Source organism: Vidua chalybeata, chromosome 9 (genome assembly GCF_026979565.1).
Source record: "Vidua chalybeata isolate OUT-0048 chromosome 9, bVidCha1 merged haplotype, whole genome shotgun sequence".
Taxonomy (NCBI): domain Eukaryota; kingdom Metazoa; phylum Chordata; class Aves; order Passeriformes; family Viduidae; genus Vidua; species Vidua chalybeata.
Window position 1 is genome coordinate 29,399,583 of NC_071538.1, and position 142,440 is coordinate 29,542,022.

A 142,440-nucleotide genomic window follows, 5' to 3' on the forward strand; every position below is an offset into this window, starting at 1 on the left:
GGATTGGCTTTGGCATGCTGTTACACTGAGCTTTCCCATAAACTGTCTCTCCATCCTGCTCATTTCTCACGTCCTGCATTGAACAGCAGCAAGAATTGGGCTGAATCATTTACTAAAGCACAGGCAGAGTAGGGGCTCTAATGTTCATTGTCAGTATTTTGCCACATGCACCTCCACCCCATGCTCAAGGTTTTCACTCCTCAGCAGAAAAGGAAGCAATTAGCAATGTCATTTTGTTACTGACAGGATTTCTGGAAGGCCATTCTTTTAAGCAGCAGTTATTGTATATTATCATAGTTATGCAAATTGTTTTCTTTCCAGTCTGATTGAGCCTTTATGATATTTGTTTCTCAGGTACAGCACCCATAAACACAGGATAAATTATGTTCTCTTGTAAGAATATGTTATGTCAACCCATATTCTTTACCAGCATCCCTAGGATTTTCTCTTATTTTCTGAAAACTAATTTTGAGCAAAGGATGTTGCCAATACCCTGAGCTCAATCTTTCAGGAATAGAATTGTCTTAAGGGTGGTGCATTATTTGTAATTTTCATCTTCAAACCAACTGCTTTGGTCACAAAAACATATGACTCATTCTGAAGTGAATAAAAGAAGGCTGCCTGTAAAAAGTCCCATCCTCCAGATACATCTCTGATGATGTACTGAAACAAGATTGTTAGGTGCTGAGGAAAAGGACTTTTTCTTGTTTGGTCTGCAAAATATCTTCCTTTTTCTTTGGAAGAAAAGAAGCTTTTAAGGACGACCTGCTACTTCCCTTGAACACCTTCTCCTAGCATGTGCTTTACAAATGCACCTCCCTCCTCATGTCAGAATCTGACATCCTGCTCCACTCTTTTGGGATAAAAGAAAAAAAAAGAGACAAAAAGAGTTCCTTCTTTTTAAAAAGATAAAAAGGTTCCTTCCCACTGTCTATGCTAGAAAGGGAATCTTCACAGTCCAGCCAAAGGAAGTAGTCTTTCTTCAAACTAGGCTCTTATTGCAGCAGGTATTATCTATAAACCTGCCAGCCCATCAGAGAGTGATGCAAACTGCTCGATTCTCTACTGCAGAGATTTTATTTTCATTTCAGTCCTTATTACAGCTCAGAGTCCCTCAAAAGCTGGAGTTAAAGAGTCATCAGCACAGAGACAGAAACAGAGCAGACCATGTTTGGTGACACCGACTCATTCTCAGGTGTCAGTTACAGAAGATACAGAAAACTGTTGCCAGACTTTGGCGTTCCTTTTCCCTTGACTGTCACCAGGTGACACAAGGAAAAACGATGCACCACAGCTATGGTCACAATGAAGAGACTAATTTATTTCCTCTGACTCCGATCATTTATAGTTCTCAAAAGGTGCCAGTGGATTGGAGGGTGAACGTGCCACCTCTCCAACGACACTGGACAAACTACCAGTACATCAACTTTCTCTGCCTCTATGAAAGAATGCAAAACAATAGGTTGTTTACAAAAAGTTGTGTGGGAAAGTTCTCTACAAGAATGTAAACTCAGAAGGCTTTAGAAAACTCTTGATAATCAGGGCGACACTTGACAGTGATGCCAATCAAGGTACAAAAGTCTGTCAGATGCACCTGCACTCCCATGCTGAGCCTTGAAGAAGGGAAAGGTGTCTTTTCCTGTTGCTGACTTGTGATTAAACATGTCCCAGAGCACAGCACTTCATAGCCCACATTCTTCTAGACATGCATCATGTTCATATATTCTATATGGGGGTGAGTGAGCTGGGGTGAAGAGATGCTTCTGTTTTCTCTTTCTGGGAACATTACAAGGATTTGCTCCCTGGCTGTTATTAAGGCTACAGTTTGTGATGGGTTTAGTCTAAGCCCTGGTAGGATAAGTAAAACCAATAACAGCAATCAATAAAATGGGTTTCTGACACTGTAATTTCCTAAATGGTAAATGAGACTATAACATACCCATCTATGCAGTTAAAAATATTACTACATATTTAAATATCACATATTTGCAGCCAAAGGTTGACATCAGTACAAATTATAGGTTTGTAAAGTACACCAGAAAAGCAGTTCTGGGACTTCAGACTCTAAACACAAAGGCAATCCCCTATTAAAACATAGATATGTCAATAGCCAAAAACCTATACCACAGAGGACCCCAAATTTCATAATCCTAATTTGAAATCCTCCAACCCTGATCTTAAGTACCAGATTAGGTTTCTCCTAACTCTAATCCTATTTCTGCAATCCCCAGATAATGTATATATTGATGTGCTGAATTGTTAAATCCAATATTCCTTACAGGCAGAGATTAGTCCCTCTATAAAAGTAAAATACATTGCTGTGGGTCATGTCTGCTGACATTTTTTTGGGCTGTAGAAACCTAAATATTGACTCCAGCCCACCTCCTTAGGCTGACCTCAACAATTAGGGCAATCCCTACAGTAACATGGGAAGCAACTGAAACACAAAAATCTGTGAAAATTTAGACCAAAACTGAAATATATACATTGAACTTTAATGAAATACACTGAAATGCTATTACTAAGCATATACTGAATGTTAGCCATAAATTTTAATATCATGAAAACCCCAAATTGAGTTTTACTGTGGAGATCAATTCCTATGATAATGCAGAAGGCTGACCTTTGTCAGCTCTCAGCCCTCCTTTCAACCTCCCAGTGCCGGGGCTCCAACACCAGAAGCCCTGGCTGTGAGCCCAAATAAATGCTTAGTAATATCAGTATATTGATCAATCCCTACAGTAAATGACAGCAGCAGGGCCATGCCAGGCACCACCCTAAAACTGAACACCATGAAGGTGAATCACTGACTTATAATCTAACTTTAATTCAAACCATAAAATTAATTTGAAGTCTAGAAGGGGGGTGAATCATTTAAACAGTAAAGCTGCCAGCCCACTTAACTCCTTGGGCTTTTAAAATCCACAGAGGCTCATCTTTTCAAAGCTTGACCTTGACCCCAGCCTCCAGCATAGTCACCCCTCAGGAAGGATATGGGGACTAGCTCATATCCCCAGCCCCACAGCTGTGAGTGCTGGCAGTCCAGCTGTGAAGGAGAACTGCTTAGGACAGGTAAGGAACTCCTGCCAGAAGGAAGCTCCTACCACCCACCCTGAGGAACAGGTAATTACAGGGGCTTTCAGTTTTAGATTTCTAAAACCTAATACTCAGCTCTAACCCCAGACTTAATTATAGGAGAACAGAAGCCAATGCCTAGAAATTTCCTGATATATCAGAAAGATATCTGGATAATAACTACAGCTTGGGGGTTTTTGTATTTTTTTTCCCACATCAGTTAAGGTCAAGAATTTTGCCTTTGCTGCAGATCATTCCTGCTTCAGATCAACACTGCACAACCTCTGATATAACATAGCCTTGCTAAATAATTTACATATTTGCCAAAGTTTCATTTGTAGACAGAAAAATCCTGTTGTATTTGATTATATTCCTGTTATATTTAATTCCTGCTGAGCCTCAGTGCCCTGCTTGGAGCTGCTGCAATCGTGCTGTGCTTGTACAACTCTTGCAGGAGGTCTGAGAAGAAAACTGATTTTTTAGAGACAGAGTTCATGTTGAAAGCATATAAAAGAGAATACAACAATGTCAAAGGTCATTGAAACTGAAGGGGAAATTAACATTTTCTAATGTTTCAAATACCTTTACCTCTGCCAAAGAAAAGGGGATTTATCATGCTGAGACAATTCACTCTGCCAAACACCCAGGCAACTCTTGTTCACTGTAGGTGTCTTTTAAACAACAGAATCTGAATAGACAGAAGTACTGAACATTTCACAGGAATAATTCAGATTCCTGCAAAACAATGTTTACAGTAAGAAAGAAAGCAGGTTCCACAAGCCTCTGGCAGCTTTAACCAAAGCTTTCTCTACTACCATTAATGTACATTATTCAATAGTGCCAGGAGAATTTTTTGTACAGGAGCTTGCTATGTGACCTTTGAGAGATTCCTGTTGAAAGTACATCAGAAGGTACTATTCAGTTCTCACTCTGAAGTCAAGCAACAGCAAAAAAGTTCCGAAAAAGGAAAAAAACTCTTTTCAGAGCTGTATACATTAAAATCTGCTTGTCTCTCTTCTGTGCAATTATGCTGACCCAGGAAGATTTCCCCCCTTGCATATACACATTCAAACAGATTATTTTTACATGAGTAAATAAGAAGTGAAGGCTTGAAAATGTGTTAAAAGAATTATTTATGGTAGCCTCCGTGTGATGTCTAAGAAAGATGATTCTTCATGTTACAAGAAAATTACTTCATACCAAGTCTGAAAAACCCTGTCTGACACCTTTTCACTGCTCTTTTGCCAAACTGAGGGTGTTATTTGTCAGCCATATGAAAAATGGTGACTGTTTCTGGGAGTCTCTACCATCTGTCCTGAAGAGGTAATGACATAACTGAACTGAAAGAATTTCTGCATCTTTCATTCCCAAGATTTCCAGGAGCCAGTGCTAATTCAGTTCCTACTGTTGAACTGAGAATTCTGGTTTAATCTGCTAAACATAATTTCCTACATTACATACAGACATATATAACTTCTTGCTCTCCTAGATTTACCTTTCTCATGGTAATTTTCTTCATTCTTCTTATTCCGGGCCATTCTTCACGTTGAAATGTTGCTTGACCTTTTTTCTTCCTATAGTTAAATCTCTTGTTTTCTTGCAGCCATGATTCAGCAGAACTAGTCCATACACTATATGAATAAAAAAGAACAAACAATATGAAATATATTTCATTTTGTGAGACATTTTTTATGAAACAAAACTCACTTTTATCAGTTATCTGTATTTAAATCTATGACCATTTCACTAGGCCCAGGTTCAGAGAGAAATAATTCCTGCAGGGGAAAAGAAAGAGAAGTTGAAGATTTTTAACTTAATGAGGTCCTGTTCTTCCAGACATTCCCCAAAAGATTTTACCCAGTAATTATCTGCCACTGAGTCTGCCCTGTTGTATGAATCAGAGCACAGATTCCATATAAAATGAGATCCCAGTCTAGTTCAGCTAAATCCATGCTCTAGCTTTGGGATAAAAACTTTTAAAATTATTTTAGAGAAACTTGTGAGGACCCACTGAGAAATATCATGACATCTATAAAGTGATGTTCTTACAGCCAAAGCTCCACAGAAGTCCATTCCATCCATGGATGTAACCAGCCAGCAAATCTGCTTCTCCTCCTCCTGCTCTTCAAGATATTCCATAATATCTGCAGCTATACTGAGTTTAAAGGCTTCTCTGGAATAAAAAGATTTCTGCTACTGACATTGGTATTACTATAAAAATAACACAGACCTGCAGATTCTACCAGTCTTCCACCTATCATTATGGGCTTGCCTGAGATTTCTGTGGAACAAATATAATATCTAAGTCATATTTTCCTCTCCACTTCTTACTTTTAAAAATTTTTCTCACCTTTTTCAGAATTGGAAATACAGTAAATCTGTATTTACATCAGCTGGATGATGTATGTGAGTATTTTGAGCCTTGGAATTCAGCAGAATTCATTACAGTACTACTGCTATTCATAAACCACAGAAAACCTAGGGTGTTAATACTTCTTTTCTTAAAACCCAGAGGTGCTCTTTCAAATTAACTCTTTTTTTTTCCACAATCAGAAAAAATGTCAGTGAAAGGTAGCCAGTTGTGCACTGAAGAAAGTGACAGACTGTAGAAGGCAAGACAAAGAAGCACCTTTGATCAATTATCAGTTGTCCCATAATTGTAATCCCATGAGCTTCCCACATGAAGGCTTCTACCTCCTCTACACCATCCCCTTCCTTGCCCCTCAAGACCCCAGCCTTGAAAGCCTATCAGTCCTTCCTGCAAGACCAAAAGATTTCTGTGATTCTTAGTAATTTTTCTTAGTAACTTCAGTGAGACCTCCAGCATTCTCATTTAACTTGCAGTTATATTCCTTCTATGATTCCTTTTATGTGAAATAAAGGTTCAGTAATCAGTTATCATTTAACAGGCCAACACTACTCCAAATACCTTTTGCCTTTCCTCTTGCTCAGCTCAGTTTGTCTGTATCACTTCTGCTGGGATTGCCCAGCAGCTCTTCCTGAGCCCTCACAGGGACTCAGAGCACCCAAGGTAATCTAGTGTCCATCCGAAAGTCACAGGATATTTTGAGGATCCTGATGGCTTTGCAAAGGGCATCAATGATGGAACTGAAAAAGCAGAAAGGCTTCTGTCAGACCAGGCTCAGATCATCCCAACAACTGTTGTCTGGGATTTCACTGACTTATATTTTCCATGTGATCCCAGTGGATATGATCACATCCCCAAACCACTATCATAAATGTGACTGACTGATGAGCTTGTGGAAAAGCCAAGACCTGAAAAGGCACCGCCAGGTCATGGGCATCAGCATAAAGAATCTGTTCACCCAGAAATAAAAAATAACATCAATTGTGCTGTAAATGGGAACATTGCAGTACACAGGCAAAACAGGGTTTGGAAGGAAAGGGTTTTTTTTTTAACTCTTATTTTTTTCTAAAATGCAATCTACTAGGGAAGTTGGAAGTACAGATAAGATTTTGGATACACATGCCAAGGGCTTGATGAAAGGTTTACGTTTGCCTGAAAGCCTTGCCAAATTAAATGACTGGCCAGTTGATATTAAGTGAAGCAATAAAAATCAGATAAAAAATAAGGTTCTCTCTTTTTGATTGGAGTGACTAACCACAATATGAGGTCCCATGTGCTGCTTTAAGACAAATTAAAATGCTGGTGAAGCCATGTATCCTTATTTACTCATCAGGAATGTAATGAGTCTTGTTTCCCTAAAGGCAGCTGAAATCAAAAGAAGGAAATTGAACATTTTGTACTTTCCCTATGCTATATCTGTGTTTGGAATGGAGCTCTCCCTCCCCTGCCCATACAGCTCCCCACTCCTTTCTGGGCCCTTCTCCCTGGCACTCCAACCTGGGCACAGCAGCAGGAGCACACTGCCCAGCACGTGTGCCCTGAATGCTTTTCTTGCCATCTATGAGAATCCATAACAATAATTTAAAGCAGGATTTCAAAATCCAAGCCTAAAACCAAAGGGAAAACCTGCAAAAGCTGGTCAGGATCAGCCTCCACTTGAGTGTTGTCTGACCACCCATCTCAATGCCACAGTGACACTACAATTTAAAGGTGTCTTAAGTGCTCTTCACAGCCTGTTGATCCACTTATGAAATTCTTTTCACTCAAACTTTGCATCTCCATGTGACCTCTAACAACCTAAAAATTCAATTCAGAAGAGAAATGAAAAATACAATCCTGCCAAAAGGAACATCCATAGCACAATGTAGCAGCCAGTCACAACTCTCTGTATTTCAAGTGTGTATGTACCCAACTGTATGACTGAGTTGAGCCCTGGCATGTTAACATAAAAATTATAATAATTTTGATCTTCAATTTTTTTTATTGAGTCATACACACACACACACACATATATTCACGTCAGGTAGCCAGCCAGTATTAACTGGGACTCACAGCTGCACCAGCTGTGAATTGATGGAAAAGACAACAAATCTCCTCCATGTCATGGATCTCAAAATACGGATACACTCATTAATTCAGTCTTAAATGTTCTGCTGATCAAATTATAAATTAATTAAGTTATAAATATTTCAGTAATTTTCTAGGAAACTTCTCATCTTGTTGATCCTATTTGGCCACACTAACAAGTACTTCTTCCCCAGGCTTCAAATAATCATAGACAGGCACCATTCTACCCAAAGCCAGGGTTTCTTCATCAAACTTATAGTCCACTAAAGATAACCCTGAAACTCTTATAATAAGACATGTAATATACATTTCTTTTTGTATGACCTTGAATGAACTCCATAAAAACTCAGTCTCCCCTTTTCCACAAGGTAAAGTAATAGTTACTCCATTTAATTGAAGTAAATAGTTATTCCATCTGCACACAATGCAGAAAGACTGAATGGAAATCTCTCTATTGTGATAACAGAGAAATTAGAATTTCTAGCATAAAATTACTAAAGCTGTACAGTCAAGGAACCAAGTGAGGGAAGCATTCAAATACATGTTTTAACCCACTCCTGTTCTGCATTATTTTCCTTAAGAGACTCATTCTCATTTGAAGTGCTTTCCTGAACTGGGATCAATGTGTACTAGACCATATTTATTTTTGGGGTTAACAGAACTACTTTGGGACTCAAGTAATATCATAAAGGAGAATTATTAAAGTTCCCTGGCCTTTAGGATAATTTCTGAATAAAAAATCCCTCCTAAACACCAACAATCAGGACTGTAAAAGTTTCAGTTAAAACCTCCTCTGTGTCTGAGAGTTACAAATGACCATTTCCACTATCCTGAATCTGGAACCAGTGAACACAAAGACCATTAAAACAATTAAGGCCTCTTTCATTCATTTTTGATGCCTTACATATCATATGTTCAATAACTTTGAGATTTGACTCAATTCTTTGATTTCTAGCCAATGCCTTGGCAGCATTTCCATTTGTTCAGGGGAAAGTACAAAATACTCAGAGCAAGTGGTGAATTACTTATGTCTGTATGAATTAGCTCTCACAACTTTTTGGAGAAGATACACCATCAGTAGCAGATAAAACTGCATAATTTCAGGCTACTGTCACCTAAGCTCCATTTGACAGGAAAGAAAATACACTCAGCATTTGCCTGTGATGATTTTTTATTGCTCTGCAATACTCTCTAATGCCTTCCAGCTGCATTGAGGACAATTTGTTCATTTCTCTCAGTAATCAAAATGTGTTTTGACTAGTAAGTCCCTATTTAGTTTTTCTGTAATCGTTTTTCTTAATGGGAGTATTTTTCCAGATGTTGTGTTAGTCTAGTCATCCGGGCCCTCTTCCAAGCCCTGTGGAAAGTTTGCTGTCATGAGCTGTCATTGGTGGTGTGTTTAACAAGCTGCCTGATTACCTGACCCCAGCACAGTTCCAAAGCAATATATAAGGACTCTGGAACAGCCCTGGGAGCAGACACACTCTCTGCTAGGTAAGTGCTACACCTGTCTCTACCCAGAGCTCTTCTTCAGTAGGAGAACAAGGAACTGGGACAGAAAATCCAAAGTTTTCCTTTTGAAAGAAGACTTACTTTTAGCCTATGTTTCCATTTGACATATTTCAGTGTGAGGAAATGGTTTATAAAATTATGTTGCTGAGTAACTAATGTTCTGTCAGTATTTGGTTTTATTATAGATTTTCATTTATCAGTATTATAACTTTACACGTTGTTGTGCTGAAGTGTACCCATGTTAGAAGACGACTGTGACTGTAGTCTTCATGTAATAGAATTCTGCAAAAAATTATTTCTATTACTTGTTAATAATGATTTTCTATATAGTCTTACTACAGAATTTAACTGACTAATAATCAAGAGGGAATTTATGGAGTAATTCTAAATTAGCAATTTTTCCTTGAACAATTTTATAATTAATTTTATGTTTTTATCAAACAAAAAGTTTATCAAAGTCTTTATACAAAGATATGCACTGCATTTTTAAAATTATGAATTAAGTGAATTGCAGATAGTGATGTGAGATTATTTCTTTTTAGGAATGATGTCGTACCTGAAAGTTATGATCATATGGAACACACTTTGCTTATCCCTGGTGGTCCTTTCACTGTCCTTCATTCCAGAAGTGTCTTCTCAAGGTACTGTAACACACAAAGCTGAAGGGAGGGTGTCTAGGAGTGTGTGCCTGACACACATTAAGACTATTTCAAATACATCTTCATAAAAATACTAAGTTCTAGAAATATTCAGATAGGAAATATGATTCAATTTTATCATCACTGAATATTTTCATAAATAAATTTCAGTGTAGCATGGTCCTCTTTTTTTGAGGAATAACATAAAAATATAAATGTAATGCAAAATGTGTATGAAACTATTACTTTTTCTTTAGACAGCCTACAGAGCCTCTTGCCCTCATAGTGACATATTTAGCCCTAGTGATTTGCAGTTTGGTTTAGAAAGGATCTAACATGAGAATATCCACAAAGATTGGCTAGAAGTATTTCAATAAGCTCAGGGAAAGGAATGTCTCTACCTTACTAAGTACTTTCCCATTAAATTCACCATTATTACCCCACTGAGGCAAATTTGGGGAATTATTTGTCTAATGATACTCCAAGATCTATAATTGATTCCTTACTAAAGTAACACTGTTATGGTGAAGCAGAACATGCCACCTGGCAAATCCTGTGCTGTTGCAGTTCTCTGATAGCTCTCAAATTTTCAGGGGGATAACACTGGGTATTACTTGCTGCTAGAAAATGATTTATTACTACTTGATAGCAAAAGGCACAATGTCAGGTATCTGAGCAGCTCCTCAGGGCACGCCCCATGCCAGATGTGACCTTACACTGACCCCTTGATAGCTGATACCTTCCCACCAGTTTCAGCAAAAATCAAGACTTTTGCCAACAGCAACCAGGACCATTCAGGCATTTTCTTTACAAGTAACTCTGCAACTTACAAGTCATAAACTTAAAAGAAATGAATGAATGAAGAGGTGCAACTATTGAACTACTAAATATTAACCATATAACTATTGGACTCATTTTCTTCCCATAAAGGAAGAAGGGTTCAATATATTGGGCATATATCCATAAAGGAAGATGTCCATTTTGTCTTTTCAACTGCTCTATTAATAGCCCAGTAACTCAAGTCCATTAATGTCTCCACTTATCCCTTGGTTCCACTTTTCTATTTGTGGCAAAGTGGTAACAAGCATTACAAGTACTGGCTGAAAATCACTGTATATGTAATAGATATAATATTTGTTATCCCATGCTCTTCCTTCAGACACACACACGTGTTGTGTGTGCTGTTAGAAATTGTCTTTGGTGTTGTGTTGTGCTACATGTTATTTCCTTGTTGTTCCTCAATGTTTCAGCTGATTATCTGTTTGGGCTTGCTGATTGTTCAGCTTCTTTGTTTGTATTTAGGGACGCTTCACTTGTGGTCCTGTATGTTTCATTTCCAGAAGAAGCTGTTAGCTGGTTGTGTTAGCAGAGATTTCACAGAGGAAGGGGAGGGTTGCAGGCTGAATATCTGATTTGGCAGTAGAAGGTAGCAAGGCGCTGCTGAGCTGGAAGGCTCACATGTTAAAGCAAGACACCTCCTGATCTGTTTTTTTGCCACCTGTTATCTGCACCATTTCTTGTTATCTAGCATTTCCCAGCAGTCTGGCACTAAAGCCATTATGGGATGAGCTTTTCTGTTAGTCTCCTAGTACATAATCTTCTAATTAACAAAATGTACTTCATAGCAGTTACAAGGCTAGATCCCAACTGTTCTTAGCCTTAGAGCTGATACCAAATTCTTCCCTGACATCAGGGAAAAAAATATAGTGTAGGGAGTAGGCAGACTTTGAAACTTCCAATAAAAATGGCTCCAGGGACCTGTATTTATTATGACAGTGCTCTCCAGTTTGCAAGCTAACCTCATTAGATGGGTTATTAGGAACAGCAATAGCAACAGTAAAAATCAGACACCTAGGGGGTCTGTCAGGTATGGGTGTGCAGATGCACACCTATTATCATACAGAGGGTGAATCAAATTGGAGAATAAATCAGCAAAGCTGATATACTGTCTAAGGGGCTAGTTTGGAAGCCTGTGGTCATACTACAGAATCAATCCTCAAGGATTCCTTAGTTTTCAGAAAAAAAATGGGTAGGTTAGCTCAGTGGAAGACCGCTCTAACCTGAACACATGCTGCTGCTGGTCCTCAGGCTGGCTCAGAGCAAACCTCTGCTCCCCACACCTTCAGGAGGGGTCACACCAGGCTCTCAGCTTCTGCAGTACTGAGTGAAGAATCCACATTCTGCAGGGAAAAAAGAAAGAAACTTTAGTCCTTTTCCATTCAGCATTTCCTTAAGGACTGTTGTGGCTGGGCAACGCTTACACCAGTGTTGTGTGATTTTAGATGTATCGAGCTGTACAGGGAGATGTGGGGCAGGGTATTCTAGAGAGCATGACTGCCAGTGTGATTTTAACTGTCACCACTACATGGAGTGCTGCCCTGACTTCAGGAAAGTCTGCATAGTGGGTAAGTTCCCAAACACAGCCAATTCCTCTCCTCAGAATTCCCCTCCCAGCTCCCTACCACACCAGTGTCTGCTCTTTGAATGCTTAAATGTCTGTTGGTTTGCTGTGTCCTTGTTCCCTCTCATACATGTATTGTTGTTCCCCATAAATATTCAGAATAACCTCTTGCAATCCAAAGAAAATTGTGTATCCACAGGTTATTGCCAAGCAAAGAATTTTGCTTTTTACAAAAGCAGAACTAGGCAAGATGGGCAAAAACAGTTTACTGTTTGTTTTTTACTCCTTAGTGCATTTGTACTGTATGTATCTGTCTCTTATACAAAGAAAAAAAAAAGTGGTGAAAGCCAATTCAGGGTTCTGCAGAAAGAAATTCTGACATATTCCAACTCAAATTTAAGAAGTGTGGATGCTGTGGGGTCTAATCCAAAGCCAGGGTGTCCTTCCATGGACAGAAATTGATTCTGGATCAGAACTATGTCCAGAGTCTGCTGGAAAAGGTTAGATGAGTATTATTTTATGCTTTATTTATAGGCAAAACTGTACAATGTAAATAAAATCAGGTTTTTCAAACTGCTTGACTGAGCATTAAAAGCATTTTCTTAGGAATCACCAATGTAGAAATGTCAGTGATTTGGGTAACAGTAGTTTGTTACACTACACCGTGATTCCAGTAGGATTACAGGAGTAACAAATACTTCCCAGAACCAGCTACACCACTGAGTGTTGTTCAAAATGCAGACCTGCATTCCCTAAAATTCTAGCTCTGCTGCCCTGACACACACTGGGGACACTTTGCCTTTCAGTCTTCCCCATCCTCATTTTGCATTGTGGGGAGACATCAACATTTCTCACAGCTGAAGATGCAGAGTGAGGCATTTTAATTATGTAGGCTATTTATTCATTGTGGGTCAGATTCTAAAGGTATTCTGGCTTCTGCAAAACCTTTAACCAAAAGTTTAAAGCTAGAGGAAATCTTCCCTGTTCTACTCTAAATCAGTCAGTCCAGGCAAGCACAGTAGGTGCCATCCTGAAAGGAGGCAGGCAGTCTGGCTAAGGACTGTTGTCCAGTTAGTGTGGAATCAACACTGACTAAATGAAAGAAATGCCAGACATTATTTATGAGTAAAAATTTCCCTAAGATAATAAAAATAATTCTCACCTGTGCATGTGGGATGGATCCACTGGCATCAACACTTAATCTGCAACTACACTAATCCAAAGATGTTCAGAATCTGCCTATACAGTAATCTTAATCTTTCTAGATAGTGATTTAACTGTACAACATGATTTTATGCCTTGTGTGCCACAGAGACAATGACTTCAATAGAGACATACAGAGAGAAAGTGCTTCTTTTGAAGCCTAATAGCTGTGCAGACTCTTTCTAACACAACGTGGTCATTATTTGATATGAAATAGCAGTTTGGTCAGAGAAGTTTCAGAAGTTAACCAAACATTAAATACTAAAATCTTGTGGTTATTAATCATGTCAAAAACATGGTATATAGTCCTTTAGTACTAATAATTTCAGAACTGTATTAAACAGTTCCAAAGTGGTCTCTTGGGGTAACTTGGTTAACCTGTTCACACAATTAGGTGCAGTGTTTGCCTGGACACACCAGGAACACTCCTAATTTGTTGTAACCCAATTAGGCCAATTATTTTTCAGAAATGCTTTGGTAGACACATCATTCTTGTAGCAAAGGGATACCCTGGTGAACACCTTCCTGCAAACCCAGCCCAGAATTTAAATATCATCTTGAGATCACCGCTCTGTGGCTGGGGAAGCGGAACCTTCCTACGGTGGGACCTGGCTAAAGTGAACGCGGCGGTCACGTTTTATTGCACTGTCAATCCCATGGTCACTGCCATGGCACAATGCCCTTCTGGTGGCACTGCCTGATCCAAACCCCACCTTACAGACAAATCCTGGATCAGACCAGGATAAGCGCCTGAATTTATGGAGCTGCTCTTGGAGCAGCTCGAGCCAATGACTTCACTGTAGAGAGGTCCCAGCGTTCCACATGAGCTGGCCCCAAGGCTGACTGTGCTGGCCTGCCTCCACAGCCGCCTCCTGCGAGGGACGCTGCTTCGAAACCTTCGAGAGGGGAAGGGAGTGCGACTGCGATGCCGACTGCGAGCGGTACGGAAAATGCTGCCCAGACTACGCCAAGCACTGTAAAGAGGGTAAGACACGTCTCCATCACTGCTTCTCAAAGTGCTATTTAAACAGAGGTGCTTTACCATAAACAAAATCCCATGGGCTTTGGCAACAACTGAAAAACAGAAAACAGAACAAAACAAACAAAACAGAACAAAAATAACAAAACATAATTTCACAAACAAATTGGCCAATTTCTCAAGCATGAACACTTTATCGAAACATACAGGTAGACATCCTTGAAGCCATCATCAAGATGTGAATTCTGAGTTTAAAGTTGTGTTTTACATTAGGCTCTTTTGGAACTAGCCATGTTCTAGCTGTCAGAGCCCTTACTCAGAATACCACGCATAAGGGTAAGGTCTGCACATCAATAATAGAATTCAATGAGAGAAGCTGGGGAATCAGAACAGTTTTGTTTGGAAAACAAAATGTTTGAGATCATTGCATCCAACCATTCCCCCAGCACTGCCAAGGCCACCTCTAAAACCTGTCCCAAGTGCCACATTCACACAGCTTTTAACTCCCTCCAGGGACGGGGATGCCTGGTGACCTAAACCTCCCCTGGTGCTCCTAGGGGTCATTTCCTCTAGTCCTATCCCATGTTCTTGGGAGCAGAGCCCGACCCCCCCGGCTGTCCCCTCCTGTCAGGAGTTGTGCAGAGCCACAAGGTCCCCCCTGAGCCTCCTTTTCTCCAGGCTGAGCCCCTTCCCAGCTCCCTCAGCCCCTCCTGGTGCTCCAGCCCTTCCCCAGCCCCGTTCCCTTCCCTGGACACGCTCCAGCCCCTCCAGGGCTCTGTGGCCACGAGGGCCCAGAACTGGACCCAGCCCTCGAGGTCCCTCAGCAGTGCCAGCACAGGGCACAGCCACTGCCCTGGGCCTGTGCCCACAGCAGGGCTGGCACAGCCCAGGGGCCACTGGCCCCTGGTTCACCTGGCTCATAGTTAGCCACTGTCACCAGCACCCCCAGGGCCTTTTCCAGTAGGCAGATGAATAAATGAATTGGAGTAAAAAGCTGAGTTCATCTTATAAAAACAAAGTGGAAGGTTCAACTTTGTGGAAGATTCAACTCCCTTAAAATCCCCACCCATCCAAAAGTAGGGAATGGCTACTCCTTGGGATAGCACTACCTGGACCTCCAGAACACTTGCTTGGTGTCACCACAGTCACTGGCAGCATATTAGAGATGCATATCCTAGATTCTCCCTATCTCAAATCCAGTGTGGGAAGAGCAGCCCAACACAGAAACCCATCCTGTGGGGCAGGAGGGAGGAACTGGATGTCACATGTTCACAGTGTAGCAAGAAAAAATTTAAGAATTTTACCTTTAGGCTGCAAGTTCAGTCCAGGGCAGAATCAAACTGACTTGCAGTCACTTATTTTGTTCTGTCCTTTCCTGCAGAGCCTGGTGGGGTTTCAGCTGAGCACAAAGGCACAGATCTGGAGGTGCAGTCCCGCCCTCATGTAGCTTTAAGGACACCAGCAAATGAACTCTAAAAAACAACAACAGACTATGTTTAATTTCATCATGTCCTTAAACTTTCTGGTACCTACAGACCTATATTAATTTCTGTCAACACACTTGACAAATGTGGCTCGGCACGGGGCTGCTGGATCCACAGAGCAGCCCACCTCCAAGGCAGCCAATTCCCAAAGCCTGCAGTGTGACGCACAATATAAGTCACAACTGACATTTGGTTCTCTTCACCCAAGTGGTCCCCAAGTGCTGGGATAGTGGCTTAGCTTTGCCACACAATTGCACAGTAATTTAGACTGAAATAGAGTCTGTATTCAGCATTTTTGACTGAATGTCTAGAGAAGTGTCTTGGAAGCATGTTGAGGTGAATTTGCTGCTTATGAGGCTGCTTAATATTTCCCTCTTTCTGCTGAGTTTGTCACACCCAAACACTCACAAAGCACTGTTAAACAATTTCACTTTTTCAGTTAAAATATAATGATTAATCCACAGCTAATCTTAAAGAATTTCTTCTGTATTGTACTAAGCTTTGCTATCAACTTTTGTAAAAAAATCCAGCAGAAATCCCCCAAACCACTGTACTCAGTATTTTACTATTTACACTATGTGTGAATAACTAAGAAATCTGTTAAACCTCCTGTAATAAATTTGCTGTTTCAGCATCCTCTGAACATTTTTTCTGTACAGGAAAGCCAAGTGTACAATGCATATCCAGAGCTGTAATCTTTCCTGTTCTCCAGAAGCTCTTTAATCCCTGAATACATGTACACACATAACCAAAATGCTCCCCTTCCAAACAATTGGCTTTCAAAGGAGCCATTCAGCTTTTACAACAATTTCTCTCTCTTCCTCAATAAATATTTCAGGATATAGTGCAATACCCAACCTTGCTTGCTTTGAGCACTAGCTCGCTGTGAAAGTAAACCTTTTGACACCATGGTCATCCTTTGGAGACAAAAATCCCATTTCTTTTGTAAAAAGCTGATTACACACACCTCTGGCAGTTACCAGCTCCCTTGGTTGGATCAAAATAATTTGGCCAGTTCCCTGAGCTCCATCACATTTCATTCACAGCTAACAAGTTCCTTCTACAAGGCTATGCCAGTAGCTCATTTCCAATTGTACAGTTTGGCCAACAATTAATTATAAAATATTATCTGGCTCTTACTGGATGCAACTGAAATTCCATCCACTCTTCAGAGCTGAAAAATCTGAACACAACCTCCTATTTCTCCTAAAACTCAGCCTACTATAAGTTAGCTTAATACCCATGTTGTTTCCTTGGCCCACGCCTGCTTTGTAGTTCCTGTCTCCTTCAAGAAAAACATTTCTTTTAAAACGTCTCTCCAAAACAATCACTTGCATAGAATCATCACATCTGAAGAACTGCAAGGGGATTATCAAAGTAAATTCTTGGCTAATGTGACAACTCTCCTATTTCCACTAGAGTTAGTTATCTGTAGTGAAAGTCGAGTAGTGAAAAGTCATCTGTAGTGGAAAAAAAAAAAAAAAAAAGACAAAATTTCAGAACATAGAGCTCTGCTCAGAATTCATCTCTTTTCCCACCTCAAAATTGCTATTAGCTAATAATGCCTCACCTCAAACTTCTGGGAAAAATATTCTCCCATCTGTGATGAAACACTTCAGGATCAAAAGGGTATTTTTTGCTCTTTTTCACAGAAATAATTGTGTAAAGAATCCTATAAATGAAAAGAAACTTAGTTTTAAATGGAAGATGGTCACTGAAATTTTGTGAACACTCTTATACAGTTGACACCCAGCACCTATAAAGATAAAATAATCTGTTAATGGGAGCACTTCTCTCTTTCAGCACACACAGAAAAGCCAACCCCGGAGACTCCTCCAGAAAACAAATCAACATCTAAAAGATCCTCCACAGATGAGGAAGAGTCACCAGAGGAAGCAGTGGAAGGTAGGCAAGTATATGGATGCACCAGGATGGGTGTTACCTGAAGGAAAATTAAAGACCATTTTCCTGCTCTGGAAATAGAAAGCTGATCCTAGACATTACCAGACAGTTACCAAGCTTGGAAGCACTTGGTTTATAAACTGATTACCTCACCAAGCCCTCAGGACTTTGGAGAGTTCACTCAGCACAGATGGTGCAGAGTGGTGATGTCTCCTGTGTCTCTATTGGATTTTTACACACATCCTCCAAAAACAGGGTACAGACCATTGTCAGTCTTGGACAGCATCCGTGGCTGGAACAGGAAGGGTGGGACAGTGATGAACTGGCAAAACAGGAAAATGTCCTCTAGTTTCAATCAAGCCAGGCCTTATGCTGCTTCAGACAACACATTTATTTATTTATTCTGACTGGAAAATATGCTGCTTTCCTGTGTTCTTTGGTACTGTGTTCCAGCATTTGAAGTGATAACTCAGAGGACCAGTTTGAACTTGAAACAAAATTGAAAAGACGCTAGAAGTCAGTCAATATTTTTATCTTCCCCCCCTCTTCTTCTTTTTGTTTTAGATTTGGAGTATTTATTTTCTGCTGTTCTAATTTCCTATTACAAAAAAAAAAAAAAAAAAAAAAAAAAAAAAAAAAAAAAACAAAACAAAACAAAACAAAAAAAAAACCAACACCCTAAAACACAGTATAGTGGATTAAATGAAAGAAAATTAAGGAAATTCAAATAACCATTAACAGGATCCCAGCTGGCTTATGGTATTTCAGATACATGGGATGGGAGTGAAACCTATTCTGAAATACTCATCTCATACTAAACACACATTTGTGAAAGCAGAACTAATCTGCACAATCTCAGAGAGAGAATACTTAGGGAGAGATTGAAATGCAGGAGCATTTACTGTTCTTCTTGCTGAATAACAATTTGACTCATATCAATGTAACTATAAATAATAATATAAGTAAAGAGAGCCTTAAATTCATACATCACAATGAGGAAAACAATCCAAGGAACAAAGATACAGCAGAAGATGCAGTCAGGGCTCTGTGTTCAGGAATTATTTTCCTCCTGCTTCCCTACCTCACTCTGCCAATTCCAGGTTGTTGGTGCAGACTAAGTTACAATGTAGGGCAGGGGAATAAATCAAAATAACAGACTGAGAAGGGAAGTGTTGTGTTAGAAGGACTATTTTATAAAGCGGCTTCCTTTCCGTGAAAGCAGCAGGAAACCCCAGGCAGCTGCACCTACAAGCACCAAGCTAAACCCTGAACCTGGAGCAGCACCAGGTTGGCCAAAAGGGATCACCAAAAACTGAGCTGAGCTGCTGGAAAGTCCTATGCAGACAAAAGGAACTCATATTTTACCTGGTCCAGCTTAGTTTGGCCTGGTTAAAAAAGGTCTTGGTATTCCAAAGAAAGCACCTATAGCTAATGGGTGTAATACATTTATAGGCAATACCTATCTGCATGGCAATTCCAGTGACTGAACTGAATTTGTATTTGTTCTATAGATCCTGAAATCCAAGTGACCACTCCTGCTCCAACCACAGAACCTGCACAGACAACCCCTGAGGCCACAGAGGAACCAGCGACCGAAGCCGACCCTCCTACTCCAGATACAACAGAAGATGTGACCCCTGATGCCACAGAGGAGCCACTGACTGAAGCGGACCCTACGGATTTACCCCCAACACAAGACCCAACCCCTGACGCCACCGAGGAACCAGCAACTGACACCGAGCCTCCCACCAGCCCCACGCCTGAAGAGACAACCCCAGAGGAGCCGACAACACCAACACCAGAGGAGACAACCCCAGAGGAGCCGACAACCCCAACACCAGAGGAGACAACCCCAGAGGAGCCAACAACCCCAACACCAGAGGAGACAACCCCAGAGGAGCCGACAACACCAACACCAGAGGAGACAACCCCAGAGGAGCCGACAACCCCAACACCAGAGGAGACAACCCCAGAGGAGCCAACAACCCCAACACCAGAGGAGACAACCCCAGAGGAGCCGACAACACCAACACCAGAGGAGACGACCCCAGAGGAGCCAACAACACCAACACCAGAGGAGCCAACAACACCAACACCAGAGGAGACAACCCCAGAGGAGCCAACAACCCCAACACCAGAGGAGACGACCCCAGAGGAGCCGACAACACCAACACCAGAGGAGACGACCCCAGAGGAGCCAACAACACCAACACCAGAGGAGCCAACAACACCAACACCAGAGGAGACAACCCCAGAGGAGCCAACAACACCAACACCAGAGGAGACAACCCCAGAGGAGCCAACAACACCAACACCAGAGGAGACAACACCAGAGGAGCCAACAACACCAACACCAGAGGAGACAACCCCAGAGGAGCCAACAACCCCAACACCAGAGGAGACGACCCCAGAGGAGCCAACAACACCAACACCAGAGGAGACAACCCCAGAGGAGCCAACAACCCCAACACCAGAGGAGACAACCCCAGAGGAGCCAAAAACACCAACACCAGAGGAGACAACCCCAGAGGAGCCAACAACCCCAACACCAGAGGAGCCAACAACACCAACACCAGAGGAGCCAACAACACCAACCCCAGAGGAGCCGACAACACCAACACCAGAGGAGCTGACAACACCAACACCAGAGGAGCCGACAACACCAACACCAGAGGAGCCGACAACACCAGAGGAGACGACCCCAGAGAAGCCGACAACACCACCAACACCAGAGGAGACGACCCCAGAGGAGCCAACAACACCAACACCAGAGGAGACGACCCCAGAGGAGCTGACAACACCAACACCAGAGGAGCCAACAACACCAACACCAGAGGAGCCAACAACACCAAAGGAGACGACCCCAGAGGAGCCGACAACCGCAACACCAGAGGAGCCAACAACACCAACACCAGAGGAGATGACCCCAGAGGAGCCGACAACATCAACACCAGAAGAGACAACCCCAGAGGAGCTAACAACACCAACACCAGAGGAGCCAACAACCCCAACACCAGAGGAGACGACCCCAGAGGAGCCGACAACACCAACACCAGAGGAGACAACACCACAGGAGCCGACAACACCAACACCAGAGGAACTCACAACCCCAACACCAGAGGAGACGACCCCAGAGGAGCCAACAACACCAACACCAGAGGAGACAACAACACCAACACCAGAGGAGCCAACAACTCCTCATCCAGAGGAGCCGACAACCTTGCCTGACTCTCCCACCACCCTGAAACCTGAAGAGACAACCTTGGAGGAGGCAACAACTCCCAAACCTGAAGAGACGACCCCAGAGGAGCCAACAACCCCAACACCAGAAGAGATCACACCCAAAGAGGTGACAACCCCAACACCAGAAGAGGAGACAACTCCTAAACCAGAGGAGACAACCCCAGAGGAGCCAACAACCCCTAAACCAGAGGAGACAACCCCAGAGGAGCCAACAACCCCCCCACCAGAAGAGACAACCCCAGAGGAGGTGACAACCCCCACACCAGAGAAGCCAACAACCCTCAAACCCAAAGAGACAACTCCAGAGGAGCTGACAGCCTTGGCTGACTCTCCCACCACCCTGAAACCTGAAGAGACATCCTCGGAGGAGGCAACAACTCCCAAACCTGAAGAGACAACCGCAGAGGAGCCGACAACCTTGGCAGACTCTCCCACCACCCCTAAACCTGAAGAAACAACCCCAGAGGAGCCAACAATCCCCAAAATAGAGGAGCCAACCCCAGAGGAGCCAACAACCAAGGCAGACTCTCCTACCACCCCCAAACCCAAAGAAACAACCCCAGAAGAGCCAACAACCAAGGCAGACTCTCTTACCACCACCCCCAAAGCTGAAGAGACAACCCCAGAAGAACCTACAACCAGGGCAGACTCTCCCACTACCCCTAAACCTGAAGCAACAACCCCAGAAGAAAGTATAACCAAGGCAGACTCTCCCACCACCCCTAAAGCAGAGGATGCTGACTCTCCAACCATCCCTGCAGCCCCTGAGGTCAGTACCACTACCAGTAAAGCCACAGCTTCTCCAGGCAGTGCTGCACCCACAACTGTTGGGAAGGACTCCCCCACACTTGGGGCAGGCACGATGCTTTCAGATACCACAATAGAGAACAAGGAGACAACAACACCAAAGAAAGACAGAACTACTCTGCTTAAAGACCTTTTCACAGCTGCAACTGGGAAAGACACAGTTACTGTAGCTATGATGACAACAGCTAAACCAGGTGATTCTCCTAAAGGTATGGATGACATTCCAAACACAGCCCCTACAGCCAAGGAACCTGTCACTGCAGCAGCTGAAACAACTTCTACAGACACCAAGACTGCAACAACAGCAGCTTCAGCTCCCTTGTCCAATCCCACTATGCTGATAACAACCATCAAAGAAGATTCAACTCCTCAGCCTGGTGAGGCTGTAACACCAAATGAAAAAGGGACAACTACAGACACCGAGCAGGCTGGCCCAGCAGCAGACAAAGAGAGCCCAGGTGCTACTTGTGTTATTGTGGAGATGACAACGGCTGGTAAAAAAGATGTAACAACCATTAAAGAAATGGGTACCACACCTGAAAAAGAAATGGAAGATGTCACTGAAAAGGCCCCTAGTATTGCCAAAGAAGAGGTAACTACAGTTACCAAAGAAACCACAACAAGGGATAAAAAGGACACAATAGAAGAAATGTATCTTGTGTCTAATGGGACATCCAAGCCAACAATACATTTCCAGGAGATCACTGAGGCCATAGAAGAGCCTCACCCAACTGAACCTGAAACTCTGCCAGCGAAAGAAGAGCCTGAGATAAACAAGCCTTTAATACAAGCTGGGGACCTGCCAATATTCCCTGGAGAAACACAAGGTAAGTGCATTCCAGCAGGTACAAAAGCATCAGCAACTCAAGGGAACATGGCAGTGTTCCGTGGGTAGCCACAACCACAGCTGCCAGTGTCCTGAATACTGGAACCTCAGTTTCAGCTGTGGAGTTAATTAAATCCTCCAGGTGGTTTAGAACATGATCTAAATTGTTTCCAGTAATTGGTCCTACTGAAAATTGTTCACTATAAGTTTCTCCTCCTCCTGTTTGCTACTGTAGGAGATGCAAACAGACAAAAAGTCAAGGAAAAAGATGACAAATTTCTAAATCCCATGAAAAAAATTGCTAGAAGTCAGGCTGCATATCCACCCTCCCTCATGGTACCTAACCTAGTGTTTTGTAGCCACCTACTAAAAATATCATATAAAAGAGACAAGAAGTCTCTTACCTTGCTTTCTGCCACAGCCTTTTTCATGCCCTCTCTTTATTTTAATCAGACATAGCCTGCAGGTTCTTGAGCAATTTTTCAATCAAATACTGAAAGATATTGTTTGGGGAAAAAATAGAGGGGTTTAGATGCAAAATACTTGAATTTCAGTCTAAAAGATATTCATCCTTTATATTTAAAGGAAGGTTTATTTTTTAAGAAATAACAAGAAGGAAGAGAAGCCACTAAAGCAGCTTAAAGGAACAATAAAATCCCAGAGCATGTAGCATACGAGGTGTTTGTAGGTGTTTTCCTGAATTAGGTACTTAGGTGGCAATAAGCAAAGACACCCACACCTGGTCACTCGGCACTGCTGGGGCCACAGGACGAGAGCCGAGCTTCCCGAGAACACGTCCCCGATGAGGAATTAATCCCTGGCCCACCGGCGGGGCCGAGAGGGAAGCTAAGGCCGTTCTTATGGAACCTTAAACAAACCCACCTGGCTGTGTTTTGCAGAGAAGAACGACGAGAAGGACCTGTGCAGCGGCAAGCCAGCGGACGGCATGGTGGCCCTGCCCAATGGCACCCTGGCCGTCTTCCGAGGTGAGACTGCTCCGAACATCCTCCCCCTGCCCCGGCATGGCCCCGTTCCTCCTCACCTGTCCCGGCTCTGGCTCCGCTCCCAGCCCGCCTCCTTCCCCGCACAGCGCCGGAGCTCCTCCCTCACCTGCCTCAGCCTCCTCCTCCCTCACCTTTCCCTGACCCAGTCCTTCACCTTCACCGTCACCTCCTCCTCCTTCACCTGCCCCGTCGCTCTTCCTCCTCTTTTTCCTCCCTCACTCGCCCCGCTGCCCCTCACCCTCCTCGAAACTCTCCCGAGCCGAGTCCGTCCCCGAGATCCCTCATGGAGCAGGTTCAGCCGCGTCCCCGGGGCAGGACGGCGCTGTCCCCTCGCTGTCCCCTCACTGTCCCCTCGCTGTTCCCGGGACAAGACGCGCTGTCCCCGGCGCCCCTCACGCCTGTTTCCCCCAGGTCACTATTACTGGCTGCTGAACGGCCGGACCCCACCGACCACCAACCCCCGCCGGATCAGCGACGGCTGGGGCATCCCCTCGCCCATCGACTCCGTCTTCTCCAGGTGCAACTGCGATGGGAAAATCTTCTTCATCAAGGTGGGAGTGGTCCCGGCCGGCAGGATGGGGCGAGGCTGATGAGGAGCAGCTGGGGAGGCTCAGCCGGGAGAAAAGGAGGTTCAGGGGGGACCTTGTGGCTCTGCACAGCTCCTGACAGGAGGGGACAGCCGCGGGGAGTCGGGCTCTGCTCCCAGGGAACAATAACAGGATGAGAAGGTTTCACCCGGGGATGTTCAGATTGGATATTGGGGAAAAAGATTGCCTAAACTTATTCCTAGTGTTTCCCAACCTGAAATAAAATGCTAATGGAATGCCCACACCTCATTAAAGCTATTATGCGGTTACTTCCCAATAAATCACTCAGTCCTGGAATTCAAGCTGCTTGTTATATCTATGAAAATTTAAGAGATTTCAAAAGGAAATCCCTTTTTCCTTTAAGTAACTTTCCTTTAAGTAACCCCTCTTAAAAATTAGCTTCTAAGATACTCTAGCCCTACGCAAAGGTTAAAAGGCTGCAGGAGGTACTTCATGAAGTTGTAGTAGTTTTATCCCATTTGTAATGGACGGAGGAGTGATTCCAGTCAGATTTACAATGTAGCTATCAAAGTGCTAATGCTTATTTATGGATTATTCTTCATGTTTGTTTTGCAGTTGAATAACCAGGAATTAACTTCCTCTAAAGCTCTTTTTATTTTTTTTTTCCCTTAAATGCTCAGGGTCCCCTGTACTGGCGCTTCACCAATGGTGTTATGGATAATGGCTATCCCAAACCTCTTGCAACTGGATTTGCAGGGTTAAGCGGGAGAATAGTAGCAACCCTCCCTGTGGCAAGATACAACAACAGACCAGAATCTGTTTATTTTATCAAAAGAGGTATGTCTTGTATTCCTGAAGTTCAGGGAACATTAAAAGGTACTTGAATTGCCTTGGGCAGGAATAAAACACTGTTTCTCTTGACCCATTTCTTTCAAACACAGAAACACAAATGATGCCAGTGTTCCAGGTGCTCAAAAATAGACTGAAGCTTGAAAAAAATTTGTATTAGAGCTTGGAGGTCTTTCAGTGCATTTTAAACCAGATCTGTAAGGGTGAGAATCCAGGAATCCAGCACTGTAGTGGCTAAACATTTAAATAAGTTCTATCTGGTGGTAAAGCTATTTTAGTCTCAATTAGAGAAGGGAAGGGAAGGCTTTAATCTTGCTAGTTCATAACTATGTGTGGAAATTTCAATCTCTATTTCTGATTTCCTATTTTAAAGTAGTTTTCTTCTGTTATGTGAATGCTGTACTGCCACCACAAGAATGCAATTGTTATTGATTCCCTGTGTGCGATAGGGATATATTTTCATACCTGATCAAGCTGGTGGTTGGGTGTTGTTGTAGGGGGAGATTGATTTATTTTTTTAAACTAACAAAACAAACATGTTTTAGATGGGAACATGCAGCAGTACGTGTACAAACAAGAACCAGCCAAGAAGTGTCAAAGGAGAGCCCGGGTTACCATCAGATACCCAGCCTTTGTCCCCAGAGTTGTCATCCGGCGACGCTTCCAGCGTGCTGTGCGAATGCCGACCGTCATCCGCACCGTCAGGATCAACTCCTACCCCTCTGGTAATGTGGGCACCAAGGTTCTCTCACACAGATGCTGTCACCTCTGACACAACATTGTGTTTGGAGGGTTTTAATGGCTGTAGGTGACACAGGCCTATGGCAGCTGCAGCAGTGCCACAGCTCCTCACGGAGGGTTCCTTCTGCTTGCAGGAGTTCTGCGCAAGGAAGTCCAAATGACAACGTACTGGAGAGGGCTCCCCAAAGTTGTCCACTCAACTCTCTCCGTGCCCAACCAGAACAAGCCTGATGGCTACGACTACTACGCCTTCTCTTACAGTAAGTAAAACTAAAGCACATCACTATAGACCTCAAAAGATATGGGTGGGGGGGAAGAAAGAAGCTCCTGTTATCACTTGTGGTACTGCTTTCAGCACTACTAAAAAGTCCTGGGAATTAAAATGTTGCCTATAATCAAGAGATGTTTCTATTAAAAACCAGTAGTTACAGGACAACGTGGAGCAATGAAATACAGAGGTTCAAAGCAGCCAACTGGGGAATGCATTGCCAGGGAGTTCAGCCTTTTAAAGGGACAAACCTTAAATGAAGGATTATGTTAATGATAGACTGAAGTCTTTGGATCACAACAGAGCAAGTTTTTCAATGGCTTCTATGGAACTATGTTTCTGACAAAACACAAAAAGGAGGGAGATGAACCACTTGACTTCACTCAAAAAAATTATTTATGATCCTGCCTGGAATGGTAGACTCATTCCACCAGCCAGGATCCCAAATAAGCATTCCTCAGAATTTTCTGCATTTTTCAAAGAACAAAATAGTTCTAAGAACAAGCCATACCCAAATACAGGCTATTAAAGTCCCTGTCAATAAGATCCAATTCCTCACCTTGGAGGAATCAGCCTCACAGGCCCATTCACACTCAGGGTCCATGGACTTCCCACTTCTGTAGTGAGTGCAGGGTTGTTGTGGATGTTGTTAGTTTGAATTCCAAATTCTTAAGACTATTTCTGTGTTCTAGCAACACAAGAACATTCTTCCCCGCTCTTGGGAGAAATTTATTATTAGCAATGCCATAAAACTTACTGCAACCAAGAACATCTGAAAAAATAAAGCTGAGGACAGAAATTTATTGTTGGAGTCTCTCAGCTCCCTATATGCACATGGAACAGTGACACAGTGTTATTCAGGCCTAAGTGACATTAAAATGCAGGCTTGAATTTGTGAATTCTTCCCATGTATTAAATGTAGTTTCTGGAATTTAATCCTGACCTCTCTTCCTTTCAGATCGGTACTACAGTTTGGATATTGGCAAAAGAATAGCACGGCCTGTTACTGCTCTTACAGGAAAGACTGTATCCAAAGACTGGTACAACTGTCCCAGCAAGTGAGGCACAGCAGAGGAGTTTAAAATAAGATGCCATTTGGATGTCAACGTTTTTTCTAATTTTATTAATAAAAGACATTGAAATATGTGCACACAACTCTAAGTATTAAAATGCTGCTTCAAGCTCTGGCTTCATTACACTAAGCAACCACAGGCAAACTGGCATTTTGTATACACAGCTGGAAGTCCTTTACATTTCATTTAACTAATGTTTCCTCTGTTCAGGCCTCCTCTGCCTCCCATGGCATGAGTTACACCTGTGCAGGGAAAGAAAACAAATGCATTAATATAAACCCTTCTTACCCTTTTAATCAACCATTGCACAGGTGATACTTCACCCTTCCCTAAGGAATTATCAGGGCAGTGGAGTAGTTCCTTTCTGATACAGTTCAAGTTTCCCCTCTCCCCCGCTAAGCCTGCTGACACATGTACATGTCACCTGTGTCATGCAAAAGGCTGGGGGTGACTTGTGATCCAGAGCCGAACCAATGAGCAGAGGATTCTTACCACATCTTAAATCAGTTAGCCCCTCCTTATGGTTATTTAAGAAAATGGCGATAGATGGAAGAAAATCTATCCTAGCCCCACCTCCTTATGTTTTCCTCTTAAAATACCTGCTAATGTTGAGTCTTCCACAATGTTAAAATAATGCAAAACAGAATAAAAACCCATCAAAGGCTTTTTCTTAATACAGAAGTTGCAAAAATAATTTCTTGCCATGGTTTAACTCTATTACACTGAAAAAACTGTAATACTTCCAATAAAGCTTTTTTCAATGAGTACATATTGATATAGCTGGAATCCTTAATGTACCAAATGGAAATTCCTCTAATGCCAAAACCAGAAGTTTCTAAACTGCTGTTCTATCAGACTTCTGAAACCTTCCTTTAAAACTCTGAAGATCTAATGCCCTTTACATTCTCTCTACTGATAAGAGCCAGGTGCCACTGCAGAAGGAAGTTTGCCTGTCCGAAACCTGTTCAGCCTAACACGCTAAACCCGAACTTGAGATCTTAGGGTCACACACCAAACTCGAGGGCAGGGCTGCTGTGTCACTCAGTCCCTGTGTGCCAGCAAGGCCAGCGTGGCTGGGAGCAGCCAGCAGCACTTACCCCTCTGTCTGTTGAACTGCCGGCCACGCACGCCCGTCCTCAGCGTCGGGGGCTGCAGCCGGACACGGCGCAGGGACTTGGGCTGAGTGCTGCTCGTGTCTGTGGAGAGAGACAGTGCAGAAAGGGTGGCTGTGCCTGCCAGCTTCTCCTCTTTACATCTTTTGATATGGGTTATGCTTTCTTTACTTTAGAATGATGAAGGTACCTCCTTATTTCATTGACCTCTCCTCTAATATACATAAAAGCTTCAAAACAAGTAAGTTGCACTTCTCTTGCTCTCTATACAAGGGGTTAACTGATAACTGAGTAGTTATTAACTTATTGTTCTTTCACAATTTAATTAAAAATATTTTAAAGCTGACATCAAATATGCTAGTGGATAAATCACCAAAGTATCAGTAACATTTGCTCCTTGAAGTGTTATTTTTTTCTTGGTCTACTCCAATAACTGCGGTCCAAGGAAAACTGGTTTACCTAAGTACCAAAGAATCTATAAGCATCAAAATATCAACTTGCTCTAAGAGAATCTAGGGAGACCTTAAAGCCCCTTCAGTGACTAAAGGGGCTCAGGAGAGCTGGAGAGGGACTTGGAACAATGGCCTGTAAGGACAGGACAGGAGGGAATGACTTCCCACTGCCAGAGGGCAGGGTCAGGTGGGATATTGGGAAAGAATTGTTCTATGTGACAGTGGTAAGGCCCTGGCACAGGGTGCCCAGAGAAGCTGTGGCTGCCCCTGGAAGTGCCCAAGGCCAGGCTGGAACCTGGGCAAGTGGAAGGTGTCCCTGCCCACGGCAGGGGTGGCACTGGATGGGCTTTACGATCCCTTCCACCCCAAACCATTCTATGAGTCTGTTATTCTAAGAGTTTTATCTTATTTTGTGGATCCTGGCTACCAGCCACAATGCTGGACAAAGGAATTCCCACTCTTAATGAAAAGGTATGAAGTATTATTGTGATTATCCTGTACCTGCAGATGAACTTGAAGGAGGATCCTGACTAGTTGAAGGAAGATCTGACTCATCAGATGCTTGAACAGATTCTTCTTCTTGCTGGCTATCAATTTCTAGACCAGCTTCTGAAGTAATGCTAGAAGGGAAGGTGGAGGAGGAGAAGAACCATGTAAGTATATTTTCATAGCTTCAAAAAGGTCCAGAAAAAAAAACCCTGTCTTGGACACAAAGATTCAATGAAAATCAAAAGTAAAATATAGTATAAAATGATAAACTGTCCCCTTTTAGATCTTTACTTCATCATAATACAAAACATAGCAATTATTATAAATATTAAAAGTTGCACTTGTAAAGCAAAAGACAAAATTATTTGTCTACATAATTCACTAAGAACTGCTTATTCCAGCCCCCTGCTTCATCTTTTGTACATGCACTGTCTTAACTAGGTGACTTAATCATGTATGTCTGGAGGCTCTCAGTTGAGTCAGAGAGAGAACAGAGAGAATTCTCTCTCAGGCTTTGGCCTAGAAAAGTTAGGCGAAAGAATTCAAACAATTATTATCTCTCTTTCTGTTCATGTTGTTTATAGATATGTTCTACCACAGTGTACTATTCATAGTGCACCAATAGTGTGAAAGGTTTTTACTTTGAGACCAATCATATTTCACCTTAGTGAGTCACATTATAAAAGAGACTCGCTACTTCTTAATGAACACTCTTTAAGCCTTCTGAACACCATAGAGTCTTTTCATCCATCCCTAACTCAACAGTAACATACGTGTGCTTTGCATGAGTGATTTTCTGTATTACACAGGAATGCCTTAGTCTTTATTCTACAAACTGATCCTTCAACCTGTGTGTTTAACATCAATATTTGACTATTGCAGAGTCCTCTGCATTCTTTTTTTTTTTTTGGTGACTTTTATATTAACTTTGTTAAACCCCCAGGAGAAGATCAGCAGAAAACCCCTGGTTTTGGATGAAGAGTCAGACTGTCCTGCCTCACAGCACTACAAAACACTGTCTGAGCTGCCCCTGGGTGACAGTGGACATGCCAGCAGTGCAAGTGAGCCAAAGCAGTGGTGCTTTACCCTTCAGACTCTGCCTCTGCGAAGACCTCGTCGGCGTCGTCGCCGGGGCCGGGCTCGGTGGTGGTGGACAGGCTGCCGGTGGAGGTGGTGACCATGGGCACGGACTGGGACGCGTGCTCCGAGGCGTCGGCCGAGGCGCTCTCCGTGAACACGGTCACTGGGGAGCACACACAGCTCAGGCCCTGCCCACAGAGCCCTGTGACAGCACAGGCAGCTCGGGGACAGGCTGCCCAGCGCTCCTGAGGAGCGGCAGTGCTGCACTGACCATGGGGAATCATTCCCTGCTTCGCTCTGCAAACTCTGCCACTTACCCGGTGCTGCCACTTGTAACGGTGTTGTGGGGACACTACGACCCCCTGATTCTTCCTCATGGGCAAGGAATAGTGGGGTTTCATACATCCCTAAACCTGCAACAAAGTTCCAGTGACAATCCATCCAAATGAGTGGGTAAAAAAAGGATTAACCAATGTCTTCCCTCTGGCCAATGGATAAAATCCAGTCACTTGTATTTAAGCAGATTTTTGTTACTTTGTTTTGACTTACTGCCAGAGCTGATCATTATTTATTGGAAGGTAAAACCTTGATGAAGATATTACTGCTTGTTTTTTTAACTTTCATCCTTGCCTTATACCATTATTTTGCTGTGAGCTTTCTTCAGAGAACAGCCTGTGTTCCATGCCAACAGGGATGCTGGGAAAGGGACAGATTCAGACCAACAACAAACAACAGCCTGGCCATCTCTAAGCAGATAAGGATATAGCCCAAAGATTTCTTTGCATTTGATGTTTTCCCTTATTGTTTCACTACAGGGAAGCTACAACCAATAGTAAAACTGAAGTTAAAAACCATTCCTTCAATATTTCATTCAATTTCAAAATCCTAACACAACTATAAATGTAGCAGCTTGAAGATAACACCTTCTCACTTTCTGCTATTCTCTCTCTGCTGACGACTATTTAAGAGTTGCGGGTTTCCACACTTCAACAATTTCCTGAAGCATTGTGTGAAGAATTGTGTTTTGTTACTGAATTCTCTCTTTTTCTCTCAAAGACCCACGGACAAGAGAGCCCAGAACTGCTTTACCTCCTTGTGATGCCAGCTGCCCAAGATCAGAATGACTGGAGCTGGTTTGTGGCATATCTTCAGGGGGCCCAAATCTGAACCGAGGAACTCCAGCTACCTGTGGGGAACTGGCAAAATACAAACTTAAGGAATTCTGCAACTTCCCCAAAGATCGGGGCAGGGGGGGAGAACTTTCTGACCAAGAGAACAAATCAAGCATGAGACAAAATGAGCTAATACTGACCATAAAAATTATCTGAGCTACTGCTAAATAAACAGCAATTAGCTTCTCAAATTATTAGGAAGGCATTCAAAATCAGTACAACAGTCCTGAAGAGAATATTCTTTACTTATCCATTCTGTGAACTCTCACAATTTTAAGATTGCTGGACATATCCAGAACATCCCAAAAGCAAAAATGGAGGTAACTTTTCCTACTTTCATTGGCAATATTAATGGGGAGGGAGGAAGAATAAGGAAGGAAATTTGATATAACTTTTTTGTTTGTTTAAGCTCTTCTTAAATCACCAGGTTACAATACATGGGAGAATATTCAATTCCTAACCTGCTGATCAGTTATATGACACAATTCAAACAATAATTATCTGCACATGCAGTTATCTATCCTACTACCTAGCATGTTACTTCAGTCACAAGTCCATTTAATTTATTTTCATTTCACTGCAAAATAGAAAGAAATACAATAAAGAATAGACAAAAGCCTTTTTTTTTTTCCTTTTTCTTTTCACATCTACTTACTGAATGGCTTCTGCAAATCCATCTGTACGATGTGGAACTACAAGAGTTGGTGTGCTTGGAACTGTTCTGTCCTCATCATCAAAGAAGTGCTGCTGCTGGAAAAAAAGAGACTGATATGAGAGCCTACAATGTATTTCCAGTTTTTACCAGCTGAGTTAAAGGTTGATTTTTCCACATAGTCCAGCAAAACAGACTTAGCTCTAACAAAATTATTGTTTAATTTCAGATGTCTAAAGCTGATGCCTTTGATCTCACAAAAGGTACTTTAGTCAGTCAGTCTCTCTCTTTTCTCCCACTGAACCTGCATTTGTTCTGCCAAATACAGCTGAATAAAAGGTTCAAAATTAGCTAATGGAGACAGCATAAATTAGCCTTGTTCCTTTAGGATGAGGCTGAACTTAGTATTATTTTTTCCAGCAACACAGCCACTTTGACTGACTCTAAAACAAATAAATAAAATCACCTTAGACAAAACCAACTGAGCCTCTTTTGAAGCCTTTTGTTTCCTGGGAGTTTCCTAGTCTTTGCCTTCCATTAATACAGGAATCAACAAAAGTAGGGTATTTTCTGCAAGACTACAGAGACCATCCCCCTCCTGAAGTCAGCAGCCAGGCTTCTTTAAAAACCAAAGTAACCCCAAGAGTTAGAAATGTTCCATCAAAGCAAGTCTTTAGTAGTAGATTCTGATACACTCACCATTCCACCTATCCCAGGGGTCAGCTGAAGTCCTCGCCCCACCGACTGCCTTCGTGTCATCTGGATTCTCTTTATGGGAAAGAAATGGGGGAAGCTGTGTGAATGTGGTCCTGGAATTCTAACAACATACAAGTGTTCAGTCAGAGCCAAGGACAGCAGCTAAATTAGTAAGTATGGCAATCATCATGGAATCACAGAATATCCTGAGCTGGAAGGGACCCACAAGGATCATCAAGTCCAACCCCTGCACAAAGGACAGGCCCAAGAAACCCAGGAAGAGCCTGAGAGCATTGTCCAAACACTCTTGGAGTTCTGCCAGCCTTGGGGCTGTGCTCATTCCCTGGGAAGCCTGTTCAGTGCCCCAGCACTCTCTGGGGGACAATGTATATATTCTGGGCAAGTGAGAGTAATATTTTACTCAAGTCTCCACTGAATACAGAAAATTTGCACACAAAAATATTGTGATCCCAAGCCTCAGCACAAGTTAATGGTAAAGGATCCTTTCACTCAGGCTATTTTTGAAGAATTCCTGTTGTGATGTTTTAATTTACAAAATCTACAGGTCTTCAAAAAGCATAATCATGGGTCAGGCACTGACTGTGAAAGGCTTAACATGGAAAATAAATGGCAGCATTCCTTTGCCCCATCTACACTGGGGCAATTCATAAAAAGCCTTCCAATCTGAGCTACAACCTGGCTAAGAAAAGCTTTTTGAGTTGAAATATCATCAGCCACGGACTGACATAGCACTGGTATAATATAGTAAGAATTTCAAGACAAAAAGCAGTAAGGGGATGGATTTGTATGCTCCCTGTCCAGCCATCATCTGCAGGACGACACCCACTAAACCGCTTTGCTCAGCTACCATTTCTATCATGCTGAACAGCTGGCAACATTTTTCCCAGTGGATTTTATTTATAAGAAATCATACAGCAATTTATTTCCAAGTCTTCTGAGGTGCTGGAGCTGCTTTGTACCTGCACTGGGGGCCCCAGCTCCTGGGGAGGGGCGTGGATGGTGAGCCGTGGGGGCAGAGGGTGCGGTGGCCTCCGCGGGGACTGCGGGGGCCGCGGGCCCTGGCGCTCGGACGCCGACGACGGCTGCTGCTCCCTCAGGCTCTCGTGGGGAAACGTGGACTCTGCAGCACTCGTGCTCCCTTCTCCTACAACACAAATACACAGGGGGAAAACCCTAGGAACCAAGTTGAAAGCATGAAGGCAAATCTTCCAATTCTGCCACGAATTAACTAATTTTTCCCTTGCAAGCTTCGGGACAGCCCAGTATTGTTATGTAAAATCTCTTGAAGAGGACTTGTGCCAGCTACAACTCAAGCACTGAAACAAAGTATTAATTATTCAGGTGCTGATTTAGAGACAGATTAATCCAGTGAGCCATAAGTTTCCACAGCAACCAGAGCTTGCAGGATTTTCAAAGGAATTTACAATAAATCCAGAAAATACCATTTCAATAGAATCCACCCTGCATATTGAAATGCCCTTTAGTATTTCACTGATATTTTTACTTTTAAGTGCAGATTTTAACACACAGAAAATAGCTTCTACATTTCCCTCTCCCTACATACACAGACTGTGAAGAAACATGGAATAACTATACCACTGTTTTGGGAATCTGCTGCCCTCTGATTGCTTTCAGCTCCTCCCATGCTCTCTTCAGTCTCCGTTCCAGGATCTGTACCATCAGCACCCTAAAATACCACATAAACAGAGTGTGACTAAACAAATTATAGGTTGAAAAGAGAACATAAAAGCAGTACAAAAGTATTCAGAAAGTAAAAAAAGTCAAATATATGACAATCTTAAAAAATTTCTGTAAGTATCTACAGCATTAGGTAAATATATTCAACTGTATGAGATTTCAGAAGTTTTGAGAACCTGTGCATATACAAACCTGAATAATGTAGCCACCATCATTTAATAACAACAGACAGTGAAATATCCAGCTCTTCAAAAGCCTCACCAGTTTTGCAACTACAGTATTTGCTGCTAGCTCCTGTACTTTGTATTTTCATTCAGCCCTCTTAAACATTCCTAGTTGATTTTTCTTGTGAAAACACCTGTTGTAAGAAATTACCATGACCCAGTATCATCCTTGAACTTTTGGGGATGAATTCATACCAAGATGTTCTCTTCCAAGCATTCCCATCTGTGCATTACAGCACTGATTTGTTGCAAGAAATTTACCAGGCTACAAAAGAAAGGTACAAATCTCACCTCAGCATCGTCTGCTTCATATCCATCATTGCCATCAGCACTACCAGTTCCTTCATTGCTGTCATCACCTTCATCTCCCATCCCTGTGTCTTCATCATCATCCTCATCCTCCTCTTCCTCATCATCATAATCCTGTGATGAGACAATAAAAGAGCCTTAGGGAAATGCAGAAAGGGGAGTGGAATAGGCTGAATGTGGTGTACAGATCAACAACCACCCCCAAACACTTCCTTTCTCCCTCTTCAACAGGACACGGGTAGGAAAGAAGATGGAAAAACCTGAGGGTTCAGATAAAGGAAGGTAAAAGAAAAATTCAAGGTGGATTATTAGCAGGTAGCTTTAAAACACTACAAGTTCAGGCAATACAGACCACTTACTCAGTCAAAAATATTTTGATTAAATGAATCCCGCCTGGTTTTACATCTGATGAAAGACAAAATCATAAAGGAATTCCAAGATATACATACTTCCTGCTCCCCTTCATTTTCTTCATCATCGTCATCTTCATCATCACTATCAATTACAATCACATCATCTCTCTTGGACTGGCCATCCTGAGATGAAGAAGTGTTTTGTTGGTCTGACTGAAGGGATCCCAGATCTATTGGGATAGACTGGGAAGTCTCCTCGCTGTCCTCCATGGCTGCGTACTCCCCCTGTGTCACACCCTGCCAAAGACCAAAGGCAATCACCAGAACAAACAAAATTCAATGCACCATAATCAACAGCAAGAGAACCAGACTCTGATGTTTAGAGGACAGTATTGCTGTTCCTTAAAAACAGACCAGAGGAGAGGACTAAAGAGAATGTGACCGGTGACTGTCAGTGACTGAACAGTTCAAGTCTAAACTTTAAAACATTTTAAGTGGTTTCCATGGGAAACCTGCAGAATTCCCTTTGAGATTTCACTTCTAAATATACTGAGAGTTTGGGGGGCAGATGGCTACTTCTGCTGAAGATTTTTGCTCTTCAAATATGCTTACTTCTCCAATGGAGTCTTGTGAGTCTTGATTGTATGTTTGTGCCTCCACCTCTCCATCAGTGCTCTCTTCTGCTGTCACTTCCTCCTGGAAGAACAAACATTTTTCTTATTTAAAACATATCATTAGCACTAAACATGCTTGTGTTTTTTTTTGTTTTTTTTTTTTTTAACTTCTTCAATAAAAATTCTCTTTTCCCACAAAGATTATGGGCAACATTTTCTCCTGCTTCCTTAGCAATGCTTTTATCAAAAATCTCACTTCCCTGCCCTGGAGAAATACAACTTCCCCAACCCACTGGACCTCAGCATACCTCAATCTTTTCAGGACCAAAACCAAATCAAAGTTTCCCATTCTACCCCCAGCCTTCCAGATCCTTAAGTGGCAATGTTCTTACAGAATCCTGCCCTTTTTCCCTTATGAACATCCCTCTGGCACAGAGTTAATAAAGTATCTTTGGCTTCCTTAACACTGTGAGGTCGTCTCATCAATTTTATCCCTTTTTCACAACATGTCCCAAATCCCTCACACCAACATTCACATGCATCTTCATGCATGTGAACAAAGATAAGCAACTCATCTTTGTTTCCCATCTCCTTAAACACCCCGTACTTTTGTCCAGAATTACTGTAGATAAATACCTTCTGAATCACACTGAAAGAAGTCTGAACTACTTCCTCCTCAATCCTAGGATACAGCCCTCTCTCTTCCATCCTACAGGTTAAGATTTACATTATGCATTCTAACTGGTTTAACCTTTGCCTTTTTACATATCCAAATATAATTGTTTCCTCCCCAGCAGATTAGAAAGTCAATTCAGAATTCACTGATTTGCTCTGAAGTACCACATTTTTTTCTTCCCATTCAAATCCCACACAGATGAAGTAGTAGCAGTTTATGTTTGTGCAAACCTCAGGCCCAACTCTCTGCATGATTCTCAGTTTCTTTGAAGTAGGTGCATCCACTGTTTCCTCAGAGATCTGGTCTGAATTCTCCACAGTGTTGTCCTCCTCTTCCTCTCGGGAGCGTTTAGACAGTGAGGAACTGGGGGTAGCTGAAACTTCAAAGACTTCTCAGTTATTTCCAAAACAATACATGTATAAACCAGAAATCAAAAGCTTTGATCACCTCAATTTCTGCACTGAATGACAACAATCAATCAGAATTGCACTGAGCTGTTTCCTAGGCCAGGAAAATATCAGCCCCTTTAGTTACAAGTCTTAAGCTCTCAGGCCTTTATTCACAACTTAACTGACCCTAAGTATAAGACTCAGGGTACAGCCCAAATATTCTTTCTAACGTCTTTGCTTTGGACAAGTACACCCAAAATTTTTTAAGAGAGTATCAGCTAGAAAAAAGAGAATCCCAACAGTCTGCAGAAATGGTTTTTTGGGGAACAAATGTTCTGTTTACACTGTGTAGGACAAACAGATGTGCAAGAGTTTATTACAGTGAGTAGCTTTAGAGTACTTCCTATATTTTAAATTCAAGCTTAAGTAGCTTACTCATGGCTCCTAAAATTAACCCTGCTCACAGTGCCATGGAAACAGAGCCAGCAAGGTTTAATGTATTAAACTCCAAAGCTGCTCTGAAAGAGACAAACACGAAGTTTTATTTTCTTTCTACTTCAGGGAATGCAGTGCCAACAACATTTCAGAGGCACCATTTCTGACAGCTCAAGAAGGAAGCCTAACTTCAGAAGTTCTTAAAATGTACAATAAACTAAGGGAGGGGAAAAAGGCCTGAACTAATGTGAGGCCTGGTTGCCCAAGGGTTCAACTGGAGCTACTTACAAGGAACTATTGAGCAAGGCAGGCCTACAAAAATGACACCAACCTGTGCCAAAGACAGCTGTGGAGGTGGAGGGCCTCTCTATCTGGGAGCTCTGCACCACCTCCACGATGGCAGGGGCTGGCTCCTGAGCTGCAGGCTCGATCTGAGCGTGGCTTTGCTGGGTGGGCTGCACGAAGGCAGTGGCCTGTGTCTGCTGCTGCACGGTCAGGATGGGCTGGGGCAGGGATGTCTGCACGTTGGGGCTGGTGGAGCGCACGGAGCCACTGGCACTCCCGAACACTGGGACGTGCTCCACGGGTCCTTCCGACTGCATGGCTGGAAGGCAAACAGCAGCACAGTCAGGGTCTTCATTCATCCAGCAGGGCTCACATTCTCCCTCTCAGGATGCCCTGAACAAGCACATTCAGCATTCTGCATTCATGTTATGCACATCTCCAGCTGAGGAACCATGAACTTTGCTGCAAGTAGAATGGTCATGGAAGTGCAACTCTCCAAGAGATGCAGGGACAGTGACACTGTCCTAGGCCCTTCCAAACTGACTGCCACCAACATTTCAAGGCAAAGGCAGCACTTCTGAGTACTGAGGATCCTTATAGGACACTAAAAAGCTCACCTTCCTGAGTCTCCACCTGTGTTGTTGGCATCACTGTGGCTGTGGGGGTAGTGGTGGGATTGGTGACTGTGGCAGGAGTCACCATTGGACGGATGCTGGCTCTTGGAGTAGACTTATTCCCAGCTATTGCAGCAGCAGTCACTTTACTGGGAGTTGACACAACAGGAGTTGGTTTAATATTTGCTGTTGGGGGATCTGAAGTGCTGGCACTGAAAAACAGGAGATTGGTTTTATCATGCTACAGAAAGCAGATTTTAAAAACAACGAACAAGTATATTCTCATAGCCAGAAACACTATTTTTTAAACGCTTTTAAATTTAAAAGCCTGACTACAGCATAAGGAATTGTCTTCCAAACTTTTTATATTGAAAGAAGAGAGAAACACTATGCCATCAATAGCATTTTATCCAGCTTGGAGAACTGATGGGTTTCCTCCAAAGTAATCAAGTGGGAATCTAGTAACAGATCAGAATGTTTGTACTGTTGGCTGTACTGGGACTTTATTACAGTGAGTAACACATCTTACATCAAAATTGATTCACTCAATACAGAGTGACATCACCTCTTGGCTGAGACAACGGGCAGCCAAATTTTAGGAGACATTTTTGAAAGTCTTGCTGCCTAAAGGATGCATTCATAATAGCTGAAAGAAGTTTGTTATCTCAGCTCAATAGTACAGCAGTTATTTCCCATTTCAGAGCTTAGGCAAATGACTATTTTATCTGTCGTTAGAGTTATCTGTTCAGTCCATTTCTCATTCTTGCACAAGGAAGATCCTTTCCAAAACCAAAAAGGTTAAAGTTAGCAATCAAACTTATACAACTTCAAAAAACTTGAAGTTTGAAAACAATTTTTAAAAATCTTCCATGGTCCCCAGATACCATGTTCTTGGTGGTTAATATGCCAGCTTGCAGCTTAAAACCCCAATTAATTAGATGTAGCTGAGAAAACAGAAGGAACACATTATTTCAGTCAGCATCTTCACAGTTGTTTAAGAAAAATTATGAAAAGCCAGTGGTCTGCTAAAAAGAAGAGCAACTACATAATGATAAACCCAAAAAGTATCAACCACAGAAACTCTGCAAACCCCTTGAACTCACATTCCTCTTTCACCTGAAGCTGGAGTAGACTTGAGTGAGATTTGCCTCTGCTGTTCCGGGACCTATTAGGTAAAAAACAGATATTGTGTCAGGTACATGTGAAACAGAGCAGGCAACACAGAAAACACTTCAGCACTTTGCTAACAAGTCTGTGAAAGAAATGCTTGTGGGTATTTACCTGGGCAGACTCTGTAATTATGGCAAATTCTCCAAACCAAATCATACCAGCCATACCAAGGCTGGAAACTAATTTGGTAACTGCTCAGGTATTTTCTGAAGCTTTAAGACATGAACCCAATATACTGAATGCATGAGTAAAATACAAAAATAGAGGGCATAGCATGAATAGCTCCTTGGCTGATTCACAGTGAATGCCAGAACTGCCTGCTTGCTGGCACTGGGAATTCTGATTAGGGCAGGAAATTTAAATTAAGTTCTGAAACCTTACTGAAGCCAACCTGTGTATTTCCAAGAGCAGGGAATGGTGGCACCCGAGTCCAGGCTGGGCAGTGGTGGCCTGGCTGCTGTCCCAGGGCTGCCTGGGCTGGCAGGACTGTGTACATGTTGTACCTTGTTTGTGGACTCCGGGGGCTCATCCCGCTGCTCGTGGTGCCGCTCCTGCTGCTCCCGGAGCTCCCTCTCCAGGCGGCAGATCCGCCCCTCGTACTGCGACTTCAGGGCGCTCATCCGCACCTCCAGCTCCGTCTTCTGCTCCTCCAGGGAGCTGCTCTTCTGCTTCCACTCCTCATTTTCCTTTGTGAGCTGCTCTTTTGTACCTGGTGGAACAGGAAAGGGGCCAGCCTTGGTGAGTCTGCACACTGAACAGCTGGGTGTTTTACTAGGTCACTGAAGTATTCTGAAATCCTAAAAATGTCAAGCTATAAAAGGAGATCTGTGAGGTAATATAGCCATTTTTCTTTTTAATTGCAATTAAATAAAAAGAAACTGAAGAAAGAAAAATATGTAATAAATATGGATAAATAAAAAATTAAAGAAGTAGTCCCAAAAAACCAGGATGTTTTCAGCAAGCTCTTACACCATCATTCCTCTCAGTGACATTTAAAAACAGAGGAGACAATGTGTTTTGCAACTCTACGTTTAGGGAAGGGGAGAATTACCCGAGTTGTTAGTAGGGCCAATCTGCTCTAATCAACAGAAGGACCAAAAATGTTATTATGCTGGCTGGCCAAAAGAAGGCAAAACTTTTTCTATGTCCAGTGTGCAGCTACTTATGTACTTATATCATCCTCTGGAGGATTAAATTTTAAACTTTAGAACAATCTCTGTAGCATTTAGCCTAGAAAACACTTTTCAGTAAAATATGAAGCAGGCCATATTTTTCAAGCATCCTGTCTAAAGGTTTTTCCATAGAAATAATCAAAAATCTCTAAGGACAGAAAAAAACAATTGCAATACCAGCTAACTGTGCAATTTTCTGCTTGGCTGCAAGCAAAGTCTTCCTTGTTTTCTCCTCCTTCTCGGTGATCTGTTGCCTGAGTTGTTCTTCCTGCGTAGTCTTCTCTTGTAGATCTTGATGGAAACGGGCCAGTTCTGCCTGTAGCTGCATTATCTGCTCCTGGAAATTTCTAACTTCAGTTTCCTTTTCTGTTATTGTCTAGGGAGGGAGAAAGATTGCACTTGTTGGCCACAACCAACTACTTCAGCAAATATAGGGCCCAAGTTCCAAGGAGCTGGTATTAGCTGGCCACTGGATTAAGATTAAAAGGCTTCTTATCAACAACAGTTCAGTCCTCTCTGAATGCCAGAGCTGGAAAACAGCATTCTCTTTCCCACTTATTCCAGGAAATAATGTGAGACACAGTAGACACAGGATTTACACCAGGCTTAAGATCCCTCTTTCCCAAGAAAGCAGAGGCACAATTGGTCACTTCCCATATTTCTGTGACACACATTAAAACTGTTCCCATTCTTCACTATTACACAGTTAGGACTGCAGTGGAGAACAGGTACTCTGAAATTACTCACTGTTCTTACCTTTTGTAAACTTTCAACCTGAGTCTCCAAATTCTTTGTCTTCACTTCAGCTTGATTGAGACTGTCTTTTAGCTCTTGTACTTCCTGGGCAGAAACTTGGTCTTCTTGTGGTTCTGCCAAAGGCAGAGTAGATGATTCAGCAACCATCTGAAAGGCATCAAGGGGTACAAGGCTGAAGAGGACTATCTGATCACAATGTCATTACCTTCACAAGATGCTTTTGTGTGCCATGTGATTGATTTAAAAGTTCTGGGCAAACCCCAGGAACTCTAAGGAATTCTCCATTTCAGTTCTACCTACCTTATCATGCTGTGCTTTCAGCTCCTCATACTGAGTCTTGTACCTGCGACCAATTTTCTTGACCTGTGTTATAGTTTTCACTTTTTCCTGTATGTCAGCCACTTTAGCATCCAGTTCTTTCTGCAAAGTGTCCTTTTCTGTTCTTATTTTAGTTATTTCATCCTTCAGGCTCTGAACAAGATTCTGGCTTGTAGTCAAGGATGCATTAGTTCTAAATTACAAGAGATCAGAGGGAGATGCAAATGAGATGCTTGAAAACATATATACATTTCAATATCCCTTATTTATGTAACATCACAGGCATTATCTGTAGTGGATTATATTTTCTAGGATTTTCCAACACAGAATAGAAATTATTCTACAATACATTACTTTGGAATAATTTCAGCTAATAGACAGCTTGCAAAACAGCTCTCACTTCACTTTACCTGCTTGTTATCAAGCTACAGAAAGAATACCAAAAGCTTTACAGTTACATGGAGACACTTAAGAAATTACACTTCCAGATACAGCTATAATTAGAATATTTTGCTTTGCATCAAACTTTCTACTGATTGACCAATGCCACACCTGGCAACTTCTGCTTTAAGCCTGCCTGTTTCTTCACTCATCTGTTGGACACGCTTGGCATTTGCCTCCTTCTCAGAGAGCAGCTTTCGATACTCTTCGAGATCGGTGTCCTTCTGCTGGCTCAGCAAGTGCTGGAAGGGGAAGAAAACAGGGGCATTTTTGTAAAATAATTACACAGTTATAGCCAGAAAATCTCTGAATTAGAGCCACTGCTTTTGCATTTTGATATGGAATACCCAACTTTGGAACTGCGTGAACAATACTTTGTAATTCAAACATATTTCTTAGTTTTTTGTTCTTGTAGTTGTTTGACTGGTGGGCTTTTTTTTTTTCCACATTATGTTCTTTGAAAGGAGGCATTTCCCACCTGAGTCCGGGCTTTCCAGCGTTTAACATCCTCTTCCAAGAGCTTTTTCTCTGCCTGCAGCATCCCACTCTTCTCACTGAGCTCAGCATTCGACTCTTGCAGGGGCAAGATGTCTGCCTCGAGCTTGCGTACCTGAGAAAGCACAGTAAGGGGTTACACTCTGTATCTCAGGAGACTGAAGGAATCCCTCAGGAAAAAGTCATGATAGAACTTCTTTCCTAATTCTCTGCCTTCCAGTGGCCAGCTGGAGGAAGAGAAAAGGACAACAGCAGAAGATGATACTACAGAGAAAAAAAATATTGGTGCAACGTCCCAATCTTAGATGGTCACTCTGTACTTTGGTACAGGAGAGATTATTAATGTTAAAATCCAATGCACTGGTTACCATTAAAATAAGCAGTATCTCCCTTTTAAACTCTTAATAAAGCTGTGGTCTGTTTTATATGTATTCTTTTGCCATTTTTAATGTAATTGCTGATAATATCCTCCTTCCTGGTATACCTCTAGCCAAGGATAAACACTGACTTTCAGGCTCATCTAAATGGAACTGAACTTCCAAGCTTTCCAATAGTGTAGATGGACCAAAGTCTTTTAAAATTGGAAATGGAAACCTTCCTCATTAGTGTACGACTTCAAGGAATAATTACAATGTAAATCACATATTTACTGTAAGTAGCAATCATAGTAATATCCTGACATTTAACTCACACACTGAATATCTGAAAGGTTTATGTGAAGCTCAGTACTAACCTTTGCTTGTATCTGCTGTAGCTCTTGCTCCAGCCTCTCCTTCTCTTCCCTTAACATCTTGTTGGTTTCTATGAGTATGTTCATGGTCTCAGTTTTCTTCATTAATTCTTCATGTTGTGCAATGGTTTTTGCTGTTACCTGTGGAAAGAGTCAACTCAATTTGTTTTGCTTGCCCATGCACATATACTCCACCGGGATCTGGTATAGCACCACCTTGGAAAGCTATCATGGCATTCATTATTTCACATGTACATTCACAACACTGGGAAGCAGGAGATGGGAGAAAGAAAAATAAGATAAATTATCTTTATTTTACCCTAATTATGAGATTTTGGAATTGCCACACTCTCTCACAAGACTCAGAACAAGATACTCCATTTGGTTATAAGCAATCCCAGTTGAAAAAACCTCCAAATTCTTTCAAAAATTCATTTTTGGGCACAGGCAGCCCCACAACAGCCCTGTACTCATTGAAATCATAAGCATTAACCCCCAGACATACCTGCACCTTCTCCCTCTCAGCATTGAGGCTGTCCTGCAGCTCCTGGAGCTCCCTCTCCAGGTGCTCCACTCTCTGGCGGTACCGCAGGCTCTCCACCTGCGCCACCTCGAACCTCGTCTCCGCAATCTCCTTCTCCCGACGGATAAACCTGCAGGAGGAGTTCAACACCACATCACACCAGGAAAATGTTCTCAACTAGTACAACCACCTCCCACCAGCAAAAAAAACACTTGAATTTTTAACATTATCCTTCAAGTATAAAGTAATACAGAAGTATTTAAGTTCAAATCTAATTTATAACCCCCAGAAGAAGGAACCCAGAGCTAAGGTTACCTAAGAATTTCCAAGATTTGCTCCTGGGATTTGCCTTCCTCACTAAGAGAAACATTTGCTGCAGTTGGGATGGCTTCTTTCATGGAAGTCACCATCTTATTGCTCATGCTCTCCAGCTGCTCATGTAATAATCGATTTTGTTTTTCCAGATCCTCACAGCGGGATGCAAGTTTCGAAGCTTCATCCTGCAACAAAATCATTCACTGAGTGTGATTTCTGTGGCTGAATTTCTGTTAACTGAAAAAACCCACTGAAACAACAAAGCCCATCACACCTTGATCATTCTCTCTCTCTCTTCCCAGGAGGCTTTGGATTCCAAGAGCTCAGACTCTGCTTTCTGAGCAGCCTCCTCCAGCTGCTGCCTCACCGCTGCGTTCTTGGCGACTTGCTCTTTGATGGCCTGTAGTGCCTCCACATCAGCAGCGTGAAGCATCAACTCCCGCTCATATTTGTTCTGAGCCTCAGAAGCCATCATTGCCTGCACAAAACCAGAATATATGAACTCTGCTACCCTTATTTTGTGTGTTTGATGTATACAAAGAGACAAAAATCAAGTGACCCCACAAAGCAAGAAGAAAACCACTGCCCAAAATCTCTATGATTCTCAAGCACAGGAAACATGGAACTGCCCATCTAATACATTTGGGGTTGGATTAAATAGCCACAAGTTTTTCAACATCCTTGACACCAATTAGTGCTGCTGGAATTCTCATCTGCAGAAAAGTAAATTCCCTTTAAAAACAGTTGGTAACAAGACAATCTTATCAGCTGCTGCTAAATATCACACTGTCATTAAAGACAATAATTATCTTCTGGGTTAGAAAAATACTTTCCCCATTGTCTTGTTGGGAGCATTTTCAGCCCCCTCCTCAGGGCATGGAGGCAGTAATTCACTAAAACCAGTTAATTACATTCCCAAACGTATCTTTTTACATAATTAAACAGACCTGAGAAACAGAAATCTATTGCATTCAATAAGCAGCTGCTCCCAAAATAGAGCATGTGCTCTCCCAGCACTTTTCCTGCCTCCAGCAGTCCCTGAGGAACAAGTTTAGTTTTGAATTCAACTGAAAGCTAACAGGAATTTTGCTGACCCTGGCTAAAATAGGGAAACACCACAAACATACTTGTTCCTGGCAGTCCCTCCTGGCCTGTTGTTCATTATTCAGAGCTGTGCTGGCTCTCTGAAGAGCTTCCTGAACTTCTGACTGCACAGCTGACAGACTCTTCTTCAGTTCTGAAAGCTGCAGTGACAGGGGAACAACAAAAACAAAGTAAGAACAAACCCAGGACTAAGTGGCAAAGTATTTGCAGAGTACTGAACACAGTCATTCATAATGGTGATTATTTTATTACTTATAGATTAAAATTAGTATTAAAGGAGCCAAATACTTTCTATATTTTGACTTATTAGTATACAGAGGTCTTTCCCAGTAAAAATATAATCCTTTACTTTCAGAGTTGGGCCTGCAGTAATTCTAGTTACAGTCATTTTGTTTCCTTCTGAAACCTCTCTCAAAAGGCTGTTACTTACATTTTCCTGCTTAAAGATCAGGCAGAGAGTGACAGCTTTAAACACACAATCACTCCAGTGAAGTGACACTGTCAATGTACTGCTCATGTCTGGAAAATTCTCACAAATTCAGGCACCCTGGGTACACCCTAAAAGAGCTGGTTCAGGGCACTGCTATAGTGTGAAACCCAAGTGAAGCTGAGGAAGCTTTATGAAAGCCCATTCCTGGGGACACTCAGGGAGGGTCAGTGCATACCTGCTGTTCCATGTTCTCCACAGCTTTACGCTTCTCCTCCTGCAGTTCTTGTTTTTCTTTTTCTGACTCCATCAACTTCTTTTCCAGCTGTGCCTGATATTCTGAAGACTCCTTCAGACGAGCTTCAACTGTCGTACGAACTTCCTCTGTCACCTTCATTAAAATCCATCATGAAATCCCTTTTTTATCCAGTTAAATACATTATTCTGATACAAAACTGGAATTTTGTTAACAATTTAAAGCCAGAATAGATATTCTCAGCATCTAATTTAGAACAACACTGAAAATATGGAAAATAACAAACAGCAGTGAATTTTTGCCCTAAAAATAAAGTAAATAAAAATAAGTAATTAACTACTTACTTGTTTTTCCTTATTGAGGGATTCCTCCAAGCTAAGAACCATGGCTCTGTACTGCTCCACATTACTGGAACTAGTCTTGAGCCTCTCTCTCAGGTCATTGACTTGCTCCTCAGCTTGTCTCAGACGACTTACAAGATCATCCACATCTTCATTTGTACCAGGCTGACCTGCAATGTTAGAACACATTCATTAACTAAGTTTAACTTAGTCTTAAAATCACTTTTCTCTTGAAAACGGAAGTAATTTTCAGATAATAACATGATAAAAACAATTACTTTCACAAAGCTTCCCTAAATAAAACTGTAAGCCCTCACCAAAATAAAGGCTTATAATAAACATTACTGACTATTTACAACTATGTAGCCTAACACACTTAAGCTCCTTCAAGTAATAAAAGGAATCCTTTAAGTAGTTTTGCATTATTTTTCCCCTTTGACAAAGATTGCTTGGATGTGAATTTTACATTAACAAATCATGCTGGTTATCATCTGTCCGAATATGTGATTGCATTAACAAATTTATCTATTATTTAGTGTACTGTTGTCCCAATTCTAATTATTTTGGACTGTGAATTCTACCATTCTGCAGATGGCAATGCTTAGCATAAAGAGAAATTAACTATAGAGGAAGATTTTACCTTTCCCTGGAGGCCTTTGTGAGGACTGGGATGTGAGCTGGGCCTCGGTGTTGTTCAGCTGCTGTTTCAGCATGGCATTTTCCTTCTGGGCGTTCTTCAGGAGCTCCTTTGTGTTGATGTGACGGTTGGTCTCCGTCTCCAGCTGCCTCTTTAGGTCCAGGATATGAACCTGCAAGCACAGGGTTCTTCAGTTTGCAATTATTCCCAAATGGCACAGAGGCCAAGTGGGGTTCTACATGTCAGGTATGGAGAAGAACATGCTGCACTCTGTGGCTTTATTTTCTTCCAAACAAGTGCAGCACATCAACGCTCACCTCTTGATTCTTGGTAAGGGAATGTCTCTGTTCCACCTCACTTTCCAGTTTTTTCTTCAGCTGAGATATCTCATGTTCAAGCTTTTCTATCTGATTATTGAGTCTCTGCTTTGTTTCTGTCTCAGATCTCTCAAGTATTCCCTGAAAAAAGAGCACAATGCATTTTGTTTACAACACACCTCAATAATTTTCTTCTGAATTACTGCACCACTTCATACAAAGTTGTCACAACACTCCTCCCACCCCAAGAATAATTAAATAATAGGTAAATACAGAAAATGATGAAAAGTAGCACTTACAATGTTTGACATAACATTAATAAAACCTGTCAAAGCTAATACAATAAATATTATTAGAAGAAAATCTATTATCCATGCAATCTATTGCCATGAACTAAAAAACCTCCAAAATATCAACTAGAAAAACAGAATTCAGTCACATGACAAAATGTGCATCCTTAAATACATTGTAAGTGCCAATATACATCATAATAAATTATATAAATGTAAAAAGTAAAGATAATGTAACAACAAAATCAACTACCACAGCAGGCACTGTTAAATTTTGCTATCATTAAAATTACCACTACAATTTTTTTCCTTTGACTTTGTTTCATGTACTTTGTTTCCATTTGACTGTGAAAATCCTTCTCATCAACTCAGAATTTTCAGGACTTTGCCCAGGTCAATAACAGAGTATCATAATGTAGGACAGGAATCCCAAACTTGCTGAAACAAGTTGCTGAAGTATTTTATATTGTGTTGATTTGTAATCACGTAAGAATCCATGTGAAGACCAAATCCCTCGTGTCTTTCATTTGATTTTTATGGGTATTTATTGAAAAGCCTGACAGACAGACCCAACCTGGGCATAAGAATAGCATCATATACCTGAATTGTTCTCAAATTGGTGAGCAGCAAGTTCTGTCCTCTTTGTTCCACCAGCAGAGAGTCACGTTGCTGAGTCAGGCGCACATCTGACATCTTCAGGATATCCTTCTCTTTTTTCAAGTTTTCTGCTCTCACCTTTAAGAAAACAAAATTATAAAAACTTTGTTGTCAATCCCAAATCCATCCATTGAATTTAGTATTATTTTAAAATCTGTGTGAATTAAGCGTAGAATAGTAAGAACAGAACTACTGGACATTCTGCTTTCCCTGCAAACTGAAACACCTTGGAATGCTCTTACATCTCCACTCTTCACTTGAGACATTTCAGGATAATCATAAGGAAAATTCTTGTGCTACCTTGAAATACCCTGCAGTGCCACACATTGTTACTGACCTCTGCCACTGCCAGTTTTTCATTAGCTCCCCTCAGGTCCTGAGTCATGGTGTTAATGATCTGCTCCTGCTTCTGAGTGGTTGCTGTGAGCTTCTGGGTTCTCTCGTGCAGGGAAGTGATTTCCCGGCGATAGCCTTCCACGTTATCCTGCAGCATCTCGTACCTTCCAGGGAACACAGCAAAGTCTGCCACAGTGCACTGTCCAACTCAACAGGGGCGTGCACACAGCTGTGTGTTTCATGGTTTTATGCTTCAGTTTGCACATATGTGCCTCACTCAACTACAGCTTCTGCTCTTGATCCCACCTGCACTATTTCCTTTACGTTCTTACACAGAATAGACAGTATCAATGTTTAAGTGAGCAAACAATGTCAGGCAGATAGAGAACATGTAAGGCAATGATATTATGCAGCTGAATTACCGTTTGGAGGCAAATTCCAGCTGTGTGGATATCTTGGCATTTTGTGACCTCAACTCTGTGACCTGCTCCTGAAGCTTTTCATTCTGTTCGTTCAGAAGCTTGTCGTTCTCTGCCTTTTCTTTTTTATAGTTCTCAAAAACTTCCTGCAACTGCAGAAAAGAACAGACAAAGAAGTGCTTACCAAAAGCAAGTAAAAAGAAATAGGGACAGCTTTGTGCAGTGTCTACTGAAAAATGTACCTGCTTAAGAGCAGCCTTGGCCTCCACAGTCTCCACAGACTCACTCATGGACACTGGAGCAGGAGTTGCCATGGACTGAGGTAAATTCGGGCGCTTTGGAGTAGATGTAAGACAGAGCTCCTCTGGTAACACACCTGAAGCTACAGGAAGGTAAAGGGGGTTTTAAAGCAACACTTCTGCTTGCCACAGCAGATCATACAGCCCCTGCAGCCTGGGTACCTTGCAAAGGAATGATGGCCCCCGTGGTCTGGGTGAGCAGGATGCGGAACATGTCCCGCTGGCGGATGATGGACTCCACGAGCTGCAGCTGGTGCTGCCGTGACTCCCGCAGCTGCTGCAGCTCACTGACTGCCTCATCCAGCTGGCTCTGCAGCTCAGAGATCCTGAAACAACAACAACAGCCTTCAACACCACAGAGTCCAGGTGTTCTGGGCCCAGGAGTGGCTGAGGGAGCTGGGAAAGGGGCTCAGCCTGGAGAAAAGGAGACTCAGGGGGGACCTTGTGGCTCTGCACAACTCCTGACAGAAGGGAGGAGCTGGAGGGGATCAGGCTCTGCACCCAGGGAACAGGGACAGGACAAGAGGAAACGGCCTTAAGCTGTGCCAGGGGAGGTTCCAGTTGGACATGAAGAAGAATTTTTGTCACAGAAGGGGTTGTTAAGCACTGGAAGAGCTTAACAAGAGCTACCCAGGGAGGTGACGGAGTCCTCATCCCTGGAGGTGTCCAAGGACTCACTGCTCTAGGCTGGTGACATCTGGGGCATAGAGCTTGGACTCGATCCTGGACATCTTTCCCAAACTTAATGGTTCTGTGAACCTATGACAGAATCCTGCAAAGTTCCAGGAGACAGGCCTTTGGGCTGCCATTTGCAGATGAAAAAGAAAGCAGGCCTCTTTCCTGAACAACAGAATTCTATTCATGTGAATAACTTAAAAAATGTCAGTAGCATGAGCAGAGAGTCAGGCTAAGAGCCTTTCACACAGAATTCACACCTGTGGCCTTTACAGTAGTGATTTAGATATGCACACATGCAGTTTTTTGTTCAGCTAACAGGAATAAAAACTTATCTTTTTGAAAAACAGCTCTGTTGTGTGAAATCAGTCACTAGAAGACTGACAATTATTTTTACTTCAGGTTCTGATGACAGGACCGACTATAAGATACAAAGTTATAAAGCCATTTTAATAGAAACCTGAAGGTCCTGTAGCTTAATAAGAATTTGCTTTTATGAGTTACATAGCTGCTGCATACAATTAATAATAATCAGAAGTAAAAAAAATGAAAAATGCTTGAATGAATCCCTGTTACTACTTAGTGCAAAGCTAATGAAAAGTAAGAGGTGACCTACTTAGATGATGTTGTTTCCTGCTCCTCTTTTTCTCTTGCCTCCCCCAGCTCCCGAAGAGCCACCAGGAGACGCTGATTCTGCTGCTGAAGCTCTTGGATATTTCTGTAGGAGACCAGGTGTTGAGTGATCACTTCAGAAGAGCTGCTGATGTCAGCAGAGCTCACGGCTTCATCACGGATCACGTGGTTGCCTCTGGCTTCTTCCAGTTCCATTAACAGCACACAGATCTGAAAGAGAACAGTCCTCGTGTATGGCCTGCACAGACTCTAAAGTTTGCTCTGAAAAACAATATATTTGGAATAAAGGACTTGGAAATTAAGGGGTTTTCCCTACAATGTGCAAACAATTACAATCAATAAATCCTTGTAAGATAATTATATGACAGCAAAAATAGCTTGACAAAAGGCAACAAATCAAAAGTACATAAACTGTTCAGTTCTGTGAACAGATCACAGGACAGTCCAATCTAACAAAGAAATTATATAGGTGAGTTTTCCATGTCAGATGCTTAACAATATTATCCTAAAGCAGCACCACTTCTACCCAGCTAAACTTATTCCAGTTTTGAAAGCAGAAGTACCATGCTGTCCTGAGGAGAAGCTTTAATGTCACCAACGTGCTTAGGACAGCCAAAGTCTCCATGACTGTGGCTGAATGGAACTTCCAAGTAAACATCTGAAATGCAGCAGCACATGAATACACAACTGCAAACAGCACATTTAACCACAGCAACGTTTCCTCTACCTGCTGGGAGAGATCCTTCACTCGCACCTCCAGTCTCTGGCTCTCCCTCTCGAAGAAGGAGGCGTGTTTGTTGGCTTGGTCGGCGCTGTCCTGCAGGCGATGGATCTCCTGCAAGCACACCAACAGGAGTAAACATCACACCTCAACGGGACACATTCCTTTCCAGAGAGATAACAGCATGTGCAGACATGCCTGGAGAAAAACTTCTCCTTAAAGTTACACTCCCAAGGTTAAACTCCAGGTGTTCTGGAATCAAAAGCCATGCTCTGTTGTAATGTACTGGTGCATGCTTTAAAACCAGTGGGAAGTGAGCACTGAAGTCCAATTTTATGCCAAATAAACACCAAACTTTGTTTGAAGTGAACCTACTTTGTCAGAAAATCAGAGACTGTAAATCACCACGATAAAAAAGTACAAAATATGTTGGTTCTGTAAAATACTTTGTACAGTTCCAGAAATCGCAAGCCACGAAGTCCAACACATCTTTTCCCATAATAGAAGTTGACTGAAAGATCCATTTCATACACCTACAACAGCAATTAGGTTTAAAGATTTTAAAATTAATTTGTTTTCCAAAATTATACATGCTCTTTTATTTTACCTTCATAGCTTGTTCAAGCTTTGCAGACAGACTTGCAACAGCTTTTTGGGAACGCTCAAATTCTTCACGCTGACGTTTTAAGATTGGGGCTTTGGCTTCCACTTCCTGCACTATTTCATCCAAATATTTATTGATTCTCCTATTCTCCAGCTTCTCCATATGCAATTGATCCTGAGTTTCTACGTAGGCATTGTACAGCTGCAACAAAAAGGTTTGGTTTTGATATGCCTGTACAGATCTCTTTAAAAAGAACCACTGGGAGTGATACAATTCATACCTTAAGGCACTGCAATTTTATACAACTGAACTAGCTAATTCAGGAAAACAAGGTGGACTTTTAAAATATGGTTCTAGGACTCATATCACAGCAAAGAAGTTACACATATTAATTTTAAAATTGCAAACTTCATAGTGCAACTGTCTGCAATAGAAGAATTCTACGTAGAAGGTAAAAATTTTAAGCAAATTTAAGACAACAGAAATATCAAAACCAGTAATACAAGCATAAAGGAATTTAATGGATGGACAAAACAATCAGTAACAAACTGATAACAACACAAATTGCACAAACAGAAGTGTAAAACCCCTGAGAACCTGTATGACCTATCATTAATTTTTTGCAAGTATAGGCCAAAAGCACAGCAGTACAGATTAAAAGATTATGTAAGTAAGCAAAAAAGGCTGCTCCTGCCAAAAATGCATACAGAAAGTAAGTTTATAATAACAAAACACACCTATTTCTGAATTTGATATACTAAAGAAAATCTGTAAGGCATGTTGAAAAAAATCCCAGTAACTTAGCAAGAGACATCAGGCATGACCCCAAACCCAAAGAGTGCCCCAAGCCTGAACCTTTCTGTTCTCACAGTGTCACTGATGGCATCCAAGGGCTTTGCTGCTGGAGGGGTTGTGCTCACTCACCTCAGTTAACTTCATGCCAGGCTTGACCACTTTGGCCACTGCTGCAGCAGTGGGAGACATGGCTGCCAGCTCCTCCTCGGACAGGATGGCTCCTGGAGACACAACCCCACAATTACCATCCAAAAGCTGCAATAATCCACACCAGAAATACTCTTAAATATCATATCTGACTGGCTTTATTTGGATTGCTGAAAAGCTGTTGATAGTAGGACTCCTAAAATTTAAATAATTTTAGAACATGAGCAGTTGAAATAGCTGGAGCAAGGCTTAACCTCAGGTTTTTTATCACACTGTCAGAGGTTTGGAGTAGCAGAGCACTGGCTTATTTTCATTAAATTAACACAGGGATAGAGCAAATGTACTCCATGCCTCTGCTCCTTCCTGCTCTCTACGCTTTAGAAACTATGGATATGTAGTAAACGACAAAAAGGACAGAGCTAAAACAGTGAATAATGAGCAAAGTTTAATGTTAAACAGAAATTTAAGGACAAGAGTTTTGTTCACTGCTGCATTTTTTTTAAGAGGAAAGTAAGACTAGTTTACCATCTCCACTTCCCTCTCCAGAAAATCACTAAAAGCATGCTGATTCAGCCCTGAAGAAAAGTTTCATCTCCATTTTCTTTGAAAAGATAACATTAACAAAAGAACTTCAGAAAACTATGACAGGAATGCCTTTCTGCTGAGGGGAGCATATTTATATACATATATAAGCACATGCATGAACTATTAGAAATTACCAAAGATGACATTAGATTAATGCAGCTGGTTGTTACAGAAATTCAGCACAATATCCTTGAAAGATCATAGAAGCCCAAGAGTTTCTGTATTTCAGGTGCCAGCTTATCCCACCTTTACGCTTCGTAGCTGACAGTAAATCATTGGCGTTCTCCAGCTCCTTCTCCAGCTTACTGATCTTCTCTCTCAGCTCCTTTTCCATGGTGGCTTTTGACTCCTCCACCTCAGCCAAATGCTCCTGGGCTGCTTTATTAGCTAAAATTCAATCAGACAAGTAGGTTATGTGTTGTGATTGATTTTTAGAGTATCAGAATTTAGCTGTGTACCTTAAATTTTACTTTATATGATCTGCAGAAGTTCATGCTGATAAGAAAACTCAGCAGTGTGAGAAAAGCATGAACCTCTGCCTATCAACCTTTGCTTAGAGAAGGGCAAAAATATCAACTGTCCTTAGCAGTGAAAAGGAACCTAAACCAAAAAGCTAAAGTGAAGACATATCTTGCAAAATTAGACCCTTTCATCAAAATCCATAGCAGAATTCCAGGTGTATTTGAAAACAGTTCCCCAACCATCAGTAAATTCAACTAGTCAGGTACAGTTTTTGTTACAAAGGGACTGATATTTCCATCACCCCAAAAGCCCAATGAAATTCTTTTCAGGAACACAAAATGCCCATTTTTCAGAGCACCACGGTACTCAAAGGAGCCCAAGTGCTCCCCTCCCTTTGCCAGCTTACCTTCACCTGCTTCCTTCAGGAGCTTGTGCAGCTCTTCCACTGCTCCTGTCAGCTCATTGCTCTTTGCCTCTGAGTCATCAGCAGCACTCTGAAGAGAGCATTTTAGCTCACCTTTAGTACACAGCAACAGCACCCCTACATTTACAAGAAAGCTTAAACTGACCACAAACTATGAAGACAGTTTTCTGCAGAAAATGCTGAAAGATTCACCTAAGCTGGTCAATCCTTTCCACGTGGATTGTCTCGCTTTGATGCAAACTGCCTGAGAGTAAGAAGCATCAGACACTGATTTGACATGGCAATTCCCAATACAATGCATGGCCTTAGGTGTTTACAGCTGCTAGCTCTTTCCTTCTTCTGACTAAAGAAAACTGAGAATTTTCAATACACTATTTCAAACAGTCTGAAAAATATGGTATTTTTAGGGACTCATATGAGTTTATGTTTCTTTGCTTTCAGCTTGAGATCTTCCAAATGCAAAGCTGTGCAGTGTTTGGGTATCTGTGCAAGAAAGCTCACAAAGCAGAGCTCAGTAGCTTGTGCACTAAAACGTGCAAACCAAAGAGCAAGCAGCTGTACATTTCAGCTGACTTAGTAAGAAGGTTACAGGGTATTTTTCACTCTTTGAGCAAACAGAACAAATATTACTTGTTTAGATGGTGTGTCTTTGACACAGTACAGGATATTCAGCTGGGTCCTAACCAAATCACCAACACTTGCAGTGTTCAGAAATGAACTTTTACTCAGAAAAATCTCTTCCACATTTATAGTTTCCACATACACTTTTACCTTCCAATAGACCCTAAGACATAACCACAGTTTACAACATGAATCCTCAAAATAGTTGGCATAAAATTACTATTTCAACCCCAGTTTTGCTTATTCTCCAAGATAAACCAAACAATGTAAGAGTCTAAATGCTGACTAAGACAGCAGCAAAGAAAACAATGTTTTGCATGTTTCACGAAGTCCTGCAATGGAAGTTAGCCCTTCCACATCCAAATTTCGTGCAGAAAAAAACCTCCAAAATTGGCCTGCATTACATAAGATTTGGACCCTACTACAGTTATAATAGAATTAACAAACTCACCTTATACAAGTTGGATAATTTCATGTGGGCATTCAGTTCATTGTGGAATCTCTCCTCCATGCTTGTCTGCTGCTCTTTTGCCTGGCAAATGAAAGAGGAGACAGGGTAGGGGAACATTCCACTATTTCTATTTCACTCATTTTATTGTTTGATTTATAGGAGCAACTGCAATGCTATTTAACATATTTCAAGCTGTCTCACCTCCTTCAGTTTATTCAAAAGTTCTTCAACATGCTTCTGGAGGTTTTCATTTGACTGTTTCAAGCTGTTCACCTGTTCCTCCATTCTGGAAACCTATTCAGAGAAGATGTAAGGACACTATATAAGATTTTTATGTCCTAGTCCACTTTATTTTGGAAAATACTTGTCTATTGTTTTTAACTTAAAAATAAAAACAAACCCAAAAGTTGCTGAAAAAGCTTAAATGGTCACTCAAATACAGTCATTAAAGTATTGGCTTTCTTTAGCAGAAATCAGGTGGTATAATTTCTAAGAAATGACAACTCAGTAATTACATTACCTCCTCCTTTTTGTTCTCCAGACTGCATTTGAGCTCCAGGATTTCGTTGCCTTTCTCCCTGGCAGTATGGAGCAGTTCATCTGTTTTGGCTTTCAGCTCAGCATTCAGCCATGTGTTCTGGTTCTGCAGAAGCTCTTTCTCTTGCTCCAGCCTTTTCTCCCGGTACTGAAAAGAGAATTGCACAGTGTGATTGTAGTGGTTCCACAGAAAATAAAGGAGCCAATTAAACTACTCTGATTAAACAAGGAGTAGCAAAAATATACTATAAATTGGTAAATACAGGCAGTGTTCATTATTACACTGGTAGCAACTTACAACTATCAAGCAATGAGAAATTCCTGCCATTTGAGTTAGTTTCCTCCAAGTTTACATTAGTTGGGAACATGAACAAGGTTAGTAGCCTTTTAGAGGAAATTAATTATGATATTGAGGTTTTTGTCCTTTCCTCCTCTCTTTATGGAGTTTATTCTGCCCACAGAGTAATTAGGTTCACAGCTAATTATTTTTCTCCTTTCTACCTCCCTTCATGGAGCTGAAGTCCTTCTTAGCAGTCCTTCCTTACACTGACACCAAGAAGGTCTGAACATGTTTGCCCAGCCTGATACCCCCTATCTTCCAGGAATACAGATCTCACTTCTAGTCAGAGCCACCAATTTTATAATAAAAGAATTTGCTATAAATAACAGGCACTCACTTGACCTACTTTCCAAGGAATCCTAACAAAATGGTGATATCACACACAAATAATGCAGAACACACACTGTGCTTATAAAGCCCTACTCACCTTCATGGAAACATCTGATGTTTGAAGCTCATCCAACTTTAGCTGAAGTTTTGCCTTTTCTGTGTTTGCCTCTGTGAGTTTTTCATTTAAGCGTTTAACATCCTCTGGAGGGGGAAATCAGTGTTAGAAAAAGCTGTTGCATAACAGTTTTAATTACTAAATGTAAAGAATGACAACATGCAAGATACTTTGTATGTAATTGTATGTTGGGCACTAAGATACTGTATAAGGCACAATTTTAAATCGAGAAAAACAAGCACCAGGCTGGTGTCTTTCTGCAATGACTGTGTTATTTCCTGGTATTTATTGACTGTGTTCCTGGCTGTACCATTTAAATGTTCAACTTCCTGAGATCGCCTTTCAGTTGTTCGGACCAAGTCTCTCTTCTCAGCTTCCAGTTCTTCCTTCTCTCGACTTAACTGGCTCTGAAAAAGATTGCAGAAGGGCAATAAAGAAATGTGATCAGCTCCCTGGAACAATTTACAGCCACTGCTTACACTCAGAACCACACAGCAGCAAGCTAAACCTCAGTGAGTTACCCCAGCCAACTGAACACTGGGATAAGAGGCTTAGAGTGGGCAGAGAAATCCCAATGGAGCTGCTCAAAACTGCATTTCAATTTAATATCCTTGGAAAAACAGCTGTAATAGTCAAGAATTTACTGAAACAGCTTTGTTTGGTTAAATAAAAGGGGTAACAGAGTAAACAAGGAATGACAATGTAATTTACATGCACCAATATAAACAATGCACCAATATAAACAACCAAACAATGTAATTTACATGCACCAATATAAAAATCAAAACAAAGTCAACAATCTTGGCTCATTTACAGGCTACACTATCTCTGCCCTCAAGGTATCACTACAAAGCACCTCAGTCAGGCCCAGGTAAGCCCCTGTGGGGAAACGATGAGATCCACCTTCTCATTGTGGAAAAATCAATACAATAAATTTGTTTTAGCTTCCTGCTTCAAAATTACTGTTCTGCTGGATCAGTCAGCTCAAGTGACTCATCCTGCAACCAGTGACTTTTGGGCATAACACAAGAAAACTGTGCCAGAGTGTGGGAGAGGATGGGGGAAAACAGAACTCTTGTTTATACCTTTGTCTGAATTTTGGGGGTTTGGTTTAAAGTCACTTCACAACAGGTTTCAGCCAGAATGGAACAATCCATCCAAACTGAAACAAAAGCACCTGCTCACCTGTCATTCAGTTTGCTAAAACACCACTTTTTACTTTAAAAGTTCTGCAATTTTCCTGCACACATGGACATGTAAACAGGTCCATGAGCTCATACTGGTGCTGATCCTGATCCTCTCCACTGGGAACTGAGTGCATTCTGTGCTGCAAAGGGCCAGGGAGGCACAGGATGTCAGCTGCTGGCCAAGGCCCAGCAGTACCTGCACGGCCGCGTTCCGGTCCTGGGCAGCCTCGAGCTCCTTGTTCTTCTCGTTGAGCACCTTCAGCTGCTCATCTGGGGGGAAGGAACAGCAGTGAGGAGTGAGGGACCTCCACCAGAACGTGACAGAACTCACCCTCCAAATGCAACACAGTCACAATTTCTCTGACAAACATTGTTAGCAAAAGAGAGAGAAGAATGCCAGACCTCCCCATGGATGGACCAGGGGTACTGAGGTACACTAAGGCACTGCTTAGAGCAGAAGCACCTTCTGTGAGGATCAATACATAGCCCATGTACTGTTACTACCCAGCAAGGGGCTTTTTTCCTATGAGAACAAGAGTCCATTAAAAAAGGCTGACTGGAATACACCACCAAATCTCATCTCTACAAATGCAGCTGATGGGAGATTTTCAGCTCCGGTGTAAAACCTGAAGCAGTTCCCACAACACTGGGTTGGAGGGAGAATACCCTGCCCAACACTTAAGGATGCTACACAGTTACACTTACGAAGCTTTTTAAGCTCCTCCCGCAGCATTTGACATTCCTGGGTCTCATTTACAAGTCTTTCCTGGCTCTGAGCCAGTCGCTTTTCCACTTCAAAGTACTGTTGTTCTGCAAAATAACAAAGTCATCTCAGTTTCATATAATAAACATGGTTTTCTTTCTCACTTTTACCAAGGAGCATTCTAAAGAGAATATATAAAAATACTAAGATAGTAAGAGAATTTGAAGGAAGGAAAAAAAAAAAAAACCCACAACATTTTTGAAGGCAAAAACCTGCATTTCCACATTGAATGAACACTGTTTAAAACACTTTGCTAGCATGACATGTGGTATGTTTCCAGAAACTGTGATATGTTTCAGCCTGGTGTAGTGGAAAGTGTCCCAGCTGATAGCAGGGGTTGGAATGAGATGGGCTTTAAGGTCCCTTCCAACCCAAATCATTCCATGATTCTGTGAAATCGCCCATCAAATAAGAGCCTAATTAATCTGAATAGTTCCTTAACATTTTTAATGTAACCAGAGAAGTTGTATCAGCCTAATTATGCAGTGTGGGCTCATCAGCTTAAAACTTTTATTTCTGGAGTATTTCTATACATCTACAATAAAATCCACATATCCCCTCAAGGGATTTGATCTGGAGAAACTTTTAATGAAGACTTCTTACAATTAATTCCTGGATTCTATTCCCTTAGTAGTGAAAAAAAAAAGAATTAGATGTGAATTTTTGTGATCTAAAACAGTAACTGTGTCATGGAGCTTCAGTGTAAAATACTCAGTAAAAGCAGAATTAATCCCACTCTTGGGCAGGATGGGCTTCTAAGCAAGCACTGAGGGATGTCTGTTTACCTTCTTCCTCTCATACTTTACAATCTCAAATAATGCTGCTCCTCCTGCCACATAAGAGAAGAGTGGATCAGGAAGAGAGTAAACTCTGTGGGTTACCTTAATTTACACCACACTTTAGTAATACATTTACCAAGATTTCTATCACGAGAGAGACTGAGAAACTGAAAGGTAGAAGTTACATCAGAATTATGTCACATCCTCTACAAATTAACTCATATTCACAACCTCACTCTTGTCTCCTGCTCTCTGCTGGTATTTCTGTTCTGTGATCAACTCATCTCCAAATCAACATAAAAATATTGATTCCATCAGGGTCATTTTAGGGAAGGGAATTGAACAGTGAAGTATAAACCTAAGGCTGTTTGAGAGCTGTGTGAACAAAGCTGTATTTCTCCTCCACAACGAGGACCAAAGCAGATTGAGGCACAGAACTGTTTGGGTTGGAAGAGACACCTAAGATCAGAGTCCAACCATGGCCCAGCACTGCCAAGGCCACCACTGACCCACGTCCCCAAATGCTACAGCCACACAGCTTTACAATCCCGCCAGGGATGGGGATTCCCCCAGCCCTGGGCAGCTGTGCCAGGGCTGGACAGCCCTTTCAGGAAAGGATTTTTTCCCAGTATTGAACCTGAGCCTCCCCTGGCCCAGCCTGAGGCCGTTCCCTCTCCTCCTGTCCCTGTTCCCGGGAGCAGAGCCCGACCCCCCCGGCTGTCCCCTCCTGTCAGGAGCTGTGCAGAGCCACAAGGTCCCCCCTGAGCCTCCTTTTCTCCAGGCTGAGCCCCTTCCCAGCTCCCTCAGCTGCTCCTCATCAGACCTTTGCATATCAATAGTAGTTAAAAACCTGGTGAAAAGCTGTTCTTTAAGCCCATTTCAAACGCAGTTTTATCCGTGAACAATTTTAACCCTGTTGATCCTCTTAGCAAGAGGAAAAGAAAAAAAAAAAATCAACAAAGGGGAAAAAAAGAAAAAAGAAGAAAAAAATACTCCAGGAGCCAAACACCGATCAGGTGCCACCGCAGGCCCGTTCCCAGCCCTCGCAGCCCCAGGGCAGCCCCCGAGAGCCTCCGGAAGAGAACGCCGCGTTCCGTGCTGCGCCCGCGCTGCCTCCCCCGAGCTCAGGGACCGCGGCCGCCCCGCGGGCCCGCCGCCCGCGCTCACCGCTGTCCACCTTGAAGCGCTCATGACGGGCCCGCAGCCCGTCGATCTCGCCCTGCTGGTCGCCCAGGAAGCGCTCCAGCTTGCCCTGCACGGCGCGGGGCAGCTTGGCGAGCTCGGCCCGCTCCAGGAGCTGCTGCAGCACGGCCGCCATGGCTCCGGCACGGCACAGCGCCGCCCGCCGCCGGGAGCCGGCCGCGCTTCCGCTTCCGCCGCGGCCGCGCCGCCCGCCATCACGGGTGTGGCGGCAGCGCCGCGTCACCGCCGCAGCCGGAACAGGAGACCGCACGGCCTCGTGGCCATGACGGACACGGAGCTGTGCGTGCCCCTAAGGTGCCCCGTGTGCCCGACAGGCGCCGGGGAGGCGCGGCCGCTTCCGCCACTCCCAGCATGGCGGGGCTGCGCCCGGGCGTCCCCTCGCGCGCACTTTTCCCGCGCTCCGCTCGGCATTGGTGTGCGTCATCTCCCTGCGCCGCGGCGCTTAGCGATGACGTAACCGGCCACATCGGTGCTTGGCTGAGACAGCGGCGGCTGCAGAAATTGGGATTGTGCAGGTGCTGAGGGAACGGGCAGGGGCTGAGGGAACGGGCAGGGGCTGATCCGGGAACGGGCAGGGGCTGATCCAGGGATGTGCAGGTGCTGATCCGGGGGGATGTGCAGGTGCTGATCCGGGGGGATGTGCAGGTGCTGAGCTCTGGGGATGTGCAGGTGCTGATCCGGGGGGATGTGCAGGTGCTGAGCTCTGGGGATGTGCAGGTGCTGATCCGGGGATGTGCAGGTGCTGATCCGGGGATGTGCAGGTGCTGATCCGGGGGGATGTGCAGGTGCTGATCCGGGGGGATGTGCAGGTGCTGATCCGGGGGGATGTGCAGGTGCTGATCCGAGGGGATGTGCAGGTGCTGAGCTCTGGGGATGTGCAGGTGCTGAGCTCTGGGGATGTGCAGGTGCTGATCCGGGGATGTGCAGGTGCTGAGCTCTGGGGATGTGCAGGTGCTGATCCGGGGGATGTGCAGGTGCTGAGCTCTGGGGATGTGCAGGTGCTGAGCTCTGGGGATGTGCAGGTGCTGAGCTCTGGGGATGTGCAGGTGCTGAGCTCTGGGGATGTGCAGGTGCTGATCCGGGGGATGTGCAGGTGCTGAGCTCTGGGGATGTGCAGGTGCTGATCCGGGGGGATGTGCAGGTGCTGATCCGGGGATGTGCAGGTGCTGATCCGGGGGGATGTGCAGGTGCTGATCCGGGGGGATGTGCAGGTGCTGATCCGGGGGGATGTGCAGGTGCTGATCCGGGGATGTGCAGGTGCTGATCCGGGGATGTGCAGGTGCTGATCCGGGGGGATGTGCAGGTGCTGAGCCCGGGGGTCTGGAAGTGCTGAGCCCGGCTATGGGGGCATGAGTTGAGGTGTGTGAGCACCTCCCCTGTGGAGGTTCAGGATGCTCTTTGCTTTCTCACCCTGTGCTCTTGGGCTTCGGGTTTATAGTGCGTAATTCTATGGGAGAGCTCTCCAGGCGTGAAGGGGTTTTCAGCCCAGCCCTACAGGGAGGGGAGTCTGAGGCAGCCCCTGGGTTCTGGGGGGGATCTGCAGAGGCTGCTCATTGGAATGCCCACAGATGCTGTGCTTTGAGTGCTCGGGCATTGGAATGGAAGTGGTGTAGCATCTTCCAGGACACGTATGGAGTTCAGCAAGTCACTGTGTGAATGGAACAGTGCATCCTTTAGAAGTATCATGCAGCAGGATGCATTTTCTTGAAAGCATTTCAAAATTCAAGTCCTGGGTTCAGTTTTAGGCCCCTTATGACAAGAAGGGGCTGGAGCATGTCCAGGGGAGGGAACGGAGCTGGGGAAAGGCTGGAGCACCAGGAGTGGCTGAGGGAGCTGGGAAAGAGGCTCAGCCTGGAGAAAAGGAGGCTCAGGGGGAACCTTCTGGCTCTGCACAGCTCCTGACAGGAGGGGACAGCCAGGGGGGTCGGGCTCTGCTCCCAGGAACAGGGACAGGAGAAGAGGAAACAGTCTCCAGCTGCATCAGGGTAGGTTCGGGTTCAATACTGGGAAAAAATCCTTTCCTGAAAGGGCTGTCCAGCCCTGGCACAGCTGCCCAGGGCAGGGGGGAATCCCCATCCCTGGAGGCATTTAAAAGTCATGTGGATGTAGCATTTGGGGACATGGGTCAGTGGTGGCCTTGGGGGAATGGTTGGACTCAATGACCTTGCAGGGAGTTTTCAATCAAACAGTTCTAAAGGATGTTTGTGTGAGACTTGTTCTGCTGTACCCATTGCAGTGTATGTGCCTTCTTTCACTTTATGCATTGTGTGTTTTGTAGGTTGGAGCTACAGCACCTCACTTAAACCTGGAGCCATGGGTAGAACTTACCTTGTCGAGGAAGGTATTGGGCAGTACCTGACAGAGCTCAGCACGAAGGTGAAGCCATATGTCACTGGCTTGTTGATAGGGCAGGTAAGTGTGGAATTGTCCTTCCATTCATTCCTGTGAACTGGGGACACCCCTGTTCACCAGCCTCAAGCTGTGTTTGCTTCTGTTGGTGTTTTGGCAAGTGCTCCCCCCAGCGGGACTATGTCATTCGGGCTGTGCGAACCCCTCCCAAGGAGCAGCAGCAGGAGGAGAGCGTGGGCCCTCCCAAGCTGGCATCCCTGGATGAGGAGTGGATCACCACACACGCCAGTCAGGTGAGAACTCACTCTGGGAGGTGACAAAGGGCTGGGAGGAACAGGAGGGAAATAAGATGTACCCAAGGGATCTCAGCTCTTCTAACTTTTCAAGCCCTTTTTCAAAGTGACAGAGCATTCCTAACCATGCTGGGCACAGGTGTTTTAAACCAGAAATACCCTTAATGTTTTCAGGTTTTTTGATGAAAGGACACTTGATATTACTGAAGGGAAAACACTTGCAGGATGTGTTCCTGCAGGGAGAGGGCGCTGTAAGTGAAAACCAGTCTCCTTTAATTCACTGCTGCTCTTGGTGCAGACTTGTCTCACCACTTGTCTCTCGAGTTACATGGTTTCTAGGTTGCCAATCCTATTAATAAATGTTCATTTTCATTTTCAAGGTGTCCAGAATGCTCCCTGGAGGGTTGCTGGTTCTTGGTGTGTTTATGATTGCAACTCCAGAGCTGGCTAAAGACGGTCAAAATGCTTTGCGCAAGGTGAGCAGAGTTCCTGCTGGAAGGACAGCAACATCCTTGGCTGTGTGTGTGAGGAGTTCCCTGCCACTGACTTGATTAAAACACAGTAGTTTTGTTGCTTTATGTCACAAGAGTTGTGCTTTGATGTGTGGGTTTGAGTCTGGAACCTCAGAAGTCCCTGTCCTGTAGGACACTATTTGTTAACCTCCTGTTCGTTACTGCAATAGCAAATCTGAATTTCTTTTTACTGGGTTTGTCTGCATTTACTGCACGTGGACATTCTGGCTTAGGGAAAACATCCTCAAGGTTTATATTAAGCTAAATCCTTGTTGCTTAATATAAAGCCACATAAAGGTGCTAGTGATGTTAACATGTTAGCTTTCCTTGTCTGAATGAATCACTCAGTTTAGAGGTGTTTACAGCAGTGAAAGATCTATAGTTCTGATTCCTTTAAGAGAAACATCTTGTCTACACTGTGTGCACTTGACTTAGGAGTGTGGGATTAAATTTAAAACATACTCAGAACTATCTGATAGGTTTAAAATGCATTTTTGTTACAGTATTGGGGCATCTACTGCCATATTGGGTTTCTGTTCTGAAAATATATGTTCATTTAATCTTTTTTCTAACATAATTATGGTCAGTGATTTAAGCATGAGCAGGTTTGGCAGCCTGAGATCCAAGAGTCAATTTTGGCAGTTCAGTGTAATTGCATCTAAGTTGTGCTTCATGAAACTGGTAGCTGGCTAAAAAAGGTGAGCTGTGTCCAGGTGATCAGTGATTGCTGAATTAAAAATTAGGGGGGATTTGTTTTTTATAATTAGTAGCTATTCTGCACAATTTCCTGAGCCAGCTGATAGGCACAAAACTGTAATATGTCTGTAAGGACAAAAGCATGCAGGTTGGACATGTGAATGTGTGCTGCTTGCTTTGGTTTATAAGGGAGCTAAATTAAGATTTCACAAGCCTCTTTCACTTTGGGGAAATGTGCCTCTGAATCCTGTTGAATTTTCTTTTAATGTGACATTTTGGTGACATGTGAGCTGTGTTTCCTGCTTATACATAATTTTGATATCACTTGGACTTAAAATTTTAGTACAAGACTATTTTCCAGGAATTATAGTGCGTAGTTTTGCAATATATTTTTGATCTTTAGCTAATCTTCTCAGTGGAAAAGTCCTTGAGTAAAAGAAGGCTCTGGAAACCTGCTGAGGAGGAGGTCTCAGACAGAGCAGCACTTCAAATCTGTTCTGCAACAAAAAAGTATCCTTTATGAGCAAGGTTTATTGACTGAGGTTGCTATCCCAACCTCTTTTATCCAGTTACTGCTAAATAAATAAGAATTAGGGAGGAGGAGGCTGTTTAAGTTCAGTTAGAGATGTATAAGTTGAAATAATGAAGTTTTCTGATTAGCCATGGTTAAGACTATTGACTCTCTTTGTCCTTGCAAAATTTCCATCATTTCTTATGAGGTCTGTCTGTGTGACAGCATCAAATGACACCTTTCCCAGTCAGTCTTGACTTGCATAAACTGGAAAAAAAAGTCTGAATTACTGTTTGGCTTCTTGAATTGCTGTTACCAGTGGTGCTTGCATGGAACTGGGACAGCAGCAGACCTGTGGGATCAATACTAGAGCTGCAGCAGAATGCAGGAGCTGTTGGTAATGACATAATACATGGAGAGAAAGCAATTTTTCTCTGAGGGGAGAGAGAGATGAGGACAAATTACAAATTGGTGCCTTGGTGCTTCTCCTGTCAATACATATTGATATTAATTTGTTTGTAAGAGATGGCACAGCATCACTGTGGCAGTTGGAGGTTATGGGCAAATGTTTTCCCACTTTTTTACACTGATGAAAGATGAGAACTTGCTCCAGAGCATAAATTAGCTCGACAAGGAAGTTTAGTAGAGGACTAAGTTAATTGTGGATTGTTCCTAGTTGTTCCCTTGCTTTTCACTGGGTCTTTTTCTTTAAGTAGCACAGAATAGTTTGCCGGACCTACGATGTGCAGGACCCAAAGGTAAGCTCATCCTGCTGTGCCACACCCAGCTTTTAATGCCTGGCAAGTAGTGCTAAACCCCAAAAAAGCCTCAATACAGTGCTTTGGGTAGATGCTTTATGGCTTTTCTTTTCTGCTCTCAGAGTTCAGCTAAACCAGCAGACTGGAAGTACCAGAGTGCTCTGACTGCCTCCTGGGTAGCTTTGGGCTGCACAGTAAATGTGAACATCCACATTCCACTTCTTGCTACTTCCCCCAACCACGACCTGGAGAAGAATACCAAGGTAACTCACTGCCTGCACCAGTTCCTACACAGCAGTAACCACACTCATTTCTCTGCTGAAAATGAAATAAGAGAGAAGGAGTTGAACAGTGCAGGACAGGAGTAGGACTAATCAGTGGAGAATGCTTAGCAATTATTCCTCTTTTAAATGTAACTCTTCTGCTGTGCTCAGTGAGAAGTTTCCTTTGTTCAAAATTATGTAATAATTGTCATGAGTATCCCAGGTAACCTCTCTGGTGCCTCACCTGGTGAAAGGTTACACCCAATTTGTGCATGACTATGGGGTGCTTTTGCCATGAGTTGACTTTCAATGGGCTACAACCCTCTCTACAACTCCAAATCCCTGGGGTGGCACTTCAGTATTTTGCAATGCTTGTTTCTTAATTTGTTCTGAATGTGGTGCATTTAAGGTGTACCTTGGGAAAAACATAGGTTTTTCACAGACTTCAAAACTCTCAGGGTTAACTATTAAAACACATACTTCTGTAAGTTTCAGCATGGGACTGTCCAACCCTTCAGTGAAATTCTTTCCACTTTCTTGTGTTTTTTTTTGTTTGTTTTCACTTATTTTAAAGAATGGGTTAAACCGATGGTCAAAACAGATAGAAGACAGTGTTTTTCTGATTAATGGCCAAGTTAAAGATGAGGATACAGAACTGCTGGAAGGGCAGGTGAGTACCAAGCAAGGAGGAATTGAGCTCTAATAGATGTATGATTGGAACCTCTGTGCGACAAAGCATTGAATGAGACATCTCCTGTGCAGTGTTTGTTGATCTGATCGGCTGTTCCTAGTAACCAATACACAGAATTGCTCGTGCTCTCAGCTCCATTCCTGCCTCTCCCTCCTCGGGCAGTGTGAATGCAGTAATTATGTGTGAAATGACTGAAATGTTTCTATTACGAGCACGAGTGAGGTGTGAATGTGGGTGATGACATTTCAAAGATCTACTTCGGTCACCTGGTCACCTCGTTGGCTGATGCCTTCATATCTCCTTTTAGTTTTGTACTTCTATTCTCTTGGTTGGTTTCTAAGTGCTATTTCTCCTTCTCAAAGGCTATAAACTAGGGAACACTGTATGCCATAGTGAGGAGACTGCTTCAGGGATTTTTTTTTTCCTGTTTCATGACACAAAGAATTTTTTTCCCTTCAGAAAAAGTTCAGAGGAAATACTCAGCCCAGCACTCAGTTTTCTGATGTCAAGGTTCTGACACAGCTGGTAAGTTTTTAGTGGTTTGCAAAGTATAAGCTTGCCTTTAAATTATAAAATAGGGCAAAAAAATAAAAGAACAAGGTTCTGAATTATTGTCTAGAAATCTTGCTCACTTATTCCTAAGACTTTTTTTTCTCCACATGGATATTGAATGTGAAACTGATTGTCAACAGATCTGCATACTTTGTGCCTTTAGAAATTTTTGTGGTGAGATAACCATGTTGTCCACGAATTGCACAGTATAGCTGAAAGACTGGAAAACAGGTTATGGAAAAGAAGTCCTGTGACTAACTCCTTTGGTAGTAGGATACCTGTAGGTACCTGTGTACATTGATTTCAAGTGACTTTGCATCTGAAGTTCAGAGTCACCCCTATACTTCAATCCACAGCTTGCCCTGGCTAGCTTGGACATTCACTTGTATGCTTTTGTCAGAAGCTCAACTGCCAGCTCTGGATTAAGGCGTAGATCCCGTGAGCTGAATCATCATCTGGAACTGCTGGATCTATGTCAGGAGTTTCCTCCCTACCTGAGTTGTGAAGAACTGTGAATTTGGTGCCCCAGTCTAGGTCCTGAAGTCCAAATGTGTCCAGGCCTTGTTTTGTAGCCTTCTGTTTTGTCAGGTGGTTCCTGGATTCTCAAAGTTGTGTTCAGCAAAACTAGAAGTGTTTCCAATGCCATTTTAAAGTCTCCATGAGTATCTCAGTTTCTTTTGTTGTTACTGTCTATTGTATTGAGGTTAATTCTTGCAGGGAGAGGAAAATTCTTTTTGGCAGAAGTGGTTTGTGCAGTTGGTGTGGAAGTTGTGCATCCCAGTGTTTCCAGGTGTTGTCCTGGAGTGCTTCATGCTCACACTCATTGTTGTGGTAATTAGAGAGAGCATTTCTAGGCAACAGTTTGATGCAGCTCTCAGTGTGCCCACGTGTATAATTTGGTACTGACTGATGGGATGAGTCCCAGCACACCCTGGGTTACACTGATTATAGCAAACACGAAAACCTCATTGTTTAAAAAAAGCCTGAAAAAGACTTAACAGTTGCAATGCTGTTATTTGCCACAAGCCTGGAAAGTTTTAAAGTCTCATAGACACAAGTGTTTGAAACACCTGGAGAGATAAACTAAATTTTCCATAATAGAGAAGAGATTTTCAGTCTTACCTAACCAAATGAATAACTTAAATAAAATTAGGTCTGCATGATGAGGGAAACAGCTTGTGTGTGAGCACCTGCTGTTGGTTTGCTGGTTCTGGTTTTAGTGACTCTGCTGCAAGGGCCTGGGATAAAAGTGGATGTGTTTGTTCCTCAGTGCCAGGGCACCAGCCCCAGGTCCACGGCAACGGTGCAGGTGTGCAGTGGCTCCATAAACCTCCGGGGAGCTGTGAAATGCAGGGCCTACATCCACAGCAACAAGCCCAAGGTGAAAGAAGCCATTCAGGTACTGAGCAGGGTCTTAGTCCATCAGAAACATTCTCCTGAAACACGTGGGACTGATTTTTTTTTTTTGCCAGAACGGTCTAAACTGGGGTCAAAATGTCAGAAAGGGGGATTATTTTAGAAACCATCCATGTGGGGTTAGTTAGTTTTTCTCTTCTAGAGGATATGTGTGCTGTGGGTGAGGCTGGGCTCTGGGGAGTCTTTGCATAAATTGCCAAAGAGATTAGGCTTTGAAGAATTCTGTTTAAAAAAGGTTGCAGACTATATATTTGTAGAGGTAAAATTCAGATTTACTTGCTCAGTAATTTATTTTTTTTCCCTCACTGATTCAATCACTGCCTCGTGATTTTTTTTTTTTTCTTTTTTGGCTTTACATTTTTGTTTTGTGGTTTTCCTTCTTGATACCAATTCTTTTGATGTTAGCTTTTTAAAATTAATAAATTATTATTTATTAGTTTGAAAATTCACACTAGTTTTTATTTTCTGGGAAAAAACTATTCTTTCACCATGGGTTTAACATATGGGGCTTTGTTTATTTCTTCCTGGTTAAAAGCTTTGCAAAAGTCTTGATTTTGCAAATAGTTTTGATATTCCTGATGATTTCACTCTCTTCTTGCAGGCTTTGAAAAGAGACATAATAAACACATTGAGTGATCGGTGTGAAATACTATTTGAAGATCTGATTTTAAATGAAGGACCTCAGAAAAAAAGTAAGAAATTAAAACAAACAAACAAACAAACAAAGCCACCAGCTTATATTTGCAGTGAATTTTAGTGGTTGTAGATAATTCTGTTACAGTTAAGCTCCAGTATGGTTAGAGTAGAATAAAAAGTAAAAGGTATAATTGCTGCTTGTCAGCCTTGACTTTTTCTTAAATCTGGAAATTTTTTTGTCAATTTATGTCCTTTGCCATCGTGGCTTTCACACCGTGTTTGTGTTCAACTCCTGTGACCACAAAATGTAATCCAAGCTTCTTCCTCACTCACCAGAAATTTTGTGATTTTTAAAACTTCTGTAGTTGAAACTCTTGTCTCTGAGGTTCCAACTGTACCTTGCACACTTTAAAATTTTATTTCTATTTTTTTTTTTAATCCATGTATGGTGTTCCTGTTAATATTGATGGATAGAGACGAGATCTCTGAGCTCATGCTGGGACTCTTTAAACTCCTTTAAGTCAGTGCAGTGGTGTCGTTGCCTTAAACCAAAAAGGAGTTAATTAACAGATCAATGGGAGTATCTTGGGCACAGAGAGCCTTTTCTATTGCACGTAGTTCTGAGTCCCCTCTCTAGGTGGCACCCGAACTTTGTGGCTCGGAGTGTGACACCTCTGCAATCCTGTGCGCTGGTGAAATCCTGCTCCTCGGGGAGCTCTTACCTGCAGGCTTTCCCAGAGCCCTCCTGCAAGTCATTCCAAACAGGAGAAAAGCTCTGCTTTGCGTTTTATGGTCTGTTTTGGAGCTGCCCAGGGTATTTCTGAAGAGACTAATAATGCAAGGACATAAATCCATATAACAGCAGCCCACTAAGCCAGGCATGTCTGAAAACAGGGTTTCTACATAGAGACCTTGAGCTCTTCTTTTGCAATGACTTTATCTTTTGCTCAGAGATTATGGAAGAATCTTATCATAACTGTCAAGGCTTTTATTGGGATGGTATTTCTCTTTCCTTTTAGATTTTGGGAGGGAATATCATGTATTGCCTCAGAGACTGTTTGTCCCAGTTGCTGGATCCAGTGTGATGCTCAGTGATTATAAGTTTGGTGATGAGGCTGCTGGAGAAATCCAGGAACGTTTTGTGGAGATGTTGGATCAGCCTGTGCAAGCTGAAGATATGCACATAGCTGAGGACATTAGCACAGGTAAATATCTGAGAACCAGGGCAGGCTGGGTCAGGGGCTAGGAAAATGCTGACTAATGGCATAGGCCATTATCTATATCTATATCTATATCTATCTCGATATCTATATCTATATCTATATCTCCATATATATATCCAGATATGGATAATAGCATAGACTATTTATATATATATATATATATATATATATATATATATATATATATATATCCATCCAGATATGGATAAAGTCAACTTACTTCATATGCAGCTCTAAGGATTTATAACAATACATTGCAGCTTAAATATATTGTGAAAATGGTTCCATTTCTTGGAAAAGACTTCTCTTTTTCCTCTCAAATATTTTGGTTTTTCAGTGCAGCCATGGCTGCAACCCATGAGCTGCTGTAGAAACATAAGAAATGGTTAACCAAGGTTTGTATGCACCACTGTGCTCATGAATTAGAGGGGATCCTTTATTGGCAAATAAACTCTTAGAATAAGTTGAGTGATTTAGTCAAATCTACTGTTTTTTCACTACAGAATTAAAAACACTTCAAAAATTCTTCTAGCAAAACATTCGTATAGTCTAATGTGTCTTTCAGGAAGTTTTCATGCTAGGCCAGATGTTTTAAAAAGCACCAAATATCTTTCTTTATTTGGAGTGTTTTAATTTATGTCCCAAATGCAGTGCCCAAACCTGAAGATTTGTGGTCCACCTGGAATGAAAACAAAATTCAGAGCACTTTTAATTTCCTACTGAATGTCTTACAAGTTTATGGTCTGATTATGAGACTGCTGTATTCCCTTTAATACAGATATTTTGACATAATCTAGTTACTGGATTCCTCTTTCTGAATATTTCTGGTCTATATAATGCCATGTTGGGTTTTTTCCCTTGCAATGTTGATTTCAATGTAGAATTCAAATATGACATTGAAATGCACCTAATAACATTCCCTGTGGTCTTATGGAAGAGATTTTGCTCCCCTTTTTTTTCCCCAATCAACATGCATGTGAGCTGCAGGTTCCAGTTTCATAATTTAAGTAAATAAAAAATCCAACACTGATTCTCACCTAAGAACTATGAATGCTTTTTGATGTTGGTATTTAGGGACAAAACCAGAGCAATGCATCCATGACTTGCCCTGCAGGGTGAACTTGACTTACATGTTAAGTTGGAGGGAGTTTTGAGTTTCCTAATTTCAGAGTTAACCATAAATTCTTGTCTTTCTAGATGAATCAGCTCCCCCCAGGCTTTAACTAGACCTGTTAGCTGTGAACTGACTCATCCTTTTGAGGAGTAAGAGGTGAACAGGAACCTCAAGGAAAACAGGAAAGCCAATAAAAATCTCTCTGGCATTATTAGAGTAACTTTAATGCTCTTAAAACTAATTACTACTGAGCTTTAAGGAATCAGTGTAGCTTAGAGAAGCAAATGAGTATTGTTGTAGCAGTGGAGAGAGGTGTGGGAGGAGAGAGGTGATGATTCAGTTCAGCTTTATTGCTTATGTAAGGCTGTGTGAGCTGCTGGTAGGAAGGAAACACCTTTCCACTCACAGCAAGGCATCCCAAAGATTAATACCAACAATAGGTGTGAAGTGATGGCCACAAAAGGAGCTTGGGTGTTCTTGTAGTCTGCTGCTTGTAGAGTTAACTGGGGGGGATTTATATTCCTTTTCTTTGAAAGAAAAGCAAATTAAAGTAGGTATGTATTTTATTTTAAAAAGAAACCCCAAACCCACAAATTAAAATAAGTGCATAGAAAAGAAGAGGAAAAAACATGCAAGGGGATTTTGGGAAAGCCTGGCCTTGTCCTGGTGACCACCATAAAGTTTGTCCTCTGTTACTTGCAGTGATATCAATAATGCTGTCAGCACAGCACTGTTCATTCTGATAATTAAAGTTGAGGCATCAGTCACTTGTGGTTTATTAAAATCACAAGTTATTTATACATTTCTATCATACCAGGAAGGTCATTGTAGAAAGAGTCCTGTTAAATGTATACAAAGTTCTGCATTCTAAAAAAAAAAAAACAACATTAATTATGGGATTTGATTTTTATTGTTGCTTTGGTATGAAATGTCTAAGTACTGCTGTGAACACGTTTTTGTGTCATAATGGAGTTTGTGGTTTCTCTTGTGCAAAGGTTTTTCCAGTGTGCATCATTTTGACTTGGGAAGTATGTGTTGTTTCTCTAAGCTTAGCTCTAACTTTGTTAATAATAGTCAATATTCAGTAATTGTTTTGTAGGGAATCGTGTCATCAGCCTTTCTGTTTGTGTCACAGTTCCTGTGGTCTGAGGCACCTACCTCGAATTAACTGGAAATGCTGTTCATACTGAGGTTCAGGGGAAAGTTTGCTGATAAAAAGAATTCTCTAAAATTCAAGAACACAAGCAGGCTTTTGAAATAATTTGGGGTTTTGTTGCTCTTTAAAATACGCACTTTAGAACACGAGTCTCTAATCAGTATAGGCAAAAGATTTCTTTTTTAGGCAGCTTTTAGTCAAAACATGAATTTTTGAGGTCAGTTTTATGTGTTTACTGAACTTGGGGCTCTCCTGCTGTCTCCTGCAGTTTTAGTCTCTTGACTCTTTGTACAGCTTTCCAGTGGGGACACCCCTGGGTCATGCTTTAAAATTGCTATGTGGAAAATAGAAAGTAAACCCCGAGCTATTTATAAATGAAAGCCTTAAATAGCACTAACACTGTAATTTCAAGGTATTCAGTGCTCTAATAAAGGCAACTGAAAGCTCTGCATTTCTGATTGGCTTTACTAAATCCCTGCTCCTCCTTGGTGCAGGAGGTAGGCTGTTAAATACCCTGAGTGGATAGACAGAAATAAGACCTCAGCAGTGGTAATCACTTCCCCATCTTGGTTAGGAAACTGAAGAATTAAGGATTCTTCTAACTGGTACTAGAGTTCTCTGCTGTGGGAACTCTTAATGTGATTTTGCTGCTCTACATGCAAACCTGCCAGAATGTGATGGCATAAAGGCCTGTGGTAACTAAATAGCTCAAGGGTGGTTCTTTTTTCTTTTTCCCTTTGTCTTTTTATTTTTTATTTTTTCCCATCTGAACAGGCGAGGAATGTGCAGCTGCCTTGATGTGCAGCTTCCAAAGGTCCCCTCAGCACAGGGAGGCACAAAGAAACCTCAAGTTAGAAACCTCAAGTTAGCTCATCAAATATACAGCAGAAAGGAACCCGCTGGAGCTAGACGTCAGAGGTGGCCCAAAAAATGCAGTCAGATTGTCCCAAAGTGGGATGTTTTACAGAATTCAAAACTCTGGACAGAAGTCCTCTTACTGTGCTAGTTAAAGATACTTACTGAAAACCTATATTGCAGCAATTAATAACTCCTCTACTCTAGCTGAAGACTTCTGCTCATATTTTAGGCAGCTGAGGGAGTGTTTTTCTTGGCACAGAAAAAATAATTATCTAGCCATGGCCTCGTTGAGGACTAGTGGGATTCGGGGATATTTGATCATTTCTCTTCAAAAAGCACACTTTGCACTGAAATATTGTTATCTTGATTTTACATGGATGTGCTGCTTGCAGAGAGATCTCCAAGCAATGTCTGTATATCTGTATATCTCACTGTCCTGTTGAGTTCCATATCAGGCAGTGATTTCTCTGCTGTACATCCTGTACCAGTGCAATGGGTTTAGGGATAAAAAACCTAAAGACAGGTTTTAAAAGCTAGTTTGGGTGTTTTTGTGTAACAGGTCTTGTGCAAGTTTGACTTAAGGATATTTTGAAGACAATTATCCACATGACTCATCCAATCCACAGAAACAACCTTTCTGATAATCTAGATTACCCATTTCCACCATAGTTAATGACAGAGAAAGTACTTCATGAAACATTTGCATATGATTCACACAAAGGATGTGCCTTATTATTCAAGCATGTAATTTGTGATTTATTGCTGATGGTCAACCCCTCTGTGGAAATGGAGATCTGTTTTTATTCAGATCAGTGTTCCATGGCCTTCTAAACCCTGATATCTGGTACTGCTGGGGGTTCCCTTGTCTCCAGAACAGTCTGTTAGGTTTGTTCTCTTATCTGAGCCTGCTTGTCTCATTCTTCCCAGACACATCCAGCTCCTACTGCCATGACAAACACTTTGTCTTACCCTTTGCTTGTGCAGAAGGTGCCTGTGGTTGTAGATTCTGAATTGTAATCCAAATTTTTGGCAAGTCTTAGCAAACTCCTGAAAATGGGAATGCTGCAAATTGAAGGCCTTTGGCCCACGACCATCAAGCAGCCTTGTCACTGGGGGGTGTATGGTGTATTCCATGCTGGCTCTATGTGGCTCAAACAAGTTGGGCTGAAGGACTGGAGATTAATGCCCTTCTTTCTCTCCTGCCCCTCTAACAAGCTGGATATAGCCAAGGGATTAGGGAGATCTTTGCAAAGGAAATAGATACAGGTTTGAGTCCCATCCGCCTGGAAATAGACTCAAGCTCTCTCACATCCTGGCTGGGCAGACTAAGAATTTAGTAATTCTTCCAAAGAGGAATGAGTCCTCAATGCCTGCTGTGAAAGGGTATTTTTAGGGGATCTTCAGAAAGAAATTTCTGTGGCTGGAAAAAATGCATCTCTGGCTGTTGGATAGGGAAGTGCTGCCGGGCTCATCCTCTCGTGGCAGTGGGATTTGCATGTACCCTGAGCTCAGGACAGATGGCTCTGGAGGGAACCTTTGATCTTGGAAGGTGCTTAGTGGTACATTTTGGTGGTTCCCTCTCACGTAGTGAAATTCTCCCCAGGCTATGCAAAGAGGGTTGGGAATGTTACTCTGGAAGCAGGGTGTGGAAAATGAGTTTTGGGAGAGGAGCTGCTCCTGAAATGTATTTTGTCTCTTTAGTTTTACCCTTTGAGACATACTGCATAGTTTAGCACTGTGCTATTGCTGTTGTATAATTTCTACTGCAATAAACTGGGTTTTTTTCTACCATAAATACACTTTATAAAGTTGATGTGAAGTTCTTGGCCTTTTGCATGAATTCACTATAAAACACAACTGTTAATTTTCCCCTTCTTCCTTTGATTTCCATGCAGTTGATATTTGCCCAGTGACTGACAGCCCGAGTGACACACAACAGGCACAGCTGACAAAAGCAACGTTGCTATTGAAGCTCCAACAAAATATGGGTATGTTCCTTCCCAGATTTTTGCTATGGCACTCCAGAACCTGCACTGGCCCCTTTCAGGACTGTTAGCTCCCACAGCATCCTAATTGTCATCTCAGGAATTCAGGGAACACCAGCCACAAAATTCTCCTTTCCGTTGCAGCTTCTCCATGGTGCTGCGTCGTCCAGCTCTCAGAAATCTGTCTGCACTTAGTACAACTCTCTTTGCTGTGGGGCTGCTTGTATTGAAATAGCTTCACTTTAATCAACAAAGCAGTTATTTCTGGTTTCTGTTAATTATTAGAAATAGAATATAGTCACTGAAAGATTAAATAGAAGCAGTAAATATGTATTTGCTTTGAATGTAAAAATGTTTGCCCTTACATCATCACTGAGATGTTTCGGGGTTTTCTGTGTGTCTCCTCAGCCGCATCAGTAATGGGCATGCTAATAAAAGTGGTTTTTGGGGTAGCTCTTTTTGTTTCTCCTTGTGCTCATTGCCCCTGACTCACCCTCCCCTCCCTGCCTGCTGCTGCCTGTGCTGCCCTTCCCACACTGCCTGTTCCCTCTGGATTTAGGGCTGGTTGTGCTGCCCTTCCCTCACTGCCTGTTCCCTCTGGATTTAGGGCTGGTTGTGCTGCCCTTCCCTCACTGCCTGTTCCCTCTGGATTTAGGGCTGGTTGTGCTGCCCTTCCCTCACTGCCTGTGTTCCCTCTGGATTTAGGGCTGGTTGTGCTGCCCTTCCCTCACTGCCTGTGTTTCCTCTGGATTTAGGGCTGGTTGTGCTGCCCTTCCCTCACTGCCTGTGTTCCCTCTGGATTTAGGGCTGGTTGTGCTGCCCTTCCCTCACTGCCTGTGTTCCCTCTGGATTTAGGGCTGGTTGTGCTGCCCTTCCCTCACTGCCTGTTCCCTCTGGATTTAGGGCTGGTTGTGCTGCCCTTCCCTCACTGCCTGTTCCCTCTGGATTTTAGGGCTGGTTGTGCTGCCCTTCCCTCACTGCCTGTTCCCTCTGGATTTAGGGCTGGTTGTGCTGCCCTTCCCTCACTGCCTGTTCCCTCTGGATTTAGGGCTGGTTGTGCTGCCCTTCCCTCACTGCCTGTGTTCCCTCTGGATTTAGGGCTGGTTGTGCTGCCCTTCCCTCACTGCCTGTTCCCTCTGGATTTAGGGCTGGTTGTGCTGCCCTTCCCTCACTGCCTGTGTTTCCTCTGGATTTAGGGCTGGTTGTGCTGCCCTTCCCTCACTGCCTGTGTTTCCTCTGGATTTAGGGCTGGTCGTGGCAGCCGCTGTCGCAGTCCTGGCGTCGATTTTCTCCTTCAACTACTTCAGTGATTGATCTCCAGTGATTAAACTCCAGCCACCACAGCTCCTGGGAAATGTTGGCCATTCAGAAGATGGAAATAGCTGGGGTTAATGTATTAGTAATTAAGAATTGTTGCCTAAATCTCACCAGGTAGATGTGCAATGTAAAATGTAATGGTAGGTTCAGTTTCCTTGTTCCATCATACACTTCCTAGATCAAGTAGAATTATGCACTTACAGAATCAAGTAGAGGGTTAATCATGTTTACAAGAAACTAACCCTGTCGCTCTGTATAAATGAATGATAATATTATTTTCTGGAGAGGTCCCTTAAACAAATACAGAACCTTAATTTTCTTCCTCCTGGCTCCTTTAATGTAAAATGCTACTCCTGGTGTTTCTCAGGGTATTAGTAAAACCATAATGAACAGGTATGACAATTCCTGCTTTAAGGGTTCCTTTGCTAAGAGAAATCTTATTTTATTACAGTTAATTGGGGGAAAATTAGTTTTAGTAAAGCCAGCATTTCACCATAGGCATTATTTTAGATAATACTGAGTAACTAGCATAAAATGCATACAAATAGTTTCTAAAAGTTTCAAGACTTGACTAAGGCAGCCTGTAAATAGCTTGGTTCAAGACTGGAGAACTCAGAAATCAATGAAATGCATGGCATTGTTGAGCTGTGTGTATACTGCTGCCTTTGACTCAGTGCCTCCTGATGAGGATTTCTCTGTCCAGCTCCAGTACAATCATTGTTATCTTGGAATTTTAGCTATTTCAGCAACAGTTACACCTAGGCAGGCCTTGTGGGTTATCTTGTAGAGACAGGCAAGTTATCAAAATTATTGCTGATCAGGATTTTTAGATTATAAACAGAGAGCTTTCCCTTATGAGAGATTCTCCTGGGGATGTTGGCCAGTTGTTTACTTGACATGAAGAAGGTAGACAGAGGGAATGAACTCTAGTAAGGCTAATAAAGATAATTTGTATATGAAATGTGATGTTTACTTGGACCTGAGCTACAAAAGAAAAGAATAAATGGCATTTTAATACCAATGCAAATTTCTTTTTTTTTTTTTTTTTTGTTTGTTTTAAGGCAGTGGAACACAAAAAGAAAATAAACCCTTTGATTCTAAAGCATAATCAAGTATGTACTGGGATACCTTTAATAAAGGCAACTCTGAGAAAGGTGTGTTGACTACTGTTGCCTCACTTGTGTATTCTGTTTTTACATGTTTGGAAAAAAGCTGCTTTTTTGAAAGACAGTGTTGACATTCTGTGCTCAGCATTGCTCAAGTGGGGCCTCCTGGAGGAAGGTGGTGAGTGTTGTAATGGAGGCACTGGGTTCAGCTGCTGTGGGTTTTATAATTGCTTTTTATTCTGTGCCAGTCAGTGGAATCAGGAGGTAGGATGACATCCAGGGGAGGGTTATCCAGAAAATGGGAATAATTTTGTAACATGATCAAATATGGTTGGTTTAAAAACTGCTCTGCTACAGTGTCTGTTAGAAGGAGGAACAGGGATGTAATTAGAAGAGAGGTGCTGTCTTTTGTATCTTTTTTTTTTTTTAAGGAGAACAGGGTGTGCTTTTGGAGGTAAAATACAAAATGATTATTCTTTAGTTGCCTGTAACACAAAACTCAGCCACTGAAGTGAAGTACAGCATTTCTGACACCAGAGAAGAAAATTGTCCTGAAACACTCTTCTTGTAGTTGTTCTTGTTTAGTACTTGTGGTGTCAAAAATAGAGCTTGTTGGGATGTGTTACTCCAGGGATCCCCTTGCAAAGAACTCTTCCTCTTTTTAATTCCTCTCTGCAGGCTTATTCAGTGCTTAGTAAATGATCATTTTCTTTGTGGTCATGGTCAAATTAATCCTTCAGTTTAGAACTAACTTGGTATCAGGGATCTAATTTTCCAATATGGGCTTGCAGGAAGGCAAAGAACTAAGTTGTTCTGGTGGAGATTTCAGGTATAATACAGGAGACAGTTGAAGTACCATCTGTGCAATAATAAATTAATCAACACTGTCAAAGAAAAAATGAGTAATTTGACTTGTACCTACAGATTGAGCCTTCCAGTCATCCTGCCATGAGGAAATAATGGATGTAGAAGAAAGCAGGTTCTCACTTGTCTAATTACAGGACTAACCAAGAGGGGATTTCATTGTCCCATCCTTTCTTGTGCCATTTTGTAGTGTTGATAGTGTAAGATAATGAGGGTTTAGGATAAATTGCGTGTGTAAGAGAAAAGAAAAACAACCTTTTAAAAATCTATTTCCTGAGTACTGCATGATTCTAGCTCAGGTGTCATTGTAGGTTTATCCTTTTCCTACCTGTATAATACTCCAAAGCTTTCAGTTTGAGAAAACTCCACAGTGTCTGATACTGAGCTTTGTTAATTCATGTCCATGACTGCAGATATATATTTAGTTTAATATGTAAGAGTTCAGAGGAGTGGTTTGGACTTCCACATCTGAAAATCAGGCTCTTCTAAGTTTAGTTCTAAAATTTATAGTACAAAATAGTTTTACAGAATCATTATTTTCTGTGTCCTGGGGTTTTAAAATGGGGTTTTAGAAGCCTCAGTGGTCTTGGTCACTTGGTCTTGGAGATTTATAATTCCACACATCTGAGGGCAGCATTTGGTGTGGTGACAGGTTGTGATGGTTTGACCCCAGCTGGCAGCTAAGGACCACACAGGGCTTGCTCACTTCCCTGGGGCAAGGGGCAGGAGGGTTGGGCAAAGATAAAACTCTTGGGTTGCAATAAGAACAATTTAATAATTGAAATAAAGTACAATATAATAATAGTAGTAATAATAATAATGAAAATGGAGGTAACAAAAAGAGAGAGGGGAGTACAATCCAGACAGATGAGTGATCACAGTGCAGTCCCTCACCACCCACCCCCTGATGCCCAGCCTGTCCCTCAGCAGCCTTCAGCCCCTCCTGGCCAACTGCCCCAGTTCCCAGCTGGGCATGGCATCCCGTGGTGTGGCACGGCCTCTGCCCAGGGGGATTGGCTGTCCTGGCCCTGCTCCATCCCAGCTTTGCTGCAGCTCCTCACTGGCACAGCCTGGCACACTGCAGAGTCCTTGACTTGGGGGGAGCTCTGCTCAGCAGCAGCTGAAGCATCAGTGTGTTATCAAAATGATTCTGTACTGACTCCAAAGCACAGCCCTGTCCAGGCTGCTGGGAGGAAAAATAACTGTCCCAGCTGACAGCAGGACACTGGCATCTACCAGAGGCTTTGCTCTCTGTCTGAGCAGCAGTGACACCAGTGGTAATTTGTTCCCCCCTCTGCTCCATCAGAATATTTGGGGACTTAGGGTCTCTGTGACTTTGAGTCAAAAGGAAGAGTAACCACAGCCCAGGGTAGCAGGAAGGCTGTTCCCATGTGCTTATTGAAGCATTTTCTGTTTGCTACTCAAGAACCTTCATACAGTAATAAATGTTTAAGTCAAATCTTGCTTTTTGTTTTTAAGGCTAGTTTTTTTCCTGCAGAAACTGATAACTGCTGTGATCAGAATTTTATTTGCAACTTCATTAATCACAAGCTTCATAAATGTTTGAGTCAAATCTTGTTTTTTGTTTTTAAGGCTAGTTTTTTTTCCTGCAGAAACTGATAACTTCTGTGATCAGAGTTTTATTTGCAACTTCATTAGTCATGAGCTTCTGTTGAGGCTTGATGCCACATTTGTGTTTGCTCTTTGGTTTTTGTTTTTTAAATTACAGGTTGAAGAAAATCCTGCTTAAGCATGTTTAATCTGTCTCTTAAATTGGAGTGTCAACTTATTTCATACAGTAGCTGTAGGTGCAGCTTCTGGGGTGGTTTTGTTGGGGTTTTGTGCTTTCAGCCTTGTTCTCAAAAAAAAATGAAGCTTATGTGATGAGGCTGCTGATGTACACCCTAATAGCTTTTAAACTAAGTTGGATAAAGAGGGAAAGTTCTCACGGAAGTTAAGTTCCCACAGCTTAAATGCAGATTTTTTTGGTGAGTACAGGATAGAAATTTTTCATGTCTCTTCTTCAAAACATGTCATTAAATGCAAAAGAACTATTGTTCTGCTGCTTAGGTAACTGGTTACTTTTGTGATGGACAAAGATAATTCAGTATTTTCTACCTAAACTCCTGCAAGATCATTGGATTTTCATGCTGTTGGATGTATCTGCAAATGGTAGATCTGCAAATATTCTGAGGAGACAAATGAAATGTTAGGATGAAAGTGACTTTACCTGAGGGGTCAACTTCATGCTTCAGTAAGGGGAGAGAGGACTGCTCCAAGGGAAAAGCTTTATTCCCCCTGGAGTTCCATCAGAAAGACTTGGGACAATCTCTCACTCAGCAATTTACAACATGGAAATCATGACATTTGGGGAGCATGCTTTTGAATTCTTGGTGTAATAAAGTCATGAATTGTTTTACAGGTTAGAGAAGATTGAGAGATGATAAGGAACTTCATTTGCCCTGCTTAGTGTACATGACATGAGCTTTTTCGACCTCTGTTAAAATAGTCATCCATGGCAAAAGAATGTTAAAAGTAGCAATTCAGTAGCATTTTGATAGAACAAAAGAAAAATAAACAAACAAAAAAGAAATAGTCTTTAACATTTTGACAATCTCAAACATTATAAACTAATCTGTGCTGTTAAGATCTTCAGTTAGACACAAGTACTTCCATCCCCAGTCAAATCCAGCCTTTAGCTTTGCCAGTGTGCAGAAGTCACTGAAGTGTTTATGTTTTGTTTTTTTGTATCAGAGAACGTCTATAGTGAGTTTATCCTCTCAGTCAGATTTTTAAATTGTAGTTCTCAGCAGTTTCCCTTTAACAAAACTTAAAATTTTGAGTTTAAGTATCTGGTGATACTTACTAATATTTCACATGTTTTTAAGGGTAAGGTTATATACTACCAATATATTCCACACTTCCAATGGCAGGTTTTGAGAGCTGAAAAGCTTTATTCAGAGTTATTACATAAGCATAACATACTTTTCCAGAAATTCACAGGCAGTTTAAATGCTGCTGCTCAGCACTGATGAACTGAAATCAGCTGATGCTGTGTCTGTGTCAGCTGTTTGGGTGAAAAACTAACAGGAGCATCAAGCTAACTTCTCCCTTTGCATCAGTATTGAGTATTAAATGTGGAATAAAATAATGACCTAGATACTTGAGCCATCTAGGAATGCAAGGACTCTGGCCTATTTGTCCGCCCTTAAAATTGCTTGTTCCTGCCAAAGTTGGTAGAAGTGAATCAGGAGCTAGGACTTGCTGTAACTCCAGAGCATGGAGATGGTTTTTTGTGTGCACAGAGGGATGGACCGGTGCTGTCCCCACTTAGATGAAGGACTTGTGCTTTGTGGAGACAGGCATAGGCCCTCAATTTTTAATTTGTTTTTCCTATATTTCTTAAATATCACTGCTGTTCTTTGTATTTCATGTGGCTGGCATAGAAGTATGTACAGGACTGCCAGCCGTATGTGTTGTAAGTAGAATTCACATGCTAACAGTTAAACAGTTTTTATATCTTTATTTGGTACAAGTAAATGAGCAAAGACAGCCTTCTCTAAGTGGGATGGGTGTTACTGACATTGATTTACAGCTGACTGAAGAGAAAAGGGAGGCAGTGAGGACCCTGGCTCTAGTATTATTCAACATCTGGCTCATCCGTGCCATTTCCCAGCGCCGGAAGCTCCCTCTCAGGTAGCAGCCCGTACTCATTTAGGAAAGCCTCCACATCCACGGCAAAGAACTCCTCGCTGAACTGTTCAGAAACACTAATGAAATTGCTCAGGAGCTCCCCGGCCTTGTAGACCAGCAGGGAGGGGAGCACCTCGCTGGAGAAGCGATCCCCGGCGCCCGTGCTGGAGGCCTTGATCTTGCAGAACTTGACGGTGGGGTACTCGGCCGCCAGGCAGGTCAGGCTGCTGTTGAGGGCCTCGCAGCCCTTGACGCCGTCCTCGTAAATGTGCACGATGACCGTGGTGGTTTTGTGCTCCTTCTCCACGGCCTCCAGGAACTGTTCCCCGTTCTGCAGCTCGCACAGGAAGCCGAACTTGGGCCCGAAGCTGAGCCGCTGGTGCATGTCCTGCATGCAGCGCTTGCGGTACTGCTGTAGGCAGCTCTCGTCCTCCTGCGCGGCGTGGATCAACTCGTACTCCTGCATGCTCATCTGTGGATATCCAGAGAGGGAGGTTAGGGACTGGGAGCTGGAATGGGGACAGACCCACCTGTTGTCTGGAGAGCACCACAAACTGGGCTGGAAGAGCCATCACTCCCTACAGTGACTCCGGGAGGTCTTGCTGAGAGACAGGTGAAGATCCCTTCTGTTGTACTACGACACGAAATAGCTCACGCATTTACTCAAGATTAAAAGAGTAAAAGGAAGTAACTTTTATTTCTGACTTCGTAATATATAGAATTTTAAAAATGACAGTGGATTGGAGGATGAAATTGTTTCTTCTCCAACTACACTGGTCAAACCAACAGTCTATCAATTCTCTCCTCCCACAAAGAAGAATGCAAAACAATCATTATTTACATGAACAGTGCGTGAGAACTCCAGTAGAAATATGTAAACATTTGAAGGTATAGAAAACTTTTAAAGGAACTTTAAAACTTTTAAAAGAACAGGGCGACACCCGTCTCAACACTTGCCTGTCAGCATGGTGATACTGAAGGCAGTGGCCACATCTGGCAAAAATGTATGGATCTCAGAGTTGGTGGAAATTTTGCCAGTAGTGAGGCAGGCTTAATTCCTGTGTTATTGGGGGTTTGGTTCCCCTCTGTTTCAGAATTAGTAAATGGTCATGAGTGATGTTCAGGCTCAGAGCTCTATCCTGACTTAAAGGTTTTTAAACCTGCTAAAAATTTTCCATTGCACTAACCAAGGAATAGAGCATGGTGGCAGGGAAGGGAGGAACAAAGGTCAAGGTGTGCTGTGATAGATGTGAAATACACTGCTTGTTTTACTGAAGTTACCCTTTGCTTGAGAGAGGACTGGACAAAAAGAATCACAGAGCCACTAATTAAGGTTGGAAAAGCACTCTAAGATCAAGTCCAACCATTAACCCAGCACTGCCAAATCCACCTCTAACCTGTGTCCCTGAGCACCACGTTCCTATTTTTTTTTTATTCTTTCAGGAATAGTGATGCCATCAATGCCTGGGCAGCCCCTTCCAATGTTTGACCACCCTAATGGGGAAGAAATTTTCCTGATATCCAGTCTAAGCCTCCCCTGGAACAACTTGTGACTGTTTCTTCTCATCCTGTCCCTTGTTCCCTGGGAGCAGAGCCCAACCCCTGGCTGGTCCCTCCTGTCAGGCAGCTGTGGAGAGCCACAAGGTCCCCCCTGAACCTCCTTTTCACCAGACTGAGCCTCCCTGGCTCCCTCAGCCACTCCTGTTGCTTTGCCCCCCTCCCCAGCTCCATTGTTTTGCACATGTCTTCTGTCTGCATTGTGAGAGCACTGCTAAGTTACATGGAAATTGAGTGGAAAATTCAAGATTTTCTACCTTGTAACAGACATGTTTATATAGAGCCAAAGTTAATTCCTTTTGCTTATCTTACCTTACGGCAGAATCTCTCTCTGGTGTCTTTGTCATCTCTGCTGAAAGATCTGTGTGGTGAAGACATTTGTCTAAGCATTTCTTTCTTACTCAGGGGTAAGGAGTCTCCATCTTCACTCTCTAATTTGAACTTCCTCCAGTCATTGATCACACCTTTGGGCCCTAAGAGAGATGAAGTTGGGTGACAAAGTGGCTGCAACAAGAGGTTTCCTGAGAAGTTTGTGTTCTTTGCTGGTTTGTCCTTCTGTGCCTCAGTTTATCTGTCCCTACTCCTTCCAAAGCACTCTCCAGGAGCGCTGAGAACCAGAGCTTTTGGATCAATGAAAGACGAAAGAACAAAGAAAAAAGAAAGAAAGAGGGTTTTTCTCACCTGGATCACTTTGGTGATCTGGTTCCCATCAGGATACTTTGGAAGGGTTTTGGTAAACTAAGTGAGCAGTTAACATGGATGAGGATGTTGAAACATGATAAAACTGTCATGCTGGGCAAAGGTGATGTTTTGTAGACAAATACTTGATTTCTTTATAAACAGGTTATTTAAGTACTAATTTAAATATTTAATGAAATTTAAATATTAAATATGCATAAGGACTCAGAGTAAAACTAAGAATGCAGGACATTTGAGATTATTTTTAAAAATCCCAAACAATACCTGTTGCATTGGAAGAGCAACCCATAAGGCAAATGATCATTCTGATGGTAATGCAGATCTTGGTGTTTGGAGCTGCTTGATTAACCTGCTTAAGTTTTGAAATGGTGAAAAAAAAATTCAAAATTCCAGTGCTGTTTTTCAAAATGAAAACATTTAATCTGCATCTTAGATTATAAAGCAAAAACAAATAATATTTCAGTATTTTCACAGGTGAAGTTTCCTATGGAAAATTTAGAAAAGGCTGGGTAAGCAGCTCTCATTTTCACAAGGAAGATGTGATGAAATTTTATATATATATATATGTATATGCTTTTTTTTTTTTAGAATGGTTTGGGTTAGAAGGACCTTAAAGCTCATCTCATTCCACCCCCTGCCATGGACAGGGACACCTTCCAATAGCTCTGTTGCTCTGAGCCCCATCCAGCCTGTGCATATATCATAATCTTGGCCAACAGCAGCGAGGCTTGTTGGGAAAGAACCCCAGAGTTATTACAAGAGCTGCATTCGTAATAGCTCCAAGGAAAAGAAGCCCTTGGAGCAGAGGGAGGGAATGATTGGCATCCTGTTACCTGGCAGTGGGATGGAGGAGCTGTAGAGCTGAACACAATGTCAGTACTTATAAAAATCCTGGTGATTGAGCACTGGATTAAAAAGAATGATGGTTTTGAGCGAGGCCTCTTTTTAAAGCTTCTAAATGCTGTGCTGTGTTTGTCACAAGGGGCATTTTTAGCACCGAGTGTTCCTTCTCTAAGAAGGAAAAAATCATTTTGCCTTTCTAGTGAAACGTTATCACCTAATTCTAACGTGGGTTTTGTTGCTCTTTTGTTGTTTCTCTCCTCCCCTTGAGAGCAAAGTGAAGCAATAAACCACGGGAGTGAGGCAATAAACCAGCAGGAGCCATGCTGGGCCATGGCTTCTTGGTGGCTTTGTCAAGTGTCCCCTGTGTTTGCCTTTTGCTTCAGGTTTGAGGAGAGCAGCATAACATTTGGTGTTACCTGCCCTCCACGGGGGCTGTCACTTGCCCTAAAATACCTTCTCATTGCCTTTGGATCCTGGGTTTTTGTGCAAGAGGTTTGGCCACTGGAACAACTGGAATTCAGGGCTTCCCCAGGGAACAGCGACGGTTTGACTTATTTTTGGGGAAAAAAAACCCATTTAGTTTCCTTGCCTGTGTGCGTTGCCTGTCCTTCAAAGTCTTCTTCCAAGCTGGTGTTTGCATTTTCTTCCATTTCAGTGGCTGGAGCAGGAGATGCTGCAAGTCCCAAAGGCAGAACAGTTAATAACAGGATAGCAAAGGGATAAGCTTGCAGCAGGTACAGCACAGTGTGTAATTTCCTGTAGCTGGTGAGTATCAGTGAAGATCAAAATACACATGGTAATTATGGAGCTTGTCATTGGCCCACAGAAAGCAATTGGGATATCTGTCAGTCTCCTTAAAAATGTGCCTGGCCAGATTCTCAGGTGAGGGCTCCTTCATTACGCTGTTCCTTCCCAGTCACTGGAGAATATCAGGGACATGGTCATGGGAAATAGTGGGTGTAAAACTTCCTGCAATGGAAATATGTACTGAATATTTTACTTTTTTTTTTTTTTTTTAATCCCTCTTGGAACTGGACCCTATTAATTTTCCAAGTGCTGTAAGCATTTATTTTTAAGGGTTGCCCAAATTGCTCATTTCAATGGAAAATGGAGAAAATGGAGAAAAAAATGGATACAGAAAATCGAGCCAAAAATTTGAACCTGTTGGGCAAGAGACCTCTGAACATCCTGGAGCTGGTTAGGCCATGTTTGTTGCAAAACAGCAAACTGATAGTGGTTATAAATCAAAATCACTTTCTTGTTCCACCCTTTCCATAAACCAGGCAACCCAAAGAACCAGATGACACTCTCAGGGCACTGTGATTCACCAACACACTTTTTGTCTCTTACAGTGGAGTATTTGATGGAGAACCACATTTATTTTGAGTGTTCCAACGATGCCAGGTCAGTGGTGCCAGAGCACTACAGAGCAGCAAGAAGCCTTAAGGCAGGTGATCTGAGTGTTCCCATTAAGTCTAGATTAGTTTCAGCTGTTCAGGGGCTAAGTTAAGCTTTGTTTGACTTCACAGTAGCAAAGAGTTCTCGTGCCATGACTGCCTTATTGAAAGGCTGCTGGGGTGTTAGACTGGAATGACAAATAGTGATGTGTCTGCCTTCGTTTTTCCATAGCACCATCAAGGGATAATGTGGAATAATGGCTGAGCAGGACACAAGGTATCTGATTCTTGTACATACTGGGACTGAAGCTGATTAGCAAAATTGCAAATAGGTTGTTCCATGCATGTTCTCATGACAATTAATCAAAACTTGTGGGAAACACTGCAAGTAAGTTTGGAAGAAAAGCAGGTGATTAATTAAGCTTCATTAGTATAAGTTCTCTAGGTTGCTCTATAGATAGGCTGCTGTCACTGCATAGATCCAGATTACCAGAGCACTTGCTGTTCCCTCAGTTCTGAAATAGAAATCTGAACTAATCCCTTCTCACTAGGCAAAACTAAGAATCTTTGCCATGTCAGGGATGAACAGATATATATGCTGGGTCAGACCCTTAAGTCATTCCCTTGGCTTACATGGACATCTACAATAAGCTCTTGTGGCTGCTGCTGTGGATTTTCTTTGTTCTGAGGGGAACAAGAGGATTTGATTCTCTGTGTGCTTTGCTGTTTCAGAGCTTTGAGCTGACAAGCACAGGGTATGAAACTCAAGCAACTCAGTTGCAGGCTCAAACCAGAAAACTTGACTGTGCTTTTGGTGAAACATCTCTCTTCCCAGAGGTGGGAACGGATTGCTTAACAAATGAAAGGTCTCTGTAAAATTTATGTTACTGATCTATTGTGCCCCATAAATCTACGAAGATTACATGAATCATAACAGCTTAAAGGCTGTGTTTCGCCATTCTTCTGCAGTGTGGCACGAGGAAACAGCCCTGACCCGTGCACAGGCTGGGAGGCTGACCATGGACTGGGAGTGGGAACTCCTAAAGCTTCATCCTGTCCCTGGGAGTGAGTTGGGCTGTGAGCTGGGAGCCAGGCATGCAAGCCCTTCCCCTTTCAGCTCGCTGGGGCTGTAAATCCTTGTCGTTCTTATCTCAGCCCTGGGAGAACGGGGCTGGCCCAGCCAGGTGTTTCCCAACCAGGCAGCTGAGGACAAGGCACATGGACAGGGTGGTCCATGGGAGGGTGTTCCAGGCTGAGCTGGCTCTCCTCGAGGAAAGTGCAGTGGAAGCTCTTGCGTGTCATGTGTGGGCACAGTCAAGAAATCACTGGGCAGGGAACTCTCCCACATCCTCGCCAAGGGTTGAGGTGGAGCTGTTGTGCGGCTGGCTGGGGGGTTTTTTTTGGGTGGTGAGGAGGTGTTCTTTTATGTGCCAGGCAAGCAGCATTTTCCAAAGTTAAAAATGAGCTTCCCAATAAATGGGGAAGTGTGGGTGCTGCTAGCTGTGGAGGTTGTTGTTATGCAAGTGCCTCTGTGAGGAAATGTCCGTGTGTAAGGCTGAGTTGTCTCAGAGTAGGTCAGGATGGCCCATCACGAGTGTCTCAGATGAAAAGGTGCTACCTGCTTGCCTCTACAGGTATGCTGGGACCTGGTGTGCCCGGCATGGGGTTGGCTGGAACCCTCCTCTGCATCACATGGCAGCTCTTGCAAGAGCAGCAGCCCCATGGAGAGGCTCGTGTGGGTGCAAGTGGGCCATAATTTGTTGACTGATAGTGTTGTCTTTTAGAAATTCTTTTAAGGTCACCTGAATTAGGTCATCAACCTGAGTCGGCCTGAGAGCATTGTTAGGCCCAGAACTCAGAGGTAGGGATTCACTGCATGGGGATGATTTGATTCAGCAGGAATGGCCTTGTGCCCTGGAGAATGACCATCCCTGGCCATCCCAACCTCCTCTTAGAGATTCCTTACTGCTTTACAGCTGATTACATTCTTTTTTAAAAATCATGTAACTGTGCAGTCTCTCAATCCCAATACATAACTGGCTCAGGGTAGGAGCACAGAGTCCCTTGAGAGGGTGTTGCTTCACAGAGCAGGAAGATGTGCAGTGATGGTGATATGATGATTAATGCCATCACTGGAGTTGGTTATGTCTCCTAGTTCTAAGGAAGCATCCACTGACCTTCCAGCCCGTCAGCTGCCATTGGTACTGATCCCAAGCATTCCCTTTGTACCATTCTGACGTTCCAGATGAACAGCAGTCTCTGGGGAGGGGGAAATTGCTAATTTAGAAAATATTTTGTATTTTTATTAGCTTCTCTCGTTGGTTTTGATGACTGAATGTGGCTCCTGAAAAGTTCAAATAGGTGTAACAGCTTCTCCTGATCAGGTCTGTGGGTCATCAATGCAGTAGGCCCTATTTTGTCATGCATATGGTGGCTTTACATATGCATTTTAAGAGACTGATCGTTCTGTAAGTTCGTTACTTTCCTATCTTTCTGTCAGATTTTATGAGCTAAGAAATGGAGAAGGTTTTTGCGTCCAAAAAACTTCTTCAGGAGGAAAAAACCCAAATGCAAAGTAGAAGTCTGATGCTGCCATTTAATCTTTATGATCTCTGGACCTGTTGTAGATCAGAAGCAGAATCCCTGTTACTGCTGCTCATTCCTCTGGTGTCATTAAACTGGATGGTCCAGTCTTACTACAGGGTAGAAATAACCATTTAATGAAATGGTTCCTTTTTATCCAATATGGAAGAAGGTTTACTGCTTAGTAACAAAGCACAGAATCATGGAATGACTTGGGATGGACAGGACCAGCCATCCCCTGCCATTGGCAGGAACACCTTCCACTATCCCAGGTTGCTCCAAGGCCCGTTCCAACCTGGCCTTGAACACTTCCAGGAATGGGGCATAATTTTATGCCTTTGGCCTTCACAGAGTTGTCCCTGTTTACCTAAAATTACAATGTTACTATTTTCTCTTGCTCTTATCTTCTGAGGTAGCTCAGGAAGAAAGCACTGTAGCTGTGTACTTGTAATGAAGCCTTATTTAATCCTTGTAAAAGGATTGCAGCTGTAAATACAAAAATAGTGTCTTGTAATTGTGATTTATAGTTACAGAAGAGAAGGAAAGTAAAAGAAAAAGATCCCTAAACAAACTGTAAAAGGCAAGATGCATTCTGCAAATGACAAAGCCAATAAATAAAACTTGCTTTTCAATATAAGAGTCTTTACTGCTAGTCCAGTAAGTAAACATGAGCAATATTTTTCTTAAAATATAAACATGTTCTAGGCACAACTTTGCTGCTTTCCATCTGTGCAAATCCTGCTGAAAATGCTGTTTGTGTCCGGGTTTAGGTAAGCAGATCAGCAGCAGGCTGCGAGTCCCCAGTGGTCAGTGGGATATTGCTGGTGAACTGGGAAGCATGACATTTTGGGGACCCTTGAGAGGGGGAGAGTGAAAACTGGGGGGTGTTTGGCAGTGAGATGTGGTTGCACATCTGTGTCGAGCTCCCTGTGGGTGGGCGCTCAGCTGGGATGTGCTCCGAGTGTTCCCTTGGCTCTTGGAAAGTGTTTGACCTTGAGCAGCGCTTCCCTCTCCCAAGGGCTAATTTGAATCTTACTTCTCTGCCCCTTTTCCCTGGTCCCCCCTAGCTGCAAATTTCCCTCCCTGACTGCTCCTGTCCTCTCTCTCAAATGGCAAGTAATAGTCACAGATGTACCTGGCACATGGGCAGCTTCTGAAGCAAGCAAGACAAGAGAAGGAGCAGGCATGGACTTAAACGGTCAGGTTCCTGAAATTTGGGGGAATTGGGTAAAATAGCATGGAACTGCAGAAGTCATCATTCCCCTGCCTGGGCAGTGAAATGAAGCGAGCCCCCACTTTTCGTGTACCCTTTGGAGGGCCAGCATCCTCCTGTGCCTGCAGCAGGGACAGGTTTCCAAGAATCCTTGCTCACGGATGTGCTGAGGTTCGCAGGAGGCATTAGCAGCATTATGTAATCAAGATCAATGCCGAGGCTGCAGTTCCAGCCCTTTGCTCAAGGCCTTACAGCACCTCCCAAGATCTGCTCCTGGACCCTGTGCCAGGGAGCAGCAAACATGGAGCACCTGCAGCTCCCCTTGCATCACGGGCAGTCAGATCCCTTACAGGAAAGTGGCTAAAGACAGGCTTAAGAACCTACCCGCTTTGACTAACTGTGTCATCCCAAGGTGCAAAGACAGGCTGATTGTGTGGCAAAATGGAAACGTCCTGGGTTCACCCCAAGGAAAAATGTGGTGTATCATGGAGTGATCAGGTCACCATGGCTGGGAAAAAAACATAATTTCAAAACACCAGGCCAGGACTTGATTTGCTAGAGAAGAGGTCACATGATGGAATAAAAAAATAAAGCAGGCTGGGCTGATGCAGGGAGCACGTCACTGGGACTGATGAGAGGGTTATGGGATTGGATTATTGGCTCTATCCGCTTTAGCAGAGTTATTCTGTTCTTTATTTGTGAGGTCGAAACATTTTAAATAGATGAGTCCAGTGTTTCATTTATCCTTAGGCTTTGCCAATTAGGAAATGCTTTATGTGACTACCCCTGTCTTCAATGTTGTGTTGGGCTGTAAGATCATAGGATTAAATAAATATTCCTTTCTCTTCCTCTTTATTTTAGTCTTTTGAAATTTGGCCTATAATTATGCACAAGGAATTATTCATATTTTCTGGATTGCACATTTATTTCTGGATATCACTCTGAAACAGGAAATTAGCTCAATGCCTTCACAGCAATCAGTGACAGCACAAGAGGGAATGGCTTCAAACTGCCAGAGAGTAGCTTTAGATTAGATACTGGGGAGAAATTTTTTCCCTGTCAGGGTGGTGAGGCCCTGGCACAGGGTGCTTAGAGAAGCTGCAGCTGCCTCAGGATCCCTGGAAGTGTCCAAGGCCAGGCTGGACAGGGCTTGGAGCAACCTGGGCTAGTGTCCTGGGAAGGTGTCCCTGCCCATGGCAGCGGGTGGCACTGGATGGGCTTTAAGGTCCTTTCCATCCCAAGGCATTCCATGATTCTGTGGTTCTAGGATTCACTTCTACCAGAGTACCACAGTTTTGTCTGGAAAGGTAGAATGCAGGTATTTTAAAACAGGACTTGCTTTATTTTTCAAATAAAAACTGCAGTTGTCATTATTAAGGCAATATTATTAGTATTGCTAGTAGTTGCCATGTTAAATTTCATTTAGCATTTTTATTTGGAAACATTTTTATTTGGAAAAGCTTAATTTTGTATATGAAGTGGCGAATATCTTTTGAAACTTGGGATTCAAATTTTGGGGCATGTTACATATTTGTTGGAGCAGCTCTATCATTGTTACTATTGTGATGAATTAATCCTTGTTTTTAAATTATTCTGCCAGGAAACCTATTATTGATTTATCTTATTTTTAAATGAACTTGGCTGTATCAAGCAGGATAGAAGAGGAGGGTGGCTGAATACTGAGAAAATGTCTATTTGAAGCAGGAGGAAACAGCCAATGTTTTCAAATGCAGATTATTTAAGGGCATGAACCTCAATCCATGTTTAACCTCAATGCCTGGCCCAATTTGTCAGATGGATTGGACAGTTCACCACAGTGCTCTAGGAGTCTGGGCAGAGTTTTCAGTTGATATTTAAATGTGTGTTTCTTTCTGAACTCCACATTCATGCTTGCTGAAGTTGACACATCCTTCAGAGCCTTGGTTGGAGTTTATTGCTGCATTTAGCAAAGTCATGATGGATGGCACAAGCCCAGGGGAGAGACTGTGCATATTTTTCCCGAAGCTGACCAGATGTTTGCAATGTGTATGATCCCTGTAATTTGTCAAAAATCTCTTGTGTCAGGGCTGTAACTCTGGCAGTGACTGGAGACAGGTGCTTGGAGAGGTTGATGGCTGATGTTTCATGGAAAAGGGAAGGAACTTGAGTTTGTTGTGAGATTAATTAAAGGTCTAGAAGCAGTTACACTCTGAGGATTTGAGCAACTCTTACTGCCCCTTTCCATCAGAAACTAAAAGATGCCTGTGGGGCAGAGCTGAAAGGAATCAACACTTTTGAAGCTGGAAGAGCATCCACTGTCTCTTTTGGGATGGGTTTGACCAAGAATGTTGCCAAACGCTCTAGACATGCAAAAAATTGCCCACAGTAAACAGTTAAGAATATATTTTTGGAATGTTAACATTTATTTCTAGTGGAGTTTCTTTTCTAGCATTTATTTTTTTTTTCTCCTTAGCTGGTTGATGTTCTTTTCAAATGTGTCTTTGTACATATAAATCAGTAGGGATATTTGCTTTTACTTTTTTCATATCTACACTTTGTTACCATCATTTGGAGAAAGCAGGCTTGACTTAGCCAACAGGATTCCTCTAAAGCAGGGTCTAAACAGTCATTATCTCAAACTTGAGAGCTAAGCCATTAAAAAAAATTAAATTCTTCACAACAGCTTTCATATTGATGTGTTTTTTATTCCTGTCTTTCTCTGAGCATTAACATCCATCCTCTCAGATGTGTAATGACAGGAAAGATGCTGCTTTCCCATCATTAAAAATTTAGGTTATCTTGTAATTCTGACCCTCTCTCACTGAATTAGTGCCTTTCTCTGCAGCTGGGCCCCCTCTTTCCAGAGAAAGTCCCTGTGAGAAGTGAGAAGAGTGAACCATCTACTGCTTTGGGCACTGAGCAAACACGCTTGACCAGGGATATGTATTGACTTTGTGGCAGTTAGAATTTACACTAATTCACATGTGAATTAGATGTACACATCTTGTGGTGCTGATTTGGGTGTAAAGTGAGGCACAGCAGAGCAAGACCTTGCAATGGGAGAGGGCCAGGTGACCTTGGGTGGTCAGGCAGTGGTGGAGTCCCCATCCCTGCACGGATTCAACAGTGGCTGCCCCTGGATGTGGCACATGGGGACATGTTTTGGCCTTGGCAATGCTGGGCAAATGGTTGGATTTAATGATCTTGGAGATCTTTCCCAACCTAAATTCTGTGATTCCACTTGTGCTCTCAATAATTTCTTGTGTTTTCCAGCGTGCTTCCTTGGAATTCTTCTGTAGGACTGGCAGAGCCGAGCAGTGGCGCTCGCTTGTAACTACCAGGTGCTTCCTCTTCCTCCATTCCCTTTTTCTTTCTTCTGCTAAAGTATCCTGAGTGCATCTCTGCATCTTAGAAGATCTGACAGGTCAATTTTCTCATTTCTCTTAAATGGGAAGATCCAGAGGTAAAAGTGGTCTGTCTGTATTTGTCAAAGGCAGTGGAGATGCTGTCAGGAGGATGCTGCCAGGTCTGGAGTTGGGTTCAGTATATCCAAAAGACAAGAAAAAATTTTCTCAATTGAACTTTACAGCTGTGGTCAGCTGGATGTAGTTTTGGTTTTGTTTTGGTTTTTTTTTTTATTTACTTGACCATTTACCAAAAAATGGAGTTACTATGTAATTAATTAAATGATGGTTGCCCAGGTCCTGCTCCAACTGGCTGCTCATTTGCTTGCAGCACCACAAATAACATTGTCTCCACTGAATGATCCTGACATCTCTGTGGCAGCTATGATTGCATGAAGTCAGCAATAATAGGAATGTATTCCTCTTATTACCTTTATTATTCAGAAGATGAAAGCCAAAGCAGACAGGATTGTGTGGCCACTGAAAGCCCTGGAGTGTTCCCTATATCCCAGAATCACATCCTAGCTGGGGTTAGAAGGGACCTGGAGGCCATCCACCCCAGCTCTCTGCTAGAGCAGATGGATCTTATCCAGGTGGGTTTGAATATCTCCAGAGGAGGAGACTGCACAGCCGCTCTGGGCAGCCTGTTTCAGTGCTCAGTCACTCTCACAGAAAAGTTTATCCCTTTCTTGCAGGGATTGCATCCTGTGATTAACTTGTGATTATAACTGGTGACCTTTCATCAGCTAATTTGTAAATATCTTTACATGTGGCTTGTAAAACTGCACAAAATTAGAATTACTATGCTTCCTTTTCAGACCCAAGCGAGGCAAGCTGGGGTTGCAGTTATACAGCAGCTGAGGCATGTATATGTGTTGCTCTGTGCATGTAAATAAATGTCATGATTTGAAGCACAGGCTGATGGCTTAAAACACACATGTTCCCTCTCCTGCTCCAAAACACAGCTCAGATAAACAGCAGAGCAAATCCTTTCCCAGGGACTTGTTTTTATTTATGTAGAAACTGGAGCACAAATGCTGGGTCAGTTTCTCTGTGCACATTTGGTTGATTCTAAGAATTCTTCACAGGGACTGCCATGGCTCTATGCAAAAATGAATTCCAAATATTTTAGCCTTCTCCGTGCTCAGTCTATAGTTGTATCACCTCCTGAGAAGCCATCTGACAGTATTCTTCGAGGCTTCTGACATTCACTGAGTGCAAGAGCATCAGCAGCAAAGCATGTTGTAACAAGCAGGAGAAGAGACTAGGAGCTTGTTGCAGAGGAAAAGAAGGAAAAGGGAAAATAAAGGAAACAAAATTATCTGGTTGGAAAAGACTTTGCTGTAAACGCCTCTGATTAATTTCATCCACTTCATGTGTGCACAGCAGCACCCCAATGCCAGCTTACCCCTCCCAGGGAGGGGATTTGGAGCTGAGCCCAGGGGCAGCATTCTGATAGCCCATGTGCTGGGAATATGCTCCTGCCACCCCAAGGAATGACAGTATCACTGATACTGCAGCTCTAGGAGAGGGAAAAGTGCCCCAATTCCTTGGGTTCCTGTGACAACCTTGAGGGTGAATGGAAAATATGCTCACCATAGGTGCCTGAGGACGATGTTCCTGGATTTAGTTACCTTCTGCAGCAGCCCAGAGCAGCCCCGGCCCTGCTGCCCCTGGGGCTGACGTGATAAGATAAGCCAGGTCCTGACCCCTTCTGTTGGCAGCAGGTGGCCATGGGATCAGCAGGAGTCAGGACAAGAGACACTGGAGGTGTTCTCATGGTGGGTTTTCTCCTCTCTGCACGTTTGCTCGTGGAGCAGCGTGTGATGTTTGGTTAAGCCCAAGCCTGACTCCAGCTGTGAAGGCTGTTGCAGATGTGGGGAATGGATGGAGGTGCAGCCCTAGCAGTGTGCTGTGCTTGGGAAAGCAGAGGAATTCCATGACCATTAGAAGTAATGAAATCTGATTTATTTCCTAGTTTTGTTTTCTAATTATTTTGGCACCTCGAAGTTTTTTTGCTGTGGCTTCAGCACTAAATGGGGCTCTATTTGTGGATTCTCCTGTGCTAAAGAATAAGAAGTGGATGCAAGTGAGAGAATTCCCTCTCCCTTTGGGAGAATCAGACTCAGATACAAACCCAGAAAGTATCATACATCAGAGAAAAACCATGCTGTTTCAGATTGCCATGATGTCAGAGATTTGGATTTACTTGCTAAATGACTGTTGTAGCATTAGCTGTAATAGAACAACTCAAACATGAACCAGTTTGTAAGAGCCTTATTTATTGATGTGTTCCAACAAGGTCTCTTAAAAAAAAAATCAAATCACAATTCATTTAACTATTTAACAGCACCAGATTAGGCTATATGGCAGCAAGTCTATATTAATCCCTTTACTTTAAACATTGTAGGAGAGTCTTGGGTGATGCATCAGTATTCATACTGAACAGAAAGGTGTAATCAAATTTTAAAGCCCTAAAATGATTGTTACTCTGCTTTAAATAAACAGGCACTTTCTAAAATTAAGTAATGGAATCACAGAATGACTTAGATTGGAAGGAATGTTGAAGGTTATCTTGGCCCCCTGGCATGGGCAGGGACATCTTCCACTGGTCCCCTAAGGCAGATGTGGAGGAACACATTCTGGTGTGAGGTTTGCCACGAGCTGTGGGTTGCTGACATTGCTGAGACAATTTAGTTCAGTGGCCTGAAACCCTTTTTGGATGAGCTACAGAACTTGGCTCATCTTGAGAGGATTGAAGGCATGGATAATGGGGACCAAAATTTGCTTTCCTTGGCAGAGATGGTGCCTGGAAGTGAAGGGCTGGAGGTGGCTGTGGTGTGGGTGCTGAGGAAGCCCCTAGGGTCTGAAGGCAGTATGTTTAGATCTCACACTGTCCATGTCTGGCTTGTTTTCTCCTCTGGCAGAGCCTGACTTCTCCTAACTCTTTCTGAGCACCTACTTCATCCTGTTTGGCTTAAGGCTTAGCCTAGCTACTTTTAGCTAGGCTGTATTTCCAAATGTGCCTCTTGTCTGGGACCAAATGTGGAGTGTCACAAAATAAACCTGGACACATCCAGTGTGGAAGGGAGCAAAGGTGAGCAGCTGGCAGGTGCTGCTGCCTGGGATGTTAGGACAGAACTGGGACCTCCCCAAGACTGGCTGTGTGTGACATTGAGTGTTGAGAGGACCCAGCTCTGAACCGGTGCCCAACAGTGGCCGTGGACCTGGATTTAACTTAGGGCTAGTTAGGGAAGGTGGTTCATCATTGTGTGCTTGCAGAGAGGTGGGGCCCAAGGATTTATCTCATAATTTCCTTTAAAACACCCTCTGTTTGCTTTAAGGCCTTCCTTATGGGATCGCTGTGCTGTCACTGCTTTAAGCCTGGGCAGCATCCCTGCTCCCAGGAGGAATGGGAATGAAGATTATCCTTGGGTTCTGCTGGAGGTAGCTGTTTTCATGGGATTCCAGCAACTTGTAAGGACAGGAATCAGCACCCCAGTTGTTTTATTTTGCGCATTGTGCCAGAGTGCCAAGCCTTTATTATAACATGTTTTCATCTCAAATTATGGTAAAATCTTTAATTCCATTCAAAGCAACTCTATAAAGTATTGCACAAATTGAATAATTCAAGAATATTTTAATTATGTCACATTATGAATGATTTACACTGATAAAATGGCAAGGATATGCAAATAGAAACAAATGTCATTTCCAGATGCCATTTGAATGCATTCCTTTAATGTTTTCAAAACAAAGAGATTGCTTTTGCAGAAGATCAGTTCTGTCTGCAGGAATCACTGCTCCTGCCATCCCTTCCCCTGATAGAATGCAGCAAGAAAAACTATATGGTATTTGCTCACTGCAATTTCCTGCATTTTTCTTATCTGTCTGATCTCTGGCTAATAGTTCGGAAAGAGTTCTGGGTCATCAAAAAAGAGTTCCTCGTTTTGGCAGGGAAATATATGGAGCTATTTTTCAGGCTCATCGTTATTTGTCTGTGTGTTGTTGCCTTCATTTTCCATGTCTGTCCATAACAAAAATGCCATTAAAAAACTGAAATGTTTCATTTTAGCTTAAAAAAAAAATTACATGAGGTGTCATGAATTCATCAAGCCTTTCACTTGGAGTTGGAAGGGGTGGGGTTGTTTTGTTTTTTGTCAGGACGTGCAAATCCCATAATTTTGGCCATCTCTGCTCATACCTGGTGTTGGGGTAGACCCCATTTCTCACTTTCACTTTGTTTTCTTCTACTCATAGCCCTTTGATATCCTCATTCCAGTAAGCAGCACAATAGGAATTTCTCTGGACTGGGATGCTGACTGTGGAGATGCCCTACAGCTTTGCCTGGAATTCTGCAGGCACAGAGCATTAAAGGAAGAGCTGTGGGATGCATTCTGCTCAACACAATAATATGTTGGTTTATAGCAGGTTCCAGCTTACATTTAAATCCAGGAGACGTTTCTCTGTATTTGGACTGAGGCTGAAGACTGTGCTCCTTCAAGCAGCTCGGAATGAAGGGTGTCATTCAGTCTCACTGTGGCTGGCCATGTGCCCTAGAGTGAGCCTCTTATGGAGTTTAAATGGGATAGTGCTGAAAGCTGGTTACCAGAGTCTTCAGCTGAGTTCCCCATGTCCTTTGGCCACCTTACACACACCAAATATTGGGGGCAAGCTGATTTTCTTTCCTCTCCTTGCTCACCAATCCTGACTAAGTGGGCAGTACAGTCTCTGGAGGGTGTTCTGTCCACAGGTGCCTTGTGGGGTTAATCTGGTGTCATATCACTGGCTTTGTGAAAGAACACAATAGGTCTGAAAGATGGGATGGGGAGCTAAGGATGATGTGGATTTTTCCTAAGTTCTTGCAGTTCTACATTTAAAATTCTTTTGAAGTTGCAGAGCTGGTGCAGAGTGAGAGTCACAACCTCCCAGAGCTGCCTAATGCTGGAATCCAGTGCAATATTTATGGAGAATTATTTCTCCACTGATTGCATTGGTCACGCTCTGGTTTTTGCTTTGGAGGGCTGGAAGGAGGCAGGAAATGTCCTTTGGTGCTGTGATTCACCCAGGAAAAACCTTTGCAGTGGAGCTGAGGGTGGGACCAGATGACACCATGAATATTTTGAAGGTGTGAAATACTTGTAGGGTTTTTGAACTTTGTAAATGAGGAATATGGGAACCTTGTGATGGCTTTGAGACCCACTGCTGCTAGAGAGGAATTCCCCTTATCACTGGAAACCAGCAGCTGAGCATCCTGCTGTATAGTAATCATCTTTAACTCTGTTATTTGCTCTCAAGCTGTATTATTTTGGTGATTATCTGTCATGCCCTAATGCATTTCCCCATCTTTTAACTGTGCTGTAATTATAATTGCTAGGATTAGAATTTTATATTTATAACAAAGATCAGCTTAAAATCCCACTCTGAAACAGGATGAAGCACTTCCATATAATTCTAGCAATCTGGTACAGATCAGCTGCAGAAGAATTGGTTAGGTTGAAATTATTCTCTCCTGTCAAAAAGATGCCAAATACTTGCAGGAAGCCTGTAAAGCCATTGATTGTGCAAGTGATACTATTTGTGTAAGGGGGTGGAAGCAAGAATCCAAGGTGTAATTTTGCCCCAAGGTTTCTTGACCATTCAGACCTGTCCTATTAAAAACATGCTCATTTTCTGAGGGTCTCAGCTGTCCAAAGCAATCTCTCAGGGCCAAAAAATGGGGTTTTTCTCCATCTTTTTATGTGATGCATAATTTATACCTTTAGTTACATACCTGTCACCTGGCAAAAACTAGTGCTGTCACGGCAGCTACAGAGGGAATTGTCTTGTCTAGGGTACATTTGGGTTGTTATTATTTCACACCAATATTTGCGCTCACTAAAACATGCTTTTGCAATAAAATAATTCTTGCAAAACCAAGCTGAGATTAGATACATGGATAAGAAGGATTAATTCTAAAATTAGCATTTAGAATTCCTTGGAGACTCCAAAATGGGCCCAGACACAAACGTTTTCTGGAGATTTTCTCAAAGATTTGAGTCCTTCACTCACCCTTCCCCAGAGCACACAACTCCATCCCAGCAGAGGCAGAAGGAATGGTGTCTTTATATTCTCTTGCAGGTCCTTATATACAAGTTAGTATTCAAAGGTAGGTTACAAAAGAGTAGAAATCCCATTTTTGAATCAAATCAATGCCAAAATCAAATAAAGAGAGGCAGGATTCCACACAAGGAATAAAAGCCGTGTTCTGCTAAATTAGACACAGGTGTCACTTCCAATAGTCTGGGCACACACTGTCAGCAGGTCCAGGATCTGGTTTCTAATATATTTCCATTTTCCCCAGATGACCCCAGCTGGAGTGAAGCACCACTCACTGCCCATGCATTCATTTAAAGCACAAATAATGACAGCTCTGGCAGCTCATTGTTCTCAACTTAATTAAAGCAGCCTACCAAATTCACAGCTGGGAACCTGGCAGCAGTTGTTATGTCACCAGCCCCATTTCACCCAAGCTGCCAAATGTGAGGCTCTTCTGAGAGACCCCATCACTTACATGTCTTTATTAGAACTTTTCATACACCACTGATACGTCTTTAAAACATTATATTTTTCCCCCTACTGAAATCAAACTTGAAAGGCAAAGTTTGATCAAACAAATCATGGTACCTGAGAGGCTCAATCACTCAGCTCTGCTGTTTCCAGGTGCTGACCAAGGTCCTTGGAGTTTCCAGGAGAGGAGCTGGATTACAACTGACCACAGTGAGACCTGGCCCCAGACTTACATCCCTCTGCAATGATGACCCTTGCAGAAATAGCTTTGGACAGGTAATAGGATTATCAGGAGGGAATTAGAAAATTCTGTTCATTAGTTTGAGCCAATGAAGCTGCAGACTGGAGAGAGGTTTAAAGGATTTGGTGCATAAATATAATTGGGCAGGGAGAAAAACAACTGTGCTCCAAGAGCCATCACAGATGGCACCTTGCTATTGCAGAGCCAGGTGTATTAAAAATGCTGGAAATGTACTGATGGATTGTGGGAATGGTGTAAGAACCCATTACTGGGTGCAGGAAAGCTGCCCTTACAATCATAATGGCCTTTTCATTTTTTTCTGAGACTCCAGTATATAAAAAGGATAAAAGTATTTACAGAAATTCTGCTAATATTTAAATAAATCACCCAATTATACCCAGTTACTCATTAAGCACTGACACGGCACAAATGAGAAAAGGGTGAGGGAGAATTTTGTTCTATGGAAGACTATGAATGCCTTATGTGGCATTAAGGACCATTAAATTCTAAGCAGTTTTAAATGGAAGGCTTGCATTTAAATACCCCCATCTGTGGCTCTGACATGTAGTTGGATACTCTGCAATCAAGAATATCACAGAACTCCAGAATGGTTTGGGTTGGAAGGGACCTTACAGTCCATGCAGTGCCACCCCCTGCCATGGGCAGGGACACCTTCCACTGTCCCAGGGTGCTCCAAGCCCTGTCCAGCCTGGCCTTGGGCACTGCCAGGGATCCAGGGGCAGCCACAGCTTCTCTGGGCACCCTGTGCCAGGGCCTGCCCACCCTCACAGGGAACAATTTCTTTCTAACATTTAATCTAAATCTCTCATCCTTTAAGTTAAAGACATTCCTCATGTCCTGTCACTCCCTGTCTAACCAAAATCAGCAAACTTGAACCAGTTAAAAACTTATATTGACAACATCCTTCACAGGTGCAATCTTGAGGCTTATTGCTCCACGTGAGTATTGAGCAAGAGTTGCAGGTACCCAGAGCTTTTGGAATTGTCTCTGGAGGAGTTGCTGGAGTGACTGACTGGTGGCTTAGGTTATCCCAGCTTTTGTTGCTGATAACACTGAAAGCTCTCCAGAGGCCTGAGTGCTTGTTAAGACCAACCTTCATTAAGCCTTATCTTCCTGATGTCAGAAAGGCTGGGACAAGCAAACCCCCTCCTTCTCCCAGTGGGGGAGGATCAGGTTAGGGGACATTTTCACAACTGGATGTTATCAGGATTGTTATCTGTCCTTGGAGTTTCCCAAACCCAGCTGGTGATTTCCTGGGCAGCACGGTCTAGCTGGCTCTGCTTGAGCAGGGGCTTGGACTGGAGCCCCAGCTTTAAAAAAAACCCATAGTTCCAAGAAAGAGAAAATGGCAACAGATTCTTTTAAAATGAGACATTCCAGTTCAGTGACATTTTTTCCCCAACTTCCAGCATTTATATAGAATTTTATGTACAGTTCTTTCCTTGTTTGCCTGGTTTTGTTCCCTGTTTGGCCTAGTGGAAGGTGTCCCTGTCCAAGGCAGGGAGCTGGAATGAGATGAGCTTTAAGGACCCTTCCAACCCAATCCACTCTGGGATTTCAGTGTCTCTCTTTGCTAAGAGTTATTTCCTACCTGACGTGCATGAGCTGCCGGAGATTCCAGCTTCTTCATTCCTTCCACTTCCTTCTGGACTATCTAAATGTCTTTTATGAGATAGTTGTTAATTTTTAATGGAAGATCCCATTAATGGAGAAGCTCACTTCCAAAGGGCAAACCAAGAAATTTCATTCCCTGTGAAAACATGTAAAACATAGAAAACCATAGCATTGTGTAGGCAGAACTCAATTCAGCAGTGAGTAACTGATGGAGCTTTTCCAGAGCCCCACAGGAAGACAGACAGGGGAAAGGGGCCAGGCAGGGAATGCCAAAATATAAACGTGTCAGCTTCCAGTTCTTTGGAGATTTCAGCTGGCATTCCATTGGAGACTGCTTTGTATTTGAGCAGGATATTGAATACCATTTTTTCCAAATGTTGAACCTTCTACTTTTTGCTGCTTTGTCCAATTTTGCAACTTCAGACTGTGAGATTTTCTCTTATTCTGGTGCAAGGCCCGGATATGATTTAACTCCACCACCCTCTAGGTTCTCCCTGCTGCAAGTCACAGAAACATAAAAAAAAACATTAAAAATTTTCAGTGTGCCTGTGGAGGAAACCTTTTAAAATAGCATCTCCAAAAAATCTTTGTCAGGCCTAAAAATGACATTTTGAAACAATTTAGTCTTCTCTAACTGGTAAGCTTTATTAAATTTTTAGGATTTTCCTGTTTTTCTTTCTCTCTCTTTTTTTTTTTTTAATTATTATTATTATAATATATTTTTATTTCCTCCTTGCTTCTGGTGAGATCTCTCTTTTACAGCTTTAGGTTAAAACCCTTAATGCCCTTAATGTTTTTAATTTAGATTACATTTTCACTGCTAGTGACTGCACTGTACATGCCACAATTTCAGACAAAATATCTGTCCAAAAAATTGATTACTGGTGTTATTTTGTGATAGTTTTATATCTAATGATGAAGAATTTGCACTTGCAAGAATATCTACAAAATTACAGTTGTTCATCACTGGCTCAAAAAGCCCCTTTGTTGCAAAAAGATGGATTAAATCTTGACATGGAAACTGATCCTAAACCAATTAGGAAAACTCCATTTGTTTGCATCCTTGTCATTAAGTTAAGGAAGATTAAAATGCAGTGCAGGAAGAGGTGCAATGTGTTTTCCATGCCCAATTTGTCACAGAGCTGCAGCATCCTGCCCTGTTGCAGGTCTGAGGCAAAACAAGGCTTAAAATTGTGGCCCATTTAGTTACTTTTCCACTGAAGAGGTCAGAGCAGCCTCCTGCTGTCAGGGAGAGACCGGTCCCACCTTCCCACTGCCCAGCCATCCACTGCCCTTCTGTATTTTTGCAGTTTGTGTCATAATTGGTGTGTTGGCTTTGCTCCCGCTGCGGCCCAGACTCCATCACCCAGCACGACGGCTCCCTTGCTGCTGGCAGTGACCTTCCTGCCTTTGAGGAGGGGTGAGGAGAAGCCATATTCCCAACTGGCCATCCTCTGGCATGGGACTTCTGCTCCTTCATCCTGCCTGCGTGCCCCGAGTGATGCCAGGCCTGGGCAGCCTTGGCAAGGCTGGGCTCAAATGCTGGCGTGCAGCGGAGACGTTCTGCGTTCCCTCGTGGGCTCAGGAACGCCTGAGGTGCGCCGGATTGGGAGCCAGAGGGGCTCAGGCACTGCAAGGTTCCTTTGGGGAATCATTCCCTTGATTTTAGGAGTGCTCTGTACATGGAGTTGAGTCTGTTTGCCGCCAAAATCTGTTCCAGCAAGGGTCAGCGCAAAACTGCTGAAAGTGTTTGGTGAGGGGTGTGACTGCTTCTGGAGCCCATCGTTGCATCCAGAGAGGGAGGATCCATATCCTACTTCTGTATAATGACTTCCAGACAGCTTCACCAAGCTTTTGATTTTCGTTTTTTGCTCGAACATTTGGCCTTTATTTTGCACCATTCCGTGTTGCCCATAGAGGTCGGTGTTTGCCTGGGAAAGCAGAGCCGGATGCCTGGAGCGCCACTGTCTCTCTCCTTACATCCTCTTTGCTTCAGAGGTGCTTCCCCCACTTCCCTGCGATAAAAACGTTACATTCATCTCTTCTGAGCTTCTAAAGACGTCCCTGAGAAGGAAGGTGCTGCTGTGTATATTGGTACAGCATTAAGCTTTGCTACCTTTAACAGATTTTAGAAGATCAAACATGGTATTTAAAAAAACTCCCAAGAACTTGACATTTTGTAAAATATTTGCACATCTTAAAGAGGAGTAGATGATAATTCAGAGGGATCACTGTGTCAGTAGTTATCATCTTACATATATTTTATGCAGTCATTTGCTGGCTGAGCACATGAAACGTTTTCAGTGGTGTGCTTGTGGAACAAAGGGCTCCCTCTTTATCCTGAAACCCGCTCCCCATGATTTGTCAGGGGTACTAACAGCATGACAGCAATTACACCAACTGTCTGCCAGAGAGTATGGAAGATATTTGGGGAAATAGAGTCTGTGGAGTGGTTTTGAGTGAGCAAAGTATAAAAGCCATCACTCAACAACCAGATTGTGTTTTGTAAGGAATTGTCTCCTCAAATGTTCTTTACATGAACCACCGGTAATGTTCCTAAACATATTAAAATATTTTAAATTAATTTCTGTGTGCTTTCACATGGAAAGTGAGGTGAGAATTAATAGTATTTTAATTAGTAGTTCTGTGTGTTTCTGTAATTGAATTGGCCTAATCCCTCTTGGAAGAGTGACAGTTGTTCTACAAAAATCAAACCAACTGATTTAATTGGATAGTTCTTGGGACTCCATTCATTGTGAAGTTTCTATGGAGGGTAGGTTATCAATGAAATTATTGTGGAAAATGTGGTGCACCCACTGCTTTTGGAAAGGCATTTGTGGAAATCTTCAGCTCAAAGCAGTTATACATAATTTGTAATATTCATTTTCTCTCCTTAAAGGTATTGTCTCCTCCTAAAGCATCTTGGCAGTGGCTGAGGGATTCTGAGTGTTGAAAACCTGTTTGCACCCAGGTGTGCTTCCCCTAACTTTTTATTAAATTAACTTCCCAATCCTATTTTTTAATTTTTTTTAAAATTTTTTTAAATAAGTGCATAGGACAGCATGATGTATGGCTTTTCTCAATTTACATCTAGGCAAATGAAGATTGCTCTCTTTCAGATTTTCTTTGGAATCTGAAGCTGGAAGGGAGCACTGTTACCTAAGGTACTAAAATGTTCTCCTTACACCTCAGTTTCTGCTGGCTTGGTGTGTTTAGGCAGCAAATTCTTTCACCAGAACAATGGGTAAAGGGTGAGGCTGGGAGCTGTTAAATGATGTAGTTTCTACACTGATTTGTTGCCACCTAATGAGACTTGTGCCTCTTTCACTACTGCTATAGCCTCTGCTTACTAACATTAATGGCAGCTTGGAGTGAGATGAAGCAATTCTCCCTTTGTCTTCTCCTAGGGGTTTGCCATGTATGTGTTTCCACAGCAGTGACGTATGACCTTCATTTTGCCACTCCTCAATATGATTGTAGAGTTCTTCATGTTGGAAGAGACCTTCAAACTCATCCAGTGCCACCCCCTGCCATGGGCAGGGACACCTTCTGCTAGCCCAGGTTGCTCCAAGCCCTGTCCAGCCTAGCCTTGGACACTTCCAGGGATCCAGGGACAGCCACAGCTTCTCTGTCTCAGGGCCTCCCCACCTTTGTATTGAAGAATTTCCTCCTAAAATCTAATCTAAATTTCTCCTTTCATCCCAAATCCATTACTCCTTGTCCTGTCACTACGGATCATAGTAAAAACCTCTCTCCACCTTTCTTCTAAGCCCCCTTTTGGCACTGAAAGGCTGTAGTAAGGTCTCTCCAGAGCATTTTCTTCTCCAGGTTGAACAGCTCCAACTCTCAACTATTCTTAATAAGGGAGGTGCTCCAGCCCTCTGACAATTGTTGTGGTCCCTCTGGATCAGCTGTAACAGATCCATGTCCTCCTGTGCTGGTCCCCAGGGCTGGGGCAGCTCTGCAGGTGGAGTCTCACCTGACTGGGGCAGATGGGCAGAATCCCTCCTTCCCTGCTGCCCACACTCTGGGAATGCAGTCTGGGATACCACTGTCTTTCTGTGTGCCAGCACTCATGGCCAGGGATGTCCCATTTGCCACCCTACCACTATCCCCAAATCCTGGGCATTGCTGAACTTCACAGTCTCAATCTGGTATCATGCAGACAGTGTCACCTAGGGTGTTTTAACAATGTGGCACCTCACTGCCATGGGCGAGGTGTAAAGGATGCATTGCAGAATCTGTTGTGAACATGTGTAACAAAATGAAAGTATTTTCACTGAGAAAAACATCAGGTTCAAAACTGAACAGAGTAAATTGGCCTATTAGTCACCCCATTATTCAAAAGCTCTGATAGTCAAGTGGGGACAGCTTTCATGTGTTTGTTTTCCTTCCCAGGATTAACCAGAGCTCCACACATGGTTCAGTGAAGGTTTTAAAAGCAAATTGGAAGTTTTCCCCTAACAGGGTCCAGGTGATCTCCTGTAGACATTAATTTGTCACACAGACCTCTGTCAGGACAACAGGTAGCTGCACTCTGCAGTAGGTGGATGTCTGCATCCAGGATGTTCCTGGTACAAAGAGCTGAACCTGCTGTTTCCCAGAGCCAGGCCACCCAGCTCCCCCTGCTTTGGATGATGATTCCAAGGATCAGAGTACACATGGGCGACGTGGTGGAGAGCCACTCTGTGTGTGGTAAGTCACCCCTGAGCTGTCGTGCAATCACAGAATATCCTGAGTGGGAAGGGACCCACAGGGGTCATGGACTTCAACCCCTGGCCACGTACAGACACCCCAAGAGTCCCACCCTGTGCATCCCTGAGAGCATTGTCCAAATGCTCCTGAAGCTCTGGCAGGCTCTGTCACTGAAAGCCCAGCAAGGGCCTTTTGGATCTCTCTCCTATTTGCCTGTTTTGAAGCAAACCCAAACAAACCATTTCTAACAGCAGAGAAGTGCAGGCCTTGCTGGTCTCCTTAAGCTTCTCCTCAGATTTCCCTCCAATGTCCAGCTGCTCCTCCAAAGTTTATTTAAAGTTGAAAGCCATGGACAGCAGAGAAGCTCTAACTGCCTGTGCTAATATGGGGTTTGTGCAGTTTATCAAGGGCATCTTTCGGAGAATCCACCATGTCAGGCTGCTTGTGCTGCTTCTCTGCGTGCAGGGTCTGGTGGGAGGTCTGTATCAGGGCTGTGGTTACAAAACAGGGAGAAAATTATTATAAAACCAGGGGATGGACAAAATAAGAAAGGGCAGAACTTCCCGGGGCAGACACACAGGGGAGAGGGACAGTTATTCATAGGCCCTGATATAACACTGCACGTCATAAAGTGATGCAGGGCCAAGCCTGATGAATTTGGAGCAAAATGGGGAAACAAGGCAGCAGTACACGCAGGTATTTAATCAGCACATAATCACAGACAGGTCTTTGGAAGGAGCCCTCTGTTGGTCATCAGGCACGGTCCCTTGCGTCATGGAAGAGTTTAACTGTGCCGAGCCGCCCCTCCAGCCAGGGAGGCCCAGGGGTCATTATGGCCAGCAAAGAGGTTTCTTGGCAGCTCCTGCACTGTCCAGCTCTTGCAAAAAAAAAAAAAAAAAAGGACTGCAGCGTAATGTTGTTGAACTCTGGGAAGTGACAGTAAAAAATGGGATCGCTTGGGCTCCATGGTAACTGCTTCCCAGGAACTTCCAACCCAGTGTTTTCAGTGGAGAAGTAAACTTGTAATTTTGTCTTCTGAGCCGGAGTCATGGAACATGTTCCCTGGGAACTAAAATTCGGGGCTTTTTCTGTCTGAGTTTTTGCTAAAGAATTTGGGTCTCAGATGCATGTGCTGGTTTATGTTGTCCTATACATAGAACAATGTAAACTATATATATATAATGTATATGTGTCACATCTATGTGTTGGTGTTCCACACACATTTAGACCTGGCAGAGTGTGACTTCTTGAGTTGCTTCTGCTTCCTTGGAGGAAGTGAAAAATTGCAGAAGTTTAATTAATTGAAAATTACTTTTCCTATCAAGAATTGCCCTTTTAGTGCAGTGACTTATCCGAACAGACTGTGTTTTATCCATGTGTGATCCTAAATAAAGTTTGTAAAGAATTTTTGAGATTTTAGGTCTTCTGTAAACTCTTTGCCTTGAGTATTTGAGATTCAAATTTATTTTTCATGCATGTGATTTAGTAAAAATCTGGAGTGGGATGATGTGCTAACTGCTTTTTAAGGGACAAGGACAGATCCTGAGGCTCCATGTTATAAACTTTAGCTTGAAGTGTTTCCTTCATTTATTGTCTGTTGTCCCTTCTTGTAGCTTTTACCCTTCACAAGGCTCTTGAATTTTTCTTTACCAGTTCTTTTCATGGATATTCCTATTTCCATAATCTTTAGCTCTCTTTCAAGTCTTTGCCTTTCCTCAGGTACCACTACAATAATGGGCTAATTGCTTCCTTTAGCTTGCTGGCATGTCAGAATCCCAAACTCAAAAAGGTAGGAACAGACTATAAATAGGCCCTTGGCCTTTTCTTCTGTCCTTGGGCATTTCTGTTGCCTCATCTGACTTTTCAAAGTGTTGCTTTGTTGAACCTGCCAGTCACTACCCGAGGGGGAGGATTCCTGCCTTGTCTTGGCACAGTGTTAATGGCACTATACACAACAGCTCTATAATCTGGTAGATCCCAGATTTTAAGGGAAAGGGATTTTTTTCTCTGTTTCCTGGGGCTTTTACTATCTCTGTTACTTAAACTAATGTATTTCTTAAATCATAATTGTGCTGGCTCCCATTCTTGCCTGATTTATGTGTTAACATGTCTGTGCTGAAGGCTCTTTCCTTTTTCCATAAGCCTCCAAGGGTTTGGATCTTTTCTTTACCAGCACTGCAGCCTAATCAAAATCATGCCTCAAAATCTTGCAGTTCTAAAAACTTCTGTAAAAGAACTCATAAGCAGCTACTTTATTTACACTGGCTGTGGAAATCCGTGGCAGTTAGATTTTAGATGTCAGAATTAATGCTTGTGAACATCTCTCACAAGTTTTATTTCCTGAGCAGTGGGAATGCTGGGAGTGGCATGTTCCTCTGCTCAGAAATGTGCAGCTGCAGAATATATCAAAATACGGGATTTAGATGAATGTTTAAAGGCTGGCTCTGAGGAAAGAGGATGATCTGAAGGTAATTTCTGAGCAAAGAATCTTTTGCAGATTATTATAAATGGACCTGTCAATATCTAACAGAGGCCCTTTTAACTCAGCTCATGAAGAGGTTGCAGAAATGCACACAGGAATCAATCTTGGAACTATTTCTTCCTTTACCAACTGCATCAAAAACCATCCAGGGAAATGCTGACAATTATTGCTTGGTCCTTATAATTTTGTCAGTAATGATTGCCTGGCTAATCACTGTGAGTATTTAAACCTCAAGTTCTTTTCCACATAAGATGATCACTATCCAACAGAAGGTAAAGGTCTGCAGGGCTTTAGTTTTCATATGTACTTACATATTTTTTCTTATCATTCTGTGGCTCTGATATTGCCAGGTTGGATGAGCTCACTGAATCTTTTGCCCAAAGAGTTTAATATAAAGATGGAAAGGCAGAAGGACATCCACGGTCAAGACTCTCATTTAGCTTGGAGTAGAACCCTCCAGTGTGATGGCGTTGTCTCTTCTGGCAATCTTTCATCTGACACCAACTCACTCAGGAAAACTTGGAGCCCTGCCCACCTTGAGATTTAGATATTAGCAGGAGTGGCCTTTTGAAACTCCTGTGCTGTGTGTGATCCTGCAGCTGTCCCGTGTTGTTTATAAGTCAGGAGCCCAAAGCCTATGACATGAGCAATAGGAATTTGCCTGTAAACCAGCATCTGGTCAGGACATACCAGAGGATATAGGATGTGTGTGCAATATTGTGGCTGAGTGCCCACTGAAACCCCCTGGTCTCGCCACCTAACCCCCTTAGCCTCCTCTGAGAAATCCCAGGCCCTGTAAGCCAGGGGGGGAATGAGAAGTTCACCATCATCAGCTGTCAGTCGAGAGAGGAATGTGCTCGATGCATCACATCCCCATCTCTCATAGTCAGCAGTGATTCATGAAGTGCAGCTGAACTCCGGGGTGTCCTGAATAAAATAAATCCATCCAGGGAAGTCTCACCAGGACATGCACGTGAATCTTTGGGTGTGAAGAAGAAGCTGAGTATGAGGGTGGGGAGGCTCTGGCATAGGGTGCCCAGAGAAGCTGTGGCTGTCCATGGATCACTGGAAGTGTCCAAGGCTGGGTTGGATGGGACTTGGAGCAACCTGGGATAGTGGAAGCTGTCCCTGCCCATGGAAGGAGGTGAAACAATATCAGCTCTGTGGTGCCTTCCAACCCAAACTATTCTGGGATTCCATGTAAAACATTGTACAGCTGTGCTGAGGTGTTCCCAGTGGAGAAATCCATGGAGGGGTGTGTGGGGTTAATGTCACACCTTTCATCTATTGCCCTTGTAACAGGAGCAAGAGGAAAGAGGCCAGTGAGATTTCAGCTGTTTTTACAGTTACAGTCAAAGGATTTCTAAGAGCCTGCACAGCAGTGTCAGCAACACCTTGGACTGGGTGTGCTGGGCCAGCAAATGATTTACTGGAGGAACTGCAGAGAGAGAGAAAACTGTGTGTGTAAATGTTTGGTTTTTATGGCACAGAGTTCATTTTTATCTCAAGACAAATACCACTGAATTGTTCTGCAGAGATGTAGCCCTTTACAAGTAGTGGGACTTCTAAGTAACAATGACAGGCAGGTGATGAGGAAACTGTGGATGATGCAAGTACCTGAAAGGAGGATGAGGGAAGTGAAGGCTTAAGGTGAAATAAATGTAACTTGCTCTTTCCAGGTGTTATAATCATAGTTTTACAAGCAATTGAAAATAGACTAAACACTTTAAAAAGACATCTTTTTCTTTCTACTTTCCCTCCTTGGCAACAGGTGGAGAGTTGTCCTGCAAGAAGCACTTGCTGCTCACACGCTTTCAGCAGCCCCTGGGGTCATGGATAACTAGCTTAAATTCCAGCAGGATGCTGGAATTTATGTTCCATGGCTGAGCAGACATATCTGACCTGGGCTTAGGGGACCACAAAGGTGACTTAAAGCTTCCTTAATGTCGTAACCCCTCTCCAAGTTAAATACATCCCACAGCTGTTACTGAAGGTTGTGGCTGTTATCTTCTCCTATATTTTTCTGCCTTTAGGGTTTGTTGTGTAGTTTCATAAACTGAAATAGGTGAAACAGGAGTTGTTGGAAGGAGACATTTTCTCATTTTTGCTGACTTCCCCCTAATCTCTCACTGGTAAGGCTTGAGACTCTTTTCCATTACTAGATAAGGCTCTATCTAGTAATGGAAAAACCTCATTCCCATGTTCCAGCGGTTTAAGTGTTGACCCTTTCCAGACATGTATTTTGGCTTCTCTCTGCTGCAGCAAGAAAACAAGGAGATGAAGGAGGTAGGACTGGCTGTCTCCTCCTGCTTTGGGGTTCTTTGTGTATACATTTGGATATTTCAGTGGGTTGCTCCAATGTAAATATTTGAAGAAAAACAACAGAAACCCCCAGCTGAAGTGGAGAGCAGCTCGAGAGTCACTTCAGAGAACCTCTGTATCAGGACAGCTCTTGACTGCGAAGGAGGAGGATAGAGCATGTTACCAAAAGATGGGAGATAATTGCTAGGCAAAATCAAACCCAGCCTGGCATTCCTACCCTGGTCTCCAGACAGCAGGAAAACAGGCTTGGTATCAGACCTGGGGGGGGCTGGGAGGAAAGCCAGCAGACCTCCCTCCTTCCTCCCCGCTCCTCAAAACACCAGAGTGGTTTTCCCACTGTCCTGAGCCCCCGCAGCTGTGCACAGGTGTGGGGAGTCCCTTGGAGCACAGCACAGTGTGGGAACAGAGCCCATGCAGGGCAGGAGCACCATGGACTCAGCAGCATCTCCCCAGGATTAAAAGTGTCTGAACTATTGCAAACGCTGTGGGGAAGAGCTGCTCTCCAAAGCTGCTTCCCAAAGAAAAGTTAGAAACAGTCCTGTAATCCCTGTACACAAACACTGGAGCACATGTTGCCAATGATCAATAAAGGATGGTCACGTAACTTTATTTTTTTTAAATGCTCTAGGAGGTCTTTTCCAAAAATAAGGATTCTATAATTTAATACTTACAGCCAAAGAAACTTTCTGCTTTCCTAGCTCAAGAGGCCTCAGCACAGGGGTTTAGGAATCCAGTGCAAGGAAAAATGGATATTTCTGGTTTTGTTTTTCTTCTTGTTGACCTGCTATGACTTCAGTCTCTGAAATAAAAGAAACACTTGTGCTCTGAAAACACCTTTTGTTTTTGTTTTCTTTTTGAAGAAAAAGTACTTTACTCTCTGAGGTTACCTGAGTGTAGATAAAATTATCTTCAGAAAATTTACTGCAGCCATCCCAGCTATGGAGCTGTCTGGCATGCTGGATGGATTCTTCAAGACATGTTATGTACATAAAATTTTTTAAAATAAGCAGATTTAACTCTCTTTCCTCTCCCCTTTCTATTAGCCAATTGTGAACTTATGAATCAGAAAAAACACCTATTTTTTCTGCTGGAACCCCCTGATCTGATCCATTGTGTTGATTTGGCACAGCCTGGTTTTTGGTAGCAGGGGGGCCCATAAGGGTAGCTTCTATGAGAAGCTTCTAGATGCTTCCACTGTGGCCCACAGAGCCAATCTCCGGTAGCTCTGGAGATGGACATGCTGCTGGCCCAATTAGAGAGGTTGGTAACGCCTCTGTGATGACATGTTTAAGAAGAAAATCAAAATAGCACACGCACAGTTTTTTTTTTTCCCAGGGGGGCCTCCCCAGCACAGCATGCGGCAACGTGCTGCGGCTGCCCCCGCCACCTTGGGGCGGCCCACGCCAGCCTTGCCTGCCCGGCCGCCCCAGCCAGCCGTGCTGCAGGCAGAAGGGCAGCGGTGGCAGCTTCTCCTGCCGGCACCCGCATGAAGAGAGGCGTTAAACAGCACCAGCACCGCGGCGGCCGCTGCCCAAGCAATGGCAATGGGGCCACGTGCTCGGCAGTGGAAACACGGCGGGCGACTCCCCAGAGTGGAATCTGGAGGAGATCGACTTCTCGGCACTGCAGGATCTCACAAGAATCTTTGATTCAGTGGAACTCGTTGGCAACGGTACCTACAAGCAGCAGGTATTGATCTAGTCAGAGAAGAGGAGGAAGTGAGGACATGTGAGGGAAAACAATGCGGTGACACCAAGGTGGAAAAGAAAGAGGGGAAAAGGTGCTCCAAGCATCAGAGCTGAGATTCCTCTCCAGGCCCAGGGGAAGACTATTGTAGGCACACAGTTTGTGGTAATTGGGAGTGGGGCTGCAGCCCAGCCTCATCCCTAATGAGCTACAGCTGTGAGAAGCAGGTGAGCAGCACTGTGAGCCATGGAGTGCCCAGGGGCACTGAGCAATCCCAAAGGGAACAGAGGCACACAGGTGCAATGTGTGAACATGGGGGGGGTAAAAGGTTGGGCTAAGGAACAAGAAGGGCAGATGCTTGCAGCCTTCTGATGTGGTGAGGTGTTACTCTGTATGGGTTGAAGCTTTCTGAAATTGTATGGTGATGCTCTGTGTGCTGTGGCTGTCCCAACTGCAACGTGTGCTGTGACAGACTTAGGTGAAACAAACTGTCCCCTTGTAAAACGTGAAGTCCTCAGGGGATGCAGAGATCCACTCGCAGCCCATGGGAAAAGTGCTCACACTGGAGTGGGTGGATGGCAGGGAAAGCTGTGATCTAATGGGAGACCAGAATGGAGAGAAGGCCCATGATTCCAGAGATAGAGAGGAAAAAGCCCTTGCTTCCAAACCAGAGCAGCCTACCCTTAAAAGACTGCACCCCGTGGATGAGTGACCCACACCACAACAGTTTTGGGATGACTGTTTGCCCAAGGGAGGGACCCCATGGCATAACAGAAAAAAGGCTCCTCTCCCTGAGCAAACAGAAAAAGATTGTGAGAGATAAACTGACCAAACCCCCCATGCTCTGTCTTCCTGCACTGTCATTGGGAAAGAGGGAAGGGCTGGGAGGAAAAAAGGTGTTTTAAAGGCTTATTTTATGTCTCATTATCCTCCTCTGAATCTGTTAATAATAAATTTACTCTATACCTTTAGATTTGAGCCTGTTTTGCCCTTGAGGTTTTTTTCTCCCAATCCTTAACTCATGACCCCTTTGTAAATTTTTTCCCCTCTCCTCTGCCCAGCTGTAGTGGAGAAGAGTGAAGGAATGACTTTCGTGGCTACCTGGTGTTTGGCCAGTATCAAACCATGACATCCATGCTTGCTGTTATTTGTCCAGTTTATGTGCTGAATAGACTTTACAGATTAGAGCTGGGCAGAAGAGAGATGTGGCTCAGCAAACTTGAAAAAAGGGCTTTTTTGAGTCAAAATAACATCTTTAATGCTTTTTTGTTGAAATGAAAACATTAAAAACTGGTTTTGACTTAATGTTTTACTACATGAAAATGTATTATTGAATCTTGAAATCACTGATACATTTGGAAAACATTTTGATTTTAACTTTAACCAATTTTTAAAGATTTTGCTGTGTTTAAAGTGAAAATTTTCAGTTAAAATTGTCCAGATGGCTTCTAACTCCTTTCTTCCACCAAGCAGAAATAATCAGCAAATAAAACCAAAAGGTTTCCCCTCTGTGATAAATCAGTGCCCACCTGACCTTTTTTCCAGGCTTGGAAGGAAAGGATTCAGCATTTTCAATGCCTGCTGGGGTTGGCAATGACTACAGAGCCTGTTATTCACTGGGTTTAACATTCAACATCACCCCGAAGAGCAAAACACGTTGCCCAATGCCTCAGAAGCGATCCCTGCGGTGAAGAGATGACTCCATCAGCTGAGCTCTCTTCCTTTGTCCACTTATTTTCTGACTGGATTCATCATTCTGGTGTCAAAGCACCCCTTCAGTCATGGAGCCCTGGAACCTGGGATGTGTCACAGACATTTGCTGCTGCCTTGGGTTTCTCCTCCTCCAACGTGATCTTCAGCATGGGGTAAGTGCACGTAGCCCCTTAACAGTGAAAAAAAAAATGAATCACGACCTATTGTAGCTTGTGTTTTACTCATTTTGTTATTTTTCCAGGTTACTGATTCATTCAAATTTCTGAGCAAATTTCCATGGTAAGATCTAAGGTGTTAAAATGTCTCCCCCAATGCTTGATTTTCTTGGCTGCTGTAATTTCCTTTTGGAGATGTTTTGACTGGAAACAATGATGATGGTGGACACAAAACTAATGACTCACTTTCAGAGAATGGGGACTTATTTGAATTCTTGGAATTAGTAGGGGAATATGCAAAGTACCTCTCCACGTTTTCACAAGGGTTCAGTGTGAGCAAGCCAGGTGGTGACCATGGATAGGTTTTAAGAGGATGACTTTGAACTCATTCATTTGAGAGGAGCAGTGTATCCAGGGACAGAAGAGGGTAGAAGAGTGGCCTTTACTTTGGTAGTGATTAATGAAATGGATTGAGTTAATGAGATCATTAGTGTTTATATATGGACCACGCAGCCCAGCCTGTTTGTCCTACCGTGGTACAGCAGGTAATTTGTTCACTGCTCAGCAACAGTTCTAGTAAATGTTTGGCTGTTGCTCATTGTGCTTTATAAATCGTCTGGCAAGTGATGTGATTACAAAAAGAATATTTCTAAATATGTGGTAGCAAAAGGGTAACTGAGGGAGAGGCAGGGGGAAATCTCTCATGAAATGTTAATGCAACTACTTTTATTACTTTGATGATCAGCTAAGTGCCTCAAGAGGTGCTTCACACTTCTTAATCACACAGGGATGTCGCTGCTTTCTGGTTGTCTCTTGTGGCCCAATACCTTTCTGGCTTTTCAATGTAAAGCTCAGTAACAGATCAAGTTCCCTTAGGAATCCTGCATCCAACATTTGTCTTGGCGTTAAGCACAGCTCAGTGAGCTACACCTTAAGAAACCTGAATTTATCTATAAAACTTAAATTGTTTATTTCTTTTGATTTTGGACAGCACAGCTGTGACCAGGAAGGTTGCAGACATAATGCAGGTTCTTTTGCAGCACCATGTTCCTCACTCAAAACCCGACTTCAGTCACTCTTTCAAGAACAACATCAGCAAAAGAAAAGAATCTCAGGGTTCTGGGTTCCCTTTTGTCACCAACTGCCTGTTCTGTATTGATGCATTTTAGATATTTTGAGTGTAACCTGTTTGAAAAAAATGGATGCTAATTTGACAGACTGCTTCCAAACAAATAACAAATAATTAAAAGCAATTAACAAACAAAAACCAAATAATTAACTGCCCAAACTAACTTTGACTGCCCTTCATCAAAGGCAATACATCTGAAGCCAAACAAAATGGGAATTCTTCATTGCAGCTGGGGTGTCTGTGCCTGGCTCAGAAAACACAGGTGTAGCAATGGCGCTCTTTCAGTTTCCAGTTTTCTGTTCTGAGGCTGGAAAATCCCCAAATGACACGACCTGGACCTGGCACTTTGCCTTGGTGTCAGTACGTGGGTGATGTGTAAATGTCCTGCTGCCCCTTCCTGCCTGCAGGGAACCTGCTGGGGACCTCTCCAGGGATCTCCTGCAGGAAGCAAGCTCTGCTTGGGCTCTCCAGATCGAATTGTCCCCCTGACATTTTGCCCAAGGTGCATAATCCAGTGGGAAGCATTTCTGCACTGAGTGGGCCATGCCTGGAAATGCCTGTGCTGGTGGAATGGGTCCTACTCGCATGAGAAACCTGGATTTAATAATAGTTTTCCACAGTGTGTCTCAAATTCCTTACAACAGAATAGGGGTTGAATAGTCTGGAACGTCAGCCAAAGGGCTGGTTGCTATTATGACAATAAGATGAAGATAAATTTGCTTCTCCCAATAATTTCAGTCTGCATCAGATTTTGTGTGTTGAAATTCTTCTGATCTCTGCTCAACTTTGCAGAAGGGAGCTTGTAAAAGAGGCTTCTTTCTAGTTGTCAGATTTGTTCTCAGCTCTTCAGCCAGTATTACAAATTTAGCTTTAATTGTTCTTAAAATCCCCACACAACCTTGGTAACTGGTGAATTTTCTAGGTGTCTGTATGCAAGCTTTGAATAACACCCACGGAAAGGAAAATTCCTATTCTGACTAACCTGTTGCAGCTGAGGAGTAATAAAGAGAAATAATCCAATATTCTAGAAATTTGCATGAATTTACTTGATTTTGAACAATCCTTTTAATTTTAATCCTTGTTTAAAGCAGAACACACCCTGCCAAACTGTGCTCTGGTGTGGGTTTTATTTTTCCTTTCCCTTACCCTGTGATTGAATTGTTCCATAATTGCAGCTATTTGAATCTGGAACTCAAATTAGAAGGACTTGAAAGAGGGAATGCAGGAGAAGACATGAATACAGCGTGTGAGGAATTCAGTATTCCTCTCTGTGAGTTGGAAGGGTTTATACTGTAATCTCTTCCCTAAAATGAAGCTAATCCCATTTTAGTATGAGACCAAATAACTTCTTTTCTTTTTTTCCTTCAGAGAGGGAAAGTTGCAAAGTGCATTTAAGCTGGTCTGGCTGCAGACTTGCTGACCGAAATATTTTAATGTCTCTCTTGCTATAGATATTTAATATTGTGGTCACAATTTTTTCAGGTGTTAAGATAGCCACTGTCCTACGTTTGCTGCTTTTTGGAGTGGGTATTTATTTATTTCCTAGGCATTTAAGACACCTCTATGTGGCAGATCCCTCTTGGAAAGCAGCAAATCTGCCATGTCCTAAAGGTCTGATGACCTGTAGGTACCAGTTCTCCTGAACAAGGACCTCCTCCCATCATAATCCAGATATAATTAATCCTATCTCAGTTTCCTGGCAGTGTAACTTAAAATGAACCCGGCTGCTCTGTATTCCATCAGTCCTTGCTCCAGGACTTTCTTTCATCTTTACAGCCCCTGTAAAGACCTCCCAGCCCAGAGGCAGCTGCTGCTGAGGCCACCTCGAGCATCTTTACTTTGCCTGGGGACACCATGGAGAGAACAACATCCCACTTGTTTTGATAACTTCCCATTTGTTTGGATAATCTCCTGATAAAATTCCAGAGGAAGATTATTCATGTGCTCCCCAGGACATGTGGAAATTGGTTTTGAAGGAAGTCTGGAGAGCAATGAGACTATTTTCCTCTCAAGCCCCTGCCCCAGGGCTGTCCCTGGGTGCAGACAGCAGCAGTTCCACTGCAGCTGCTTGGGTTCACTGTGAACCCTTTCATGCCACTTGTCCTTCCTTTGGAAAGCAGAGAGAATCCAATTTTGATTCAACTGCTGCTGATCCAGTTGTGGCTGTTTTAAATTGTGGAACATTTTTAATATTAGGTTTTTGTCTTTTTTCTTTTTTTTTTTTTTTTAATGAGTTTCTTCCATCCTTGTAGGGTGTTTGTGTAGGGTGTTCAATAACATCTTGGGCATTTACCAAGTGGAACTTTGAAATTTGCTTCTTTGGTAGCACAGTTCTTGTCTTCTTCATTGAGACAGATGGGATTTTGTTGGAAATGCACCCTTGAAGGCTGAGTGGTTATTAGTGCTTCACTATTAGACGGAGGCTGGAAGGTTTTAATGGAGGAAATTAAGAATCAACTTCCTTTAGCAATAATTGTTCTAAAATTGTCTGAAGGACACTTGACGTGATTCATTATGACCTTTCTTAGCACAATCTGCTGCAAGAAGCTTTTCATTTTGTTGTTTTACCCAGAAAGAGAAGAAAATGGTATTTAACTGTGCTAAGTGAAAATCTTTCCTCTTGAATCAAGCATCTGGCAAGTTTTCCCTGGTGGGATCCCACTGGGCTGAATATGTGTGAATTCACACTCTGAGAATGCATCCATGCACTCGGGGTGGACTGTGCTCATCGCTCAGCAGAAACTGATATTATCCCTTCATTTTCATGTTGTATGCTGCATTTGGTTGCTTAAGTATTTTGGATGGACTCACACTGACCTTACTCATCAGAGGAGGTTAATCCTGACCAAGGGCTGGGGTCATGCTGGTTCTGCTCAGGGACAAGAAAACCTCATTTTTCACGAAGGGTGAGGGAGTATTGTGATCAAAATTACAGATTTCTTCTTTCGCAGTTTATTCAGTTAGCCACATGCTCAGAGCAAAGCCCATTTTTCTCTGTTCAGCTAATTAAAAATCAAGTTCATTGTGAAATTCAGTTCCTGATCTCAGGCCAAGTTTTTTTTGTGGAGTAATGAAGATACAAATTGCCTGTTCAATTTATGGCAACCCTTTCCCTACCTTTAGCTTAAAAATGGATTTAAAATTAGGCTTTTCTGGCCATGACTCTTCATAAACCAACAGCTGTTCCCTGTGCTCTGTGAAACTCTCAGAGAATTTAGCTTCTTTATGTCTTGTTCCTAGGAAGGGAAGTCTGAACACCAAAACAACCCAAAGCTGCCTTGGAAGGACACTGTAAAAGGAGAAAATATGGAAAAGTACTTTGTCTGTGTCTATGAGATTTGACACTGAGCTTTTGTGCCTCAAACACAGACAGTAGTGTAATTGCTGCCTATATATATTCTTTTTTTAATACTTTATTGGGTGTTCATTTTGTGTTAAAATGAACTTTGAATTTCTTTATTTATTTAAAATGAAGAAAATAATGTTATTTATTTAGTTTATTTAGTTTATATTTATTTTATGTTGCTTACTTTTGGGATAGGATCTCGCATACAAAGTTACAATTTTGGAATATCAGCTTTAACTTCTTTCAAAGTAATTTTTACCCAATGTGAGAAGTTTTATATTTGATGACTTTCTGTTTTCATTTGTGCAGAGTTACATTCCTGGTGTGCATTCCCAGCTACTGTTGGCAGATGGAAGCAGGTTCTTCTTTTTTAACAATACATTGCTATATTTAATCCAAATTGGCTGGAAATATCTTGAAAAGGAAAAGTAAACTAAAGCCATTACTGAGAAAGGCTGTCATTTTTAGAAGAATTCCAAGAGAAATAAAACAATAAACTGAACATGCAATTGTATAATTACAACATGGAAAAGAAATGGAAAAGAAAAACCTCTTCAGGAGCAGGAGAAAATTTAGACTCTTTAAGAAAAAGTATTTGTGTGGGCACCTTAATTCTCCACTAATAAAACAACTCCGGTTAGCTTAGAAGTTTGGAGATGGTTGGAAGAGCTAAATGTAGAAAGAAAAATCAAAAGGTGCAGCGATAAATCTTGAACAGTGCTGTTCTTGTGCTAACTCAACATCTAAAAACTATAATATTAATAAAGAGCTTGACTGCACAAATTCCAGGGATTTTAATTACAAATCTATTTTTATTGGCTCCTTGCCTGTGAACAGGAGGGAGTTGGAGCAGAGGAATTTTGTGTGCTGAATAAAATTCTGGAGCTGTTTATTCTTCAGAGGTAATATTGCCCCAAAGGTTTTTTTGTGGCTATTTTTAGGTGCTTGCAGTTCATTTTGGGAGACAGACACTGCATTACAAAAGCAGTATTAATAGAGATATTCCTTAATTTCTTAGTTCGTGTGTGGTTTAAGCTGACACCAATTATAACAATTTTATGAGGGTTTTTTTCCTCATCAAAAAGAAGTAATTGTTCAGGGGAAGATTAAATCTTGGGCAGGTCCTTTTGCAAAGGAGAAGTTGCTTTCAGGAGTTTCCCCTGAAGAACTTTTAAGTTCCATTGAGGTGAACTGCTGCTTTGGAAATGCAGCACTAAAGTGGATGGAATTAAGTCAGTAAGTCAAGGGCAGAATGCTGCTTTCAGGTGGATGTTTAGAGAATAAATATAATATAAGAGCTTCCACAGGACAAATTCATTTCAATGGACTTTTACAGTTTGTACTTAGTTGCCTTAATTCCTCTGTTTTGTCACTTTTGGACTTCAGGAAAATCTTAAAATGCCTCTTGTGCTTCTGTTCCCCGTTCTCCACCTTTATAAAACAGGAGTAAAATATTTGCTCATAAGAAACTTTGAATTTTCAGTTGTAAAAGGTGTTTGAGTGCACCTTTTTTTCAAAACTTTTTTTTCCATACCTTCATTAAAGTTTCTGGTTCACCTCAAAAAAAAAAACAAAAAAAAAACCAAAAAAAACCAAAAAAAACAAACAAACAAACAAAAAAAAACCCCAAAAAAAACCAAAACAAACAAACAAAAAAAAAAAAACCAAAAAAACCAACCCAAAGTCCGAACAAGCAAACAACACTTGAAGGTAATTCAGTGTTACATTTGCTTCTTATAAAAACCTCTACTGAAGCTGCTTCCTGATTTCATCAGCTGAAGAGCCAGATAGAATTTTTTTTTGTATTTTCCCCTAATTTCCTGCTCAGCCTGGTGCCCTTCTCCTTCCTGTGAATTTCTCTGGGTCCACTCCCCCACTTCTGCATTCCCTTTACATCTAAAACCTGGAAATTTATAATTTGGGAATTTTATAATATTGGCTTGGGAACATCTTTGGCCATAAACACCCAACCAAAAGCCTCCTTTCCTCTCTGTTCTCCCCCAAACCACACCACAGCTGTCATGATTTTATTTGATGGCAACGTTTGCTCAGTTTGGGGAACTACGGAGAGCGTTGCAGAGCTGATCATATGTTCATTTCTAATGAGTTAGTCCATTCTCAGAATTCATCTCTCATATTCATTCATATTCTCAGTCTTTTATGCCAGCTGTTACAGGTCACTTGAGTCACCTCTCCCACACCCACCGATGGGGCTGGTAGCTCACTGCATTTCACCAAACCCAAATATTTGCCTGGCTATTAATTACAGCCCAATTTGCAATCAGTACACAAACAAAGGCACAAAAATATTTCACAGTAAAATAAGGACCTTGAAGAAGCTGCCACTCCTCTGGGATAATTTGTCCCTGCAGAAAGGCTGCAGTATGGGGAGAATCCCTGGGCACGGCCATGGTGCTAATTAGCAAATTGAGCTCTGTCCTGAGGGTGGGAACACTCAGGTTTTGTTCTCTCAGGTTTGTCAGTTGTGTGTGTTGTATTTCAGATGCAGAATGTGGCTGAGCCTTTATAAATAAAAGGTCATGAAAATACAGCAAGGAGGCTTCCTTGTGCCAAATCTCTTGCAAATGTTTGCATGTGAAAAATTTCACCTTCCATCTAAGGAGGCAATAAACATTTTTGGAGTTTTCCTGTGTTCTGTAGATTCGATTGTCAAATCTGTGTCCAAAGCATGTGCTCTAGCTTTTGAGTAATTCCTGCTTTTATTGTGGCTCAGCCTGTGCTGGGGGAGAAGGATTATTGAAAAGCTGGGTGAGTTGGCCTTTGGTTACAGTCCTTACATGGACAATTTATGTCCTTACATTTCCAATTTCTACAGAAAGTATAAATTCTTGCTTCACAGAATACTTAATTATTGAAACATTTTGGAACAGCTCCTACAGCCAACTTGGAATAGTCTTCCAGGAGAATACCTGGAAGCCAGCTGGTACTAGGAGCAATCACCCTGTGGGGAACCTATTTTGACCATAAATACTAACTTAGAACTCTTTGGGCATTTTTTTTTTCTCCTCCAAGATTCACACATTTTGGTAAAAAGACCGCTTTTGATAAGTTGCTTTTCTGCTGGGAAATTTTGAACACATCCTAGTTATTTACATGTGCAGATTTATGAATTTTTGTTGGACCTTCAAGTTTGTAGGAAGATTTTGGCTGAAGGATAGCAGAGTTGTAAGAGGCTGAAGGGGGTGTTCTTTCAGTGGCCTAAATAAGTGTGATAAACAGCAGCAACCTAAGGCTGGGCTTCCTGTGATCCAGCACCCCATATTTATTGAATCTCAATTAATATCTCTTTGATCTTCTGTGCTCCTTCAAAAATGCCATTGATACCAACTGCTCAGGGGAGGGGAAAGTTGTAAAAATTTTTCCTTCAGCAGCATTTTCCATGTCTGGGGACTGAATTTGGTTGTGTGGTTTTTTGGCTTTTTTGTTTTTTAGGTTTTTTTTGGGTTTTTTTTTTTTTTCTCCTTAAAAACTCTTTTTTAAACTATAAAGGGAAAAGAAATGCTGGAAAATTCCAAAGTTTTTTATTTTGTGACTTTTGTGCATTGTCAAAAAGAGGCTGGTGAAGCCTCCAGTGTGAGGAAAGGTTTCCTCATGAAACTTTTAACACTTAATTACAGTGATTTTCTGCCAGAGGCACTGAGGAGCCCAGAAAACAGTGAACCATGGTCAGAAATGGTGAGCTGTGCCTTGGAGCCCTTCTCTTCCCTGGGCCTTCTTTCTCAAAGTAAAAGGGTTTGCTTGATGCCAGGGACTGAAAAAAGCCCCCAGCATTCAGTGAAAAGGGACTCTGAGCAAGGTGAAGTGGGAAATGACCCTTACAGGGCTGCTCACAAGGACCAGTGTGGGGACAGAGGGGGAAAAGCTCTGCAGGAGTTGGGGAACATCTGGAAAACTTCAGCACAGACAGACCTTGTCGTTTCTGTCCCAATAAGAGCTCAGGAATGTGAGGCTGAGCTCCACCATGATCCCAACAAAGCTGAGATGTTGCAGGAAGTGAGGTGGGGTCTTATCCCCATTCCTGTTCTCTTTGCACAGTGATTAAAGCCTAAAGGAGAAGTATCTCCAAAGGGCAAGTTACATTTTCCAAATTGAAATTTTGAATGGTTTTAGAGAAATACTGGTGCCGTTTTCATCCCTTAAAATTAATTTTTATTAAGTTTTCAATTTTAAATTTTAAGTTTTTCATATTAAACTTTTTTTTTTTTTTTCAGCTAGCTGGCAAGGCCATGCCTGTAGCCTGCAATCTGTGTGTTTCCAGCTGTGGTTGTGCAGTACTGAAGTACCAAGGGAAAGTGTTTTCCTCTTGAAGTGGTGCTAGAAAATTCTCTCTTCATGTAGCTGTTTTCAGTCACTCCATCACCAGGGCTTCATTTGGCTTTGTTGTGAGGGGTTCAGTAGGGTGGCTGGGTTGTAGAAGACATCCCAGGAGATTTGGATGGTTTCTCCTATGGTCTCCTGATGGGAGAAGGACGAAATCCACAGCTTCAGGGAAGGTTTTGTGAGGTGCAGAAATGCAGTGTACAGAGCTCAGTGAGTGTTTTGGCATCCCTGTGGGTGCACATCCCATGCAGCTCAGGGCCGGGGAGAACCCGCTGACCTGCTCTGAGGGAAGCTGTAAACAGCAGCTTTGGTGGTGTTTACAGATAGGTGGGCTGGATTTCCAGGGTGGTGCTGGGCCAGACTGGGTTTTTCCTTTCCCAAATTAGAGGCTGAACATGTGGCTGGGAACTCAGCAGAGGCAGGGAGAGGCTCCCAGGCACTGCACAGGCAGCACCTGGGGAGCAGGACAGGCTCTCCCCAGCCCTGCTCCTCACAAGTCCTGCACTGAGAGGAAAACCCCTCACCCTGAGCTCATGCTCTGGTTTTGGCACTTGGTGTGGGGGTGCTGGCTGTGCCCTGGCACTCAGTGAGCTTTGGAAAGAGACTTTCCCTCCTCAGACACACTCCCTGCAGCAATGCTGCCCTGGAGAGGGGATCTTCTGCAGGGCTTGCTGAGTGAGAGGTGTGCAAGCAATGCACCCTGCTTGGGATTAAAAAGAAGTGCAGTAATTCAATTATCTGTGAGGAGGAAAGAGAAAGGTGTGAAATGGTGACACAATAAATTGGTGTTGCCACGGCTGTATGTGACTGAGTGCATGTATGAAATGCCTCTATTGGTGACATGATCCAGCCACGGCCATTCACTAGAGCTGCTTTGCAAGCCAGAGTGGTCTGTGTCACCATCATTTCTTCTGTGGCTGGAGAGAGTAAATCAACAGGAAATAGGATCAGTCAGCTGCTTTTTCAAAGGTTTTCTTTCTAGAGTGTGGCAAGCTGCTCAGCGAGGAAGTTTACTCTCTAGTCACGCTAGCTCTCGCTCTGGACTTTCTTCATTTATGCAAGAGATTGTTTTGCCTCATCCAGAGTGATTCATGATTGGCATTCTGGTGTTTGACAGTCAGAGTGTTGGGAGGCTCTAAGCCAAAGGCTCCCTGCCTTCCAAGGGAATGGATCCCAGATTCTGCAGAGACACTTTGGAGCAAGGAGGGAAAGCAGAGAAAGCTCCAAACAGAAAATATTTGTGTGTGCTTTCCTGTTTATTTGGGAACATGAACATTGATGCAGGGAGGAGTCAGCTGGAGTCTGAGGCAGAGTTACCTTCTACACAGGCTTGTGAGACACGTGGATCTTCTTTCATCCACATTTCCTGCCCACGTGGACGTCCAGCACCTACCTGGATCTGGTCCTGGAAATGTCTTCCATAGACACAAGGAGGAGCAAACACAGAGCATAGCAACAAGTCCCCTCTTTTGCTACAGATTCTAGAATCATCTAGAAACAGGGCTTTCTGAAGCTTCCTAGTCTGCTCCTGGGCTGGTTTTCCTGGTTTCATGGATGTGTGTTCAGGCTGCCCAGGGGGAAGATGAGACAGTTCAAGAGCTGGTGTGTCCTCAGTGAGAGAAAGGCAGGAGATGAGGTGGTTCCTGAAGTGTGGACAAGAAAGAAGAGGGGGCAGGCAGAACATGACAGCCAGAATTGGGTAGTGACTGTGGAAGAATACACCTTTCCAGTTTCTCTCCAAAGCCTTATGAGGCTGGTGTAGTCAGAGGCATTTTTGTCTACATCACTTCTCTTCTGTATCCACTATATAAAAAGGATCCACCTTCACCTGATTTCTAGGAAACTGGCTTGAAGTTTCTGTCTCCTCTGATCAGTTTGTGCCACTTGGCAGAGTGTGAATGGCCCTACAGAGAAGTTAACAAAAAATAAGGTAGAAAACTTCTCATCCCATTGCCAGCTTTTCCAGGTCTCTAGACTGGTTAATGCATGGCAGCTGCTGGTTTGTCTGCTTGCCTTGATCCTGCTGTGTCCTGCAGGCAACCTGAGGTCAAAACCATCTGGGTGGGATGAGGTAAACCATCCCAGGAATTATTCAGTCTGAGCCTTGAGTGCCAGGGGGAATGGGCTGTTTGGAAAATACAGTTTTCCTGCTAAGAATGAGAAAATGTGGTTTTTCCTTACCCACTTGGTATTCTGTAATGTGGGTTATTCCTGCCTGGGGCAGAGCTGCAGATGACAGAACGTTTTCCCAGCTGTCCCCTCAGAGTCCAGCCTGTGGTTTGAGGGATCAGCCACTGCTCCATGCGGAGAAACCCGTGGGCACCAGCCCAGGGCACCACGGCACGTCTGTCTGTCCTGCCCATTCCCACCTTCCCAAAGCGAGGGGTGGCCACAGGGATCCCAGGGAAGGTGCCTTCATGGGGGGTGATGGTGTGCAGTGGTGAGAGTGGGGCACAGCAGTCACAGAGGAGTCTTTGTTTCTCGTGCTGAATTGCCCACACCCTGTGCCCACTTGGGCTGGCATTAAACCATCTCGACCCTGAAAATAACCACGGAGAGGTTTGTTGTTTTTTTTTTTTTTTCCCTTATGGATATCTTCTCTTCTGCCTCTGTCTCATTTTCATTGCTAAAAGCATCTCCTCTACGTGTGAATAGTATCTTCTGTACAAATGATTGCATGTTAATCATTGCCAAATTCCTGCACATAAAAGAGGAAGAAATGGGATAGATCTAAAGGGCAAACTTCACCCAGAACACGATCTGAAAACAAAATATCTTTCCTGATGGCCTTATTTGCATTTTCCCAGGTCTCTTGTTGCTGGAGCACCTGGGTGGGATGATGTTTGTCCATTGAACATGGGAAATGCTGAACCCTGACAGGAGATGAGTATTTCTGAACAGGATTTCCTGGTTGGTTCAGGTTGACCAGGAAGAACTGTGTAGGCTCAGAGAAGCACTAGAAATGGGCCAAAATAGGGCAATGCATTAAACATCTTTGATATGTGGAAGTGAAGGAACTGATACTGATACATAAACCTGTTCCACTCCTCTGCCATCCCTTTCCAGAAAAGAGCCTTTTATGACTGAAATGTGGTGACAGATGCCTTTTCCCCCCTCCTACTATTTCAGATGAGCTTCAGAAACACCAAAACCCAGCTCAGACTTCTATTTATATCCTCTGAAGCTTGGCATTGTCCTTGTGCTGCACATCCAAATGGCTGCATCCCCCAGCCCTGTCTGGTCCAGGAGGTGTAACAAAACCAGGAAGCCACAAGAAACACAAAGGTAAACGTAGGAAACTTAGTTACAAGTGTGATTGGCCTCATGCTCTTCTGCAAAGCTGCCTTGCTTCATTTTTTACATTGCTTTTTTGTTTTTTGGGGTTTTTTTCGTTTTTTTCTTTTTTTGTTTGTTTGTTTTTTAATATGAAATTGCAGTTTTTGTGCAATTTTTCTCTGAGGAGAATCTTTCAAAGGAAAAAGAGGTTTCAGATAACTTGCATGTAAGACTGAAAATGTTACCTTCACTTTATTCATTCTCCACATTCACATGTTTTATTTTCTGTCTGATGACTTGGCAAGAGCAATTGCATTTTATTTTTCTCATTATCATGACCATGTGTTTTAAAGGTCCTCCTTCTCACTGAGGTAGGTTTTGCAAAGAAAGGCAGATGATTTCACAGACTGGAACATCTTTTGCTGCCTGAAGAGCTTTGTCTCTGGCTGATCTGGCCCATCACACACTGCTCAGGATGCATCACTGAGGTAAAAATAATAAGATATTGAAACACAGAGCACATCAAACCACATAATGCCAGTATTTATTTGGTCTCTTTGTTATTCTAAATTGGAGAGAGCAAAACAATTTGGTTTTTTCTGGAAGAAATGAGTGATTAGCCTGTGATTCCAGCAGAGGAGAGCCAGCATGGGATGAGATGTGCCATAATTCTATCAGGATGAAGAATAACTCTGCAATCTGACTTTCAGAATTTTAATTCTGCTAATTAAAAGCCCCTTTTATATAATGTGTGTTCCTCTGATCAACATGACTGGTGTAAGTGATGGAGAAATTGGGCAACACCACAATGGAAGTGCTGATGGGGAACATAAAAAAATCAGGTAAAGCTTTGGCTAAAACCAAACTTACATTAAATAAATCTGTAGAGCAGACTTAAGTTAAATAAACCTGTGGAATAACTTTCATCCAGAAGTCAGCAAATAAAATTGAGGGCTATCCCTTCAGCTAAAACCTCCAGAGTCTCATATCAAGTGGAATTGGTTTAATCAGAGCAATATCCTGTGCTGTTCCCACTGGGAGAAAGGGCTGACAAAGCAGAATAAAGCTGTGGCAGATCAGCTCTGCTTCAGATGGAGGATTTTCAGGGAAAAACCCTCAGAATTAAGCTCTTCTGAAACAGCTCTGGCTGTGGGAGATATGTTGAGTTTCTCTTTGTTTAACCTTTATTTAACCCTAGTATTTTCACAATAGGACAACAACTCTACAGGAGTTTTGCGTGGAAAACGGATTTTTTTTGAGTTTTATCTCCCCTTCTCTCCTCCTAAGATCTCCTAAGTGGTGTAACATTGTCATGGTCCAGAGAAAATGCAAGAGTTATTCCCATCCATCCATCCATCCATCCATCCATCCATCCATCCATCCATCCATCCATCATCTTTGTGTGGTGTCCCTGGGCTAGAACTGGTGTGACCTGTGTGTCTGGTGTCATTCCATGCTACAACCTGGGGGTTGAGGAAAGGAGAGGAAGTGATTTTGGGAGTTTGCAGAGCAGTTGAAAGGCCAGGAAAGCAATGCTGGCTTTTGGGGTTTTGGGGAAGTTTTGTATCACACATCTTTCACGTACCTTGGAACTGCCCCGGCTTCTCCAGAAGCTGAGCTGCTCTGGAAATCTCCCTGAGAAACCCTTCTCAGAAGTTAGGCATTAAGACCTTTCCATTTCTCAGGAAATTCACCTTTTCCACACAATCTTCCTGCTCAGGCTGGAGAGCTTCGTGTTTCTTCGTTTTTTTGCTGAGTCTTTGTCCGTGTCCTTGTGAGCTAAGTGGCAGCATTTGGCTTCTGGAGAACAGGAACTGGGGCAAACTTTTTTCAGTGGTGCTCAGATCTTGTAAATGTGTTCTCAAAAACACCCTCAGAAAGTGCCTCAAAAGTTGAAGAACCCTGTGGTCACACCTGGGGGAGGGGGGCAGTGACTTTGCAGGTGAGATCCAGCTCTGCTCCCAGGGAATGTGCAAAGTCCTTCTCTGGGAACAGCCAGGAGAGGCTGGGGAAGTTTTTGTCCAAGAGGAAATGTGTGTATGGACAGGGAGGAGCCAGTGTGGCTCCTGAGGAATCCTCCAAGCTAGAGTGTGTGGAAAGTTCATGTAGGAATAGAAAAACCCACTACTTTTCAACAATATGCAATTGCCAGCAAATGGAAGGTGCATTTACTCCCCTTGGCACATGGAAGAGAAGAGACAAAGTTTCCTATCCCTGCTCCCAGTGAAGAGGCAGAGTGACCTCCCAATAAGCCAGTGGAGCATCTCAGCATGGACACGCCACCATTGTGGGTGTGCTGCCCTTTATGGGGCAGCTCCCCAAGCCACGGGGCTGGAGAAGCACCTGGACACGCACAGGAATGTCCATGGAGAGCATCCAAACCCCGCATGGTTTCCAGACACAAAACCCCTGTGCTCCAGCAGCTCTTCCTCTGGGGGAAATCCAGGGTCCCTGAGCTTACTCTCCTTTGCCTGCCCTTAGCACACAGTGCTGGTTTAGATTTATGACTGACATTGGCTAATTAACATGGTGATTTAATTGGAGGCCAGATTCTCCCTTTCCTTTCTGAAGCCTACCTAGTCCAAATGCTGGGTCATGCTGTCTTACAAAGACTTAATTTTAGGCCAGTTATTTTCTTGGCCCCCACATAACCAGCTACCTGAATTTTTCAGCATTCTGTTTATTTTCTGATTTCAAGGGTCATCAGTGCTCCAAAATGTTTGTCTTGAATGTAGCTGAATCTAACACTGAATTTAAGAAAATTAAAATATTTACTTAACTCTAAAGAATCATCTGATATTCCAGGTAGACCTGTCTGATTCTCCTTACGAAGCACAGTTTGAATCCATTTTTTAAGTAATTCAAGTGTTTAGCTAAGTAAGACTGTAAATATTTAAAGATAAGTATTCTGCCCAGTGCTACCTTGCAGGTTTAAAGATGGAATTGTTCCCTCAGCTGTTTCATGAAACTAAACAAAGCTTGAGCTCCAAAATGGTTTTTTTGCATTTGATTTTTAAAAGATAGCTGCTGAAATAGTGAAAGAATAAGTGAAAGAATATTTTTGGGGTTTTTTTTTCCCCTTTTTTTTTTTCTTGAAATGGATCTTTAAAGAAGACAAATGTAGTTGTTTGGTGGATTCAAGGCCAAACAATCCTGGGCAAGTACTGCACAGGCACTGAACTCTTCAGTCTGCCCAGTCCTGTTCTCTTGTAGGACACAGAAAATAAGAGATGCTAAAAACTTGTTGTCAGTTGTACAAGTCAAAATCTCAATTTAGATGGGAGACAGACTTGTGGAGCCTTCCTTTTGTGGTTGTGCCTTATGGTGAGGCTACACCTTTGGACCTGCAATTCTTAGCAAGCTTCTGGATACTTTGGAGAGATTTCCTGGGTAAAGAGCAGAAGAGCCCAAGAAAGGAAAAAAAAAAAAAAAAAGTGTAAAGGCAGGGGAAGACGTGGCCAGAGTCAGGCATGTGCCCAGAGGCACCAACTCCATGGATTAGATCAGATCACAGAATATTGTGATGGGGGAGAATAGCAGGAAAATGCCCTGGCTGATCCGAGGAGAAAGATGACACACACAGGAAAAATTTGGAAAATATTCCTCCTTCGTCTGGGCATGGTGAGAGCTGCCAGTGTCTGTTCCAGTGCAGCTCAGCACATTCCTCTGGTCTCGGTCACTTTGCTCCTGGACCTTTGCTGTGGCTGGAGCCTCATCGATCCGGGAGCAGGAGGAGTCTCAGGGGTGCAGAGGGAAAGAGGGTGTTTGGAAAGCTCCTCAGGAAAAGGAAGTGAGCACCCAGGGTAACGGGGGAATAGGAATTCATAGGGAAAGAGGTTTGGCACCGGTGACCACGTGCTCTCCTCATGTGGAGGTGTCAAAGCTTCCCTGGAAAGGCTCTCAGCAGTCTGACCCAGCTGTGGGGTGTTCAGCTCCCACTGGGACCCACCAAGGCTTCTTTCTCATTCAGGACATCCCAAAAGCCGTGATGTTTCCATGGATGTCCCTTTGTGCCTCTGTAGTTGAGGAGAATGACCCTGATCATGGCTTTGGATGTTTCCTCCAGGGAAAGCCACTGGCATGCACACTGAGGTTCCTGCCAGAGCTGCAGCCCTCCATTTATCCCATTTTTCAAGAGGAGTTTTTGGAGTACCTGTTGCAGCAGGATGCTCAGGATGGCAGCTGCCAGCCCGGGACATGAGCAGGTGAGGGATAAGGAAGACACACTCCCGCAGTTCTTCAAAGGCAGTTTGATTTTTATTGATTATGAACCTGCTGCCTTGAACTTTTATGAGCCCATTAGAAGTACAGGGTGAGTTCAGGCTTTGAAGGCAAGTAATCTGGTAAAAAAGCCTGTGACACTAAGGCACAGTAAATAATCCTGCAGCAAAACATATTATTAATTTTGCTCTTCCTGGTTCTCTTCTTTTAAACATTTCTTAAATGGAAACATTTTGTCTCCCAGGAGTTTTGTCTCAGCTGAAGTGCAGTTCTTTGCTATTTTATGATTTAGGCATATCAACATTGATGAATTTTAATAGACAGACCGAATAAAATTAAAAGTATGCTTGTGGGTGGAGCTGATACTTTCAGGAAAAGAAAGATTTTATAGGGTGCTGTGATAATAACGTTCCTTCCTGGGTATTTAAGTTAATAAACCCTGGTTACTGAGACGGATGGAAATACTTTTAAAAGGTGAACTTAAGAACCAATAAATGTGTTCACAGGGAATGTGGGGTGGCCCCAGCTGGGGCTTCCTCACCCCTGTCCATGGCCCCAGGCCACCATTTAGGCTCAGTCATGAAGCTCCTGGTCCAGATTGAGTTTGATCCCAGGGCTGGAAATTGATTGAGACCCAAATATTCATGGGTTTCTGGGAAATGGCTGGAGGGAACGAAGGATTATGAAGCCCAGTTGTGGCACTGTAAAACGTTGTCTCTGGCGCTGCTGGCTGATTTCCTGCGTTGCTCCCAGTGGAGTTCCTGGGCAGATTCCTGGGGGTTGGCTGGTGGATAAGGCCCTTTGTGTTTGGGGTGCTCAGGATGTGGTGGCTGGGGGATTCTAACGAGCTTTGGCTCAGTTAAAGTGGAGAGGAAGTTGGCAAGAATGAGCAATGTCTGGAGAACTTTGATCACCAAAGAAAAATGGAAAAACAGATGAGTTTATGCACAGCTTTTAAAGTTCTTTGAACCAAGAATGTTTTCAATGGATATGGGAGATCCTGAGTCCTGTAACTACAGTCCTGTTCCTCTACACTATATTTTTTAGGCTTTACTCTGTAGCCTTAGTTTTAAATTGTGTTTTATGGAGGACAGGCTTCTGGATCCTGAAGGAAAGAAGCACATCTTCTAGCTGGGAATGGTCTCTGGGAGGGATTAAGGGAATGGTCTCTGGGAGGGATTAAGGGAATGAGCTGTTCCTTCCTGGCCACAGGCAACAGAGTGAGAAGCTGTGGGTTTAATTTCCAATAGGAAACTCCTGTGCCTGTCTCTGATGGAAGCAAAGCATGGGTCTGAGGGTGTGGTATCTCTGAGGTTTTTATGAATAGGTTGGACCAGCATCTGTCAAATTATTTGGGTCAAACTGATCATGGCTTGGGGTCGTGGGAGGGAGCACGTCAGGACTCCTTTGAGCTGAGTGTCACTGAGGGAATAAGCACCATTCCCTTTCCTTGGGCATCTTTTCCTCACTTCCAACCAGGACAGCTCTTGCCAGCTCTTTGCTCTCCTCCATGCATAAAAATTTAGCAGATTCCACCCATCTTGTGTATTTCATTTCATCTGTTCTTGCCCCTCAGCAAAAACCCTTTTATTAGCAACCACAGGCCCTACAATAGGACATTTCCCTAGGATTATGGCTGCAATAGCATAAACCCCCTGGCCTCTAAATGCAATTTTTTTTTAATTTTAAAATGCTCAATGAGTTTTTTTAAACACTTGAACCAAATAATGGGAATTCATGGGTATGGAGTTCATGGAGAACTCATGCTCCACGACTCCCTGACAAGAGGGTGCAGCCAAATGGGGGTCAGGATCTCCCAGGGAAAAAGGGACAGGATGAGAGGAAAGGGCCTCAAACTGTGCCAGGTGACAGTCAGGTTGGACACTGGGAGGAAATCCTTCATGGAAAGGGTGCTCAGGCCTTGGAAGGGGCTGCCCAGGGAAATGTTGGAGTCCCCATCCCTGGAGGTGTCCCAGGGAGGCCTGGACGTGGCACTCAGTGCTCTGGGCTGGGGACACGGTGGGGATCAGGCACAGCTTGGACTCGATGACCTGGAGGGCTTCTCCAGCCTTAATGATTTTATGGTTCTGTGACTCCCTCACCCTAGGCAAGCCTTAAGGATCTTTGTGAGAAGAGAAGAGGCAGTGATCTTCAGAGCCCCCAGCCTGGGGGCCCCATCTGCTTTGAGGGAATTAGCAAATACCTGGATGCTCAGGGGAGCTTTATAGTTCTGAGCACCCTCAGCTTAGCATAAAACTGTTCTCTTAAGGGAAATGTACCTAATCATTTCTTTGGTTTAGGGAAGGCAGAGAAGGAATGGTCTGGGGAAGGCAGAGAAGGGATGGTTTGGGGAAGGCAGAGAAAGGATGGTCTGGGGAAGGCAGAGAAGGGATGGTCTGGGGAAGGCAGAGAAGGGATGGTTTGGGGAAGGCAGAGAAGGGATGGTCTGGGGAAGGCAGAACAGGAATGTCGTACATGCACTGCTGCTGCCTGTGCAGGAGCCCTGTGACTGCAGCAGCTCTGGGCTGATGGAGGAAGCATCTGGGGCTGGCCAGTTCCACCCTACAGCTCACCCATTATGTGTTGGGTTGGTTGTGTTGACAAGGGAGGTGATAAAATAGGGATTCTCCCCTGGATTCCTCTGGCTGAGTGCGCTTTGGTCATGGAGTCACATGTGAGCATCTGTGGGCAAAATAAGTAGGAGAAACTTCCTCTAAAGCTGGCAGCATCCAGCCCTCAGCAGAGAGTCTGGGCTCTCTAAAACTCATCCTAGAAAACCCATTTCTAAGTCTGCATGCATTCTTTTAAGGGGAAAAAAGCTAAAAAGGAAAGGGAGTTGAGGAAAGCCAGAAACAAAAGTGTTTCTCTTGGAACTTGAGTCTGTGGAAAAATAAAGGGAAAGGGAGAAGGAAATAAATTACTCTGAAGAGGTACAGAGGTATTGACACAAATGTGCTTTGGTTTCAGCAGGGCTGTAATTTGAGCAAAGAACAGAGCTGGGAAAGTTGGACTAACCCTGAAGTTTGGAAGAGCAGCACCTTCCTGTGACTGCTTATTCTTATTGTCAAAGTGGACCCAAGACAAGCTGACTTTCCTCAGCTGACTTCCCTCCCAAACAGTGCTGGAATTGAGTTTTTCTGGCCATGGATAATTTCTCTTTTTTGGCTCTTTGTATGATACTTTAATTTCCTTTCTTTCCCTGGAGAAGGAAGCAATGAAAGACTGTGAAATACAATACAGCTCTTAGCTGAACTGATGATCCCAACATGGATTGTAATGATTCAAGCACTAGCAATTAATTTTATACAATTAACCCATTTAGTTAATTATTCAGAGCAAAATTGGAACATGACTTTGCTGTCTGTTCACTGACACAATTTCCCAGTTACCAGCCAGAGCTTTGTACATGCTCAGATGTGAAATCTCAGCCTTGGCCACCGGGCAGATTCGAGCTGGCACAGGCTGAGCACCTGAGTCAGCAGTGCTTTGGGGGCTGATGTGCTAAATACAGACAAACCTGAGTGCAGTGGGTTTGCTCTCCACGTGGAGCTGTGTGTTTCCCCAGTGGGTTTGCTCTCCACGTGGAGATGTGTGTTTGCCCCAGTGGGTTTGCTCTCCATGTGGAGCTGTGTGTTTGCCCCAGTGGGTTTGCTCTCCATGTGGAGCTGTGTGTTTGCCCCAGTGGGTTTGCTCTCCACGTGGAGCTGTGTGTTTGCCCCTGTGGGTTTGCTCTCCACGTGGAGCTGTGTGTTTGCCCCAGCTGCACCCAGGGAGGGGCAGGAGCTGCCGGCACTGTCCCTGCCGTGCCCAGTGCAATCCATCCTGGATCCCGTACACAGCTCTGCCTTTCTTGGTGTCTTGGCCTGGGCTCAGCTCTCAGCTGGTGCTTCCCAGTGACACAGGTGTCCTCACATCCAAACATCCTGCTGGATAGCTCAGGAGGGAAGGGATAGGTGTAAGTCATGAAAGTAGAGCTTGAATCCTGGTTTTCTGCGTGTGGCACTGCAGTTCATCCCCTCATTGCTGGGAATCAGCCTTTAACAGGGGAAAACCACCCTCCTTTTGTGTCAGCGTGCAGGACAGGCTCAGCATGCTCAACAGGCCCCACTCTCCTCAGCAGCATTTCCTACCACAATCATGAAACTTGGCAGTGGGTCCCAAAGGAACTGAAAGAAAGAACTCAGTCACTTCTCACTGGAGACTTGCTTTCATCTCCTGGGAAGCCGCCTCTAAAGCAGGCAGTGGCAAAAAAAAAAAAAAAAAAAAGAGTTCTGCTGTCTTCTTCGTGCTCTGTTAAATCCATTGCACTGAAGAAACTCAATTTTCTAATGAAGTGAAGTGATCCTTCACATCCCCTCAAGCAGTGGGTGCCAGAGGAGTGCCTGGCTGAGCTGGAGCTCCTCATCCACTTGCACATCTAAGTGTCCATGAAATTAGAAACTCAGCCCTTCTCTCCCATGCAAGCCTTGAGCCCTTTGGAAAATACATTATTTTCAAATACAGACTGGGAAATAATAAAACATCCTCCCACCCCAAGTTGTTCCTCTTCTTTTTCATTTTGAAGGGGATGCTCAGTTGTGGACCCTCGGAGCCCTTTAGAGCAGTTCACTGAAATTAACCATTTGCGCTTGGATTCAAAAGAGGATACTTTGATTACTGAGATAATGAGGAGAATGCTGAACCCTTATCACTTTTGACTGGACCAGGAATTGAGAGGAAATTATTCAACCAGCTTTGGCCTTGAAAAGGATTTGCTTCTCCAGGAACTTTTTGATCAGAGGAAGGCGATGGGGGGTCCTGTGTGGCCCAGCTTGTATATTTAGGTGATTTTAACAGATGTGATAATTGCAGAATTGAGTAAATTTTATGCTTCCTAGAGATCTTAATTTGGAGTAATTTAGATGGTCAATATTGCTGGAAATCAACCACAGCTCATGCATACTGGTGTAGAAAAGGGGAATTTGGTATTTGCCTCAGAAATCTTGAGGATGATTAATCCACCACCGGTAACCAGCACGTGGCACAAATGGAATTAACCCTGGATTTTGAACAGGCTATTCAGTGATGCTGGAATGCCAACATCTGTACATCAGCACATCTACTGCAGCCTTGAGAGGCAAGACTTCACAGGTTTGGGGTGAGATCACAGTTGGAGAGAATGAATTTAGTCTATATTTAGCCATCTGAGAGTCTTGTCTAAACGGGGCTGGTACCACACATCACGAACATCTGTCAGTGTGTGGGGTGACTCACCTGGGAGCACATCCGTCCCTCATCGACAGCCCAGGGATGGAGCCTGGCTGACCAAACTGGTGAACTTTAGCACTGATAAGGTTTGGGGAGCTGACTCACGCCCACAGCGTTTGCTGAGTACATTTCCTCCACACGTTCGGTATCTCCAGGTGCCACTTCTGCTGCCAGGGAGTTGATCTGAGGTCTCTGCAAAGCCTCTCTCACACAGTGGTTACAGAGCTGCACTTTTATTGATTTAAGGCAGCCTGGAATAACTAAACTTGGCTCACTGGAACAAAAACATTTGTTTTGACCAGGACTTGAACTTCTCCTCTTTCTGACTGCAGAAATCCCCCTCCCTGTCCGTGGGGCTCCTCCAGGCAAGGAGCTTGGTGCTTTTAATTCCAGACTGGTGGAAGCCCTGTGCTTTTTGCCTCTCTGGCCAGGGGACATGCAGGGGAGCAGCTGGCTTGGGATGGTTATGTTTGAAACTGCAGGAAGAAAGGGGAAAGGGACAGTAGGAAAAGCACATGTTGAATATCCAGGGAGATGCTGGGAATGCATTGCCCATGTGTCTGGGAAACAGGGACACAGACTTTTCTCATTTCACAAGTGGGCTGGAACTCCAGAGTCAGGCTCAACATCTGACTCCTGAGCCCTTCCTCTTCTGTGGGCTCGGGGTGACTCTGTGGTGGGTTAAATGAACTCTCTCTTCTCCCTTCCACTTAAGCTGCAATTTAATTAACTCTCTCAGCAGGAAGCAGGGCTCGAGGCACAGAGCTAGCCCAAGGTGCTTTGTGTTTAATGGTTTCAAGTGCAGACACATAAATTAGAAGTAACAGCTAATTAATGATTTCCTGCTGCTCTGACCCTTCCTCATGCCAGCTGTGGCCAGTGGAGAGTGTCCCTCCACCACTCTGGGATGATGCTCCTGTGGGATGCTGTAGGGAAGTCCCACATGCAGCTCATGCCACCAGCTCAGTCCCATTCTATGGCTCTGCATTCCCAGCATGTGGATCACACCTCTGGTGGCTCCCTGGATGTGTGCTGTAGGTGGAGTCTGCAATCACAGGCTAGAAATAAAAATGGAATGAGTTTTTATGGGGAAAAATACGAAGTTTCAGGTACTTTTGGTGGGGCTGTGGCAGTGAGGGAAGGTCCTTATTCAATCTGACAGGGATGCAGGGACTGTCTCATGTGACTCTGCAAACCATGTGTTCCCCTGGTGACTGGGAAGCAAAGCCATTGAATTACCACCAAATCAGTAAATCTGAACTTCATAAGGTTGGTACAGCTTGGGTTTCTATAGTGATTGTATTTTTATAGGGTTTGGACAGGTTTTCCTGTGTTCTCAGACCCCAAAAGCTTCTGCACCTGTACAAGAAAAACAGCTTGTTTCCATAGCCCAGCTCTAGATCACATTGAGGCAGCCTCAACAATTTGAAGCTTTTTGTTTTTTTTCTTTTCCTTTGTGTGCTTTTTAAAGTCAGGTTGAGTGGGTCGGATTCCTCTGTCCTGGTAGCTACAGAAAATAAAAGTAAAATCTATTTCTGGATTTAACCAAATCAGCTCCTCTTGCACCAGCTTGTTTTGGGCCATAATTATATTTTAAGTATTCGCTTTAAAATTAACCCAAAACCACAAATAAAGCAGCCTCCATAACTTCTACCTTCAGCGGGGAGGGGGGGAGGGGTAGAATCTCTCAAGTAAAACAGAAACTTAAAGTATAACAGTTTGAAACACTAAAGTGCATTTCCAGCTCCCAAATTACCTCTTCTGTGTATGTTATTAAGGTACTTAATTTGATGAGCATTGAAAAATCGTTTCCTCCTTCTGTGTGCTGCATATTTAATGAACTTTTGTGTTTCTTTTGTCTGAACTCTTCTATGTAAAGTTAGGGATGTCAGGGAAATATAAAATAGCAAATGGTGCTTGACCTCAGATTTTTCTAGGAGAGGAAGTTGATTTATTTGTCTGAAGTTATTATTAGGCTAGCTGGAAATATTTAAGGAGAAATTGCAGATTTTTAAAAGAAATCCTCTTCTAATTATATGAAATAATTGGAAATTTCTCATGTTCCTTGTGCCTGTTTGTGGTAAGTACATTTCTCTTTTACCACACCTGTTTCAGCATCTTTCTTGCTCCTCTATCCCCTGTCATTTTACCCCTTGGTTTAATTGGTAAAATCACTCTCAGGAAACATATGATGTCAGCACTATGGTAGAAAAAGGTTGTTTCATTAAGAAAAACCCCAGTCTTCTATTTTGCAACAAGACAATCCTAAAACTGTTACATGGGCTAGAAGGAGTTGACCTGTAATTTTCCTCCCTGCTGTTACTTTATTATCACTTTGAAGTTGAATGAGACTTTAAATAATTTGTACATAATTTTATAATTACTTGTTTCCAGAGCTCTCTAAAATCCTGGGAAGAGGAAAGTAGAGATACAGCACTGACCAGGCTGCAAAATTGGGGTTTGATGTTGGCTTTTGGCATGGTTTAGCTGTACTGGATTGAAGTTATGCTTGTGGGTGTAAAATGTAAAATCATCTATCAGTACAAATATTTTTTGACCTGGGTTACATGAATTCATGGTCAGATTTGTATGCATCCAGCTTGTTAAATAAATACAGGTGAGAAGCTTAACCCTGCCCTGAGTTACAGAAGGAAAGGTGACAGGTAAATAAAGGAGGTTATAGTTCACATTGGTTTGCTGCTTTCCCATGACAGATTTGAGGTCATATTAAGGAGCATTTTAGCACGTGCTGGCACCTAGGGTTATTCCATATATGTGTTTTTTATTCAAATAGATGATGAACAGTGAAGCAAATCTCTCTCTTTCACTTTTCTGAGGGCAGGCAGATCTCAATGCTGCGTAAATTTCAGTGCCTGTGAGTCAGGCATAGTCAGATATAGCAGGAATGTTACACACAACTTGCTAATGAATTCTTTCATTAAGAAAACAGTTAATCTTTTCTCTGTTTGTTTCTTTGGGGTTTTCTTCAGATTTCCTGGGACTTTTGCATGTTTTCCTTAGTGTCAGGGTTCTGCGTTATGTTTTAAAAAGTTTGTATCTTCTGAGAGATTTTGAAAAGAAACCACATCCTGTTTTCTCTTCTTCCTTATCCATCAGAAATACAAGTTGGGCTGTTCCCAGCTGCTTTGTGGATTCTGCAGAGCTGTTCAACACAGACTTCCTATCACAGGGCATGCAGCTCCCTCCTCTCTGATTTTGGTTTTCATTCAGCACAAGGCAGTTGTGGAAACAAACCCTTTTATCTAGATCTTCAGAAGTGGTGTGTTCACTTTCAGATTTGGAACAAAACCTATAAAATTTTTGAAGACTGTAGTTGAAGAAAGAAGGAAGGCATCCAGGATGATCCAACCAAAGAAATCCATAATGGAGAAGGGAGACATGATGTTGAGCTCCCCACACCCAAAAGAATCCAGGAAAATATGTCATTTCTGAGGGACTCATGGCTAAAGCAGCCAGGGTTTTGGTATAAACCCACCTGGTTACCTGCCCTTGGGAGAGGGAATCACTGGGAATCCCAGTGACCAGAGCAGGTTTTGGGAAAGCTGTCTTGGCGATGACTGGGAGGCTGGGAACCATCCTGCCTTCCAGTCTGACCAGCTGGGTGTCCAGTTCTCAGAAGAGAGCCAGAACTGGACAGGTTAGAGCAGCCAGTTCTCAGAAGAGAGCCAGAACTGGGCCAGTCAGGGTGTTCAGCTGCCAAAAGAGAGCTCGTGGTGGTGCCTGAAAATAATTGTGTGGTCTTGTTCCCATCTATGGCTTTCCAAGACCAGGGATCAGAGAGCCTGATCAGAATTTTGGTGCAGGGAGTTTGGTATGGATTTGGACAATGAAGGTGTGTGACAGTGCAGGGAGCTTGGTGTGGATTTGGAAGGTGTGTGACCAGTCAGTGTCCATGTAGGTGTGGCAGGTGTTTCATGTCCCATGAGCCTTTTCCATGCTTTCCCCATGCAGACGACCTTGCGGATTTGAGGCTTTTCCAGTCTGAGCCAGGAAAGACCACTCAGGGGTGGGATCTTTTGACCTTTCTCCATTTGCATTTTCAGCATCCCAGAAGCCACTTTGAGTCACTGTGTAAATCCAGGACAGGTTGAACAGTGCAGGGCTGAGGAGGTGCTGTTGGGACAGCCGGACAATCCTGTCTGGATTAACCGCTGGATGTCTCAGAAGCACTGGAGTTTTTCCCTCAGCACACACAGCTCATGGAGTAAGTGAATCAAATCACATAATTAGACAGGTCTGCAGGGTTCCATTGCTCTGGCCACTGAGAAATTGAGTTATCCTCCTGATATTTATGGTATCTCTTCCAAGCACAATGGGGGATGCTGGTGTCTGCAGCTGGAGGATGGGAGTTGCAGGGTAAATCTCAAGGCTGAGTGTGGTTCCTGCACCTGATCATTCTACCCCCAAACCAATACTGTGAAAGGGAGTTCAGGACTTCAGCTGCTCTGTCTCATTGAGAAAAATTATTGACCATGAATTCCACTCAGAGCAGTCTGGGTCTGCAAATACTTTTACTATAAATATTGGGGTTTTTCCAAATGTGTCCATGCTTTCATGTTTGACCTTTACAATGAAGGACTGAATTGAAAAGATTCTTTTAAAATAATTGCTAATAGTCAACTAGACCTATATGCATAAAAATCTTAGCTCTACAAATAATTACAATGAAAGATAAATTTATTGGTAGCTGCTGGTTATAGAAGCACCAACAATTTTTTTCTTTTCTCTGAGAGGGTAAAAATGAATAGAAATAGGTTTGACCTGTAAGAGCACCTGCTTGAGGAGCTGAGGCTGTTTCAGATGTATAGTGATAAAAGCAGACAACCCAGATTGCTGGTGGGTTTGGAAAGTAAAAGTCACGAAAAGGTGACTTTCCTCCTCCCATGCTTCCAGTCCTGAAAGGAAGGTGAATTGTCTGGTCGAGGAGGTGGAAAAACCTGTGCTGCATTTGTCGTGGAGGACTGGCAGTGCAATGGTCCCATTCCAGAGTTAAATTTCTTTCCATATTGTGCTTCAAAAAGATGTAAATGCTCTTTAGGTTTGGCTGGTTCATATTCTCTAACTTTGCCTTCAAGCTCC

General features: G+C 43.0%; 4 protein-coding genes across 10 annotated transcripts; 2 read left to right on the top strand and 2 right to left on the bottom strand.

Moving 5' to 3' along the window:
• Window positions 1-9,566: 9,566 nt before the first annotated feature.
• Window positions 9,567-26,989, top strand: PRG4 (proteoglycan 4). The gene is made up of 11 exons (XM_053950190.1): window positions 9,567-9,663; window positions 11,943-12,065; window positions 14,130-14,249; window positions 17,531-17,632; window positions 19,141-22,506; window positions 23,405-23,491; window positions 23,921-24,060; window positions 24,738-24,894; window positions 25,452-25,631; window positions 25,782-25,907; window positions 26,874-26,989. Exons 1-11 carry the CDS (start codon window positions 9,567-9,569, stop codon window positions 26,975-26,977), a joined length of 4,602 nt encoding a protein of 1,533 aa, XP_053806165.1. The 3' UTR covers window positions 26,978-26,989.
• Window positions 26,990-27,009: 20 nt separating this feature from the next.
• TPR (translocated promoter region, nuclear basket protein) lies at window positions 27,010-60,752 on the bottom strand. Of its 5 annotated transcripts, none has more exons than XM_053950189.1 (51): window positions 60,599-60,752; window positions 58,595-58,699; window positions 58,086-58,159; window positions 57,013-57,109; window positions 56,685-56,788; window positions 55,901-56,065; window positions 55,582-55,674; window positions 55,381-55,461; window positions 54,291-54,378; window positions 53,669-53,809; window positions 52,820-52,911; window positions 51,899-52,096; window positions 51,298-51,405; window positions 50,554-50,780; window positions 49,425-49,588; window positions 49,206-49,345; window positions 48,967-49,115; window positions 48,546-48,708; window positions 48,152-48,286; window positions 47,262-47,402; window positions 46,948-47,116; window positions 46,311-46,477; window positions 45,949-46,101; window positions 45,307-45,423; window positions 44,454-44,657; window positions 44,180-44,364; window positions 43,847-43,994; window positions 43,345-43,482; window positions 42,595-42,726; window positions 42,228-42,358; window positions 41,658-41,868; window positions 41,358-41,504; window positions 40,779-40,977; window positions 39,933-40,138; window positions 39,363-39,424; window positions 38,263-38,471; window positions 37,692-37,964; window positions 36,767-36,915; window positions 35,859-35,942; window positions 35,343-35,429; window positions 34,876-35,007; window positions 34,259-34,349; window positions 33,622-33,806; window positions 32,645-32,713; window positions 31,949-32,058; window positions 31,211-31,317; window positions 30,439-30,534; window positions 30,128-30,284; window positions 29,054-29,172; window positions 28,086-28,184; window positions 27,010-27,230 (listed from the first exon to the last, which is right to left on the bottom strand). In XM_053950189.1, exons 1-51 carry the CDS (start codon window positions 60,747-60,749, stop codon window positions 27,175-27,177), a joined length of 7,008 nt encoding a protein of 2,335 aa, XP_053806164.1. In that variant the 5' UTR covers window positions 60,750-60,752; the 3' UTR covers window positions 27,010-27,174. The 5 variants fall into 5 exon arrangements, with proteins under 5 accessions (XP_053806164.1, XP_053806161.1, XP_053806163.1 ...); XM_053950186.1 differs by having other exon boundaries at window positions 34,262-34,349; window positions 35,343-35,543; XM_053950188.1 differs by having other exon boundaries at window positions 31,949-32,040; window positions 35,343-35,543.
• Window positions 60,753-61,064: 312 nt separating this feature from the next.
• On the top strand, window positions 61,065-78,127 carry ODR4 (odr-4 GPCR localization factor homolog). 3 transcript variants are annotated; one of them, XM_053950929.1, is made up of 14 exons: window positions 61,065-61,149; window positions 62,913-63,046; window positions 63,145-63,276; window positions 63,657-63,752; window positions 64,888-64,994; window positions 65,717-65,753; window positions 65,876-66,016; window positions 66,591-66,686; window positions 67,167-67,232; window positions 68,530-68,658; window positions 69,277-69,367; window positions 70,331-70,516; window positions 75,558-75,650; window positions 76,894-78,127. In XM_053950929.1, exons 2-14 carry the CDS (start codon window positions 62,948-62,950, stop codon window positions 76,959-76,961), a joined length of 1,341 nt encoding a protein of 446 aa, XP_053806904.1. In that variant the 5' UTR covers window positions 61,065-61,149; window positions 62,913-62,947; the 3' UTR covers window positions 76,962-78,127. The 3 variants fall into 3 exon arrangements, with proteins under 3 accessions (XP_053806904.1, XP_053806905.1, XP_053806906.1); XM_053950930.1 differs by having other exon boundaries at window positions 63,157-63,276; XM_053950931.1 differs by lacking the exon at window positions 64,888-64,994 and having other exon boundaries at window positions 65,712-65,753.
• A 4,447-nt stretch (window positions 78,128-82,574) lies between these two features.
• On the bottom strand, window positions 82,575-86,391 carry PDC (phosducin). The gene is made up of 3 exons (XM_053950785.1): window positions 86,316-86,391; window positions 84,497-84,657; window positions 82,575-83,099 (listed from the first exon to the last, which is right to left on the bottom strand). The coding sequence occupies exons 1-3, from the start codon at window positions 86,374-86,376 to the stop codon at window positions 82,575-82,577; spliced, it is 747 nt and encodes a 248-aa protein (XP_053806760.1). The 5' UTR covers window positions 86,377-86,391.
• Window positions 86,392-142,440: the final 56,049 nt, after the last annotated feature.

Excerpts from the sequence above, each read along its gene's own strand:
- ODR4 (XM_053950929.1), top strand. The coding sequence starts at position 62,948 with ATGGGTAGAACTTACCTTGTCGAGGAAGGTATTGGGCAGTACCTGACA. Across the intron at positions 65,754-65,875 it reads ACGATGTGCAGGACCCAAAG|AGTTCAGCTAAACCAGCAGA; the intron begins GTAAGCTCATCC and ends TTCTGCTCTCAG. Across the intron at positions 75,651-76,893 it reads GAAGCTCCAACAAAATATGG|GGCTGGTCGTGGCAGCCGCT; the intron begins GTATGTTCCTTC and ends CTCTGGATTTAG.
- PRG4 (XM_053950190.1), top strand. The coding sequence starts at position 9,567 with ATGATGTCGTACCTGAAAGTTATGATCATATGGAACACACTTTGCTTA. Across the intron at positions 12,066-14,129 it reads CAGGAAAGTCTGCATAGTGG|CCGCCTCCTGCGAGGGACGC; the intron begins GTAAGTTCCCAA and ends CTGCCTCCACAG. Across the intron at positions 23,492-23,920 it reads CACCCTGGCCGTCTTCCGAG|GTCACTATTACTGGCTGCTG; the intron begins GTGAGACTGCTC and ends TGTTTCCCCCAG.
- PDC (XM_053950785.1), bottom strand. The coding sequence starts at position 86,376 with ATGGAAGAAAATGCAAACACCAGCTTGGAAGAAGACTTTGAAGGACAG. Across the intron at positions 84,658-86,315 it reads AGGACAGGCAACGCACACAG|GGCCCAAAGGTGTGATCAAT; the intron begins GCAAGGAAACTA and ends CATCTCTCTTAG. Across the intron at positions 83,100-84,496 it reads GAGAGAGATTCTGCCGTAAG|ATGAGCATGCAGGAGTACGA; the intron begins GTAAGATAAGCA and ends GGATATCCACAG.
- TPR (XM_053950185.1), bottom strand. The coding sequence starts at position 60,749 with ATGGCGGCCGTGCTGCAGCAGCTCCTGGAGCGGGCCGAGCTCGCCAAG. Across the intron at positions 56,066-56,684 it reads CATCAGATGTTTCCATGAAG|TACCGGGAGAAAAGGCTGGA; the intron begins GTGAGTAGGGCT and ends TTCTCTTTTCAG. Across the intron at positions 36,916-37,691 it reads CACAGCTGTCTTTGGCACAG|TTTCAGCTACCCCCAGTTCC; the intron begins GTTGGTGTCATT and ends AAGTCTTTGAAG.